Here is a 144179-nt window from a genome sequence, read left to right as displayed (position 1 = left end):
ACTGTCTGATGCTGTCCAGCTGACAACCATTAATATTTCAGAGATCTGAGAAGGGTATATTTTATCCGAATCTACTAAAAAGTGACAGAAGCCAGTTAGAAGCCAGTCCATATACAGTTAGCCATACCCAAGTCTCTCCATTACCGCTGGAGGCAGATGTCTCAAAGAACAGCAATCTTCGCCAGACCTATAAGGTGAGAGGTTTTTTTTTTTCTCTCTGTGGAAGAGGGACATGGAAAAGACTGACCTTGTTTTGTCTAGGCAAAGGGGGTGCAATCAATTTTCCAGTGTCCAGCAGCTTTGTCCAGTCTCGGCCAGGTCCTGGTGAGCAGCAGGTATCACATCTGAGCATCTCGCTCCCTGGTCCAGGTGCAGGAACTGGGGTGCCTCATAATCTTCTTTGGAGACTTTGGGTCACTGTCAGGATCCGGCAGTCTGTCTGATATTATAAACTTTAAAGATAACAATTTAAATGCCATATTCTACAGGTCTCTGAAGCATTAGAGGTCTGTCTGTCTGTTTTAGTTACTTGCCTTAAGGTCTTATTTCTGTAATTAATTTTCAGCCTGACTGTAACTGGTTTTAACTTAGTAAAATATTTGAAACTTAGCACAGCTGAATTTAAAACTGCATAGAGCTACCTTATAGTCCTTAAACAGTAGCTACATGTACACATTTTAGCTGCTTGCTTAAACTTAATTTCTGTCTGAGACATGTTTTTTTCTGTGGCTTTGGAGCCTGTCCTGAAATTTGTTCTGCCTACCAGGCTGGCCTTGAACTCACAAGATCCACCCACCTCTGCCTCCGAGTGGTGGGATTAAAGGCATGTGCCACCAACGCCCTAAACTTAACTTCTGAAAACATAAACTGTAACATCTTATAATAGATTAGCATCTTTTATAAAACAAGAACTTTACATTGCCAGGCTTTGCTTAAAAATGATTCTAAATTGAAGCTCTTTAAGTACAAACATTAATAAAAAGACATTTTTAAAAAAACATAAACATTTAAAAAACTGGTTTTAAAAAGAAATTTAAATTCCCTTAATGTCTTTCTGTAATATATAGAAGCATTAACATTTTAAATCTTAACTGAAAAATTTGTTTTTAAGATGGTACCTCTAATTTCCATGCGGTCATCTTTAGTCAAGATGGCAGTTTAAGTATCTTTTTTCAACTTTAGCAAAATGGCTACCAGTCATTTTGTGCCAGGTGGCTGGCTACAAAATGGTGGTGACCCTCACCATTTGTTTTAGCTACATGCTTGTAATAGAACTTAGGTTATGCCAGGAAACAGAACATTTTAAAACAAGTATACATAATTTACTTGAGAAATAAACAGGACTTTTTAAACAGAATTAACTTAATATGGTTAAAATTTTAACTTATATTACCAATTTTTAAAATTTACTATTTGTAGACATGAGAAACCATAGCAAACAGTTTACATTTTTTTTTCTTTTAACAACTTTTTCTCTGACCTTCTACGACTAGCTTTAACCCTCTATAACTTTCTATATACCTTTGGTTTATTCCTCTGATTTTCTTAGACATTTTAGACAAATTTCTCTTTCCCTTTCTCTCTTTATTATTTTAGTACATTCTCTCTCATTTCTCAGTCAACATAAAAATTCTTATCAAAGTCCCTTTTATAGTTGTAATAACTTTAAGGCCATTTTTTAGAACATCCATATCAGACCCGCCCGAGCTCCATCTGCTCAGGGAAGAGCCCTGGGGGGGGGGGTGCTGCTGGTAATCCCAGACCCTCGGCCAATGCAGGGGTGGGAAAAAGAGCCACGCAGTCCTCCTGCATACCACGTGTGTGGAGCACAGAGAAGGCCGGGCAGCCAGGCAGATGGCGGCCTTGCAGCCATGTGCCCAGAGCAGGGAAACTCCTGCCGCAAGCCAGGACCCAAGGCAGGATGGCAGTTGGGACAGAGACAGCCCCACTTTGCATGCCTCACAGACTGGCAGGTGAAGATAGAAAAACAGACTCACCTACATTGGCCAGGCTCAGCTGTAAGGGTCGCAGCAATGGTTGGAGTTCAGAGTCGCAGCCTCAGGGAACTCCGCCGCAGCACACTCTAACCCTAACCCGTGGTGCATGGCAGAGAAAGTCCTGTCCCCGCACCACATGCTCAGGGCGGCAAGAAAAGATCCCTGACCCATGCATGCCATGTGCATGGGCAGTAGGGACAGAAAGAGATGTTTAACACAGACTAGGGTCCTATTCGGAATTTCAGATGGCTCTCCCCATGGAGATCAACTTGGGCCGAAACCAAGCCTCCCCTACAGATTTCGGAAGGCTGCTACCTGAACCTCCGCCCTAAACAATTCTTGTAGGCCTACTTACAGATGTCGCTAGAAACCCTAATATAGGACCTTTACATTTACAAAATTAACAGAAATAGTAGACCTGAAAACATAAAACTGACACACCACGGAAAAGCAGGCGGGGAGGGTGTGGACTGCAACAGATCAGATAACAGATAACAAACCTGCTGCTCTACTGCCCAGTCACCCAGCCCATTCCAACCCTCCAGGCTTTACAGAAAACTGTACAGTAACAAAGACTGGAGAAGAAAGTTACCTAGTGTGGCACCACATGACTCAATGAAAGGGGGTGTTGTGGTGGATCCTGAATTGAAAACCAACGATGAGAACACAGAGACAGAAAATAACAGACGCCAACCCAATCTGTCTGCACTGCTTATAAGGCAATGGCGCCGGGAAGACAGGCGGCAGAACCAGGCAGCTACAATCGCCACTAACTGAGGAGGGTCCAAGTGTCCTTGGCCTCCGTTTGTACCTCCTGGGTATCCTCAGGGCAACAGTCTGTGATCCTCCGGGCACATCTGCTGATCACAGTTGAGGTGGAATCAGGGATGAGGTGGTTAGTACGGAGACAGACACAAACAGCAAATACAGAAGGACAGACACAACGGACAGGACAAACCTCGTGGCAGAGGAATGGTGCCCCAAACCAAAATTACAAACAGCCCTTGGACTTTCGTCCAGGGATGAACCAAGGGTTCCAGAAACACATCTGCTTCTGGCACATGTCTGCTTTCCCTATGGTCCAAATCAAAAGACCCTCGGACTTTTGTCCAGGGCAGAACTCAGGGTCTCGGAAAATGTCTGTGTCCCCCTGAGGTCCAAATTACAAATTACAAATACAAGTCCAAATAAAAGCCCTGTGCAGGCACAGATCAAATTCAAGTCATGGCACCAAACCAACAAAACAGCAAAGACACATCCATTGAACCTATAAGTTTTGAGCTCAAATCATCTTACCTCCAAGATGGAATCCACTCAAGTGAGGGGTGGTTGCAAATCCAGGACGAGCCCCCAAATGTTCGACCCCAGGACCTTGGCACCCCAATCACCAGGCAGATTCGAAAGCTTGCTGCAAACTGCACGAGGCTTTATTGTCGTTTAACGAGCTAACCCCATGTTAGCTAGGGTCTTTCACCCACCCGCCATGGTGGATGGCTAGCAAAGACAGCTCGAAGGGGCTGCATAGAGATCTTGTAGGGCAGCGTAAGGGGAGTGTCTAGGGGTACGCACAGGCTCAGGATTGGTGTGCCTCCAGGCTTGGAGAGCTTGTCCTGTGTTGATTGGCCAACTGGTTGTTATGGCCCATAGGCCCTCCCAGTGTGGTTGCTATGCTCTGTGAGTCATTGCTGTGCACTTGTCTGTAAAGCACACCCAGAGCCGTAAAGCATAGCGACATCAGCTAACTTCTGATTGGTTCCTTGCCATGAGGCAGGCACCTAACCTCTAGTGACCAAGGCAAGGTCAAAAAAGCACATGTTACTGTTATGGCTGCCGAAAGGGGTGGGCATCTGACATTAGTGACTAAGACAAGGTCATGGCAAGCACGTGTCACTGTCATGGCTGCTGAAATGGGGAGCTGGTCCCTTCAGTATTTGTTAGTGCTATCAAGACACTAACAGTTTAAGTGCTTTAATTACTTGTGTAACTTTGGAGCTTGTCCTGGAATAGACAGGCTAGCCTCAACTAAAGAGACCTGCCTGCCTCTGCTGGGACTAAAGGCATGAGCCACCACTGCCCTCCGACCTCCCTCTTTTTAACTGTAGTCAAAATGGTGTCTGGCCATGTGTTTGTACTTAATTAAAATGGTGCAGGCCATATATTTCCCAGAACAATTTCAATTATAAGTTTTAAGTTAAGTTTTTGTTAATAGCAACGGCGGACACAAGGAACATGTACATTCAGGCACTCAAAACTAACTGAGCCTGAAGTAAACATAGGCACAGATCCATTCAGACACACAGGATAGATGGGGGTTTTTAACAAAAAGACAGACAAAACTTTCCGTGGGAAGCCATGTCAGAGGACCAACTTAAAAATCCCATGCACCCCCACACAGCACCACTTAGCCCCGGTGGGAGGCGGCAGGAGACCCACATGGTGCCTCGTGCCACCCCTTTGAACAGAGGGGATAGCCAGAAGGAAAGAGGGACAGCCACAGGCTGTAGTGCGGTGGTGGGAGGGAAGTGAACAGTCATGTACTGAGCATAAAGCAGCCGGTGTGCTAGGCTTTCTTTTAGATGCTGTAACAAATGGAAGAACGAGACATTTACAAAAGAGCCAGAGGAGGAGCAAGGAGATCGGATCTGTTAAGGGTGGATCGGGCAGGTAGAATTAGAGCATGGTGCTGTGGGAGTGGGAGAGCAGGCAGAAGCAGAGAGGACCGATCTGTCTCCAGAAGAATCCCCACATGGCCAGCCCAGATGCCAGGAAAGCCTGGTGAGCAAAGCAAAGTGGACACACTTTGGCGGACCCTGCCAAGGGTATGCCAGTAAGAGAAAACACCGGGGAAACTGGGAGAGTGATTGAGAGAAGGTAAGCAGGCAGGGAGATGACCAGGGAAGGGGACAGGGGCGGAGATGCAAACAGCAAGAAGGGAAGGGGACAGGAGTGCTCTGCTTGTAACTTTGGATGAGGGATCTCAAGCCAACATACGCTGTGAGACAACACCAATTTGGATAAATTTTGTAGGAGTCACCCCAAGGGTGCGTGGGGATTGAACGTAGACCCACCAGTACCCATTCACAAGCCTTTAGCTGGAGACTGAAGCATACAGTACCCAGTCAGGTTCTATAAAGCTACGGGCAGGGGAATGGAGGGGTTGGGGTTGGAACGTACCTTCTGAGCAGGGGAACCCCAAGTGGCAGGGACTGTCCCTGCCCTGGAACGGGCTGGAGTTGCCTGGCGCTGCAGAAGGGTGAGGACGCGGAAGGGTCCTGGATCCCTTTATAGGCTTTTGGTTTGGAATGGGTGATTTACCGAGCAAAAGTCGGTCAGGTGTGGCAGAGACGGGTTGGAAGGGAGAGTTGCTTTCCAAGGCCACATGATCTCAGGAAAGACTCAACTACCCAGTCTGGCACCAAGTTAATAAGTATTTTGAAAATCCCCAGTTGTGGTTTCCCCTGCTGGTGCAATTAACCAAATCCAGCTGAATTAATAAGACCAGGTTTAATAAACAGAGCAAAGCAAAGCGCTCCGGGGTGACTCGGAAGTGGGAAGAGGAGAAATCCTGTGGCAGATCTAGGGTCCAGGGGTTAAATACCCTGTTGGTGTGGTCTTGAGCATCTCAGGGGAAGGAGCTGCCCCTTGGCAGGCTTTCTAAGGGGTGGGATTTGGAGAGGAAGGAGGAGGGGCTGAGGAAGAGCCTCCACCTAAATAGCACACAGGGTAGAGTTGGCCCTCCAACACCCAATCATCAATCAAAACATGACCACAGGCCAATCTGATCAAGAATTCTTCAATTGATGATCCGTCTTCCTAGATGTCTAGGTTGGGTCAGGTTGACAATAAAAACTAAGGAGGACAGCCATCCCTTCCCACTGACCCATCCATCTTCCAACTAGTTCCCCTTCTACTTTACTGTCTTTTTTTTGGGGGGTGGCCTAACAAGTTAGGGTTTCTTGTCAGCTTGGATAAGGAGTTATACAGGCACTGGCTATACCACTGAAGAAACTGTCTTTCCTCTCCCAGCAACAGTTGACTACCTTCATTAGAGGTTAACAGATTAGTTAACAGATCCTTCACTAAGGGTGGGACCTTGTGAGCCCCTCCCTCCTACATGATCAGATTTCGGTGTATGGTGGTGCTCACCTTTAATCCCAGCACAGAGGTAGGCAGATCTGAGTGCAAAGCCAGCCTGGTCTACAGAGAAAGTTCCAGGACAGCCAGGGCATTTCAGAGAAACCCTGCCTCAAAAAGCCAAGACAGGCAACATCCATGTCATGCCTGGAAGACAGTATTCTACAACAACCCACTGCTTCCTCCCCTCTCACACTCTTTATGTCCCCTCTGATGTCCCCTGGGCATTGGAGGGGGTGATATGGATGTCTCGTTATGGCTGAGTAGATAATAACTTATTCTCATTTTGACCAATCTAAGCTTGAACTTAGGAATTTTATCTCTGTCCCCTCATGTATCATTGACATTGCTGAGAAGAACAAGATTGTGCAGTGACAGGAGTGTCTGGTCAGCCACAGGCATGTGCTGTTTCAGAAACCACAGTTAATATTTGCCCAAACTGCTTTTCAAATAGTCCACTGATCTACTGAAGATGAAAGTACAAATCTGTGTGTTTAGCTGGGAGCTTTGTTCACAGAGTGATAAATGCACTGGTCATTACCGGTAGCATATTGCTTCATACTTAAACATCAACATGCTCTGTTCCCAAAATGGCCCTAGTATCATCATGTAAAGTCATACTGTTACCAGAATTATTTTTGAATAAGCATTCTAGTACCAATGAGAGATCTCACTGGTGGGCCAAAGCCAGGACAGCTCCTGGAAGGCTTCAGTCCTGGGGCCAGTTTGTATTCTCGTTTTACACTCAAACCATCAGGGGAGGTGGGCAAGAGAGTAAGATTTGACAGAAGTATGTGAGTCAGTTACCAGTTTGTTAAGGGCCATGGCCTTTCAGCTCTTCCTCCAGGTCATTCTGTTCCAGGTAGCAAGTGAAGTCATGCTTGGCAAATAGGCAGTACAAACAGTGCTTTAAGTAAATCACCAAATAAGTCAATAAACCAGTATTTAATAATTGGCCTTTCCTACTTTATTCTGCTTCAATATAAGGAAACATTTAAAATTATTTTTTCTGTTCTGTATGTGTATGTTTATGTATGACATATAAGTGGACATCTGTATACCATGGTTTGTGTATGGAGATTAGGCGTTTCAGGAGTTAGCGTTTCACTTTGTTTTGAGGCAGGGTCACTCTTGTTGTTCCTGCCATGCTGTATACTATAGGCTACCTGGTCCACATGCTTCCAGACAGTTCTTTCTCAAAATGGAAGTGTTGGAATTATAGAGGCATACCACTCCATCTGGCTGTTTCACATGAGCTGCAGGTGTGGGATTTGGGATGCCAGGCTTATGCAGCAATTGTTCTTACCTGAGTCATCTTGCTGCCCTGTAAACATTTTTGAATGGAAAATTCTGATAAACAAATTTCCCACTTGGGGCTGGAAAAATGGCTCAGCCATTAAGAGCACTTGTTGCTCTTGCAGGACCAGGGTTCAGTTACCAGAACCCACATGATAGATCACAACCATCCATAACTCCAGTTCCAAGAGATCTAATGCCCTCTTCTGACCTCTACAGGCACTAGGCATTCACTTGCTGTACATATAAACATGCAGGCAAAACATACTGTACAAAATGAAATAAATCTTTGAAAAGTAAAAACAAAACAATAGAGATAAATACACCACCGCTTAATAAGCAAAAATGTGGCAGTTTGTCCCTATATAACTATGAGAATAATCCTTGAACAAACTCTGCCAGACCCTGACCAATGCCCTATATTGAAATTCCATAGCCCCTTACCCATCACCGCATTGCCAAACTCAGTCACCACTATGACCCACATCCTGATAGCTGGGGTAAGGCCATTTCTAAAGATAAAATGTTTTGATATGCAACTCCAGGAAGGAGAAACTGCAGGCTTGTGTGTAGCCCCAGCAGTTGTATTTCCCAAATCTCCCAAAGTATCCCCTTCCCCTTTGGCAGATACTCCTTTGCCACTGTGCCTGCGCACTGATGTTTGAAATAACCGGTCCAGTCTGTCTCATCTCTTTTCTGCTTCCTGGGTCTTTAAGCTGCCTTCAGTCTAATAAAACAGTGCAGGTTTCAGTGGTGTGATGGGGGAGGTCCTTCTGTGTATATGATTGTCTTATTGGTTGATAAATAAAGTACTGTTGGCCAATAGGAAAGAAAGAGAGGTGGGACTAGGAGTCAAGGAGGATTCTGGGAAATGTAGAGATCCAGGCAGGAAGTAACATAGCAGGCAGACTCATATATATAAACGAGAACAAGAAGGAAGTCGTTCCCTTTTCTCTTCCTCTTGCTCTCTGCTCTGGAGTTGCCATGTGATCCACTGGCAAGAGAGGGCACCAGAGGAAGGCATCCTCGATAAGATAAGTCTTATAAAATATATAGATTTATGATAATTAAGACTGAGCTAGCATATAAGAAATCCTAGTTGATTGACCAAGCAGCATTTGTACCTAATATAAGTCTCTGTATGTTACTTGGGACCTTAATGTGGTGGCAGGTGGAACTCAGGCAGCCTGACCGAAAGTGCCCATGTGGCAGCAGGACTCAGGTGGCTTTGGAGTAAAGCTTTATCATAACAGTGGTAGTTTGTTGTTTGTTCCATATTCATTTGTTTTGTGACCGAGTCTCACTATGTAACTTTGATTAGCCTAAAACTTGCTCTGTAGACCAGGCTGGTCTCAAACTCGCAGAGATCCACCTGCCTCTGCCTACTAGTGTTGCAATTAAAGATATGCATTACCATGCTTGGCTAACAACAAAGATTTTCTAGACATAGTGTGACTTGTGTTTAATCCATGGAAAAGCACTCTCTTCACCAGGAGCCAAATGTTTGAAAATCAGAGGAATGTGTTCTTTGTACCATTTCATTACTTTCACAAATGGATAAACATCAGAAAAAGGATTTTAAAAAGACATTCCTGCCAGAAATGTGTATTAATGATCACCTTTTCTGACTGTTGCTTGCTGCTTCAGTCTCATGTAACTTGGATTTCTTTTCTCCTTTGGAATGGTAACCATTATATAGAATGTCATTATACAGAATATTTACAAATGAGAACATCTTGAGTTCTAGAAACTCAAGTATCTCTGTAGCATAGTATAAATCCAGCCTTTTCAGAACCTGTTCCTGAACACTTCCAGCTATATAAATCATATTACAAATTGACATCTCCTATAACAAAGTTGAGTTTTTGCAAGGTTTTGTTTTCCATCAAATCTAATGCATTAGCTACTTAGCATGGTGAGTAGGTTGTTTATGAAGTATAGTTAGAATGTCTGTGAAAGAAAGAGGCAGCCTGGCCGAAAGTGCCCATGTGGCAGCAGGACTCAGGTGGCTTTGGAGTAAAGCTTTATCATAACAGTGGTGGTTTGTTGTTTGTTGTTTGTTGTTTGTTGTTTGTTGTTTGGGCATATGGTGCATGTCATGGAAAGGAACAGGCAGAAGTCTGGATATCAGGTCCATTGGGAAGCTGTGACCCAGAGAAAATGAGCAGGCTGCTTCCTGTTATGGAATATTAGTTTAATATGTGCTACATTTGTTTATGCTGTGCAATATTTGTTTCATGATGCAAAGATGTGTTGCATTCTTTTATGTTGCATTTGTTTAACTCTGTGAAGCTGTGTTACTTTGCCTGTCTGAAACACCTGATTGGTCTAATAAAGAGCTGAACATCCAATAGGAAGGCATCAGAAAGAAATGGATGGGGCTGGCAGGCAGATAGGAGAAATCTAGGCTAGGGAGAAGAGAGAGATGTGAGAAAAGGAGAAGGAGAGGGGCCAGGGGCCAGCCACCCAGCCAGACAACCAGCCGAAGATTAAGAAGAAAAGAGAGGTATATAGAATAGAGAAAGGTAAAGGCCCTGAGGCAAAAAGTAGATGGGATAATTTAAGTTAAGAGAAGCTGACTAGAAACATGCCAAGCTAAGGCTGGGTGTTCATAAGTTAGAATAAGTCTCTGTGTATTTAATTGGGAGCAGGATGGCAGGCCTCCAAAGTGTAAAAAACAAAAACAAACAAAAAACTCACTACATTTTGGCATTCTAAGGTGGGCCCATATTTTCACGTAGGTCCTAAAAAAGCTGAAAAAAGGGCGGGCGGGGGGAGGGGGCAATACAGGTCCATTAAGAAACTGCTGTACAGCAGGGCACTTAAACAGCCCTTTTCACACTAAGTAGGAAAAAAACCAAAAAAACAAAAACAAAACAAAACAAAACAAACAAACAACAACAAACAAGTAGAAAGCACATGCCAAAGTGCAGGGCACTGGCATTCCAGAGCCGGGGGAATTGAATGCATTTCCTGGCCAAATGCACCCCAAAGGGCTGCCAGCTTTAGGAAATGCAGTTTTCCCAAATCCATATGTCTGCCAGTATGTGCTTTGGACATCTTTCTGTGCACAAAGCATGAAGGGAAGGAAAGGAAAAAAAGCACATTCACTAATGTAATAGAATATAGAGGACCCAGAAATAAATCCACACAGCTACAGCCACATAATTGTGGGTAAAGGATTTCCACATGTAAAATAATGAAACTAGCTTCCCCTCCCTGAGGATCCACAGACGGTTAAAGGTTTCTGGTGGAGAGAGACATTTTCTTCAGTGGTGTAGGCTGGTGAGGTGCCATTTTCCTATCAGCAATCTTAATAAAACATACTGGGTCATATACACAGAAGACATGAAAGGATGGACAGCAGAGGCCTCTACCCTCATGCACTGAGCAGCTCCCAGGTTCTCAGCCTCTCTAGCGTGCAGATGACCATTGCTGGATTACACAGCCTCTACCGTGTAAACAGTCTTACACATCCCCTTGATAATATAGATTCATTCTCTAAGCCTGTTACCCTAGATAATGTGATACAATGTCCCAGCAACAGGAGAGAGAGACCTTCCTTCCCTCTCCTCTTAGTCTGACCTGGGCTAGTTGGATGGAACCACGATGGTGGCAGATCTCCCCACTCAGCCCATGGACTCACACACCTGCCGATCTCCTGCAGCAGGCAAGCCAGCCTCTATAGTTTGGATATGGCATGAACCTCATATGCTGGAAGCTTGCCAGAGCAAGGAGACCATGTGACATCTTTAAGAGGTGAATCCCAGGGAAAAGTCCTTAGGCTGTTGCAATCACCACCCTTGGAAGACACTGAGTTTTTCTGCCTCAATCTACTGAGCTCTCACAAAAGCAAGTTGTTCTTGCCGCAAACTGCTCTATGCCTTCTTGTCAACTCTGTGACCCCAGGACCAATGCTTCTGCCATGGCGTCACCATGATCATCATCTGCTTTCAGGCCTTTCCAAGAGGCCAAACCAATGGTGAGCAAAAACCAAAAACCAAATAAAGTTGTCCTGCCTCAAGCATTTTATTGTAGTAGCCAAAAGCAGAATAGCATACCAACTAACTGATTATTCTCTAATGCAGTCAAATTTACAACGAAACTTAACCGTTACAACCAGAGAAGAAAAATTACTTGCCCAATTCAGAAGCACAGAGAGCTGGACTAATTTTAAGACTACTGTTTAATTATCTCAGCTTTTTCATGTAAATCCTGTCTCAATTATGCCTTTTGGGACCAGTGAGGTGGCTCAGCAGGCAAGGGAACTGGCTGACAAGCTGACAACTTGAGTTTGATTCCCCCAAACTCACAAGTTGAAAGGAGAGAGTTGTCCTCTGACCTCCACCCATGTGACATGGCACATGTCCTTCATCCCAAAAATGACTCATGGAATTTTTTTTTTTTTTGAGACAGGGTTTCTCTGTGTATCCCTGGCTTACTGACACTCTGTAGACCAGGTTTACCTCAGTCTCAGAGATCCTCCTGCCAGTGCCTCCTGAGTGCTGGGATTAAAGGCATGTGCCACCATTGCCCAGCTAGTAGATTTAAAAAAAAAAAAAGTAGATCTTTTGCACACTCGATTTGCAAAAGACCAATGTAATCTGCATTCTATCTTGGAATGGGGAGAGGCTCACAGGCCCTGTCTGTCCTGAAGAGCTCTTTGAGACTGATGGCTGCTGGGGAAGGGAAAGAGAGTTCTGCTCAGGGATGTCCACGTGCTGCAGTGGTGGTCTTATACCAGTGCCTGACGGGCAGCACTAACCAGTCTTACCATTTCCCTCCCCTCCCCTTCCCTCCCTTTCCTTCCGCCTCACACTCCACCTCTTCCTTCTTCCTTCTCTTTTGCACTTTTTAAGGTAAAGTGTTTTGCTATGTTGCCCAGCCTGTCCTCCTGCCTCAGCCACATGAGTAGCGGGGACTACAGGTGCTGCCACCGCACCCAGCTTATAACTTTGTTCTTAAACAGCTTCCTCAACAAGACTATCAAGTCATTCTGAGCAGCACCTTCTGGGCACCTGGCTCCTTCCCCAGTGTGCTACTGATGCTCTGTCTCCACTTGTCAAAGTTGGGGGTGGGGGGTGGGGCTCACTGGCCAGCCAGTCTAGCCTAGTACATGGATTTCAGGTCAGCCAGAGACCCCGGGTCAAAAAAAAAAAAAAAAAGTGAACAGTGCTTGAGAAACAACACATGAAGTTGTCCTCTGGCCTCCAAACACACATATGTGCATGCATACCCATAAACACACATGTACCCCCCACCCCCACCCCACACCTCCAGCTGCTCCCAGGAGCAATGGAGAAGAGAAGCTGCTGAGCTTGGGGTGTGTCCTTGGTTTGAATCCCAGGCTCCACCACGTGGCCCTTCCGAGCCTCACTTGCCTCTCTGTAGCATAGGCCACCGGTAAAGTTTTCCAACCTGCAACTAACACTAGCTCTTTCTGAGGCCCTGAGAGAGGCTCTAGTCTCTTGAAATCACATTTTAGAAAAATTCCTGTCTATTAAACCACCACCCCTAAGTTATACCAGCCTCGAGTGCCCCTGGGTCCTCCCCTACCCCCACCCCACAGAACTGCTTTGGGAGTTCAGGTTCTTCTCAGGAAGCACCTGGCATATAGTAGATGCTCACCTAATGTTACTTTTCTCCAGAATAGCCCAAAAAAGGATGGAAAGGACACACAGGAACTCAGGCAGGTATGTTTGTTGTGTACCCTTTAATGTCCTCTGCCTTGGTATTCACTAGCCCAGCCTCACTTTAAGAGTGAGGTCCAGGGATGAGCAGGGAAGGGGGTGCTACAGCCCCTGGCTCTTCAGGGAAGCATCCTTGTCGCCAATGTTGCTGTGGATCCATTCGAGGTAGCGGCTTACTTTGGTGTAGACGCCATAGTTGTTGAGTTGCCCACAGCCCTCACCCCAGCTCACCAGGCCCACCAGGAACCAGGTGCCTTGAAAGAAGACCACCATAGGTCCCCCACTGTCACCTTCACAGGCATCTCTACTGTCACCAAGGATGCCTGCACACAGCATGTTCTCTGAGACCATGTTGCTCATGACCTGCATGCACTCGTTTCGTGGGACCACGGGGATGCGGATGAAGGTGAGGACAGAGGTACGGTTCCTCCTGCCATCTTTGTCTTTGTCACTTTGATAGCCCCAGCCTGTCACCACTGTCTCCCGGCCAGCCCGAGTGAGCTCACGCTCTGCCAGGCCATTGTCCGGCAGGCAGATGGGCACTATGGTCTTAGAGAAAGTAGCTGGCTGGGCCAGGCGGAGCAGTGCAATGTCATTGTCACTGGTGCTCCGACTGTAGTTAGGGTGGACGAGGACCTCCTTGATGTCCAGGTCCAATTCCCAGTGGTCCCTGCGTCGCAGATCATACTCACCTGCAAGGCAAGGATGCTATCAGAGTAGGCTGGGGGAGCCTGCATGATCATGGTGCTTCTGCTGTGCAGCTGCATGAAGCCCTGAACTGGGTCCCTGTGCCTCAGATCCTTAGCAAAGGTGAGTGTTCCTGCCGGGAGCATGAATAGTGGGCCCTAGGGCATAAGTTCCTAAGGGGCACGGGGCTGGTCTCAACTCAGAATTCCCAGACAGAACAGTGCAAGGAAGATCGAAAGAGCGGAGAAGCCAGGGACTTCTGTAGACAGAAAGGGAACAAAGAACAGCACTGCTGGAGAAACTAGCTCCAGGGCAGCAAGGCCCAAAGGGGATCGCCAGCAAGATCTGAGGGGAAGCACCAGAAAGCCCCAGGCACTGCTAGGAAGAATGGTCTGGACCAGCTGATGGCTTTGGGAAGCAGAACCACAGGCCATTTTTCACACTGAGGGTAGTTGTACAGCATATCAGTTTTGTCATTCTCAGCACACCCTTTCTTTTATTATGTATGCACTTGCGTGTGTGTGTATGTATGTATGTATGTATGTATGTATGTATGTATGTATGTATGTATGTATGGGCTTGTGTTCATGGAGGAGGCATGTGTGTGAGTGCATACAGAGGCCAAAGGTCAATGTTTGGTGTCTTCCTCGATTGTTCTCTTATATTTGAGTCAGAACTTCTCACTGAAGCTGAAGCTCACAGATTAAGCTAGGCTCCAGTGACCCTCCTTCTTTGTCCCTCCAGCACTGGGATTAGCTGTGTGCCACCATGTCTGGATTCTATGTGGGTGCTGGGAATTGAACTCAAGTCCTCATTTTAACAACTAGGTATTCCATGGCCCTTCTTTTTGGTATAGTGTCTGCTAAAAGACCCTCCAGAAACTATCACAGAGTAGGGCATAGATTTGGGGACCCTCAGACTCCTGGGGAAGCAGCTAGCAAGGCAGACTAATGTTGCACAGCCCCATCTTGTCAGTCTATGTGAAGCTCACACAGTGTCATGGGTCTGACCATGGCCAGGAACGGGCCCACACAGAGCTGGCTCTGTGTGGAGTGAGGAGTGGGAGTGTGACGCCCCTCACAAACGTGGACCTAGATCTGAAATGAGCACCAGAACATTTCCCAGCTGCCTGTAGTCCCAGTGTGAGCCAGTGCTAGCACAGATGCCTCTGTCCCCCCAAATATCCTTTGTGGAGCCTAAGGATATAACAGCCATCCTGAGACAGCAAGCTGCTTCCCCTGCTCCATCCCAGGCTTCCGGCTGCTCCTGCCTGGCCACAGCCCTCACCGAGCCTCACGGTGAGCTTCTTGGTGTTCTCCATGCAGTGGGCCGCCGTCAGCACCCAGGAGGTATGAATGAGCACCCCTCCGCAGGCCAGCTTCTTCTTGGAGTCCAGAAGGATGGCCTGAAAGTGACATCACAGGCTGCCTCTGACAACTCCTAGCACAGGGCTCGTGGCTCTCAGCAGTTCTCAAACACTTCCCTGGGTTCCTGGTCCCACTGGCACACATAGCCTATGCAGTTCCTATAGTCACTTTCTGCCCTACCACTGTCAGAGAGCTCTCAAGCTGGGGCTTGGGCCAGGCCTTGCATCCTCTGGGGAACCTTTGTGGTACTCAGGCTGCTTGGGGTACCTCTCTTTGGCCTCCCTCTGCCCTGATGGCCATCCTGGTTCTCATCCTACTAAGCTATTTCCAGAGTAACCAAACTCTTCAAATCTGTGAACTACTAGTGTACTCCTGAATCCAGAGCCTGGCAAAGATGAGAAATAAGTAAATATTTGCTCCGTGCTGAAGCTGGGGATTCTCAGTGTGACCACTCCCTTCTAGCTCTCTCTTATACAAGACCCTTCTCCAGAAACACAGTCCCTGTCTCAGCTCCCACCCATACAAGCTGTCTCTCCATCTCTTCCTCAGCACTGGAGCTTTTCCTTCTGCTTGCTCCCATCCATGCAATGCTGGCTAGTTTTATGTCAACGACACAAGCTAGAGTTATCTGAAAGGAGGGGACCTCAATTGAGAAAATGCCTCCATAAGATCCAACTGGATGGCACCTTCTTAATTTGTGATTGGTGGAGGATGGTACAGCCCATTGTGTCACATGTGGGCTGGTGTCCTGGGTTCTATAAAAGTGCAGGCTGAATGAAGCCAGGCAGTGTTGGTGCACGCCTTTAATTCCAGCACTCAGGAGACAGAGGCAGGAGGATCTCTGTGAGTTCGAGGTCAGCCTGGTCTACAGAGTGAGTTCCAGGACAGCCAAAGCTGTTACACAGAGAAATCCGGTTTCGAAAAAACAAAACAAAGCAAAAGCAGGTTGAACAAGCAAGCATGGAGAGCAAACTAGTAAGCAGGATCCTCCATGGTCCCTGTATCAGATCCTTGCCTCCAGGTCCCTGTCCTGCTTGAGTTCCTGTCTTGATTTCCCTTGATGATGAATTGTGATGAAGAAATGTAAGTTAAACAAACTCTTTCTTTCCCAAGTTTCTTTGGCCATGGTGTTTCACCATAGCAACAGTAACTCTAAGACACATGCCTTTCCCTGCGCATGCCCATTCCTATCCTTACCAGCCCCTGCCCGTTCCACACTTCCCTCATGCCAGCTGAGGTCCCGGAAGACTGTCTGCCCCCTCACCTGCCAAGGACTGTCTCCCTGCTTCGTTAGAGTTCCGTTGATGATCCTTGGATCTTGGTCCAGTTCATATTCTAGGTCTGTGTCCCTTTTGACTTTCTTGCGTTTCTTCTCTATCCGCTTCCACAGCTTCCCACATGGATAATTCACTGCAAGTGAAAGATTGAGGTAAAGGGCCTCCCAGCCATGACTCCCCGGTGCCCTCTCATCTGCCCCCAGTCTGCAGGCTAGGCTGCCACCGAGGAGTCAAGAAGTGCAGCTTGGAACTCAAAATCAAATAGTGCCACCTACTGGCAAGAACTGGACAAGCACTGTTGCTACTAAAGTGTCTCTGAACTGATGAGGAAAGACATCCTGGATTCATTATACTCCAGGGTTATGGGTCATCATCCCCAAGATATACAAGGAGAGGCTCCTGTTTGGATGCTACCAAGCTCCTAGGGAGATAATAAAGTACATGAACTTGTCTGCGAACATAGCTCAGTTGGTAGAATGCCTGCCTAGCACACATAAGGCCCTGGGTTAGATCCCCAGTACTGCATAAACCAGGCATAGTAATGCATATCTGTAATCATTGCACTGGGAAAGTAGTGCAGAAGGAGATAAAGTCCAAGGCCATCCTCGGCTATATAGTGAGTTAGGTCAGCCTATCTCAAAGTAGGGGGGCAGATTATGGAGAAGGAGCTAAGTATTTTCCTTTTCTTTCTAAAATGCATGAGTGTTTGGCTTACATGTATGCAAGTACACTGTTTTTAAGTATACTGTGTGTGTCTGGTGCCTTCAGAGGCAGGAAGAGGTCATCAGATCTTCTGGAGTTGGAACTAAGGACAGTTATGAGCTGCCACATAGGTGCTGGGAACCAAATCAGGATCTTCTGCAAGAGCAGGAACTACTCGAAACTGCTTGACCCATCTTTCCAGTTCTAGAAGGATGTGTGTGTGTGTGTGTGTGTGTGTGTGTGTGTGTGTGTGTGTGTGTGTGTGTGCGCGCGAGCGCGCGCGCACTCGCGCGCGCGCACACACACACACACACATATGTACAGTTGCACTTGCATGTAGAAGTCAGAGGTCAACTTTGAGTGTCTTTCTTTTTTCTACACCCTATTTTTGAGACAGCCTCTCACTGAGTGTAGAGCTTGATTGACCAGCAACTCTTATGGATTCTACTGTCTCTGTCCTCCCCCTCAGCATGCCGAGGTTACAGGCGCATACAACCATGTTTGGCTTTTTTATGCAGATTCTGGGAATTCAAACTCAGGTCTTTGTGCTTGCATGTGAGCTCTTTATCAACTGAGCTGTCTCCAACTCTGGCTGATTCCTGGAAAGCATCATTACGAAGCCTCTTTTCCCATCACAGTGGGCACATCGTGGAAATCCAGGGCTGATGGTCTGCAAGGCCTAGCTCCTGTAGTGCTGAATGCTACTTAGGGGATCTTAGCTGCTGAAGCAGAAGAACACCATTTCAGGGCAAGTAAGGAATGGAAGAATGAAAAGCAGACAGCAGCACGAGATTCCAAAAGCTGCCCAGTAGGTAAACATAGTAACTGACTTGGCAAACTGGGATCTCGTATACAGCACCCTTCAGGAGTCCTCTAAATCCCTGAGGTGGGGTTAGTGCTGACAGGACAGCACATGGGGCATGGTGTGAGCTGACAAGGTAGGTTTGGGGACACCTCCTCGTGGTTTGATTCCCCTTTTCTTGCCTACAGAGGTTCATCCCTGCAGAAGGTAGACCAGAAGCTGTGAGAAAGGGATTACAGACAGTTGTGCAGCAAAGAGTGGCATGGCTAGAGGACCACAGGCCTCTGCCCATCCTGCTCCTGGGTGCTGCAAAGCAACTGAGAACACCCACAAGCTTTGTGGGCATGCTTTCCAAACCCCACCATGGTGTTAAGACCTAATGATCTGAACCAAGTGTCTGCCAATGACTCTAGCCTTCAGGAAAGCCATGGGGACTTCTTGAAACTTCCTGTAGGTATTCAATCAGTTCAGAATACAAAGTTTAGGACCTGGAGAAATGTCTCATCATTTGGGAGCATTGGATGCTCCTCTTGAAGACCCAGGTTCAATTCCTAGCCACCACACAGTGGCTCACAACTGTCTGTAACTCCAGTTCCAGAAGATCCATGGCAACAGACATGCAAGTGGTGCACATAATATGTATGGGTGCAAACAAAATACCTATACTCATAAAGTAAACATCCTAAAAATTTACAGTTTAAAAGTGTGTTTCTGTATAAGGACCAGAAGATAAAGTTGTAAATAGTTCCCTGAAAAAAATGTAAAGTCAGGGTTGGAAACAAAGCTCATTGGGTAGAGTGTTTGCCTGGCATGCTTAAAGCTCTGAGTTTCACCCCTAGCACCAAATAAAATAGGGTATGCATGCCCATAGTCCCAGTACTCTGGAGGCACAGGCAGAGGATAAGAAAGTCAGTCATTCCCAGTGATGCAACACATTCGAGGCCAGCTTGGGATACATGAGACTGTTTTGGGAGGGAGGCCAGACATGGAAAATAGAGGAGACGGTAAGTATGAATGTTGTAAGAGATCCAGGGGCAACACGGGGGAGAGTGCCAACAAAATGAAGGGAGGCAGGTTGGCAATCTTCAAGCTCTCAATGTCCTCCTTCTCCAAATCCAATCCCTCAGTCTCATCCACATCTCTGTAGCAGACCACCGATTGTAGTCTCCCCTTCCTCCAAGCCCCACCCCCTGCAATGATGCAGTTCTTCTACAGGCTCCCACAGCACCCATCCTGTTGTCCCAGCCTCCAGCTTGCCCAGACACCCCCTGAATACCCAGTGGCCATGCCTGGCAGGATCCCAGAAGCATTCACTACCAGGCAACCCATAGCCATATAGCACTCCTTAAGAACCAGAAAGAGCAACAGAAACCAAGGGAGAGAACAGCATCTAAAATTACAATCATCCCAAACCCAGATGCTTGGAAACCAGTGTAAAAACACAACCAATAACAGACAGGACAATAAGTTTCCACTAAAGCCCAGCAACCCTAGCAGGCCATGAGCAATGCAATATAGTTGAAGAACCAGACAAGGACCTCAAAAATGGCCCTTTGTGAATATGCTAAAGGTCCTTAAAGAGGAAATGAGCAAATACAGTAAAGACATCTTTAAGAACAAAAACAGTATAATGAGAGGGAAAAAAACACTTCAAGACTTAGAAGTACAAATAGAATCAATATAGAAAATTCAAACTGAGGTAAAACTGAAAATGAAAAATTTAGCAACTTGAACAGGAAACTCAGAGGCAAGCCTCACCAACAGAATACAAGAGATGGAAGAGAAAATGCTAGGCATTGAAGACAAGATAGAAGAAATGGACACCTTGGTCAAAGTAAATATTAAAAAAATCCAGGCACAAAACATTCAGGAAATCTGGGACACTCTAAAAAGACCAAATCTAAGAATTAAAGGAATAGAGGAAGGAAAAGGAACACAGGCCAAAACCACAAAAAAATTTCTTTTTCTTTCTTTTGTTTTTGTTTTTGAAACAGGGTTTCTCAGTAGCTTTGGAGGCTGTCCTGGAACTCACTCAGTAGAGCAGGCTGGCCTTGAACTCACAGATATCCACCTGCCTCTTCCTCCGGAGTGCTAGCATTAAAGGTGTGCACCACCACCACCCAGCCATAAAAAATATTTTCAACAAAATCATAGAAGATAAATCTTCCCAGTCTAAAAAAAAGGAGATAACTATTAAGGAACAAGAAGCACACAGAACACCAAACAGAGTGGACCAAAAAATGAATTCCCCTCATCACATAATAATCAAAACAAGAAACATACAGAACAAAAAATATTAAAAGCTGGAGAGGAAAAAGATCAAGTGACATACACAGGTAAACCTATAAGAATAACAACCTGGCTTTTCTATGGAGACTCTAAAAGCCAGAAGGCCTTGGATAGATGCTCTATAAACTCTAAGAGACAACAGATGCCAGCCAGACCACTACACCCAGTAAAACTTTCAATCACAGCAGATGGAGAAAGAAAGATAAATGGTGTTGGTCAAATTGGGTGGTTTCGTGTAGAAAAATACAAATAGATCTATATTTAGCACTCTGCACAAAACTCAACTGCAAATGGATCAAATACATAAGGACAGATACACTGAACCTGACAGAAGAAAAGGTAGGTAATAGCTCATTTGTGCAGGCAAGGTCTTTCTGAACAGAACACCAATTACAGGCACTAAAATCAACATTAATAAGTGGGATTTCATGAAACTGAAAATCTTCTGCAAGGCAAAGGAGAATGGGAAAAGATCTTTACCAATTACACATACAATAGAGGGCTGAGATTTACAGTGTGAAAAGAACTCAAAAAAAAAAACCTGGACATCAAGAAAACAAATAACCCAATTAAAAAATCATGTATGGATCTAAACAGAATTCTCAAAAAAACTAACACAAATAGCTGTTAAGAATTTTTCAACACCCTCAGCTAGGAGGGAAATGCAAACCAAAATTACTTTGAAATTTCATCTTACACTATCAGAATAGCCAAGATCAATAAAACAAATGACAGCTCATGCTGTCAAAGATGTGAAGTAAGGGGAGCATGCGTCCATTGCTGATGGGAGTGCACACTTGTCCAGCCACTATGGAAATCAGTGTAGCAGTTCCTCAGGAAGATAGGAATCAATCTACCTCATGATCCAGCTATACCACTCTTGGGCACATACCCAAAGGATACTTCATTCTACCTCCAAGATACCTACTCAACCATATTCATAATACCCAGAAATTGAAAACAACCTAAACGTTTGTCACTGGATGAATGGATAAAGATAATGTGTATGTTTACACATGAAATATTACTCAGCTCTAAAGTAAATAAATGAATAAGATCATGAAATTCTCAAGCAAATGGATGGAACTAGAAAAAACATCCTGAGTGAAGTAACTCAGACTCAGAAAGACAAATCTAGTCTGTTTTCTCATATATGTGGGTGTTAGTTGTTAAGTCATTGACAAGCAAACTACAGTCTATATAGCCACAGAGGTTAGGTAGAGAGTAAGGGACTATAGAGGAGGGGTGGGTCTCCTTAGGAAATGGAAATAGCATAGATAGTTATAGATGGGCTAACAGAAGGACTGGAATGGGAGGACCAAATAGGGATGCAAGGGAAGACGGGGGTGAGATGGGAAATATGAGGAGGGATGGCTAAAACTAAGGGCCATTTGAGGCATTATGTGGAAACCTAGCACAATAGACACACACACACACACACACACACACACACACACACACACACACACACCATATATATGCAATCTAAATGAAATTGCCAAATAATAAGGGAGACAGAGGTACAACAGAACATTTCTTGTCACCGAAGGAAGCTCCCAGTACCAGGAATTACATTACATTAATTACTTTGCCAAAGTTGTGCATGGGAACCTCCAAAAACCCAGCCTATTGCCAAGGATATTGGTAGTTCTTCACAAACTGATGATAAAGTAAGTCCCTATTGCTGAAGAGAGCACCTACAAAACTCACTGACCATAAAGAATTTGAGCTGGTGTCCACCTAGGGCCTTCACTACTATGGACTGGTATTCATGGTACTGGAAGGTATCCTGCATGATGACAAAGGAGAAAGGCATACCAACCCAGATATAAACCCTTCCATCTACAAGGGTGCCCTGCAAGACACACTGGTACAATAGTGGCACAAAGCTTGTGGGAGTAACCAACCAAAATCTGATTTGAGTTAAGACCCATTCCATGAGATGGATCCCACACCTAATGCTGCTTAGGTGGCCAAAAACTTGAGACTAGATAGGACAGATACTAGGGGAAAACCAAATACTACTGTTCTAAAGGAACACAGCAATAAATGACTCCTAATTACATTCTATTATACTCATAGACCAGTGCCTTGCCCAGCCATCATCACAGAAGTTTCCTCCTGCAGGAGATGAGACGAATAGAGAGACCCACAGCCAGACAACATGCAGAGGGTGGAACTCTCAGCCCTAAAAGGGAAGTCTCCATCAAACTCCTCCCCTCAGGAAACTCTGTGGAAGAGGAGGCAGAAAGAGTGTATGAGCCAGACAGAATGAAGGACACCAAGCAATCAAGGCCTTCTTGACACAACATATGAACTCATGGAGACTGGCAGCATGCACAGGACTTGCTCCAGTCTGCACCAGCTGAGCAGAGAGGAGGACACATGCCCCATCCCTAACCCAGAAGCTGTCTCCAATTGATAGCCATTTGCAAAGGAAAAATTAGTTTTCTCCAAGGGAGCCTCACTGGGGAAACAAACCAGCCTTAAGGGTTGGCCTCATACCTGGAAGTAAATGGTCAACACAAAGTGAAGTCACTGCAGGTTCTTTCAGAATGCTGAGTCAGGGCTTTTTTTTTTTTTTTTTTTTTTTTTTTAAACTTACAGATCCTCAGCATATATTATGGCTTCCAGTTTTGGGTTTTTATGGGATTCCTGTGTGTGTGTGTGTCTGCATCTATATGCATTTATTGTTCTTTTTCTTTGGCTCTTTTTCTTGTTTTAGCATATTTCAATTTTTAAAATTTATCTAATTTTAATGACTATTCTCCTGTTTTCTAAGGAGAGACAGAAAGGGTGTGGTTCTGGATGGGAGGGGGCATGGGGATGAACCGGGAAGAGTGTGGGAGTGTAATAATATATTAAATAAAAAACCTTTTTTACAAATTACATGTTCACATATTTATTTTATACATACAGATTATATGTGAAACATTTTTAATTAAGAAGTTTAAAACTCGGAGCTGGAGAGATGGCTCAGAGGTTAACACTGGCTGCTCTTCCAGAGGTCCTGAGTTCATTTCCCAGCAACCACATGGTTTCTCACAACCACCCATAATGAAATTAAGTGCCCTCTTTTGGCATATAGGGATACATGCAGGCATTACAATGTATACATATTAAATAAATAAACCTTTTTTAAAAAAAAATAAAACTCAGTCTGGCAGTGGTGGCACATGCCTTTTGTACCAGCACTCTGGGCCAGCCTAGTCTACAGAGTGAGTTCCAGGACAGCCAAGGATACACTGAAAAACCCTGTCACAAAAACAATTTTTTTAAACTCTTGATATTTAAATGCTAGTCATTATAATACTTTATTCAGGTCTTATAGGAGAAATCTATTTTTTAGCAATATTCTGTTTGCGTTTTTATCTTAGTTACTTTTTGTTTGTTGGTTCGTTTTGTTGTGTTTTTTGAGACAGGATTTCTTTGTGTAGCCTTGACTGTCCTAGAACTCTCTGTCCTCTAATTCAAAGAGATCTACCTGCTTCTGCCTCCAGAGTGCTGAGATTAAAAGCGTGTGTGACCACTGCCTGACTACCCTGACTTCTTAAACTACACACATAAGTAAACACATTCAAAAGAAAAATTCAAGGAAAATCTAAAAGGAAGGCAGAATCAGGGTTCTGCGAAGAAGTAACACATCCAGAAAGGCAGATGGAGGAAGATACTGATGCCTTGGTTTCTAGGTCAGCTCAGAATGTGCGTGTGTAACAGAGCAGAGGCAGATGACAGTTGTGCTCCAGGGTATATCCAGGGGCGCCTGAAATCTGGCCAACAAGCAAGAGACTACATACAAGGTCGGGGGAGCAGGGTACGTCCATCTATCTTGAGTCCCCAGGATGTGCTTGCTCTTAGGGAGTGCCCTCCCTCCTGGCCTGTGTTAGGCGGGGTGCTCTTTGCAGGACTGCCTTGGCTCACCGGTGGGCTTGCAATGCATATGGTCATCTGCCAGCTCGTAGCCCTGAGTGCAGGTGCAGCGCCGAACGCCACCCTCCTCCAGGCAGTAGTGTGCGCAGCCGCCATTGTTCACGTGGCAGTCGTGGAAGCCCCGTTCTGTGCGACAGGAGAGTTCAGATAGCTCGTGGTGACCCGACTGGTTCCAGATCCCACCTCACCCCGCCTCGCTGCCTCACGGAGGTCCCTCACCCTGCTGGCAGAACTTGCCCTCCCAGCCCTTATCGCAGAGGCAGCTGAAGCTGCCCAGACTGTCGATACATGTGCCATGGCCACAGCATGGGCTGTCACACTGGTGGTCCAAAGGCGGAGCTGCGCACTGGTCACCATCTGTGAAAGACAGCGGGATGGGGGCAGTAGAGGGTACCTCCATTTTCCTCTCCAACCTCCACCGACCCTGGAGCAAGCATCGACTATCCATCTATCCATCCGTCCAAGTGTCTAGGACTCACTCACCAAAGTACTTGATCCAGAAGGCCAGCTGTGGCGGAAGAGAGAGTAGAGTATCAGGGCCCAGCATGCCTAGGTAGGGGGAAGCCCTCAAGGCATTGCCTCCTCCTGGCTATGAGCTGTCCCGGGAGTGGAAAGGGCTTTCAGACAAACAGCTGCCATAGTGCCCTTGACTGCCCACCCCACAACACCCCTCCATGCAGCAGGACTCTGCCCACTGGGTCATCTACTGCCACAGTAGCATACTCGGTGGAAAGAATTTAAATCCCTTTCAGACTGTTCTGCCTCCCTCAGCTGCATCATTCCCCTCCTGGCTTTGGACCATCCAGGCTTGAGATTGACTTGCTGGCTCAGTCTGCATTTCTAAATAGGCCTCAAGTGACTGAGTCTCAGAGTGCCCTGTGGGGACAGACATCAAAAAGTCTTGGTCACACACCTAACCTTAAGGTGCAGGGCAGCATGGAGGAGAGGAAGACTACCAGATCATAGGGAGGGAGAGACATGAAGATAGGCATAGTGACCAGTGGCACTGGTGGGCTGCCCAGACCGTCTTCTCCCTGAGCTTAATTTCAGGGTCCAGGTTCCTCTGTGCCCTGACCAAGCCTTTAAATAAGGTCAGCATCTACATGACCAACCAACTCTTATGACTCCAAAAAGGACCCTGATGGTAGACATCATGCCCACTACTCCTCTAAGGTGTCATCCAGCCACCAGTCCATCCCCCAGCCCCACCCTCTGGACCTAGCCTGTGGCCTTACCGTGTCATCCACATTTTGGAAAATTTCCTTGGCCTCCTCAAAGTCACAGACCTCCTCCATGCACTCCCTTTCCAGGCTGCCCGGCCTCATCTCCTCCAGGAAGCTGTTGGCTCGTTTGGCCCGTAACACCTGGTGGGCATGCTCACTGCTGGAGAACACTGGGTCTGCTTTGGGATGGGAGTCAATGTGGTGGAGGGACCCAAGAGGGGCCAAGAGGGATGTGAAGAATCCCAGCTGGAGAGAGCCTGGCAAGACCTCACCCGGATCCCACTGGTCTTATTATTCAGAGCATCTCAGGAAGGATGCTGTGCCCTGCTTTTCTTTTCTTTTCTTTTCTTTTCTTTTCTTTTCTTTTCTTTTCTTTTCTTTTCTTTTCTTTTCCTTTCTGTTCCTTTCTTTCTTTCTTTCTTTCTTTCTTTCTTTCTTTCTTTCTTTCTTTTTCTTTCTTATGTATATAGTGTTCTGCCTGCAGGCCAGAAGAGGGCACCAGATCTCATCATAGATGGTTGTGAGCCACCCTGTGGTTGCTGGGAATTGAACTCAGGTCTTCTGGAAGAACAGCCAGTGTTCTTAACCTCTGAGCCATCTCTCCAGCCCCATGCCCTGCTTTTCTGCTCTGTTCCCAGGCGCCCCTGGGAAAACAGCAGTATGGATCTTTCAGAGCATATGCTCTGAAACAAACAAACAGATCTTCCTTTGAAGGCATGCCTGGAACACTCAACAAGGTGTTCTTGTGAAGAACGAAGTACTTAGGGCAATGCCAGCTGCTGGTGCTGTTACAACTGAAGGTATGTGTGGGCTACAGTATGTGTACATGAAAATAGCCTTATATAATGTTTTCTAATAATAAATAAATAAATAAATAGTAATAAAAGAATAAAGTGCAAAGTGAAATCTGTCTCACACTTCTCCCAACATAGCTGAGTGAGCCCTTCTCATCTCGCCTCTTGATTTCCAACACTCTCTATCACACAGTCCCCATCTCTTCCCTTGAGCAGGGACACCTGAAGTCACTCAGCTCTGAGAGATGCCTGTCTTGGGTGGGAGAAAAGCTAAGAGGGAGGAACCGAAACAAGCATGCAGGAGGGGCTTGAGCAATGAGTGTAGAGCAGGATGTGCCACCCGAGCTGAGGTGGCAGAGGCCAGAGAGCTGGTGTGGGCAGGGCAGGCTAGAAAAGGACTTGGTAGATAGATAGAGCACCCAGAGAAGGGCACAGGATATAGTCATGGGAAGCCAGTGGAGATTCTGAGGGTCTTGTGGGGGTGGGGGTGGGGGGTGGAGACAGTCTTACCAAGAGGGGTCGGTGTGCTAGAAATCCCCCAGGTGGACATGAACAGCAGGAAGATTCTGACTTGCCACATCCTGGAGCTGCTGACACCTGTCTGAGGAGAACCTCTAAGCTCCAAGGAGACCCACAGCTGTTCTGCTCCCCAAACCCCGAAAGCGGAATGAAAGGGTCATCCCTGAGCAGGGGAGATACCTTAGTCACTAAAGCACATGCCATAAAAACATGAAGACTTAAGTAAATTAAACCAAAAATCTAGGAGTTGTGGCATGTTTTTGTAATCCCAGTACTGGGGAGGCAGAGACAAGTGGATCCCTGTGGTTGGCTGGCCAGCCAGCCCGGATTGCTAGCCTGCTTGACCAGCTCCAGCTGACCAGCTCCAGGACAGCAGGAGGCCCTGTCTCAAAAATCAAGGTGAATAGCTCCTGAAGAAAATATCTGAAAAGTTTGTCTCTTGCCTCCCCATGTGTGCATGCACGTGTGCTCACACGCACACACGCACACACGCACACGCACACACGCGCGCACACACACACACACACACACACACACACACACACACACACACGCACGCACACACACACACAAGCAAGAAAGAACAGGAGGGAGGAAAGGACCTCTTGTGTGCTCATCATCTGTGTGGAAGCTGGGGCTGGGAGTGGGTTGCACTGTGTACAGGCAATCGTTTGGCCTTTAGAAGCTAGGCACACTTCAGCTACCTGCAAGCAGAAAAGTCACTGCTTGGGGGCAAATTCCAGTTCATTCTGGAGAGAGAGAGAGAGAGACAGAGAGAGAGAGAGAGAGAGAGAGAGAGAGAGAGAGAGAGAGAGAGAGAGAGAGAAAGCAGTATTTGACAAGATGTATACCCACTCCATGCCTCAGTTTCATCATTTGTAAAACAGATAAACTCTCTTCCATAAAGAGTTGCTGGGAAAAAATAGTAGCCCATGGGTCTCTCATGTGTACACAGGCATGTGCATGTGTGGAGACCTGGGGGTGTTCATGACTGTCCTTCCCCAGGCTCTCCAGGCATTGTCCACTTCCCCCCAGGTTTTTGTTGGTTTAGTTTTTGAGACAACCATGGCTGTTCTGGAACTATATAGACCAGGCTGGCCTTGAACTCATAGCAATCTGCCTGCCTCTGCCTATTGAGTTCTGCAAGTAAAGGGGTATGCCACCATGCCTGGCTTCCACTTTATTTTTTGAGACAAAGTCTCTCACAGCCTGGAAGTCATCAAGTAGACTGGCTAGCCAACAAGCCCAAGGGATCTACTTGTTTCTTCCCTCTAGTACTGGGATTGTAAGTGTGTACCACTGCACGTGACTTTTATTTATTTATTTTTTAAACATGTGTTCAGGGAATCAAACTCAAGTTCTCACACTTACAAGGCAAGCACTTTTCAACCAAGCCATCTTCCCAGACTCCCCACACCTCCTCCAAGCTGCTAAATAGGTATTGGATACTAGAGGGGAGTGGTTGCAGCTCAGTGGAGAACATGCTTAGCATGTTTAAGACTCTGGGTTCAACCTCCACACACACACACACACACACACACACACACACACACACACACACACACACGTCCACACACTGTCCCCATTCACCTGTTACTGGCTTAGCGAGGTTCACAACCACCCATGAGGTAGGCATTAGGGTTTTCACCCCCATTTCATGGGAAGGAACCCAGAAGCTCGAAAGAGAGAAGCAGCTTATTACAAACCTACACCTAAGAGGAGGGCAGAGTTTGGCTTCAAGGCCAAGCCTATGTGGCCCTAGCTCTGGAACCTTAACTCCTGACCAAACCAATGGTCAACCTGCAAGGCTTCTAGTGTCCCCAAGACTGAGTGGGCAGACCTGCCTATCCCAGCTGCACAGCCCCTCCCGGCCTTTTTTCTTCCTTTGCTAACTTCCTGGTTCATAGGTTCCATCTTCGAGGGCAGGGTGGAGTGGAGTAGTGGGGGTTCTGGGTACTGAGATGCCTCTGGATCATGAAGAACCCCTCGGCTGAGATCCACGTGACCCACATAACCTGATGTGTCGAGAGGTCCACTTGGATTATAGGGAATGTCAACCGGTGCCTCATCTAGATAGAGTCCGGGCTCTCTTTCCCTCGGCCCCGAGCTTCAGTCAGCCTGGAGATCCTTGGCTCAAGGTTCTCCCCTTCCTCACAGTCTGACTCTTCTCCCCACCCTTTCTTCCATACCCATTCAAGCCTTGCCTTGACGGGGGACTTACAGGGGTGGGCCAAGGAGAAACTGCAATTTCGTCCTGGTGTCGCCATGCCAGTCTGGGAGTCAGGTTAATCCATAACCACAAATATTTGCTTTAGCCCTTGGTGTTGAACCTCCCTCTCTCCAGACAAACAAACAAGAGGTTTTCTGATCCCAGCTCTGCAAGGCTCCATGTATCCAGTGCTCACCTCTGCCCACCAAAGAAGTTGTCTAGAAGAGAGGGGTGGGGGAAGGGAGGGTTGAGCATGTTTAAACAGACAGTCAAATGTGGTCTCATTTTAGCCTTGTAGTGACTGGCTGAGAGAGGAATTGAACCCTTAAAAAACAAGCATATTACAGCTTATTCATGGACAGCGCACTTGGAAGATTCCCTATTTTATCAAATCTAGGATGCCATAAGTGATAAGATGCTCTTACTGTCCCCTCTATTTTACAGGAGGGGACTCTCAGAAGTCTTCATTATTTGTCCACATAGACAGAGGTGATGGGAGGCAGGCCTGTCCTAGAAGACGGTTTCTGGTTCACCTGGCCCTTTGGGAGCTAGTGAGAAAAGGGGTGAAGGAGAGTGCAGGGAGATCCCAGCTAAGGTGTCTGGGAAAGAGAGAGGAGGAAGCAGCCATTTCAATGTTCTGCAAGCTGTCAGCATTTCCTAAGCACCTTACTTCCTTGAGACTGCTGAACCAGGGAGCCTGCCCTAACGTGCTCTTGGTGACTTTGTCCTGTTTCTCCACAGTCTTTGCTCTGAACTGGGAGCTTGGCTCCAAGTGGTTGTTCTGTCTTAGCCACATGGGGAAGTTGTCTGACCCAGGCAGCCAATCAGATTTTCCATCTCAGTCCTGAGGAATAAGATCTTAGTGAATTGATCAAGTATGGGGCTAAATTCAAAAATTTGAAGAGCGAGGAGGACTGGTGACATAGACGCCCAAGGTGGGAGGGCTCCTAAGACAGGCAGTAGGAAAGTCCTGGGATGGGTGAAGCTGAGGCAAGGTGGAGTGTGAGGCACTTAGAAATAAAGTTATAGGAAGTAGAGAGTCAGTGGCTGTGAGCGGGCTGTGGTGGCTGCCTGGAGAAGGAGAACTTAGTTTCTGGTCATTCAGGCATTTAAGGCCAAATGCAAGACCACACAAGGGTCTTCTTGTGCACCCTGGAGAACTTTTTGTTTTGTTGCTATGCAACAGTTCTACCCAACTTTCCAGGAACTTGTGAAATAAATGCTTGTTGCGGGTGCTCTTGCCCCAGGTGTGGCCACCCCACAAGTCTGCTGCCTTTCCCCTGGCCTACCAAGCACAGGTGTTGCAGAAGTCCGGTGTCAGCAGCTTCCCTCGACTCCCTCGACTTCACCACTTCCCACTTCACTCAAAAGGTCAATCCCATTGCAAGTCTAGCAAGGTGCATACACTGACCCCAACCTGCATGCTGGACTCTGCCCAAGGTGGCAAAGTCCAAACCCACGGGCTTGGGAGTTGCAATACTGATGTGTCTGTTGCCTGGGAGTCATGTAGGCCAGGCAGACTGCCTGCAGGAGATCCTCACACTTCCACAGCAAAGCTCCTTATGACTTCAGCCTCCCTGGGAACTCTGCACTGTGCTCTGTGTTATCAGCCATGAGCCATTCAAGAGCTTTGAGTCCCTTTGCAGGTTTCTGTCAGGGGACACTGTGCCACGGCCCCCACCACTACACTGCACCAGGTCGAGGTCCTGAATGGAGTCACCCACTGATCCACCTTGATGGGAGAGTCTCTCTCAAGTTCACCCCAATTCAATCAGGCCTACTGCAAATCAAACAGCAGGGCTTTGGGGGAACAAGGCACTTGTGATTTCCCGAGCACAGCCTAGAACTCACCTTACAGAAGAAAGACATACTAAAGGCAAAGGGGAAAGGAAACATTTGGAAGGCAGCAAGCAATGAGGTGGTCTGAAACCTGTCAGCTTGGGATCAGAATCCCACAGTGTCGAAGCTCAGTGTGGTTCCTTACTGACTGCTCAACTTCTCCAGAGCCTCAGATAGACATCTGTAACGTCTGGTCAATAAGAGTATCCACCTCAGGTGGGATATTTAAATTTTTTAAAAAGATTTATTTATTTATTATGTACACACTGTTCTGCCTGCATGTATGCCTGTATGACAAAAGAGGGCACCAGATCTCATTATAGATGGTTGTGAGCCACCATGTGGTTGCTGGAATTTGAACTCAGGACCTCTGGAAGAGTAGTCAGTATTCTTAATTTCTAAGCCATCTCTCCAGGCTCTATTTACATTTTCTTTAAAGTCTAAATAGTGTGTGTGTGTGTGTGTGTGTGTGTGTGTGTGTGTGTGTGTGTGTGTGTGCACATGTGTGTGTACATGTGTGCCTTTGCCGGTGTTTGTGTGTGCATGTGTATGTGTGTGTATTCATGTGTGTGCACAAAACTGTGTGCACGTGTGCGTACATGTGTATGCGAGTGTGCTTGTAGGTCAGAGGCTAACTTAGAGAGTTGACTCCCTCAGTCGGTCGTCACATAGATTCCAAGGACTGAACTCAGATCTTTGGGCTTGCCTGCAAGTGTCTGTGAGTGCAGACTCACTGACTTATCTATTTCATCAGCACCTAAAGGTTTTAACTAAATGTTTTACACAAAGTAAACAGGGCTTTTACTCAAGTGCTCAGTGGACAATTCTCATCTCAAGGACATCTGTGGGTTTAAAGGTCAAGTGACTCTCCTGGGTGTAGGCAGAAAGGAAGCTCAATCAGCATGGACACCTGCACATCTGGGTCTCTCAAGCCCTGCTCACAACATCCCAGATGTGAAACCAGCCATGTGTCCATCAACAGAGGTGAGCATAAAAAATGTGGCACACATATACACTGTAGAGTTTTATTTAGCCGTAGAGGAGTGCAATTATGTCATTCTTACGAAAATGAATACAACTGGAGAGCATCATATTGAGTGAAATAAGCCAGCTTGGAAGACAAATATCACTTACTTTCTTTTATTGAAGAATCATATATATATATATATACATATATATATATATGCATATATGTGTGACATGAAAGTCACATGTGTAAACATGGAAATGACATGAAACTAGAAAGGAGACTATGGGAAGGAGGGAGGGAGGGAGGGGCTAAAAGGAAGAGAGAGGGGAGAAGCAAGAGATGGTAACGGAGAGAAGAAAGACAAATACTGCCTATGTCCTCTCATGTGTAGTGTATGTATATGAAACATGATAGATGGATAATAGGAAAGTGGGACAGGAAGTATGAGTGAGGAAGAAGGGTTTAAGACGAGGCAGGAGGAGCAAGGAAGGGTAGCAGGGAAGATATGATCTAACAACAACATACATGTGTGAAAATATAATGTTGCATGTTAACTAAAAGCAATGAAAACCATTTTTACAAAAGACTACTGTCAACTGTCATGAGTGCCTGTGAAGGTTAGGGACAGGGTAAAAGACTGCTCTTTCGTGTCCCACCTTAGTAGTTCACATCTTTAAGTAGCCAGTCACCCTTAACTTCACCTATGCCTCAGGCATGTGGGGGTTTTTTTATTTGTTTGGCTTTATATTTTGAAGCAGGGTTTCACTATGTAGCCTAGGCTGGTTTCAACACTTGGCAATTCTCATGCCACAGCCTGCTAAGTGCTGGGATGACAAACATCAACATCAAGACAGTCTGCAGAATGTTCTACACACCTTGGACCACTCTCACTCTTGCTGGTAGCCATTAGAATCTCACTTTTACAGGAGGAGCAGAGGGGGCTGTCTGTGGACGGTCAGCTGGCCTACTGAGCCTCTCTTACCCCAAGTTCTTGACCAGTCAATGTCTGCTCCCCTGAATGTATCATCCCTGGCTCTGCTGTGGGGAAGGCAGGGCAGGCGAGAAGCTACACAGAGTCCAGTTAATAACTGGCAGATGTGGCTAGTTGATAGAGTGCTGTCCTAGCATGCAAAGCGCCCTCACTGGGATCTATGCCCCAAATCACATAAGTCAGGGCAAATGGAGCACAGCGCATCTGTAATGCTAGCACTCAGGCTGTAGAGGCAAGAGGATCAAAAATGAAAGTTCATACTTGGCTACTAGTATGTTTTGGGACAGTTTGGACTATATGAGATACCAACACATTGTCTAACTAACAGAAAAGAAGTGGTGATGAATGGAGCCAATCCCAGTGGAATAGAAACTTTTTTAAAAAAATTCATATTCATTGAGGCATAGCTTATGTGCAATAAAATCGCCCCTTTTAAACATTTATTTTTATTCATTTTCTTTGTTTTATATGTATTTTTGAATTATGTGTATGTATGTATGTATGTCTATGTGAGCTAATATGCCAGTGAATGTAGGTGCTCAGGGAGTCCAGAAGAGGGTGTCATATCCCTTGGAGCTGGAGTTACAGACAGTCTTAAGCTGCTGCACTTGGGTTCGAGGAACTGAACTCAGGTCCTCTGCAAGAGCACTCTTAACTGATGACCCTCTTTCCAGTCCCAGCACCAGCCTTTTGAGTGTAACATTCAATCTGCTCTGACAAAGGCCACAGTTGAACAAAATCTACAATCAGGACATTGCTTATTTCTGTCATTCTCAGTTCTTTGGGCCATGCCCTGCCCCTGCCCACTACTGATCTGATTTCTGCCTCTGTGGTTTTGGGTGTAAGTGGACTTCTCAGGAGACACCATTTGCATTGGCCTCCTTCACTCATGCTGCCCCCTTCTCTTTTTATAGCTGAGTTGCTCCATTGCATGGATCAAGCACAGTTCATTTTCCATTCACTGGTTCTTGGCTCCTACTAAATACAGATTCCAGAACATTCATATGTAGGTCTTTGTGTAGGCATACGTTTTCATTCCTCTTAGGTAAATATCTAGGAAAGTGTTTGATGAATCATGCAGTGATTTCATGTTTACATTCATGCCATTAGTTAAAGGTCAAATTGTTTGCCAGATGGCTACACAAAAAATGCATGCCCGCAGTGATACACAGCTGTTCTACTTATCTTTTTTTCACCATTATTAGATGTTGTCATTTATTTTCACTTTTTAGTCCATTATTATTATTGAGTGCATGTACATGTGTGCACAGTGCATGTAGAAGACAGAAGGCAACCTTGGCCAACAGAGAACAACAATGGGCACAGTTCGTCACCACTTTGGCTAGGCTGAGTGGCTAGTGAACTCTGTGAATCTGCTTGTCTCCACATCAGCAGCTCTGGGATAACATGTGCATGCCACACCCACCCACTCAGGATATTTGATGATGTCTTCAGGCAGCAGGGACTCAAGGGGTGCACAGACATATATGCAAGCAAAACACTCATACACATAAAATAATAAAATAAAACTTTGGGGGGAAAATTAAGCCATTTAAAATGAGTCTTTTCGTCTTCAAGTTGTTTTGTCAGATTTTTTTTTTAAATATTTTATTTACCTATTATGTATACAACATTCCTCTCCCATGTATATCTGCACACCAGAAGAGGGCACCAGATCTCATAACGGATGGTTGTGAGCCACCATGTGGTTGCTGGGAATTGAACTCAGGACCTCTGGAAGAACAGTCGGTGCTCTTAACCTCTGAGCCATCTTTCCAGCCCCTTTGTCAGATCTTTTTGTCACAGCAATAAAACACCTAGGTTAGCTGCCATTGTTTGTTAATTAGCCAGTTTCAGATATTTTATTATAACAACAGAAAACAGACTCAGGCACTATCAAGTTCAAATATATTAAGTTGTTCCTCAAAAACCACCAGGGGATCTTGAAAGAGCCCTAAAGGGCAGAGTGACACTGTGAAAGACGACCAGGGCTGTCTACCTACCTGAGATGAATACATGGTTCAGAAGCCTGGGGACTAGCACCACAGGCTTAAGCCACCATGCTACACAGTAGCATTCCAAGTGTGGCCATGCACACACTGCTTCTCCAGAACACTCTTCTTGGGGGAATTGCCAACACACTGGGCTGGTTCCAGGGCTCATCACCATGTGGGCTTACTAGGGACGGGTAACTTCATGTCAGAGAACGTTTGGGTCACTACCTTTACTTTGATGGCTTCTGTATTAGTTTTGTTTCTCATGACTGGGATTAAAAACACCCTGACAAAAGCAACTCGAGGAAGAAAGGGCTCATCTGGCTTACAATTCCAGGTCTGAGTCTGCTGCTTGTGGGGGAAGTCAAGGCAACAAGAACTTAGGCAGCTTGGCATATCACACCCACAGTTAAAAGTACTGAGAACTGAATGAACAAACGTGTGTTTACACTCTGCTTACTTTCTCCTCTGTTACACAGTCCAGGACCCAATCCAGAGAATGCTGCTATCCACTTATATAGACTGTGTCTTGCCACAGAAATCAATGCAATCAAGACAGTCCCCTCCAGAGTTTTTATTTAACGCTGGCCACAAACACATATCCCATGGCCTCTGTCACAGCCCTGGCCAGCCTGGGAGGTTACAGAGCAAGCGGCATTGCCGAAGAGACCAGAGAGAGATAAATCAGGCCAGGCCGAAGGTGCCCTACAGTTCTCCAAGGGGTCCTGGATTGCTCAGCGGGGTGGCTGCGCTCTAGGGATCAGGCTACAGGAAGAGGCCGAACCAGTGCTTTAGCCGCCACTGGCTAGTGACGGTCCCACCACGGTGCGCTCAGGCCATGCTTTGGTTCCAGGTGCAACTTGAGCGCGCCTTATAGAACCAAGATCCTCGCTCCTAGGCCCTTCCTAATGCGGCGGGCAAAGCCAGCTCCGCCAAGCGCACCCCTGGCAGCGCGCCTTGCGCTGAGTCAGCTGTGAGTCAGTGTCCCCTGACCACGCCACGTCCTGCTCCAGGGGGACACAGAGAGCTGGAAAGGAGCGGATGGAGGAACAGAGTTACCCATTAACCAGCTAGTCGCCCCAGCAACTTTCTCGGAAGTCAGGCCTGCACATTTATTGCAGGAATGAACCGTGAGCCCTCATCCGCAGAGCCGGGCAGACAGCCTTGGTGACCCATGTTACGGCTGTGTTTAGAGTCCACACTGGGGTCCGGCAGTGTCCTTCAAACTTTGCTTTTAATATTCAGCTGGCAGTAAGAAACACGTTTTACAATGCAACGAAGTTTCACAAAACCGTCTTTTCTGGTTCTTTTTAATCATTGTGAACTCTAAATTATGACTTGATGACCTATTAATAGGTTGTAACCTGTAGAATTGGGTCTACAAGGCCATTCCCTGTTTCCTCCTGCTGCTCTCAGCCCAAGCTGGCCCGACTTTCTAAGTTGCCAAGGGATGACCTTGAACTTCAGTGCCTCCCGGCCCCACCTTCTAAGTCTTGACACTGCAGGCATGCACAATCATGCCTTTCTTTATGTCGTGCTGGAGTGGAACCCGGGGCTTCATGTATCTTGTTAATTCAGCTCCATCTCCAACCCTGTTATCTGCAGCAGTGGGAAAGACCTCACGGCTCAGTAGCCTGCTAAGGCTGTCTGGATTCAGTTGCTAGGATTTACTTTGACTCCTTTGACTCTGAGATGGACCCCAGACCTGCAGGAGCAGTAACACTTGTTTGTGCTGGTTTAATGCACAGTGAATCCTGGAGAGTGGGCCTGGAAAGAGGACCTAATTTCTTACACACTTTGTTGCCACATAAGTGTTAGTTACACATTCATTGCCCAAGCATTTAGGTTAAAAAGTATTTCAGACCTACAAAGAGAAGGCAGAAACAATGCACCCCACAACATTAGCCATCCATTCATCGCTTGAGTTTTCCAGTCTCTACTCACCCACGGGTAACCTCCTCGGATGGGTGCTTCCCACTGTGCAGTAAGAATCTGGCACCCTGGTTTCAGAATGGAATTCCCCTAAAGGTCATACTCCCTGGTTCTAAATAACTTGTGCCTCTGAATGGACAATCTGAGGTGCTAGTCAATTTGTCCTGTAGTCACCCACCTGGTCTAGATGAAGTTAACTTCCTAGGATCCCCTCATTGGTTATGTCCTGTTACATTATTTCCAAAAGGAAAGGCTCAACCTGTGGGACTTTTGGAGAAGATAAACAACTGTGGCATCCTTCTATGTTTGGACTCACTGCCTGCCTTAACCTTCCGTATATGCTACTGAATGGGATTCCTTCAATTCAAGAGACTGGAGGACACTTTAAAATCACTGATACCAACTGTATCCTCTCTGTGTGTAAGCTCTTCCTCACTTATAAGAGCTCTCTTGCTGGGGCAGACTTCCTTTGTTATGGCTGCTATGTGCCTTTATAATATACGATGTCATAAAAAAACTACAGGTTCTCCTTGAACTGTACCAGGCTCTTACTAGAAAGCAGAGATTTTTAGGTCAGATTTTGACAAATATTTTTGCAGCTCCTGCAGCTGCTTCTGTTAATCCTACCGGGAGAGAATAAGACCACTACCACGATTTCTGAGCCAAATTTGAATCAAGCTTTATTAAATACAGGCCATGGACACTGGACAGGTCCATATCCCAGATTCCCAGAGTATGGCATTGAATTATGTTAGCTAAGGCCTTACAAAAACAAACCCCACCAGGCTATGTACTTCCTGCCTTCATCCAATCAGGGGCAAGCATACACCCTGATGTACTTCCTGCCTACATACGTCCTGCTTAGGTGTGATCAAACACATCCTGTACAGTTGGGTCCACCAAGCTTGTTTACAGAAGTGAAAACACGTGGCTTGTTATCTTATGTGAACAACAGCCCCTGCATTCCAGGAAGTTATCTGTCCTTGGGCAAGTCAGGCTTGTAGGTTAGAGGGGTTTTTTGTTGTTGTTGTTGTTTTGTAGATCTCTTAAGCACAGTAATTTAAACTTAAAACATAACGTTAGCCTTCACACTTCCACAGTGGCCCTTATCCAACAAGTGCAAACTACTCAATTTGCTAGTCAGCTTCTTTGGCAGCACAAAGAGGCTAAATTAAATGATTAGGAACTGTGGTGTTGCATTTAGGAGATGCAGTACAAACAATTCAACATCAGTTAACTTTGAAGTGTCACACAGACTTTAGGTATATCTGTGTTACTCCATTAAGTTATAACAAATCTAAATAAAAATGAGATAAAATTAAAAATCATTTACAAAGTCAAGTGTGGTGGCTCATGCCTTTAATCTCAGCACTTAGGAGGCAGAGGCAGGAGGATCTCTGTGAGTTTGAAGCCAGTCTCTTCTACATAATGATCTGTAGGACAGCCAGAACTAACCTGACATTTCCCCCTTGAAGAGACTGGAGTTATCAGTCCCAAGGCCACTATGTGCTTGGTCTGTGGCACACTTGAGATATCCTGTGTTCCCTTTGTGCAACATTACTTGATGAGCTAGCTTCCTGCTGACTCCATCCCATTTTATGATAGCTTCATTTGGACTCTGTCCCATTCCCCCCCTGTAAACTGTATATAAGATGCAGTACTTCTTAATAAACTTACTCAGCACAAGCCATCTGTATATGCAACATCTCCTGATCCCAACTTTCATATCTTTTTATTTTCTCATCCCTTGTCCTCTCCTTCAGGACTGAAGATTGGCTTGCTGGTCTAGTCAGGCCACAGAAACATATTCAACTATAACAAGATTTCACAACACATTGTTCAGTCTTGTTATCAACTGTGGCATTCTCTTTGCAGTTCTACATAGCTTATTTCCTGATAGTTTCATTTCACAACCTACAGTGAAAGAATCACTATCTTCAGTTTGAACAAGCTCAGGTGAGATCATATTGTCTAAATGGAAACTGAGATGCCAACAAGGGGAGTGAGTACCTAGTGTACCTGAGTTTTCAAGATACATTTTTTAAAGACCTTGAAATTGTGTTATACTTATAGTGTTATTGAGGGTGGGTTACACTTAAGTCATTAGGGCTACTTATTTGTGGATGTGTCTATGTTATCAGAGCTAGAACCCAAGCACATTAAGCAAGCATCCTCCACTGAGCTGTGTTCACAGTCTGTTGTTTTGAGACACGGTCTTGCTATGTAGACCTCAGTTAGCCTCAAACTTGCCATCCTCTTGTCTTACTTAGCCTTTCAAGTGCTTTGCTTACCATCCATTGTGGACTGAGTTGATTTTTTTTTTTTAAGTTTTATTACAGCTGGGCAGTGGTGGTGCATGCCTTTAATCCTAGCACTTGGGAGGCAAAGGCAGGTGGATCTCTGTCAGTTCGAGGCCAGCTGGGTCTACAGAGTGACCCAGGCTCCAGGACAGCCAGAGCTACACAGAGAAACCCTGTCTTGGAAAAAGTTTTATTACATTTATTACTATCGTATCTGTGTATCTGTGTAACGTGTGTGTGTGTGTGTGTGTGTGTGTGTGTGTGTGTGTGTGTGTGTGTGTGTACATGAGTGCCATGGTATGCAAATGGGAGTCAGAAGGAGTTGGTTCTCTCCTTCTACCATGTGGGTTTAGGTCATCTAGCTTAGTGGCAAGTACCTTAACTGGCTAAACCATCTTTATTTTTTCTTTCTAGAAACAATCATTTTACATATCAATTCCCCCCTCCCTCTCCCTCCCATCTTCTCTTGCTCCCTACTAGCCCCCCAAAACCAACCCCCCCCACCTTCCATGGGGGATCATCAAAGTCTGTCACATCATTTGGGGGAGGGTCTAGGCCCTCCTCCATGTATCTGAGCTGAAATAGTATTCCTCCATAGGGAATGAGCTCCCAAAGTCCATTTGTGCACTAGGGATAAGTATTGGTTCCACTGTTAGAAGTCGCATAGACTTCCCAGGCCTCCTAACTGGGCACCCACATTCAGAGGGCTTGGTTCAGTCCAATGCTGGTTCCCCAGCTTTACGACTAGGGTCTCTGTGCTCTCACTAGGTCAGATCAACTGTTTCTGTTGGTTTCTCCAGCACAGTCTTGACTCCTCTGCTCATCCCTCCTCCCTCTCTATAACTGGATTCCAGGAGTTCGGCTCAGTGCTTAGCTGTGGGTGTCTGCTTCTGCTTCCATCAGCTACTGGATGAAGGCTCTAGCATGGCAATTAAGGTAGTCATTAATCGCTGAAACATCTTGATAGCTCAAGACTTATGGTTTGGGTTTTCTGTCTGTTTGCTTGCTTTCTGAACTTGAACTTCTGATCCTCCTGCTTCCACTTCTACAATGCTTGAATCAGAGGCATGTGCCGCCACACCAAGTTAAAGTGGTGCTGTGTCTAGAGTTCAGGGCTTTATCCATGCCTGGCAAGCACTAGACCAACTGAGTCACATCTCTAATCCCCAGGTTGATTTTTTAAAAATAATTTTATTTTTATTTCATGTGTATTGGTGTTTTGCCTGCATGTCTGTCTGTGTGAGGGTGTTGGATCTTGGAGTTACAGACAGTTGTGAGCTGCCACGTGGGTGCTGGGAATTGAACCCTGTCCTCTGGAAGAGCAGTCTTAACCATTAAGCCATCTCTCCAGCAGCCCCCAGGTTGAATTTTTATAAAGTGTTAAGAGCATAGTGAAATCAGAGTATGAGATGTTAAGCCAGAGTATTCCTGCCTTTTCTTATTCAGTAGCCCCAAATTTTTCATGCCAAAGGTCCATACTCTTTAAAATAGAACTAACTTGTTATCCCTCGACTCTTTTCCATTCATGTATTCAGCAAACACCCTCAGTAAATGGCAGAGGCAGGAAGGGAAATGAAGATGCTGTCAAGGGAGAGTCAGTCTAGGAGGGGTGATATTCGAGCACCGGCGCCCTAGTGACAGGGACGTGCACAGTGAGGGTGCATAAGGTTCTCAGGAGAGCCGACAGGTGGCTGGATGGCTTGGGTGTGATTGTAGTGTCCCTAAGGGGTCACAGGTCAGAGTGCAATCACCATGTGAAACATTGGAGGGGAAACAGTCTGGCGTTCAGCAGTGGGCTTTTGGGAGGTGATTAGGGTGGGTTGGGGTTGTCAAGAGAGACGTTCATGATTTGCTCTTGGTGGTTTTGTAGGAAAACACTATACACAGAGATCATGCCCCTTATTTCTCACCATAAAATATCCTATGTCAGTATTAAGGGCATCTTGGGCTGTGACTCAGGACCATATGTCAAAATGATCCTGTGTTTATGATGTTGCTCTGACAGGCTGAGGAGACAGCTCAGTTGGTAAAGTGCTTACCTTATGAGCATGAGGACCTAAGTTTGATTCTCAGGACTCACATTAAAACAAACAAACAACCCCCCTGGAGGCAGAGGCAGGTGGATCTCTATGAGTTCAAAGCCTGCTTGGTCTATAGAATGAGTTCCAGGACAACCAGGGCTACACAGAGAAGCCCCGTCTCAAAAACCAAACCAAACCAAACCAGACCAAAAACAAAAACAAACAAACAAACAAAAAACCAAAACAAAACAAAAAACTCATAAAGACTTTAGGTATTGGGGCTCACACCCTTAATCCCAGCTCTTGGGAGACAGAGTCAGGTAAATTCAAGGCCAGCCTGGTCAACATAGTGAGTACCAGCGGGCCAGGTATATAATGAGAACCTGTCTCAAATGAAACAAAACAAAACCAATTAAAATCCAAAATGGACGGTACCTGAGGAATAACAGCCAAGAGAGTTCTCTGAGCTGCACATGCACCTACACAAAACATGTGAGACTGTACACATGCACGAAAGCTCATGCACACACATACATACACTTACACGCTCACAGTCACACGCATGTATTGTCATAGCAATGCAAAACAGATTGTCAGCCTCAGTAATGACGTCTTCTTGAGCCTGAAACAGAGATAGAGATCTACCTCCTTGAGTTGTAGTGTGCAGGAAGCCTCCATCCCAGAGCTCAGCCACTACGAGTAAAGCCTCAGGGCTTTGGAAAGCTTGTCCCAGAAGTTTGCAGGCTGAGCTGCATTATTTTAGCAGTCTACATTGGACCAGCAGGCCTGAGAGTGCCAGAGTTCTGAAGGGCTTGGGTCTGAAAAACAGGTGCCAGTTGCTAAGAATGACAAGGAGCAGGGCAGGAGAGATGGCTCAGAGGTTAAGAACATTTGTTGCTCTTCCAGAGGACCAGGGTTCGATACTCAGTGCCCATATGACAGCTCACAACTGTCTGACTCCATTCGCAGAAAATCCAGTATACCCTTCTAGCCTCCACAGGCACCAGGAACATATGTGGTATACAGACATACATTCAGGCAAAACACCAATGCACATATAGTAAAATAAAGGTTATAAATAAAAAGAATTAAAAAAGAATGAATTAGAGGGCCTGTCATTGCCTCCTACCTCAAGTAGAGTTTAAATCCAGTGTATAGGGTGAACATGTGGCTCAGTGGGTCTTGGGTCCATCCCCTTGAAAAATAGGGCACCAGGGTAACTGTTTCCAGGATAGAAGAGGAGTGACAGTCTTGGAGCTTCCACTGACCTAGACAGTTTGTGTAGCCAGAAGTAGTCAAAATGGGACATTGTGAAGTTCTTGTAAGACATCTGTCGGGTGACTCAGGCATCCAGCATGGGGCTGGCATTTCTGGCCAGTGGCCCACAGTGGGCAGGCAAGCTGATGCAGGAGGGCAGCTGCACCCACTCACACAGGGAGCACAATGTCAGGGGGAATTCTATAGGTTTCTATCTTCCCTCAGAGACTGCCCTGAGAACTTCAGCTGCAGAGCTCAAGATCTCTGTGATGGTAAAGGTACACATGCAGAGCTCTGACTCATGGAGACGCAGCTCCGAGTTCTGCTTCTTTGGATAATTTTGCATAACTGAGAAAGTGAACTTTCCCTGGAACTGTAATTTCCTGATTGTCCGAGGGAGAGGATGGCAGCTGTGTGAATTGACTAGGGTACTTAAAGTATACTGTAAGGCTTTGAAATGTCATCTCACACTCTCCTTTCAGAAAGTTAGAGGTGTTAAATGGCCTGTCCTAGTTCAACCAACGGCAGAGCCAGGGTCCTGGTATGCGTGCTTGCTTTGGCTCTCTGCAAGCAGGTGAGAAGCTGGGAACTGGCTCTGTTCCATCTGGGAATTCCTCAGCCAGGTGGGTCTGGTCTCCAAGCCTGACTTGAATGTGTGCACCAGGCCCAGAGGAACTAACAACACAGGGGTGAGTCACCCTGGCTCATTGCAGCAGGAGACCCCTCCTCCCTGCTACTTGGGCCAAGGCCTGGTTGCCCAGCAACGAGACATAATATATATAAATAAAATGCAGCTTCTTGCTTCAGGAGGGAGGCCTGATGTCTTCTTGCTTCTCCTGTCCATTTGCACTCCCCCTCCCCACGAGTTTGCCCAGGTTCATTGAGTCGATGCTCAAAGTCCTCACTACAACAAGCAGTGGTGGACTCCTAATTGTGGGTGCTGGGTTCTGTGGGTGCCCAATTAGATAAAGTTGCCTCAGGGTGGTGCAGAAGGGGTTGGGCTTGGCAGGCACACTGGACTTTACTGCCTGGGTGACTGGGTGAGGGCGGTTTGGCTGGACATGAGTGCCTGACCCTGAATCAGAAGGGCAGGAGCTGCCCCAGGCTTCTGCAGGGAAGTAGTATCCATTTCCCAGACATGGGTGGGACTTATGCTACTGTGGAAGTACCTGACAGCAGGGACAGCCTGAACTGGCACCCGCACTTGTCACTGATGACTCATTTTATTTAGATGCAGAACACCTGGTAATGCAGATCCCTGAGTGGGCAGCACCTGAAAGTTAGTGCCCCAGTCAGATATGCACATGGACACAACCATTAGTTTAGGAGCCTCTCTGGGGTGGCACCAAACTTGGGGAAATACAAATACAGATACATCTCCATCTCCATCTCCCCACCTCTTTCTCTTTTACACACACACACACACACACACACACACACACACACACCACTTCATTAATCTTTACAATGGCTGTAACATTTTTTGCGGGGGGGTCAACTTTACTGTGGTTTAGTTTATACCTTGGAGATTGTTTCAGGTGCACAAATTTGACATCACACTCTTTGAGACACAGAGCATTGCTACTTTCACCGAGTTTCCCTCATTGCCCTTCCTAGACAACCCACTAGTGGCCTCTAGATAGGTCTTGTTCTTAGAAGAATTTAATGTAAATGAAATCATACATGGTGTAATGTTTTATCTGCTTTCTTTCACTTAGCACAATGCATTTGTTGGCTTAATTTTTAAAATTACATTTAGCTTATTTGTGTGTGTGTGTGTGTGTGTGTGTGTGTGTGTGTGTGTGTGTGTCCATGTATGCTCCAGGTCAGAGGATGACTTTCAGAAGTCAGTCTCTTCCTCCCCCAGTTGGATACCTAGGATTGAACTCAGGTCCTCAGACTGGGAAGCAAACACCTTTATCCACTGAGTCATCTCATCACCAGCCACATTGTGTTTCAACTCTATTCACATTCTCATTGACTTTCTCCTTTCTTTGTTAATCCACTTGTGAATATTCAAGTTGCTTTGAGATATATTAGCAGGATGGAACACACAGATACAAATCTTTGGACATAGCTTCATTTCTCCCTTGGAAACACCTATGACAGGAAAATCTGGCTCATTAAATGGGTATATTGTAATCCCTATTCCATAGACAAATGGCACAATCTCAGAGAGGCTAAGCAGCTCCCAGAAATTCAAAGCCATCACTGACTTCTTCACCAGGAGTTCACCCCACCAATATAATAAGACATTGTGTGTGAAAGGCTCTTTTTTTGCTAAATAATTACTACACATAGGCTGAATTCACGTTTGCAGTTTGCATACTCTGACTGTTCTTGAGTACAAGTTGCAATCACAGCAAGTACATATGCTGAGGACAATTGTGAAGGTAACTAGTGAAAGCTTGAGCTGGAGGTCTACAGGAGCTGGAGTTTTTTAGTTCGTTTTGTAAAGACGGCATTTGATAGTTATATTCTTTTGTTAGTAAGAGTGTCTTTGTCTGGTTTTGCATTGCTATAACAAAATATCTAAGGCTGGGTAATTTATAAAGTATATAAATTTATGGGCTGGAGAGATAGCTCAGCCGTTAAAGGCTAGGCTCACAACCAAAAATATAAGAATATAAATTTATTTGACTCAAAGTTTGGAATCTAGGAAGCCTTAAAGCATGCATGCTGCCAATGTTTGGTTGGTGAGGGTCTTCTTTTTGTATTATAATAAGTACCATGCTAACTCTAGTCTCCCTATATACAGTTCATGTGTTTGTGACTGTGGAGGCCAGAGGTCAACTTTGGGTGTCTTCTTTAGTTGTTTCTCCACTTCAAACAAAACTAAACATGTATTTATTTATTTATTTATTTAGTGTGTGTGTGTGTGTGTGTGTGTGTGTACCTGCATAAGTTTATGTGCACCAAGTGAGTGCAAGAGCCAGTATAGAAGAGGGTGTTGGACACTCTGGAGTTATAGTGCCTCTGAAGCACCGTGCAGGTGCTGGAGACCAAACCTGGGACCTCTGGAAGAGCAGAAGTCTGAGCCCTGCTTTTGTTTGTTTGTTTGTTTGTTTGTTTTTTGGTCGAGGTCTCAGGTAGCCCAGGTTGGCCTAAAAGTTAATGTTTAGCTGAGACTAACCTTAAATGTCTCCTTTTCCTGCCTTCACCTCTTAAGTGCTGGAATTATAGGCACAAGCCACCACACCTGGTTTATGTGCTGCTGGGAATAGAACCCAGGACTTTGCAGATGTTAGCAAGCATACTATCAACCGAGCTACATCCCCCAGCCTACTATCATTGTTTTAATGTTGCACATGTTCCAGACTTGACTAAAAACAGTTCCATTTCATAATATTTTAGCAAGCCCCTGACTTCTGAGCATTTCCTTTCTCTTGGCTCTACTAGGTTCTAAGGTTGTGTTCTTTTGTGCCACTGTTGGTTCTTTTTTTAGGGGAAATGACATTCAGAAAACAAGGTAGGGTGCTAGATGAACTTGATACCAAGACATCATAGCTTCTAGACCACCTCAGTTTGCAGGTTTTTAAGAGCCAGCCACGAGCCTGGGCTTCTGAGCTATGAGCTCAGGTACATCAACATTCCAATGAAGGAACCGGCTTCCCTTTCGGCAGCCATTACGGCCGAACATGTGCTTCTATGACCTTGATCTAGACACTAGAAAGTCAGATGCCTGTCTCGTGACAGGGAACCAATCAGAGGTTAGCTGGTGGCGCTATGCTTTACGACCTTAGATGTGCTTTACGGACAAGCGCACAGCAATGACGTAGAGAGCATAGCAACCACCCTGGGAGGGCCTATGGACCATAACAACCAGTTGACCAATCAACACAGGGCAAGCCCTCCAAGCCTGGAGGCACACCAATCGTGAGCCTGTGCGTAAGCCTGTGCGTACCCCCTAGACACTCCCCTTACGCTGCCCTATAAGATCTTTTGGGAGCCCGTTGGAGCTGTCTTTTGCTAGCCGTCCACCATGGCGGGTGGGTGAAAGACCCGAGCTAACATAGGGTTAGTTCGTTAAATTACAATAAAGCCTCGTGCAGTTTGCAGCAAGCTCTCGAATCCGCCTGGTGATTGGGGTGACCGCGAACCTGGCCTGAGACCCCGGATACTTGAGTTTTCGGGGGTCTAACACCATCAACAGGGAATCAGTAGTGCACCAAGCTCCTACATGTGTAGACATCTCTGGTGGTTTGGAAGAAAATGGCTCCCAAAGAGAGCAGCACTATTAGGAAGTGTAGTCTTGTTGGAGGAAGTGTGTCACTGTGAGGATGGGCTTTGAGGTCTCTTTTGCTCAAGTTTCCCTCAGTGTGACTTTCTGTTGCCTGCAAGATGTAGGACTCTCAGCTCCTCCAGCACCATGTCTGCCTGCATGCTATCATGCTTCCTACCATGATGATAATGGACTGAACCTCTGAAACTGTAAGGGAACCTGATCAATTAATGTTTTCCAGATAAGAGTTGCTGTAGTCATTGTGTCTCTTCACAGCAATAGTAGCCCTAACTAAGTCAACATCTTTCAGCTTTTGTCTTAGCTTGAGCTATTTCCATAACAAAGGACTTGGATGCTGCCTTTGTGGTGGGGGTGGAGTAGGGAAGGCATGGAGTGGAAGGGTGATCTCCAGGGCTCTGTGGTAGACCTGTGTCTCCCATGGAAACAGAAAGCTTCAGAGCTATTTCCTGGCATGGAACATCTGCTATTTTCAAGGCTACTTGGTTGGCTGGCTTATGAACCAAGAACTAGGGTGACTAGTGTGTGAGAGAGGGACTTAACTTGCAGGGCCATAGGCAGAGTCTGTCTTCCTGAGTAGAACTCTGTTGTTTAGTCTGACCTAATGATTTCTGCTCTGAAGGAGCTGCTGGAGCAGGGCCCTCTAGGCTCCTTGTCACTAGAGGCTTTTCCTTTCTTACCCAGATGGTCTCTACCACAGTCCTGAGGATAGGATGAACATTGCCTCTTTAGGAAGCCTATGTGTTTTTCTCTAGAACCATTGGGCCTATAGACAGCAGGCAGATAGTTTATGACGGAGCCAAGAGAACTACAGTCTTTGGAAGGGCACTGAGCAGCTCCTGCAGTACAGCCGGACTGGGTATTTGGTGGTCCTGTTGTCTCTCAAGACACACTGTCCTATTCAACCTCAGTTAGGCTGGCCTGGGATAGAGGACCAGTTTCACACTAGTGACTCAACTTTCAGGCATGATCCTGGAAGGATCTGCATTATGTTGGGTTGAGGGGGGATAAAGAACCTTTAGGAGGAAGGCATTAGGTTTGTCAACTAGACACAAACTAGGATCTGAGAAGACTCTCAATGAGGAATTATCTATACTGGGTTGGCCTTGGACATGGCTATGGAGGATTGTCTTACAGTTCATTGATATGAGATCCAGCCTACCTCAAGCAGTACTCTGGGCAGGGGTTTCTGAGCTTTCTAAGAGTGGAGTGAGAAAACTGAACACAAGCAAGCAAGCGAATGAACATTCATATTTCTCTGCTTTTTGTTTGTCTGTTTTTTGTTTTGTTTTGAGACATGGTTTCTCTGTGTAGCCCTCACCATCCTGGGACTCATTCTGTAGACCAGGCTGGCCTCAAACTCAGAGATTCACCCATCTCCGCCTCACTGGTGCTGTGATTAGAGGTGTGCACCACCACCACCATGGGGCTCATTTTTCTGCTCCTAACTGTGGAAATGATGTGACTAGCTGTTTGAAGTTTCTGCCTTGACTTCTCCAGAATGGTGGATTACAAACTGGAAGTGTGAGATGAAATAAACCCCTTTATCCTCTAAGTTGTTTTTTGTCAAGGAATTTAATCACAGCCAACGGACCTGAAATTAGGCCAGAAGGTGACTCATTCTTCCCTTGTCTCTGTCTGTGTGACTTTCCATGATGGGGTGAGGAGAGGGCCAAGGGTCCTGCAAGTCCAAAGAGGCTGGAGATGCTTAGAGTGGGGTGGGGGCCTAGTGTTTTTAATGATCTTGGGGATGAAGCCCCAGTGCTGGGAGCAGTTGGAGATGACAAGATGGAGGAACACTCCAGGACATTAGACAATGAATGTGCATCCTGAAATGAGGGCATCTCCCAGGCGGGTTCTACAGTCCCAAGGTCTTCTGGCTGTTCCAATAGTGTCTCTGGCGCCTAGTATGGCCACCAACCTTTCTCTGACTCCTTTGCCTATGAGACTAACTCTGCTGATCATCTTCTTAGGTGGTCAGGAAACTTGTGACAAGTACTTTGTGACTGTGGTCAACTGAAGAAGGTATGGAAGAAGCAGAGAAGGAGGAAGAATAGGGAGTGTGCTGGCTAGTGTTATGTCAGGTTACATAAACAGGAGTCATTGGAGAGGTGGGAACCTTCAACTGAGAAAACACCTCCATGCGATCCATCTGTAGGCAAGCTTGTAGGTCATTTATTTAATTAGTGATTGATGTGGGAGGGCCCAGCCTATTGTGGGCAGAGCCTGTCTCTAGGCCGGTAGTCCTTAGGACTATATGACAGTAGGCTGAAGTGGGTGTCTGGGGTTGTGCGGCTGTCAAGGCCATGCTGATCGGAGTGGCATGTACTCTCACCCAGGACTATGGTGTCCTCCAGGCCAGGGCTGCTGCTGGGGACATGTCTGGGTCTGTGGCCCTACAGCAGCTAGGGTTTAAGTTGGTGTCAGTGGCCCCTGTTACCACTGAGGGCCGTGAAGATGGCCAGGGTCTGGTCAGCCACCTGAGACCATGTTGATGTCTAAGAGCCATGCTGCCACCAGAGCCATACTGATCTGAGTAGCCTGTGCTGCCATGGTGACATCCAGAGCCAAACTGCTGCTCAGTGCCATGTCTGAGTTCATGGTCCTGCTACAGCTGGGGTCTATGATCATGTCCATGGCCCGTGTTAGCACAGGGTGTCATAGGAACCACATGTGTGGAAATTCAAGGGCTAAGCTGAGCCAGCCACTTCCTTCACTGGCTCTGGGATAGCTGGCCTTGCCCTTTGCTGGATACTGCAGCAAGCAAGAGAACTCCCCGCCCCAGTCCCCGGCCCCCAGTCCCTACTCGGGAAAGATGACCCCACCACTTACCATGGGCATGCAACTCACCTGGGCAGCACACTAGAGCTGACCCTGAAGGGACCAGCTCCCCATTTCGGCAGCCATAACAGCTTGTCTGACCTTGTCTTAGTCACTAAGGTCAGATACCTGCCCCTGTCGGCAGCCATAACAGCTGAACACCTGCTTGTCTGACCTTGTCCTAGTCACTTGAAAGTCAGATGCCTGCCTCATGTCAAAGAACCAATCAGAAGTTAGCTGGTGGTGCTATGCTTTACGGCTCTGGGTGTGCTTTAAGGACAAGTACACAGCAATGATGCGAAAAGCATAGCAACTACCCTGGGAGGGCCTATGGGCCATAACAACCAATTGGCCAATCAACACAGGGCAAGCCCCCTCCAAGCCTGGAGGCACACCAATCCTGAGCCTGTGCGTACCCCTAGACACTCCCCTTATGCTGCCCTACAGGATCTCTATGCAGCCGGTTCAAGCTGTTTTTGCTAGTCATCCGCCATGGCGGGTGGGTGAAAGACCCCAGCTAACATAGGGTTAGCTCGTTAAACAACAATAAAGCCTCGTGCAGTTTGCATCAAGCTTTGGAATCTGCCTGGTGATTGGGGTGACCACGGTCCTGGGCTGAGACCCCAGAGGCCTGAGCTTTCCGGGAGTCTTAACAACCCTATTGTTTGGGACACAGGTGATCTGACTGAGTTTGAGAGCAGGAGAGCTGCCCTGTCCCCCCTCATCTGCCATGTGGTGGCATGGGTGAGAGAAAGATGCCCTCCCCTTCCCTTCTCACCCACTGCCACCTGTGGCAAGTGAGAGAGGGGACCCTGCACCCTGCCTGGGCAAAACAGTAGAGCTGGCCATGGTGGTGTGAGTGTGGCTGAGCCGGATCTGAGGACCTGAGAGCAGGAGAACTGGCCCCACTCCTTGCTGCAGGCTGCACTGCATGAGCTAGATGAAGCAGTGTTAAGAGAACTTGCCAGGTAGTGACAACCAGGGAAAGCTGACTGACTAAACAACCTAGCTACCACCCAGGCCCAGAACCAGGGCTATGAATTAGCCCACCCCAACATCCACCACATACATGAACTGTTGGGGCATGTGAAGGGGCATAAACCTATATGTCCAAAGCTGCAGGATTTCTATGACACAGGACAACAACAAAATATCCAAGAGAGTCCCAGAGAGAGCCCATTATCGATAGTGTAGCAGAAGCCAGAGGCCTTGAACCAATGACTCATAGCAATGAACACTTAACAGGTAAAGATGAATGGACTAAAGGGTAAACTGTGTGACTCAACAGGCCAAACTACAGCTTCCATGACAAGATTCTTCTATTTATTTATTTATTTATTTATTTATGTTTGGTTTTTAGTTTTTCTTTTAAATTTTGTTTTATTTTTGGGGAGAAATACTGGGTCAAAGAAAAACCAAAACCCAGCAGAGCAAATTCCAAAACCTGTAATTTCATGGCTGATGTCAAAGGGCTTAGGTGGCTCTGCTTCTCCAGCTTTCCTTCCTGTAACATTCTTCTCTCTCTCAGGCTCATTTCACTGTGTGGCTGCAGCTTTCATTGGCAGAAATCCCATGACTCTGACACCTTGAACATCTTGGGCTCTCCAGTGCAATCCAGGCTTCACTTTTGCAGCTTTACAAAATGGCCTCTGAGGGCAGAGGCTAGCCTGCTATATGTTGCAGAGACTCACAGCTTAACCTCAGAGGAAGATTCCATGACACTAAAGCCAGAGCCATGTGACCAACACTGCCACATCTGGCTGCCTGCTGGCTTCCTTGTATCACACAGGAACTGAATTGCCCCCAACTACATCCCTGCCCCCAGCCAATTCCATTTCAGATCTGGTTGCTCCTTAATCTCCTTAGCTCTTTCAGCACAAGCCTTAGATCCAGCATTACATTTTTTATTTTTTTTCTCTGTAGCTTTGGAGGCTGTCCTGGAACTCACTCAGTAGACCAGGCTGGCCTCGAACTCACAGCCTGAACTGGCACCTGCACTTGTTACTGGTGACTCATTTTCTTTAGATGCAGATCCCTGGATGGGCAGCACCTGAAAGTTGTGCCCCAGTCAGATATGCACATGGACACAACCATTAGTTTAGGAGCCTCTCTGGGATGGCACCGAACTTGGGGAAATACAAATATAGATACATCTCCATCCCCATCATCCTTCCTTCCTTCCTTCCTTCCTTCCTTCCCTTTCCTTCCTTCCTTCCTTTCCTTCCTCTCTCTCTCTCTCTCTCTCTCTCTCTCTCTCTCTCTCTCTCTCTCTCTCTCTCACACACACACACACACACACACACACATTACTTCATTAATCTTTACAATGGCTGTAACTTTTTTGGGGGGGTCAACTTTATTTAGTGGTTTAGTTTATACCTTGGAGATTGTTTTAGGTGCACAAATTTGACTTCACACCCTTTGAGACACAGAGCATTACTACTTTCACCGAGTTTCCCTCATTGCCCTTCCTAGACAGCCCACTAGTGGCCTCTAGATAGGTCTTGTTCTTAGAAGAATTTAATGTAAATGAAATCATACATGGTGTAATGTTTTATCTGCTTTCTTTCACTTAGCACAATGCATTTGTTGGCTTAATTTTTAAAATTACATTTAGCTTATTTGTGTGTGTGTGTGTGTGTGTGTGTGTGTGTGTGTGTGTGTGTGCCTCCTGAGTGCTGGGATTAAAAGTATGTGCCATCACCCCCTGGCCAGCATTAAATTTTCTAATTCTCTTTTTCTCTTCAAACTGTACTTGTTCTTTTTCTTCTTCTGGTAGCAAACCATAAGATTGATTACTAATAACTTTGAAATAGGGTATATTAGGGTATCTTGAAATCTCTTCTGCCAAAGAAATTAGTCCATTATTTTCCAATTTAGTTTCAGGAAAAATCTTAGGACAAATGCAGAAATCAGCCACAATCTTTGCCAAAATGTAACAAGAATGGTCTCCACCCAGTTGTTAATACTGTTCTCCACTGACACCTTTGGAGCTGGGCTTCCAAGTTCCCCAAAGTCTTCCATATTCTTCCAAAAACCTGCATGGTCAGGCTTGTCACAGCAATACCCTGGTACCGACTTCATGTTAGTTTCTTTTCTGTGCTGTGATAAAACACTATGCCCAAGGAAACTTATAAATGAAGTGTTTAATTGGACATAGATTTTCAGAAGGTTGGAGTCCATGGTGATGAATGAAAGCTTAGCAGTAGGAGAAGTTGAGGGCTCACATCTCAAATAATGGGGGGAGGGAGGTGTCACATCTCAAAGAATAAGCAGGAGGCAGTGAGAACATTGGGGATAGCATAACTCCATTGAAACCCCAAAACCACCCTCAGTGACACACATACTTCAACAAGGCCACACCTTCTGAGCTTTTTCAAACAAACAGTTCCTCCAACTGGAGATCTAGTTTTCAAACACATGAGCCTACTGGGGTCATTCTCATTCAAACTACCGCAGAACCCAAGCACACCTAGCAAGCATTCTTGGTCAAGATGGTTTCAGTCTTTAATCTCTGACTCATCCCATAGGTGGTGACTCATGCCATTGGTTGGAGCTTGACTTCACAATCTTACAAAATTGGTTAATTGGCACAAAGAGGAAAAGAAGTTCCAGGAAATATGAGTCATTGCCAAGCTAAGTACCTTTGACAGAAAAAAAAAACCATAACTTTAATAGAAAATGACTTTCTCTAAAATTTCCCTCTTCTTTACAGTTTTTTCAAACATAGCATATGTTGATCATTTGAAGACTAGAATGAGTAAATAATTACTTTAAAAACATTAAGTTGTATGTTTATGGGTGTTTTGCCTGAATGTATGTCTGTGCATTCCTCGAATGTTTGGTGGAAGTGGAGGCCAGAAGAGGACTTCAGGCTCCCTGGAGCTGGGATCACACACGGTTGTGAGCTGCCATGTGGATACTGGGAGCTGAACCTTGAGTACTCTGGAAAAGTGGCCAGTTCTCTTAACCTCTAAGCTACCTCTCCAGCCCCAGAGTAAATTGTTGTTATGGTATGGTAAGTGATGGTCTAAGCATGGTTTAAAGTGAACTTGCCTTAACCTTAGAGTCATTGAGGAACCAGATCAGAGAGAGACCAGGGCCCCCAAAGCGTACCTGGTCTTTGGCAAGGATGAGACTTCCAAGAGACATAAGGACATTTTTGGCTTTTGGCTAACAAAGAAACTGGCTACTTTTCTTGAACTGTCTAAGTTGTCTAGCCAATGTCTACCTTTTCCTCTTTTTATGCCCTGCAAGAGTCGTTATAGAATGGCAGATGTGGCTTCTTCCAGATGAATTCAGGCTGTTTAGTGTAGCAAGTTTGGGGTATCCCTCTAGAGGGTGTATATAAACTGTCATATGTGGAGAGAAAAAGAAGTCCTTGCCTGGTGTCTGGAAAAAGATGTGAGAAGGAAGTAAAGGCAAGAGTTGTTAGCCTATGCGAGAGTCCGGAGAAGACAGAGGAGGAGGTGTGTCTGAATCAAGGCACACCAGAGCTTCTGCTTCTGCTGGATCCTTCTGGTTCTCTTGTTTTCCTCAGAGACTGTGCTCAACAGGAAACCAGAACTGGCACTTGGATAGTTAGTGGAGTGGCTAGAGTCACAGTGGGTGGTCCCTCTCAGATGGCTTCTAGAGAGACAGAGAGAAACAATTTAAATATTGATTTAAATTTAATTTACTTGATTATTTAAGTTATTTGATATTTTAGGTTAAAATAAGTGTGGGCAAGTCTCCCTCTAGGAAGCATTGTAGTCTTTTTGTTTAAAAATAAAACCCACTCTGCTATTATTTTGTGACAATAAAGCAGGTGCCAACTGCTCTGGGAATAATCATAATAGATTTGCTGTAGGTCATTTAACCATCACAGCCTGTGGGAGATCTGGTCAGTCTCCCCAAACCCAGCCTCTGCCCTTCCTATGACAGAATCTGAAGATCCTGTCTACTGGTGTACTTATCCCATACAACCCTTAGTAATGTGAACACAAGGCATAGTAATCTGATGGAGTTCTGTAACTAAGTGTCTTTGACAGAATATTATTTAGACAAGCATAGCCCAATTATAAAAACTGTTTTTAATTTTATTATTATTTAATAACACTGGGGGTCAAGTCCAGTACCTTGCAAAGGGCCTTATCAATCAAGCATACCCCCAGATTTATTAACCCTTTAAAAGCACAGTGGGGTGGTTTGAATGAAAATGTCTTCCATAGGCACTGGCATTTAAACATTTCGTTCCCAGTTATTGGTGGTGTTTGTGGGCCTTAGGAGATGTGGCCTTGCTGGGGGATGTGTGCCACTGGGAGAGGCTCTGAGAATTTAAAGACTCTGCAGTATGTGAATTTGTTGTGTCTGCTTCATGATTACAATTTAAGGTATGAGCTCCCAGTTGCTGGTCCAGCTACCATACCTTCCATGCTGCCATGCTTCCTGGAGTGATGGTGATAGACTCATCCCTTTGGAGCTGTAAGCCCAAATAAACTTTTCCTTTTGTAAGTTGCCTTGGTAATGGTATTTTATTTATTTATTTATTTATTTTTATTTTTTTGGTTTTTGGAGACAGGGTTTCTCTGTGTAGCTTTGGAGCCTATCCTGGCACTCGCTCTGGAGACCAGGCTGGCCTCGAACTCACAGAGATCCACCTGCCTCTGCCTCCGGAGTGCTGGGATTAAAGGCGTGCGCCACCAACGCCCAGTGGTAATGGTATTTTATCACAGTGATAGAAAAGTAACTAACCCAGGTGATTTCCTTTGCTTTGTAGCAAAAGAGGAAGTCAGAAAGAGATTCAGCACACAGCATTCTCTAGCTAGCTCGGGAAGAGAGAATGCAAGTGGTTTCATGGAGCCAAAAGCAATCCCAGGAAATGGGAGTCACAATCTAGAATCTAGAACCACAAAGAACTGAATCCTCTCAATAACATTGGTAAGGAATGAAGACTTTCTGCAGGGCTTTCAAATGAGAATTCAGTCCGGTTGGTCTCTTAATTGACCAGTTGGGACATTCCTGGTGGAAGTCTCTTACCTCAACCCTGTGAATTAATTTACAGGTGTTAAATGAAGTCATCAAGTCTGTTTTTCCTTTTTTTAAAAAATGTGATCTCTCTCTATGTAACTCTGGTTGGTTTGGAACTCTCCTTGAGTGGCTGGGATACAGGTATCTGACAGCACCTCTGGCAGTCTGTGGTAACTTGTCATGCAGCAACAGAAGACTCAGGTGTCATGCCTTTTGTCTGAAACCTTCCCCTACTTCTCCAGGCACACCTGTGACATCTTCCTTTCTACTGCTGTGTCATAGGCTACCTCTGTCACAGTTCAAGTCATCCTGTGTCATAATTATCTCATCTTTTCTTTTTCTTAGATTTATTTTTATGAGTATAGGTATTTGCCAGCATGCATGTCTGTGCACCACATTCGTACCTGGTACTCACAGAGATCAGAAGGAAGTGTGGCATTAACTAGGACTGTGGTTACAGGCAACTGTGAGCCACCATGTGGTTACTGGGAATTGATACTGGGTCCTCTTTAAGAGCAGCCAGCTCTTTTAACCCCTGAACCATCTCTCTAGCCCCAACAAATTTTGCATGTTTGAGACAGGATCTTACTATTCAATTCTGGCCAGCCTGGAACTTGTTACATACCATAGGTTAGCCTGCAATTCCGAAGGATCCTGCCACTTCAGCCTCTATGATGCTGGAGCTATAAGCATGAATCACCACACCTGAACTCAATTTGTAATCATACATATTAGAATAACCAAAGAACTCAAGATTTAATATCTAAGAGAAAACGTCACACACATATGTACACACACACACACACACACACACACACACACACACACACACCATCATCATCACCGTGGATTTGGGGGATCAAATTTAGGTTATCAGGCTGACACGACCTTTAACCGCTGAGCCATATTTCTGGTCCACAAAAAGACTTCCTTGGTTTTATGCATACATAAGTTGAAAAGCTGTACTTTTTAAGCAGATGGAATTAAACTGATTTTCTACTTAGCTCTACATATTTGGGGCAAACATCCTTGTTTTCCCGCGATTGATATCTCTGGAAGGAGACTCAGACATTTTAATATAAGTCAACCTTGGTTCCCTGGAGCCTGTGGTCAGGCCAGCTCCCTTGACAATTTGGGTCTCTTCTTAAATGTACCGGGGCTTTGTGTGTCAGCTACCACTGCTGTCATGTCAGATGTTGAAATGGAAACGTGATCTGCCGCAAACGGGAAAGGGGATCAGACTGTTGTGATAACCAAGGAGGAATGGTCCAGGAAATCGGAAGGGGTGCTGGAGGCGAGAGGAGATGGGGCAGAGAGGGTGTTTTGCGAGTCCTGTAAAAACCTCAGGGTGCAGGCTAATCTGTATTTTATCTCTTTGGCTAAGGGGCGCAAGGGAAGGATTAGGTAGGAGGGATTTCAATATCTTTTGGTCCGAGGGGGTGTGATTGATGTCAAGTCGTCTTCGGTAAACTGGAAAAATAATAACGTACTAGGCCAACAAGAAAACGCTTAAAATTTCGCTTGCGACCAAGATGGTGGTTTGAGGTCAGGGCAGTGATTTTTAAAGTCCTTTAAAAACTTGTGAAATCTGTAGACGCAGATGGTTGCCAGGACCGGGAGACAGTCACTGCCTCTCCGCGATACGGCTCTGTGCAGTCCGCGGGGGAAACCCGTTCTGCGCGACGCTGACGGTGGACACTTTGCGCACGCGCAGAACCCGGTGGCTCCGCTGCTGCGCGCGGACCCTGTCTGAAGCCTGGGAACGTCGCGTCGTCGGTGAGCCGGGCCTGAGTGGGCGGAGCCGGGTGTGCTGGGCCGAGTCGACACTGCGCAGGCGCCTGCTCTCTCGCCTCAGCCGGGCGCGCGGATGCGGCGGGTTCCGCTCCCGGCGGGCCGAGGGGTTGCGCGCACACGAGCGAGCCGCCGTGACGTGCTCCGCCGTGCTACGCCAGACATCACGGGTCTCTGTGTAGTAGCGGCCCGGCTGTTCTCAGCCGCATCGCCTGGCGAGGGTGGCGCGGCGTTCGCGGTTCGCGCAGGGCTGTTCACGGCGGACGATCCGGTGGCAGCAGAGTCGCTGCTTCCGCTTCGCTGCTTCTCCGGCCACTGGCGACGCGGGCCCGTGGCTTCCTCCTCTTCGGCCCAGCTTACCCCGCGGGCGCTGGGGCTGCAGCTATCCTGAAGCGGTAAAGAGGCTCCGGGCCGCGCGCCCGCTGCCCCATGTGAAGCAGGCTGGGCCTGGTCCCCGGCCCGCGCCCGGTTTCTCCTGCGGCCCGTCGGGCCTCGGGGGCCCAGTGAGGCGCCGCTCCTGGGGGGCGCGGTGACAGGCCGTGCGGGGGCGGAGGGGCCAGCTCGGTGGCCTCCTCTCGGCCCTCGGCTCCGCGATCCCCGCCCAGTGGCCGGTAAGTGCTTCTGGCCCAGCGTGCGACTGGGCCCAGGGACGGGAATTCCATTGCAGGGGGGTCGGGGGTGGGGGACAGCCTTGCTAGGCTAGCGCTGACCTCAGAACCTCGAGGTCAGTGCGCTGTGGGCTGGGAAACTGTCAGATTCGTACTCCGCGGGAATTTTGTTCTAACCAGAAGGTTGCAACCGGGCGATCGCCGGGAAGCTGGGACCGACGACGTGCTTTTAGCCAAAAAAGTGCTCGTCTTTGGGTTGTGTGGTAAGTTAGTGATGAAGGTTGTTTTCCCTTAACTTGGGGCGGTCGGCCAGCTCTCGAGGTGCATATACTTTGCTCTCTGTAATTGTATGTCAACTCGTCTCATCTTCCCAGCCCCCCGCCCCGCCCCCCGCAAGACGAGTATGCACTCTTGTCAGCTTTAAAGATGAAAAATTGAGGCTCAGCGAGATAAAGGTGTAACTTCCCAAGGTCATGCAAGTGGTCATCGAGGAAGTTCTTAGTTCACATATGCAGATATGTTTCTGTGTGAGGACTGTGTTTCCCCATCTTGCAAAAATAAGTATGTTAGAGAATGAGATTGGCTGGAGAGTTTGTCCCTGGTTGTAAGTTCTAAACACATAGCTAGATAGCATTTACACTTTTTGACTTATATTGTTGGATATATTTTGTTGCAGCCTTGTTCCCAGGCATTTTAATTTTCAAAGACATTACTTGTGAAGAAGTGCCTCTGAGCATCCTTTTATGTGTTAGGACTGTACAGAAAACAATTTATCATCTTTTTCTTTTTAGGTTTACTTTAATGTGTCAACAATTTATCATCTTAATTGAACAGAAGAAATACACTTGATAAGACTTATTGAGGTTATGTTTTAATTATGCATTTTGTGCTATTTTCTTTGCAAACTTTGTTGCTGGATTATATGGCAATACTTAGTGATTTTGCATTGTCTTATGCAGTATTTCAGAGTTTAATGTCAAAAGTCAATGTGTAGAATATTACAGAAAGTAGTCATTTGTTGCCATGGCTTTTGTGTCTTTGCAAAATGCTACGAACCAAGTTAATAAGCTGACAGAAAATTCTCATTGTAGCATCAATCTGTTGTGTTGTATTGAGTAAGCAGGGCTGGAGCTCTGTACAGAAGAAAATGCTGATAAATTGAAGCTTCATGTAACTACAAATTCTCAATTATAGTACTCACATTTCACTTGTATTATACCTTGAAGGAAACTTGTAGTTGAATGTGCTTGTAATAACCTATAGGGAAGAAGTCACATTTACAGAGTTCAGAGGTGAATGGCTTACAGACTGGTTTGCTGTTTGGCTAGAAAACTAACATTTGTTGAAGTAGGTTGAATTTGGTGTTATTGTAGAGTGGTTGTCTAGTCATGCTCCTGGTGTGTCTGTTTTGAGAGAACTAGCTGTCAAGGGCTTATCTTAAATAATTACGTATTAGATTGAATCATTTAAGTGATGTCTTAGGTTGAGTGTTGCTCCCTAGTTGATGCTGCCAAATCTGTATTAGGTACTGCACTGCGTGTAGTGTGCTGTGCTTTCTGCAATTGGGCCTTTAGGTTGCTTCTTTCCCACTCTGGACAACTGGAGCTCTCTAAGTCCCTTCTTTCTAGCTTTCTATTATGAAAGCAGTTTAAACATAAAGAAAAGCTGTCAGTAGTAAACAGCCATATGGTGGCCTTCTCCACTCACCATTTGTTGATAGTTTGTTGTATTTATCTTGTTTGTAAATGTATATTATTTTTGGTTGAACCGTTTGAAGCTAAGCTATTGACTTTTGACACTTTACCCTTCATATGTCAGCTTGCTTTGCCTAAAGACAAGAGTACATTCTTTTTCATGGATAAAATAGTTATTCTCTTCAACATGATAATTCCTTAGTGTAATATTAAAAACAAACAAACAAACTTATGTGCATGTGTGCATGGCTGGTGCCCATGGAGGTCAAAAGAGGGCATCAGATCTCCTAGAACTATACAGGTAGTTGTAAGCCACCATATGGATGCTGAGTACCAAATCTTGGTCCCCTGCAGGGCAGCCAGTGCTCTTAACTGATGAGCCATCTCTCAGATCTCTCAGCGTAATCTAAAATCATGCATATTTATATTTCTCCAATTGTTAAAAGGTCTTCCAGAACGTTGTACAGCCTTTCTTACCTAGCCAAGATCTCATCAGAATTTATTCTTTGCATTTGTTTAACTCCTTTTGATTTCTTCTAATTTAGACTACCTAACCCCTTCTTGTAAAATAAAGAAATATTAGAGAGAGAGAAAGAGAGAGAGAGAGAGAGAGAGAGAGAGAGAGAGAGAGAATTCATTTGTCTTAGAAAGTGACTCACATTCTGGATGTGAGAAATTTTCCTTCCAGTGGAGTCAACTATAAGCTCTTTCCTGTGTCCCACTTAAACTAACTGTTGATTGTAAACCAGTTTTAAAGAATCTCACAAACAAGAATACCTGGTAAATGATGCTATATACTTTTTTCTCCATTTTTTAAATTTATATTAGAAACAAGATTGTTTTACATGTCAACCCCAGTTCCTCCCCTGCCCCCTACTAACGCCCTACCTATCCCATACCAATTCTGCTCCCCAGGAGAGTGAGGTCTTCCATGGGGGTGTCTTCAGAGTTTGTCACATCCTTTGGGATAGGGCCTAGGCCCTCCCCTGTGTGTCTAGGCTGAGGGAGTATCCCTCTATGTGAAATGGGCTCCCAAAGTCCATTCCTGTGCTAGGGATAAGTACTGAGCTACTACAAGAGGCCCCATAGAATTCCGAGGCCTCCACACTGATATCCACATTCATGGGGTCTGGATCAGTTCCATGCTGGTTTCCCAGTGATCAGTCTGGGGGCCAAGAGCTCCCCCTTGTTCAGGTCAGCTGTTTGGGTTTCACCAGCCTGGGCTTGACCCCTTTGCTCATCACTCCTCCTCTGCAACTAGATTCCAGTTCAGTTCAGTGTTTAGCTGTGGCTGTCTGCTTCTACTAATGTCAGCTGCTGGATGAAGGCTCTAGGATGGCATATAGTTAGTTAGTCATCAGTCTCATTATCAGGGGAGGGCATTTAAGGTAGCCTCTCCACTGTCGCTTGGATGGTTAGTTGGTTTCATCCTTGTAGATCTCTGGACATTTCCCTAGTGCCTGATTTACCTTTAAACCTATACTAGCCCCCTCTCTGATGGTATCTTTTATTTAGTATTGTTTCTTATCAGGAGTTTTACAACTGTCTAGTCCCTTTGCTTCTTGATGGTGTTTGATCATATGGTTGAAGGAGTTATAGTAAGACCTGTTTACTACTACAGTTACCAGTGTATCTGTTGGGGCATGGTGGGTATCTTTTGGGGCATGGTGGCACTCTCTTTTATTCCAGTACTGGGAGAGAGGCGGGTGGATCTCTGTGAGTTTGAGGCCAGCTTGGTCTACATAGGAGTTCCAGGACAGCTAGGACTAAATAGGGAAGCCTTTTCTCCTAAAAAAGAAAAAAGATCTCTGGGTCTATGGTAAATGACTACAGTGGTGGTGCTAGCCTGTTCTTCAGTCATCTTTTAAGAATTAAATTTTATGTGCTTGGGTGTTTTACTTGCATGCATGTCTCTGAACCATATGGGTATTTGGTGCCTGCAGAAGCCAGAGGGTGTTGGATTCTTTGAAATTGGAGTTACAGATCATTGTAAGCCATTGTATGGGTGCTAGGAATCTAACCCAGGTCCACTGGTAGAGCAGCCAGCCAGTGTTCTTGACCACTGAACCATCTCATCAGCTTCTATGCAGTCATTTCATGTACAAATTGTTGTAGTGTGATCATCCTTTCCTTGCAAACTCACGTGTGAATTCAATTGTGTTGGTCAATAGATGGAAAGAAGAGTATGGAAATTGTGATATATCCTGGGCAGCTACTCCATTAATTAAAATCTGGTTTTTTGGATTTTTAAGATTTTTAGTGATGAATTCAAAGTATCACCTGTTATGAATTGGAAAAGAAACTTAGCTTGAGAAAAACTGGAAGAATCCATGACTGTCTTTTCCTGTAATGAATACTTAGTAAAGAAATTTGTTTACATTTATGCAGTCAGTATTTGTTGCACAGGAGTATCCAGAAATATGGAACTCTGGGTTGAAGAATTTTAAGTTGTGGGTTGGGAGGAGCAATGTATGTAACTCACTGGTTGGGAAAATGCTTTGAGGGCACAGGGCCCTGGGCTTAAACCCTACCACCGAAAACAAAACAAAAAACAAAGATTGTGGTTTTGAACTTTACTCCTATAGTCACATTTCATAATGATTGTATAAGTAAGCATTTGTGAATAAAGGATGAATGAGCTTCTGATAATGAGGCATATTAACTACATTTAGAGATGGACCTCATTTTTATTAAGCCAGATATAAATAAATAATATAAAATCAAATTTCTTTTTCTTTTTCTTTTTCTTTTTTTTGGTTTTTGGAGACAGGGTTTCTCTGTGTAGCTTTGGAGCCTATCCTGGCACTAACTCTGGAAATCAGGCTGGCCTCGAACTCACAGAGATCTGCCTGCCTCTGCCTCCCGAGTGCTGGGATTAAAGGCGTGCGCCACCAACGCCCGGCCAAATTTATTTTTCAATAAATTTAGTATTTGATTGTTTTAATGGTTTCACAGTAAGATTTCCTTAAGTAGAACATCCTTTCATTAAAAAATATTATTTAACTCTTGAAACAGTTTTGAAGGTTTTTTACATATATTTTTGTAGATCAAGATGGTCCATTTACACAGAAATGAAAAGCCTAACTGTTATTTCTAATATGATTTTGTAGTGTATCTCTATATCTACATATGTATATATGCATACCTAGCAGAAATACTAATATAATTTTGTCTTGGATCCCTTGGGTTTATTTTGAATATTGGTTGACTATGTTCCTCATGGTACATATTTGCATTGTGCTATTTATTGAATTGTTGCTTTTGTTTTACTTAACTTAGATTGTTATTTGTTATTATTTTAGAAATTATGTATATGTGCACAGTGCAATTCAGACCCCTTGCAGCTATAGTACCAGGCAGTTCTGTGCTACTTGATGTGGGTGCTGGAACCAAGTCAGCTTTTCTGCAAGAGTGAGCTGTCTTTCCATCCCCAAGATTTGCTTTTCTTGTGTGTGTATATGACTTTCAACACATGGAAAGCTAGGGGCAGAATCTTTTTTTAGATTCTCTATGATAACTAGCAGACTGCTTTTCTTCCTTTTTGTTTTTTTTATTGAAAACATTTTTACATCATTTCTCTCCTCCCTCTCCTCCTCCCATGTCCCCCTCCCCCATTTACAGCCTCTTCTTTAATCATCACTGTTACACATATCAGACTTGCTTTCTTTTACTTTTTCTGTTTTGAAAGGTTTCTCTGTGTAGCTCTGGCTGTTCTGGAACTTGATCTGTAGATCAGGCTGCCCTTGAACTCAGATCCACCATGACCTGGCCAGACTGATTTTCTTATATGTGCTTATCAGTTGTCTGTTTGAAATTCATAGTACCATAAATTTAAAAACCTGTATATAGCTCATAAGTTTTGTTTTTTTCCCCCTAAAGATAATTCCACCTGAACATAATGTCCCAGGCAGTTCTGTGCCACTTTGTATACACACCTGTCTCTACCATCATTCTGACCAAATACACTGTAATCATTTCTGTCCTCCAGTGGGAAGTTAGCAATTCAAGGACAGAAGTAGTGTTTTGTTGATTTTGGTACCCACAAATCTAGCACAAGTAAACAGTAAAGGCTTCCACTTTTCAATGTTTTAAGACTACTTAAAAGAGGTGAGTATCCCAAATCACTGTAGAATATAGTAGTTTTTGTCTAATTTTCTGAGTTTCCTTTTTCTCTTGTTCAATTTATATGACTTTATGTAGCTGACTTAAAGCATAATTTTCTGTTATAGGTACTGATGTAAGTACTACTTTAAGTAACTTAATTCAGTTAATTCCTACACTAGCTCAGTGAGCTAGCAACTATTACTATGTCTAAACTGTAGATGAGGTGTAATAGGTAATTTGTCCATGTTTAGACTAACTTTTGTAGTGAACTAGGACTTGGATTAAGACAGTCTGGCTCCAGAATCCCTGCTTTCACATACTGCCTCTCTGTTTGAGTTGCTTTACCAAAGAGAAGGACTTATGCAGTCATTGAGCATATATTAAGCCTGGGGAGGGTGTTTTCCAAGGCCTTGAAAAGTAGGCAACAGTAGGAACCAAATGAACAAACTCTAGATGTGAACTGACTGCTTTTAATACCTACTGAAGACATAGTAGGTATTATATAAACTATTGCTTATAATACTTACTAAGATATTTAAAAATACAAAAGACAAAGAAGGTAAAGGTCAAAGGGTCTCAATCCTTTGAGTTGAATAACCCCTTCTCAGGGGGTCACCTAAGAGCATCAGAGAACACAGATATTTACATTACGATTCATAACAGTAGCAATGAAAATAATTCCCATCACAACATGACATGAGGAGCTGTATTAAAGGGCTGCAGTATTAGGAAGGCTGAGAACCACTGATAAAGGTAGTAAGTAGGAGCTTGGCAGTCAGACCTAAATGAGTGCTAGTGCTTCTCTTCAATTACTCCAAGCTTTACTTGCCTTATCTATCAGTAAGATAAGGATTATAGAGCTTAACACACAGATTTGTTAGCATTTGTAAATGGGATAGCATGTTCAAGACAATTCCTATCATATTTGTGCATGTGTGCATGTGTACACATGTATGTGCACACATGTACACATACTATATATATATATATATATATATATATATAAAACATGTATATATCAGTTGATATGAAATCTACAGCCATGTAGACTATGTACAGTGAAACAATATTAATATTAGGGCTGGTGATACTCATTTTAATAAAAATAAGGGAAATAAAAATGACCTGTTTTGTCCTAAATATTTTATTTTGTATTTATATTACATTATTTTACAGGGTAGATGTAAAGCATTCTGAGTACATGGTCCACCTATAGTTTCCTGGTTTTCCCCACTAGTCTTTTCCAGCTTATTTATCTATATGAAATTTTTTTTGTAACTAGCCATTAAGTCTAATTATTTGACTTCATTTTCATAGTTTCAACTTCCTTAACTTTTTTTTTTTTTCCCAAGTCAGGGTTTTCTCTGTATAACAGCCCTGTCTGTCCTGGAATTCGATTTGTAGACCAGGCTGGTCTCAAACTCACAGAGATCTGCCTGCCTCTGCCTCCCAAGTGCTGGGATTAAAGCCTAACATTGGTTTATGTGATTTTAATGAACTAATTATCGAAACTACAAAACCATATCTAACTCTCAGTAAATTGATGGAGCAGAAATAAATGTAGGGTTGATTAAAAACTGCAGAACTAGTAGTGAGTAGTGCAGAATGAGGATTTTTTTAAAAGTTGGTGGTGCTCTTTGGGGGCATGTTTTGCTGGAGGAAGTATGTAACTGGATGTGGGCTTTCAGAGTTTTAGTCCTCATTCTACTTCTCTCTGCTTTGTGCTTATGGTTGACGACGTGAGCTCCCAGTTCCTTCTGGTTGACATGTCTGCTGCTTCTACCATTCTTTCCCATCTTTGGACCCATAAGCCCAAATAAATTCTTCCTTCTGTAACTTGCCTTGGTCATGGTGTTTACCCAGCAGCAGAAAAGTAACTACTACAGAATCTTTCAGGTGTATATATGCCTAGGGGTGATGTAGCTGGGTTATTTGGTGGTAGTATTTTTAGTTTTATGAGAAACCACATATTAATTTCCATAGTGGCTACACATTCACATTCCCATTACCAGTATGTAAGGATTCCTCTCAACCCACACATCCTTACCATCATTGGTTGTCAGTCCCCGCCATCTCTTTTTGGTTGATAGTTTTCTGACTAGGGTGAAATGGAATCTCAAAGTAGTTTTAATTTGCATTTGGCTAAGATGTTGAACACTTTCAAGTATTTATTGGTTGTTTGTGTTTCTTCTTTAGAGAATTATCTGTTAATTTAATAGCCCATTTATTGGATAGATGATATGGATTTTTTTGGTGTTTGTTGCAGTTCTTTATATAGTCTAGGTATTAGATCCCTGTCCAATGGGTAGTTGGCAAAGACTTTCTCTGTACTGCCAACCCGGGATTCACCCCCCCCCCCCATTGTTTGCTTTGCAGAAGTTTTTAAAGTTTTGCAAACTGCATTTGACAACTCTTTGGGTTACTTTCTGTGCTATTGTGTATTTTTCCTTTCAGAAAGCCCTTACATCTAGCTATGTCTTGAAATGTTTTTCTGTAACAGTTGTAAATCTTCAGGTCTTAAGGTCTTTGATTTATTAGAATTAATCTTAGTGTAGGCTGAGAGATACACAGGCCTAATTTCATTTTTGGCAACAGTAAAAGGTACCTGAACTAAGTAACAAAATAAAATTCAAAATCTAGCATGTAACACGTTGAAGTGTTTCTGGCAGTGGTGCTGTCCTTATCACATTAGGAGAGACCACATTACAACCTAGTTTTCCGAACATACAACATGTGCTTTCACATATGCAATACCAGTGGTTTTAGATCTAGAGAACTGTATGTTAAGAATTGTGGTGTTTTTAATGTACATACAAATTTTCTCTTACAAGTCATAATGATTCAATTATGGAAAACAAAGACAGTACTTTTGTTTAACTGCCATTTCTCAGAATCTAAATAACAAGTTAATATAGTTTAGATTGTGTTAGAATGCTTGATTTTTAAATGCTGTTTGAGGACTGGGGAGGTAGCTCTGTAGGTAAAGTAAGTACTTGCTGTGCAAGCATGAAGACCTGAGTCAGTGCCAGGAATCTGTGTTAAAAGTTGGGTATGGTGGCCCTGGGAAGTCTGGGGTGGGGGATACAGACAAGTGGACCTCTGAGGCTCTTGACCAGCTAGCCTAGACTGCTTGACAATTTCCAAATCCATGAGAGACCCTGTCTTAGAAAATGAGGTGGATGACTCCTGAGGATGATCAGCTACACACATGTCTGTTTGATTTGCTGACTTGAGTTTCATTATATAAAAAAATTATTGATTGAATTTTGGCTTGGAATTAAGGCAATATTTCTAGCAATTTCTGAAAGGGCTGTTAGTGTACTACTGCCATTTTGCATTACATGTCAATATGAAGTGGCACTCTGAATATTGATGGACACAAAATCAAATATTGGTCAGCTCTGAAAAATTTTGAAGATTCTTTTCAACTGCAGCATGATATACTCAGTCAACTTTTAAAGCATTTTATAAATGTAAAAATGAGCAAGAGCAACAATTTCACCAAATCTGTATTTGCTTTCTTCTTTATTAAATGTTAAAATTACATTTCTTCTAAAGAATTACTTTAGAATAAAAATATAGGCAGCAAGATGGTTCATCAAGTAAAGGTGTTTTGGTCTGTGTAAGCCTTATGATCCATGTTTGATTCCTGGAACACCTGTACAAGTAGAAGGAGAGAACAGACTCCACAGTGTCTGTTGACCTCCACAAGCAAGCCATTGTTTGTGTGTGTCTACACCTATACTCTCTTAGACATAAAGTAATAATGAAATAATTTAAAAATCCATTTAAAATAAAATTATTTGCAGTTACCAGTTCATGTTTAACTTATGTGTCTCTTTTGTATACCTGGTTGTTTAAAATTCTCAGGTGAAAAAGGACTGTGAGTGGAAAAGGCTTAAGCATCTCTGATATAAATTGTATTAATTGCTTTATGTTTAGATTGAAACAGGTGACACTAATCTCATTTTATTAGATTAAAACAAAACAAAACAAAAAACTTAAAACGTTCTCTATTATCTTATGGTCAGAGACTAGGCAGGTGTTGTGTGACATGATTTCATGGGGAGATGCAACATGCATCTACTCACCCCAAGATAGGGAGCCCATGACAGACTAAAGTATGGCTAACACCCAAAGAACAACTTGGTGAACCACTAAGTTTTATTTTCTAGGGTTACTTAAGGGAGAAGAAATGACTGAAAGACAGCTGAATCACCTAAGTTCACCCCAGCATATAGAACAGCTCACAAAAGCTGGAGCACAGCCAGGCGGTGGTGGCACATGCCTTTAATCCCAGCACTCCAGAGGCAGAGGTAGGAGGATCTCTGAGTTTGAGACCAGCCTGGTCTACAGAGCTAGTTCCAGGACAGCCTCCAAAGCCATAGAGAAACCCTGCACAGCCTGCAGATGGCTCAACAGGTTAGAGAGTGTCCTTTAGAAGTGACTTAATAGATCTAAACTTCTTCCAGGCCCAGGTCCGGTCCCAAGAGTCTTCTCTGTAGTTTGGCTTTAGCTGAGAGTGGCTCTTCAGCAGTCTTTGTTGCTTACTTAGGGAGGGAGGAATCCAGTTGATCTAGTCAGTTTCAGGCACTTCCTGTAACAATAAGTCTTTACTCCAAAGCCGCCTGAGCCCTGCCACCACGTGGGTGCCTTCTGCCTTCTGCCAGCTGCCTGTGTTCTGCCCGTCACCACGTTAAGGTTCCAAGTAACACACAGAGACTTATATTAGGTACAAATGCTGCTTGGCCAATCGACTAGGATTTCTCATATGCTAGCTCAGTCTTAATTATCATAAATCTATATATTTTATAAGACTTATTGTGGACAACTAACGCTGGCGCCCTCTCTTGCCGGTGGATAACATGGCGACTCCAGAGCAGAGACCAGCAGGAAGAGCAAGAGAAAAGGATGACTTCTTTCTTGTCCTTGCTTATATATGAGTCTGCCTGCTATGTCACTTCCTGCCTGGATCGAAAGACTTCTTTTTACTACATTTCCCAGAATCCTCCTCGACTCCTAGTCCCGCCTAAATTGCTGCCTCATTGGCCAAACAGTGCTTTATTCAACAATAAGATAAACATACACAGAAGTACATTCCCCATCAACTTCCTGAAGCTATTTTGAGTTGTTTACCTTCTGTCTTAAGTAGCTTCCCTGGGAGATGGAGTGTTTCAGTCTCTCAGAAAACTGCTATACAACTGCAGGTAGGAAACCTGCACACAGTCTTAAATTTGCCTTTTATTAGAACTGTGAGGAACCAGATTCAGTGCCTGGCTGTGTTAGTGTTTTACTACAGAGCTATGTCCCCAGCCCTTACTTCTGGATTTATCAAAATGCATTTGCCTGGGTATTCTTAATATAAAAGACATGTTAGTATATGATTCTGAGACCCACAGCTTAATAGAAATATATTGAGGCTAGGTAGTTGTTGAACATGATAGTAGTATGAAGGTAGATTTGTTTCCAGACAGTACTTGGGAACAGCTTTATTTAATATAATTAATTGATCTGAATGAAAGTTCTTAAAAACATTATATATCCAGATGCCTTACTGTGCTTGGTAGTGCAGAACTTTAGGCTCTCAGTGGATTCTTGAAAGAGTAAGCTAGAAGTCATAGTCACCTGTGAGGCCACCAAGAAGTACTGGGTCCCAGAAAATCTCACAGATTTGAATAGTTCTGATTTTATGAATGGAAGAACCTAACTAGTGAAATACATTTCTGGAGCTACTTTAGCCAAAAGTGAGGGATCTTTTAAGAAAAGAAAAAAAGTATTGGAGAATTATATGCAATTCTTTTATGCTCAATAGAAACTAAAAATTTTAGGGAGAAACTTTGGTAAGTCCAACATACATAAAAAGTGATTTTTGAGACAATTATCTACCAACTTTTTTTTCTTGGAATTCTTTGTATCCCTTTTCTGCCCTTCAATCTTAACCAAGATGCAAAAAGTGCACGAATCTTGCATTTCTTGCTAATCTTGCTTTTATTGGTGTTTGTTAATCTGGTAGCTGCACTAGCTAGTATTCTCACCATGAAGTCCTGTGCTTTTTTTAATAAGAGGAGCAAGTAGGGGGGAAATGCCTTCTTTGTAAGCAAAAATGGTTATTACAGAAGTGATTTGATTGGAGGCAAGGGGAAGACCAAGTACCTTAAATTTGGATATGCAAAAATCTCAGAAGGGAAGGTTGTAGGTGTTTCTTGGCAGTAGATTGAGAGGAGAATCAGTGCTTGCACCATGTGAGAGCTTTATCAAGGACTTATAACTAATGTGACATATGGAATAAGAGACTTAGGAAGGGAATAAAAGCAGATACGGTTGTGGGAGAGACTCAGAGGCCTGGCTCTGCAAATTTGAGAAAAGCCACTTACCAGCTTGTCTGAAGCAGTGGGTCAGTGCAGATAGATGATAGGTAAACCTCTGGGGCCACAGGGTGGAGCTGGTGGAAAGTCTGCAAGATGACATTTCTTCACAGCCACCTACCTCTTCATTTGCTCTCTGTGAAGGTTTTAGTGGTGGACCTGGATTTGGAAGAACAGCTGTATGTGAAGCAGGGAGACCAGAGATATGGTGGAATCTGTTGACAGCACTCATCTTTGTCTAATCATGTTTTTGAGAGTAATTTGGTCTATTGACCAACTGTAACCTGGATTAGGATTCTGGGAAATGTAGTTTGAATTAATCAAGCTGACCTAGTACAACTACAATAACAGTTAAGGGGTGGGGGAAATTCCACAAAGGAGGATGTTGAAGTTGTGGGTGTCTGCAATCTCTGCCCATGACAATCTGATAAAGCCAATTGCTTGACCTTTCCACGCCTGTTTCCTTATCTACTTTATAGGATTGTTGTGAAAAGTATTTAGCAGTGTCAGCATTATAAGTGTTGCAGCTCTGAGGGAAAAGGTTTCCCCAAGGGAAGTGTTCTAGTACTGAGGGGAACTGTGTCCTGGCAGTTGGGAGCCAAGTAATACCACAAAGTCACACTGCACAACAAACCTCCCACAAGAGATTTATTGGGAAAGACACAAGAGGGTGGCTGCCTCTGCTTGAGTAAGAAGCAATAAAGAACAGAGCATGCTTTAGATAGGGGTTCTTGGGGCTCAAAACTTTCCAGGGTGGGATTGGTAGTGTTTTGACTCAGGGATTGGTGGGTTATCAAAACCCAGAAGTGAGTTTAGTCTTTTTACCCTACAAGCATGATACAAACTATGGTAACTAGTAGCTTTTTTTATTAGTAATAATTACAGTAGTAATGGCAAGAAAGAAATAGGGCACATTTTGGAGGGAGAGATGAGTGGAGATAAGAATGTAATGTAAGGTTCGTATATTTCAGGATATTGCAATCCAGCTGCAAGAACCTATGGGCTAGAAATATGGGCTAGCGAGATAATAGCAAGTGTCACTGAGAGTAGTTAGTATTGAGTGTGAACTACTTAACATTCTGCCTGATGTTTCTAGATGGTAATTCTTTCCCACTGTCATTTATAGATATCTGACACCCATGTGCCAATGCACACTGTTAGATAATGTTAAGAAAATTATCACTATTTAACAAAAATAAACTGGAACCACCACTAGCAAACTGGAATGTATGGTTTCCCTGCACATGTTAAAATGAATGTGATGCAATGAAATATTTACAAAGTACCATGAGAATCTTTAGTATAAAACACTAAAAGCTCATAGCAAAAAAGTAAGCATTTAAATATATGTAATTATGATGTCAGTAGTAAGGTTGGTATTTTAGAAATGAAGTCTATTTAAATGTCAACCTCATCTAATAGAAACAAGATGTACATAGAAAAAAACCTCAGTTTGACTAATAAAAATAAATTCCCTATTCCATATTCCAAAATGGGATGCAAAAGTGCTCAGAGTGGCAAAAAAGTTAATTGAAAACATTTCCTTTCTGGGGTGGGGGTAGTGGTAGTGTATGTATACAACAGAGTTTTATTTATTCACCTACAAAGAAAATTGCATCATTTGCAGTAAATGGACTAAAGTGGACACCATCATGTTATGTGAAACAAGAAATAAGCTTGACTTAGACAAACATTGTCTGTTTTCTCATATTCAGGGAAACCATTTCTTGCATGCGTTGTTATGTGTATAGGAGTAAGGATTTCTAAAGAGGAGAAGGAGATATGCACTTGGGATGGTAGAAAGGTAAGCCCAGGAAGTAGGCTCTAGCAAGTCCTTTGGGGGGAAAAGCAGGCAGCATGTTATTGGTTTGTCATAGGGTTTTTGTTGGAGGTTGAGGTTTTAGTAATGTCTTCTGAGATTTGATGGACCAGCATAGCCTTTGACATTATTTGGGACTTTTGAATTATATAGTAAGTAGTAGAAAGGGAGCCAGAGTGGTTAAGAACACTTTGTTGCTCTTGTAGAGGACCTGGGTTTGGTTCCCAGTGCCTACATGGTAGCTCACAATCATCTGTAACCCCAGTTGCAAAGGATCCAGTGACTTATGCTCTCTGGGCACCAGGCATGCGCATGGGGCATATATACATACATGCAGGTAAAACACGTAAAATAAATAGATTTCAAGAATAAACAGCAGAAAGTATTAACCTCCTACCCCCAAAGTAAGAGTATTTTCAATATAAAACCTGGGCCTAGGTATTGTTTTATAGGCCAGTGTTAAGGTGTAGATATTATTTTAAAAGGATTTGTTTATTATTATTGTGTATATGTATGATGTGTGTGTGTGTATGAGTGCATGTGCCCTGGTGGAGGTCAGGACATTTTTATGGAATCAGCTCTCCTCTTCTACCTTTATGTGGGTTCTGGGGATTGAACTGAGGTCGTAAGGTTTGGCAGCAAGCACCTCTAACTACTGAGCCATCTCACTTCTGTAAATAATTATTTTTTACTTTGGAAAGATTTTAGAATTTTATTTATTTATTTATTTATTTATTTATTTATTTATTTTGGTTTTTCGAGACCGGTTTCTCTGTGGCTTTGGAGGCTATCCTGGAACTAGCTTTTGTAGACCAGGCTAGTCTCGAACTCACAGAGATCCACCTGCCTCTGCCTCCCTAGTCTAAAGGCGTGCGCCACCAACGCCCAGCTAGAATTTTTTAATTAAAAATGTATTTTATTGTATGTATGTATGTTGGTGTGTGCACTCCATGGCATTATCAGTTTGTGCTTGTGTGCCTGTATGTGTGCCTGTGTGTGTGGTGCGAGTGGGGGGGTCTGTGGTGATGTTGTTTATGATTTATTAAAGCCACTGGAGAGCAAAATAGCAAAGCAGCCATACTAGTTAGCCATAGAAGCCAGGCATACACCTTTAATAACAAGTCTCAGGATTAAGAGGTAGACAGATCTCTTAGTCCAAGACCACCTTAGGCTACCAGAAAGTGAGTCAGAGCTCACGCCTTTAATCCCAGGATTTGAGAGGTATAGTGTCCCGCGCTATGGCCTCGCCAGCAAGAACCACACAGGACATTCGGATCCTTCTGCAGGAAAGCTTTAATGCGTCTTGAGAGGAGAGCATAAGCTTACCAGAGCGGAGACCCCGAGCCAAGAATCCCGTCCCCTAATAAAGGCTGGCAGCCGCCGCCTGGGACGTGTCACCCTATGATTGGCTGCAGCTCCTCAGGCCATATGACGCCACGGAATAGGCAGAGATCAAGGAAATGGAAAATTACCCAGCGCCTGCGCAATAATTTACATTCAGTGCCTGCAGGCACCATCATTGTAATGGAGAATGCAGGGACGGCTCCCTACATCTCCCCCTTTTTTTATTAATTAATGATAAGGCTTTATATTTTTACAAGCAAATAGGTCACCCATATGTTGAGGGATAGAGGCAGAGGTTGTACCTTCCCAATCAAACATTAAGACTGTGTACAAGAGTCGCCATCAGGCTGTTAGCTTGACCCGAAGCGCTCTCGACCTGTCCTCTGCCGTTTTTCTGGGAAAGGGAGACTAGGGCAGGCAACCCTTATGCAGGACAACATGCCTCCCAGAGAAGCCTGCATACTGGGCAACTCTCTGTGCGATGCCTTGCTCAACATCCCTCATGGGCTGCTCAAACCAGACACTCTACCCTGTGCAATGAGCCTAGGCTCCGGGTGTGCAAGAGCTGTCTGGCCGGCGGCCTATTGCTTAAGCATAGTTAGCCAAATATCAGTGGAAGCCCCTTGTTCCAAAGCTACAAGCGCTTGGGCGATAACCACCTTGTCTCTCTTAGTTTGAGCCCTGAGCTTACAGACCAGCCAGAGAAGCAACATCAATCCGCAGCAAACGGCTGCACCAAACAATCCCATCCCCACCCATTAAGCGATCTATGATGACAATCTCTCCGTCAAGGACAGGAGTTAATCTGGATAATAGTGGCTCTCAACTCCCGGGGAGAGGGTGGAGTTCCGACTTTTGAAGGTCCGAAGGGGCTCTTCGGGTGAGTCTTTCAGGGATCCACAGGGGATTCTCTTCATCCTGTGGAAAAACATATATAGCTCCCCTGGATCTTATGAGAATAGGATCCGGGCCTCTCCAAAGACCAGTTAAGATATCTTTCCATTTTACCATTTCCTTTGGCCTTTCAGGTTCTGAGGTGTGACGCTTGGCCGCAGTATGGCCCCGAGCGTCAATGTTTATGAGGCTTTCCCCAGGCATTCCAGGCCTCTAAGAAGTGTTGAATAACATGCACGGCCTTTTCCCCTATCAAAGACTGGGAAAGCCATCTGTAATTTTCTCTGCTCCTCTAATGGTAAAAAGGAGTCAGTACCAAATAATGGGGGTGCTGATGGAAGTACACCCGCTGGATTAACAGGCGATGGCCTCATATTTGTTTTCACTTTTCTATCAGGGTGGTGTCTGTCTTGCTCTAGCTCTGTTTCCTCGCTAGAGTCTAAAATCTCAGAGTCTGAGCTGCTCAGCTCCAAGGCCTCTAGTTTCATTGTAGGGCAGAGGCTAGGTTTTGAGTCTTTATTTCTCTTAAATTTACCGGGGTGTGACCGGTTATTCCCTATTTTCTCTCCCCCTTTTTTTGTATCCTGGGGAGGGCCTTTTTCCTTAGACATGTCCTTCCTTTTTTGAGCTCCTAATCTCTCATCTCGTTCGGTTTCTGATATATTATCCTGTACCTCTTTAAGCGTTTTTTGACTCTCTGCTACCATGGGACGGCAAGCCTCAATCTCTAGACAGTTTTTAATTAGGTCTCTCTGTTTTGAAGAGCCCATTATGCTGGAGGCTACCTGGGGTAAGCTTGGTCTCGAACTGGAACACCAGCCACGGTGGGCATAATATAAGACCAATGTAATAAAGACTAGAATTAAGGCTTTTCCATCCCATAGTGGTGACAAATTAAAAGCAAAGTCAAAAAAGAAGGTGTCAGAATAAAGCATACCTCTCCGAACTTACCACCCTGCAGTTCTGAATCCGCCCTGTTAGAGGGGTCTCCGCAGTGCCGGCGATGTTAACAAGTTCCCGGGTTTCGGCACCAGATGTCCCGCGCTATGGCCTCGCCAGCAAGAACCACACAGGACATTCGGATCCTTCTGCAGGAAAGCTTTAATGCGTCTTGAGAGGAGAGCATAAGCTTACCAGAGTGGAGACCCCGAGCCAAGAATCCCGTCCCCTAATAAAGGCTGGAAGCCGCTGCCTGGGACGTGTCACCCTATGATTGGCTGCAGCTCCTCAGGCCATATGACGCCACGGAATAGGCAGAGATCAAGGAAATGGAAAATTACCCAGCGCCTGCGCAATAATTTACATTCAGTGCCTGCAGGCACCATCATTGTAATGGAGAATGCAGGGACGGCTCCCTACAGTATAGAAGGTAGAGGCAGTCAGTCTCAGGATTATTCTCCAGTCTTGGTGAGGATTGGCAGCAGTCTGAGGCTTGGTGAGAGCTCGTGGAGACAGGATCAGCCCTTTCAGCATGAGGTAGAGGTAAGAGCTAGTGGCTGGCAGCTTTGCTTTTTTCATCTTCAGCTTGAAGTTTAACCCCAATATGTGTCTCTGGGTCTTTTATTTATACTGCTACAGGTCAGAGGATAGCTTGTGAGGTGTTTCTCTCCTTCCATCAGGTAGATTCTAGGGATTGAACTCAGGTCTTAAGGCTTGGTGGCAAGCACCTCTAACTACTGATTCAGGCCTTCATACTGGACTGATTTTAGGATTTTAAAAAGATACTCTTTTTAGAATTTTTAAAAAAATATTATTAAATTTTGTAATTTAGTTTTTAAAATTTTTATTAGTTTCTTTGTTTTTTCAAGACAGTGTTTCTCTGTGTAGTCTTGGAACTTGCTCGGTACACCAGACTGATCTGGAACTTAGAGATTGTCTGCATCTGCCTCCCAAGTGCTGAGATTAAAGGTTTGTGCCACCAGGCTTGGCGGTTTTTTTTTTAATTCATTTTGCAGTATGGGAGAGTACTGAGGGCAGTATGATGGTGTACCGAAGACATGTATTTCTAGAATAAATAAATGAACTAAAGGCAATACAGTAGTGTGTATGAGTGGATTCTGAACAAGATTAGATTCAAAACTGAACTTAATATCTTCATTTTTTATATATTCATTATGATATAGTATTTTAAATATTTTATACATATTTCCTTTAATTCTTACAATATTCATGAAATAGATACAGTTCTTGTCCCCATTTTCCATATGAGAGACATGGAGAGTCATTGTTGTAATTACTGTCAGTGAACAGTGAGTAATATATTTGGTGAACCATTTATGAATTATTTTTTTTAATACCTCACAATAATACTCCGAGACAACAGTTAGGGCTCATATACTCTGTACATATGTCCAGAGTGATTTGGGAGTTTTGACTAAAGCCTAAATTTATTAGAGTACTAATTTTAAAAGCTACCTTTCATTTCCTTTCAGACTGTTTTATAGTATGGCTGGAGAGATGGCTCAGTGGTTAAGGGCACTGTCTGCTCTTCTAGAGAACCCAGGCTCAATTCCCAGCACCCACATGGTGGCTCAAGCCATCTGTAATTCCACTTTTAGGAGATCTAAAGCTTCCTTTAGTCTTTCTAGCCTCTTTGGGCACTGAATCCATGTACATGGTTCACAGACATACATGCAGGCACAACACCCATACATATAAAATAATAAAAGTTTTTAAAAAAGACTATCTTATAAAATACAGAAAAAAGATTTGTAGATACATATATTCTCTACTATTATTCTCACTATGGTTTAAGAACAAAAGTGGGAAGATGCCTCCTAGGTTTTGTGCTTCGTAACAGGTTGCCATAGACTTTGTAAGTTACAAAGAATAAAGATTTATTTTTTATGGGTTGGAAAATCCAGAATCAAGAAGTTATGGCTGGTGAGAGGACCATCTTGCTGTGTCATAATGTGGTAGAATACATTTTATGGGTGGGTAGAGCAACAGATCAAAGTTAGAGCTTCTAGCTTTTTTATTATTGGCAGTAACCTGTGCAAGAAGGCCAAGCCCTCCTGGCACAATCACCTCTCTAAGGTTCTATGTTTTAATATTGTCCTATTGGGAAAAGCTCAACAACATGGGTTTTTAAAGATACATTCAAGCCATAACAGTATATCAAATTGATTTTGATTGACAACTATTAGCATAATTATTACTATATAGTCAAGCTCCTATTAAGTACTTTACAAATATTAACTTGTTGGGCTGGGACTGTAACTCACAGGTATAGTTTTTACCTATGTACAAGAACCTGGGTTGGACCACCAGTACTGGGAGAAACTTAAAGCCACAAAGATACATTTACTCATTTCATTTCCATTGCAATTTGGAAACTAAGCAAAGAAATAAAAGTCATTTGCCTATGGTTGTATACTTGTTAAATAATAGTTTCAAGTTTCAAAATCAGTTTTGGCCCACAGTCTAAGTAAGCTCTTTACTACTTTCAAAGGGATCATGACCCATTCAGAGAGGAAATGTAGGTGACTGAAAAATAATGTTGTAGGTTAAAATCATGGGCCAAGCATGCTAGTGCATGCCTATACTCCTGCTACTTGGGAGGCAGAGGCAGGAGGATTGTCACTTTGAGGCCATTTTGAAATACAGAATGATACTCTATCTCAAAAAACAAAAGCCCCCCTCCCCAAATATAATATGAAAGATAGACAGGCAGATAGACTCCACAGGTGAGACGTGGCTATTAAGTTATTAAAACTTAACTAAGGAATGGCAAAATAGGTTCATAGGTAAAGGAGCCTGCTTTGCCTGACAACCTGAGTTCAGTCCATAGTATCCATATGGTGGAAGGAAAGAAACAACTTCTGAAAGTTGTCCTCTGTGACTTGTAGTATATACCAGGCTCATATATGCACATACATATGTAGACAAAGTAAATAAAAAAATTGGAACAGTTAAATTTCCCTTTAAATTTTATATCATTTTAATATCCAGGAGTGGTGTTGTACACCTTTAAAACCAGCACTTAGAAGGCATAGGGCAGGTAGATTTCAGTGAGTTAAAGGCCAGCCTGGTCTGCGTAGTGAGATCTTGTCTCAAAAAATCAAAACAAACAAACAAATGAACACATTTTATCTGAGTTTCGAGTAGCTAATGTGTCACAAAACTAAAAATGCATGAAAACATCCAGTGAGAGGTCTTGAGACCCCTTCCTTTAACTCCATCTGTCCAGTTCTTTGCAATGAGAGGTGACCACTATTGCTAGGAAAATACTTTGAAATTACCTGCATATATATGCACTAAAGTATTTAACCAATATTAGATGTTCAGCAATCAGCTGAACATTAAGGTATGCTATTTATTGTTTTTGTATATATATTTATCTGTGAAATTAATACCCATTTCCAGACAGTTGCCATATCTTTCACCTCCAAAAGTTTCCTTGGTCTCTTTTCTCTTCTCTAATACTTTATAGTCTTAATTAACTCTCTGTCCATAGCTTTCAGGCAACAAGTGATCTGTTTTTTTTTTTTCTCTAAGTTACTTTGTATTTCTAGGTGTGTGTGTGTGTGTGTGTGTGTGTGTATGTGTGTGTGTTAACCATTTCTTTGGTGTTACAGATTAAATTTAAAAGGTCTCAGCATGCTAAGCATAATAATTACTTTTGATTCATTCATTTGTTCACTTGTGTCAGTAGGTCATTCTTATATATTGCTGAATATTATTTATTCCATTATGTAGAGTTACTACAGATTTATTTAACTAGCAATAGACATCGAGTTTCTATTTGGTGATTACAAGTAAATCTAACAATTTTGTTTAAATATTTGTGTGAATATATGCTTTTACAGTTTTACAGTCTTATCATAGCTAGCTAAAGTTAGTTGTTAAAAGCCCTCCCTGTTGTTTATTGGTATTTTATTGCCATTACTGTTTTTACAGTGCCAGGGATTGCTAAACCAACCATTAAACCTCATCACCAGTTCTGCCATTGATTGATCTTTGTACTGTCCTTATATTTCTGTGTTACTGCGTAATTGGAATCATACATTTCAGATTTGTTTCTTTTACCTAGCACTATGCATTAAAGGTCCCTCTGATAGCTCATTTTTTAAAATTTCCTAAGTAATACTCCTCAATTAGTTACTTTTCCAATTGCTGTAATAAAAGACCCTGACAAAACAACATAAGGAGAAGAGATTTATCTTGGTTCACAATTCCAGGTCATAGTCCATCATGGCAGGGAAGTCATGGTGGCAGGGTGTTGAGGAGACAGCTTGGTTATTTTGCATCTACAGTCAGGAAGCAGAGTGATGTATGTTAGCAATGAGCCCTCTTTTTCCTTTTTATGCAGTTTGGGACCCCAGCTTGTGGAATGGTACCACCTAAATGACCATGGCAACTCTTATAAAGGAAAACATTTAATTTGGGCTAATTTACAGTTTCAGATGCATAGTCCATTATTGTCACAGTGAGAAGCATGGCAACATGAAGGCAGGCATGGTGCTGGAGAAGGAGCTGAGAGTTCTTTATCTTGATCCACAGGCATTAGGAGACTGTGTACTACAGTGGGCATATCTTGAGCATATTACACCTCAAAGCCTGCCCCCACAGTGGCACAGTTCCTCCAACAAGTCCACACCTCCTAAAAGTGTCACTCCGTATGGGCTGAAATTTAAACACATGAGTCCATAGAGGCCATAACTATTCAAACCACCATACCACCTCAGTTAACCCAATAAAGATAATCCCCCACAGGCATGCTAGAGGCTAATCTCATTTGGATAATCCCCCATAGAAGCCCACAGAGGCTTGTCTTGTAAGTGATTCTAGATTCTGTTAAGTTGACAGTATTATTACAAATCCATTGTATGATGTGCTGCAGTTATTTTTTATTTCACTTAAAGATCACATTCTTTAAATGTAATTTTTCTTTTTTTTTTTTACAAATTTCATTTATTTTTATTTTATGTGTATGAATGTTTACCTGAATGTATATCTGTGTGTACAATGTGCATGCAGTGCCTGCAGAGGTCAGAAGAGGGCGTCAGATCCTTTGGGAATAGAGTTACAGATGGTTGTGAGTCACCTTGTGGGTGTTGGGAATTGAGTCTGGGTCCCGTGGAAGAGCAGTCCATGCTCTTAACCTCTGAGCCTTTTGTAGAGTCACTAATTTTAAAATTTAAAATTGTATTTGTTCATTTATTAAGTTTGAGATAAGATCTTGCTGTGTAACCTTGGCTTAGACTAGCCTCAAACTTTTAAACTAGTGGCAGTCTTGAGCATCTTTAGTGCTGGGGTTGCAGGTGTGCACCACTATGTCATCAACAGCCCTCCCTTTCCCCCTTTCTGCCCTGTGCTTTTTTTTTTTTTTTTTTTTTTAATTCTTTTTGAGATAGGGTCTCTATATGTAGTTCTGGTTCCTGGAACTTGCTGTATAGATCAGGTTGTCCTTGAACCCAGAGATCCTCCTGCCTCTGCTTCCTGAGAGCTGAGATTAAAGTTATGCACCACCAAGCATGGCTCTCTCTCTCTCTCTCTCTTCTCTCTCTCTCTCTCTCTCTCTCTCTCTCTCTCTCTCTCTCTTTTTAACTGGGGATTAAATTTATGATCTCATTCATTCTTGCTAGGCAAGTGTTCTGCTACTGAACTATATCCCCAGGCCAGTTATGCAGAATCCTCCCAACACTTTGGATCTCCAGTCTTTTGTAATCTTATGACTTTGATTTATATTTGCATTTGTATTATTGTAATGGCTAGAAACAATATCCCTTGTGTTTGGTATCTGTATGTAGTTGGACAGTATATATTTATTTTTTGTATATTAAGTCTTAATGGATTGTGTACTGGTTACTTTTCTATTACTGTGATAAAACACTATGATCTAGGCAACTTGTAAAAGAAAATATTTAATTGGGATTACAGTTCCACAGGGTAAGAGTTCATGATGGTGGAGAGAAGGCATGGCAGCAGGAATAGCTGAGAGGTCACATCTCAAACAGTAGGCAGGAGTTGGAGAGCACACTGGGAATGGCATGAGTCTTGGAACCTCAAAGCCACTCTCAGTGACATACGTACTCCAACAAGGCCTCTGCTTCCTGATCATTCACAGATAGTTCCACCAATTGGAAACAAGTCTAAGCCTATTGACCTTTCTTACTCAAATTCCCACAGATTTGTCTTTGTGGACTCTAAGAGTTATGCTTTCTAGAGGCCAGTGCTTTGGCATACTTAGGTTTGTGCATGTACATATATTTTCTTTATCTTAAGATGTGCCACATTCTTTTATGCTGTGGAATATTTGTTTAATGATGCAAAGATGTGTTGCATTCTTTTATGTTGCATTTGTTTAACTCTGAAGTTGTATTACCTTGCCTGTCTGAAACACCTGATTGGTCTAATAAAGAGCTGAATGGCCCATAGTTAGGCAGGAGAAAGGATAGGCAGGGCTGGCAGGCAGAGAGAATAAATAGGTAAATCTGGGAAGAAAGATGGGGAGCAAAAGGAGGAGAGGAGGACATCAGGGGCTAGCCAACCAGTTACACAGCAAGCCACGAGTAAGAAGAAAGGTATGTAGAAAGATAAAAGCCCAGAGTCAAAAGGTAGACAGGATAATTTAAGTTAAGAAAAGCTGGCAAGAAACATGCCAAGCTAGGGCCAGACATTCATAAGAAAGAACAAGACTTAGTGTGTCTTTATTTGGGAGAAAAGTACAAAGAGCCAAAAGAGTAAAACAACCTACATGTGGCCATATATGTGTGTGTGTGTGTGTGTGTGTGTGTGTGTGTGTGTGTGTGTTTTGTCTGCATGCATGTCTGCATGCCTGGTGCTGTCAGAGGCCATAAGAGGGCATCAGATCCCCTGGGATTGGAGTTAAAGATAGGTGTTAGCAACCATGTTGGGTGCTGGGAATTGATCTGATGCCTTCTGGAAGAGCAACCATTGCCCTTATTCAGTGAGCCATCTGTCCAGTCACATGGCCTGTGTTTACTGTCTTACTCTAGTGTTTTTCGAAGAGCACATGTTTTCAATTTTGATTAAGTTCAGTGCATATTTTTAAGACTGATATTTTTGTTATTCTAAAAACAGTTTGGACCAGTTGGATAGCTAAGAGGGTAAAGACATTTATTGCCAGTCCTCATCACCTGAATTCAGTACCTGAGACTTACATGATATAAGTTGTCTTCCACATGCATATGGTGGTTCATGAGCCCTCATACACATACACACAAACAGACACACACACACACACACACACACACACACACACACACACACACACACACACACACACATTCAGTGAATAAATAAATACTGTTTTTAAAAAGGATATTATTAAGGAACTAAACAGAAATCTTTGCCAGTTTACTAACTTTTTTCCCCTTAGAATTTTACGTCTTTTGCTCATTCATGTTTACAAATAATCATACATTCTATTTTATACATAGTATGTCCATTGGGCATAGTGGCACATACCTTAAATCCTAGCACTGTAGAGGCAGAGGCAGATTTCTCTCTGTGTGTTCAAGGCCTATATAGTTTGCATGGTGAGTTCTGTGAGTACTATATGAGTACTATGAGTACATAGTGAGTTTTAGGCTAGCTAGAACTATACAGTAAGACCTGCCATATACAAACAATTCTCACAAACCAACAATAACCCCCAGGCCCCACCCCACAAAGCCTGTTCTTCTACCATATGTAGAAAGCATTATCCTTTCCCAATTGTATAATCTTACTAGCACCTTAAAAAAATAGTTTACTATACTTTAAAAGTCTCCTTATAGATGATCTATGCTTTTAAAAAATATTTGTTTTTTTTTCTTGTGAAGGGATGCTCTCTTGACCTGGACACATGGGGAAGGGCCTAGGCCTGGCCCAGGATGATGTGGTAGACTTTCGGGAGCCCCTTTTGAGGGCCTTACCCTGCCTGGGGAGTGGAGGGGGATGGCTAGGGACAGGTGGGATGTTGGGGGGGGAGGGGAGGGAGAGGGAGAAGGGATTGACATCTGAAACAAGCTTGTTCCTAATTTGAACTAATAAAATAAAAAATATAATCCAGAAAAAATATTTGTTTTTAATTGTGTGTTTTGGGGCCTAACTATCAGTTTGTGGAAAGCAACCAATAGCTTTGGCAAAGCCTGGGTTGTTTGGGGTTTCCATGGTGCCACTTTGGCCAGCAGTGTAACTCATTCCTGGCAGTGGATGTTTTACTTGTTGGTGAGAGATGTCTAGCTGGGACTTTGTCTCTCCTGTTACTTGGTGACTCCAAAGTTTCTTTCATGTATATGTATATGTATATGTATATGTATATGTATATGTATATGTATATGTATATGTATATGTATATGTATATGTATATGTATATGTATATTTTAAGAAGCTTCTACTGTCTAAGGTTCTATATGACCCCTGAAATGGCCCTTAGTTTTAGCTGTCTGTGCCTGTATTCCCTCCCTTAGCCCTGTTCCTTTCACTCCTCTGTTTTGTCCTCCCTTTCCAGTCCCCCATTCATCCATAACTATATATTCTATTTCTCCTTCCTCAAGATCCTACCTTCCCTCTACCATAATTCCTTACTCTATACCAAACCTCTGTGGTAGTATGGATTGTAACCTGCTTATTGAAGACTTAACAACTAGCATCCACATATAAGTGAATACATACCATATTTGTCTTTTTGGGTTTGAGTTACCTAATTGAGGATTTTTTTTTTTTAGTTCCATCCATTTACCTACAAATTTTGTGATTTCATTTTTTCTTTAACAGCTGAGCAGCTGAGTAATCCATTGTGTAAATGTATTACATTTTCCTTATCCATTCATTTGTTGACAGACATCTAGTCTGTTTCCAGTCTCTGGTTATAAATGAACATGGTTGAGCAGTAGTCACTTCAGTAGGATGTAGTCATTTGGGCCTATGTTCAAGAGTGGTATATCTATTTCCAGCTTTCTAAGGAACCACCACACTGATTTCTATAGTGACTGTACAAGTTTGTGCTCCCACAGGCAATTGGTTGAGTGTTCTCCTTATTCCACACTCAACTGTATGAGCTGTCATTTGTTTTATTGATCTTGCCTATTCTGACTGCTTGAAAATGAAATCTCAAAGTAGTTTTGATTTATATTTCTCTGATGACTAAAGATGTTAAAGACTTATTTAAGTGCTTGTTAGCCATTTGTGTTTCCTCTTTTGGGAATGCTTTTTTTTTTTTTTTTTTTTAGACAGGGTTTCTCTGTATAGCTTTGTAGACCAGGCTGGCCTGGAACTCACAGGGATTGTCCTGCCTCTGCCTCCAGAATGCTGGGATTAAAGGTGGGGGGGGTGGGGGGGTAGGGGGGATGCTTCAACCCCATTTTTAAATTGGGTTGTTTGTTTTCTTGTTCAGTTTTTTTGAGTTCTTCACCTGTTTTAGATATTAGCCCTCTATTGGATGTGTAGTTGGTGAAAATCTTCCAATTTTTAGCATACCACTTTGTCCAAATGTCCAACTATATGGGAAATGTCCTCTCCCATACAGAAGCTTTCAGTTTCATGAGGTACCATTTATTGATTGTTGATCTTAATGCTTAAACCTGCATTCTTTTCAGAAAGTCTTTCCCTGTACCAGTTCAAATACTGTTCCCTACTTTCTCTTCTATCAGGTTGTGTATCTGGTGCTATGTGTTTCTCCTTATGAGGCTAGTGATCCATTTGGTACTTGATCCATTTGGGGTTTTATGCAGAATGATAAGTATGGATCTATTTGCATTCTTCTCTACATAGCCATTCAATTTAACCAGCACCATTTGTTGACAATGCTTTTTTTCCAGTGTGTATTTCTGGCTTCTTATGAAGAACTGGGAGTCTGTAGGAGTGTAGACTTATACCCGGGTCTTCAGTTAAATTCCATTGACCAACCTGTCTGTTTTTATGCCAATACCATGCTGTTTTTTTTTTTTAAAGATTTTATTTATTTATTATGTATACACATTCTGCTTCCATGTATATCTGCACACCAGAAGAGGGCACCAGATCTCATTACAGATGGTTGTGAACCACCATGTAGTTGCTGCGAATTGAACTCAAGATCTCTGGAAGAACAGTTGGTGCTCTTAACCTCTGAGCCATCTCTCCAGCCGTACCATGCTGTTTTTACTACCTGTGAAGTATAGTTTGACATCAGGGATAGTGATACCTCCAGCAGTTCTTTTATTATTGAGGATTGCTTTGGTTATCTTTTTTATTTTGTGTTTCCATATGAAGTCGAAAATTGTCCTTTGAAGATCTGTGAAGAACTGTGTTAGAATTTTGATGGGATTGCTTTCAGTCTGTAGATTGCTTTTGGTAGGATGGACATTTTTACTAGGTTAATCTTCCCAGTCCACGAGGATGGGAAATCTTTTCATCCTTTGATATCTTCTTCAATTGCTTTCTTCAGTGACTTAAAGTTTCTGTCATACAAGTCTTTGACTTGCTTGGTTAGAGTTACTCCTAGATTCTTTCTTTCTTTCTTTCTTTCTTTCTTTCTTTCTTTCTTTCTTTCTTTCTTTTCTTTCTTTTCTTTCTTTTCTTTCTTTCTTTCGGCCATTGTGAAAGGCATTGTTTCCCCGATTTCTTTTCTCAGTGTTCTCAACCTGTGGGTCAAGACCCTTTTGGGGGGTTGTTGAATGACCCTTTCACAGGGGTTGTGTAAGACCATCTGATAACAAGATAATTACATTGCCATTCACAACAGTAACAAAATTACAGGTATGAAGTAGCAATGAAAATAAACACTAGGAATTGTATTAAAGGATTGCAGTATTAGGAAGGCTGAAAACCACTAGTGTATAGGAAGGTTATTGATTTTTGTGTATTAATTTTGAATCCTGCTACTTTGCTGAAAATAAGTTTATCAGCTGTAGGAGAGTTTCTTGGTGGAATTTTTAGGGTCACTTGTGTATACTATTATATCATCTGCAAATAAAGACACCTTGTCTTCTTCCCTTGCTGTTTGTATCCCCTTGGTCTCCTTCAGTTATCTTATTGCTCTAGTTAAGACTTTATATACTATATAGAATAGGTGTGGAGGGAGTGGACAACCTTGTCTTGTTCCTGATTTTAGTGGAATTGTTTTGAGTTTCTCTCCATTTAAGTTGATGTTGATTATGAGCTTGCTATCAGTCACTATTATTATGTTGAGGTATGTTTGTTATATCTCTAATCTGTCTAGGACTTTAATCATGAAGGGATGTTGGATTTTGTCAAAGGCCTTTTCTGCATCTAATGGGATGATCATGTAGTTTTTGCCTTTCAGTTTGTTTATATGGTGGATTACATTTATTGATGTATGTATATTGAAACATCTCTGCATCTCTAGGATGAAGTTAATTTGCTCATGGCAGATGATCTTTTTGATATGTTCTTGGATTTGGTTTGCAAGTATTTTGTTATAAACTTTTACATCGATGTTCATAAGGGAAATTGGTCTGTGATTCTCTTTTTGTGTTGGGTCTTTGTGTGATTTAGGTATAATAGTACTCACCTTGTAAAAAGAATAGGGCATTGTTCCTTCAGTTTCTATTTTGTGGAATAATTTGGGTGTTAACTGTCCCTTGAAAGTCTGGTAGAATTCTGCTCTAAAACCATCTGGGCCAGGTTTTTTGTTTTTATTTTGTTTGTTTATTTGGGAGACTTAATTACTACTTATATTCCATTAGTAGGGATTATAGATCTGTTTAAATTACTTATCTGATCGTGATTTAACTTTGTTAAGTGGTCTATATGGAGAAAAATACTCATTTCTTTTAGATTTTTCCAATTAGGCTGAGTACAGGTTTTAGAATAAGTCCTTACAATTCTCTGGATTTCCCCATTGTCTGTTATTTTGTACCCCCTTTTACCTTTAATTTTGAATATTCTCTCTCTGCCTTTGAGTTGATTTGGCTAAGGGTTTGTTGTTCTTTTTGTTTTCCTCAAATCATTGTTTCATTCATTCTTTGTATTTGATTGTTTCTATTGATTTGAGCCTTGAGTTTGAGTTCTACTTTCTTTCTTTGTATTCCTTTTGGGAATTACTCTTTTTTGCTAGAATTTTTAGGTGTGTTGTTAAGTTAGTATGAGATCTCCATTTTTTTTTTTTAAAATAGGCACTTAGTGCTATGAACTCTTAAAACCACCCTCATTTTGTCCCGTAAGCTTGGATATGTTGTGGTTTCAATTTTGGACAAAGTTCCATGTGCTGCTTGGATGAAGGTATAGTCTTTGTGTTTGGGTGAAATGGTGTATAAATATCTTTTAGGCACATTTGGCTTATAATATCAGTTATCTCAAACATTTTTTGGTTTAGTTTTTGTCTGAATGACCTGTCTGTTGGAGTATTGAAGTCACACAACTTTCACTGTGTGAGAGTTGATATGTTATTTAAGCTGTAGTAGTGTTTCTTTTATGATCTTGGTGTTCTTGTGTGTTTGGCACATAGATTTTAAGAACTGTAATATCTTGTTGGACTTTCCTCTGAGTATGTAGTAACCTTACCTATCTCTTCTGATTAGTTTTGATTTGAAGTTTGATTTTTCAGATATTGAAATGGCTACACTGACTTGCTTTTTAAAGTTCCTTTACTTGGAATATTTTTTCCCATCCTTTTGTTGTTGTTTTCTCCCTGAGAGAGGGTATCTCTGTAACTTTGGAGCCAGTCCTGTAACTCACTCGCTTTGTAGACTAGGCTGCTGTTGAACTCAGAGATCTGCCCATCTCTGCCTCCTAAGTTCTGGGATTAAAGATGTGCGCCACCACTGCCCAGCTTTTTTTTTTTTTTCTTTTTTTTTCTTTTAACATTCTTTTACTCTAAGGTGATATCTGTCCTTGATGTTAAGGTGTGTTTCTTGGATGCAGCAGAAGGCTAGATCCTGTTTTCTTATCCAATCTATTAGTCTCTTTTTATTGGGGAATTGAGACCATTGATGTTGAAAATTATCAATTATTAGTGCTTGTTGATTCACATTATTTTGTTGAGGTGGTGTGGGTTTTTTATCTCCTCCTTTTTGATTGTTTATTCCTTGTGTTTTCTTGGGTATGGTTAGCCTCTGCAGGTTGAAGTTTTCCTTGCAGAGGTTTCTGTAGGGCTGGGTTTGTATAGATCTTCATAAATTTGGTTTTATTGTGGAATACCTTTCTCTTTCTATTGTGATAGAAAGTTTTGCTGGGTATAGTAGTCTGGGCTGGCATCTGTGGTCTCTTAGAGTTTATAGAGCATCTACCCAGTCCCTTCTGGCTTGTGGAGTCTCCATTGAGAAGTCAGGTGTTATTTTAATAAGTTTGTTCTTATATGTTATTTGCTCTTTTTCCCTTCCAGTTTTTAATGTTCTTTCTTTGCTCTGTGCATTTAGTGTTTTGATTATTATGTGTCATTGGAAATTTCTTTTCTGGTCCAGTCTGTTTGGTGTTCTGTATGCTTCTTGTATCTTGATAGATACCTTCTTTAGGTATCTATTTAGAGAAATTTTTTTCAATGGTTTTGTTGAAAATAATGTTCATGCCTTTAACCTGTGCTTCTTTCCTTCCTCTATTCCTATTATTCTTAGATTTTGTCTTTTGATAGCTCCCCAGGTTTCCTGGACATTTTGTGCCTAGATTTTTTTTTATATTAAAAATTTTCTTTGACCACATTATCCATTTTTTGTATCTTGTCTTTAACGCCTAAGAATACATCTTCCATCCTTTGTAATATATGTGTGTGTGTGTGTGTGTGTGTGTGTGTGTGTGTGTGTGTGTGTGTTTGTGTATACACATACATACATACATACATACATACATACATGCATACATACATACACTCACTCACCTCTGAGGTTTTTTACTTCCTAAATTTCTTATTTCCAGTTTTAACTTCAGTTTGGGTTTTCTTTAATGAATCTGTTTCTATTTTAATATTGAATTGTTTTCGTCATTTCATTACACTGTGTTTTCACAAACTTCATTAATAGATTTATTAATTTCCTCCTTGAGGTCCTTGAGCATGTTCATAATAGCTGATTTGAAGTCCTTTTCTTGTGCTTCTGCCATATTGCATTTCTCAGTGCCTATTATAGTAGGGTTGCTGGGTTCTGATGGAAATATAATTGCCTTGGGTGTTAATGATTGTGTTTTTGCACTGGTGTCTAGGCACCTGGATTTTAGATGAATGTAATTCTAGTTATTGATACCTGGTCTTGTCTTTGTTGGGTGGGTTTCCATCCCTTGGTTTCTGTTGTCCTCTCTGGAACTTAGGATCCTGTGGTGGCTGTGGGTTGCCTGGTAGGAAGTGCTTCTGAGTCCCTACCAGTTATGACCACTGTGAGTCCTAGGTAGAACATTTTCTAAGTATTGGGTGCTGTTTCTGGGCATTGGGGATTGACAGGAAGGAGTGGGGATGGGTTAGAAATGTGGAGTGGGGAGATTGAAAGGGTCCACAGGAAGAAAGAAAGCTGGGCCTGCTAGTAGTTACTACAGAGTTTCCTGGGAATGGAGGCAGAAAGGGAGGGGCCACGTTTCTTTCACAGAGGTGTCTAGAATAGTAGGAAAAAGTCTATGTTCTTCATTTCTTTGTGTTCATATGTTAAAGCTTAAGTTTTAAATTTATTTTTCTTTATGTGTATGAGTGTTTTATATGTATGTATGTCTGTATATCACGTTCATGCCTGGTTCCTACTGAGTAGTCAAAGAGGGTTTCAGTTATACAGTTAGGGGCTGAGAATTTGTCTTGGTTACTTTTCTATTGCTGTGAAGAGACACTATGACCAAGCAAACTTAAAAAAAAAAAGAGAGAGAGAGACACACAGAGAGAAAGCCTTTAATTGGGGGCTTGTTTATAGCTTCATAGGGTGAGTCCATAACCATTATAGTGGAGGGCCATGGTGCTGGAGTAGTAGTTGAGAGCTTACATCTCTGGTCCACAGGAGACATGCAGAGAGAGGTGAGGTGGGGGGAGAGGAAAGAGAGCAAGTAATCAAGAGAGCTAACTAGGAATGACTTGGGCTTTTGAACCTCATAGCCCACCTCCAGTGGCACATCTCCTCCAATAAGGCCACATCCAATTCTTCTCCAAAATCTTAGTCAATTAAGGACTAAGCATTCAAACAAGCCTATGAGGGTCACTCTTATTAAAAATACCATAAAATAAGGCCAGGCATTGGTGGCGCATGCCTTTAATCCCAGCACTCTGGAGGCAGAGGCAGGCGGATCTCTGTGAGTTCAAGGCCAGCCTAGTCTACAGACTGAGTGCCAGGACAGGCTCCAAAGCTACAGAGAAACCCTGTCTCTAAAAACCAAAAAAAAACAAAAAAAAAAAAAAAAAAAAAAAAAAAAAAAAGAAAAGAAAGAAAGAAAAAAGCCAAACAAACAAAAAACCCTCCATAAAATAGAACCTGTGTCTTCTGCAAGGATAAGTGGTCTTAACTACTGAACTATTGCTTCATTTTTCCTTACTTTTCCTTCTGCTCAAATGAATGTCTTGACTTTTTTGTTGTTGTTCTTTATTGTAGGTTTTCTGGTTGTGAGGTCCTAAAGGTTATTTTGTTTTATTTTTTAATGTCTAGAAGTCTTTATTTTTAAAAGTTATTCTCCCTTAAATAAAAGTAAGTTTCCTGATTCTAGAATTCTAGATTGGGGGTTGGTGAGAAGGCTTAGCAGGTAAAGGCACATGCAGCCAACCCGGTACACTTGAGTGGTTCTTGGACCTATAAGGTGCAAAGAAAGAAACAGCTCCTTCAAGCTGCCCTTCGGCTGTTATCTCCACATGTGTGCACTTGTACCTCTCTATATCCTTTCTGTACAACCTAGACTTCCAGGTTGGCAGGTTGTCTTCTTTTTTTCTTTTTTCTTGTTGTCTTTGGTAAGGTTGTTTGGTGTTGGTAGTTTTTTTTAGGTGGTTTAAAGATATTGCTGCTGTTCATCCTTGCTATCCTTGCTACTGTCCCTATATATGTGATTGCTTTAATTTTGTATCACATTTATTTATTTGTGTGTGGTGCTCATATATAGGACTTCTATTATTATTATTATTTATAGCTCAGGGGTTAGATCTTTTCCTTAGCATTTGCAAGGCCCTAGGTTCAATCACCAGGGTGACCAAAAAAAAAAAAAAAAAAAAAAAAAAAAGCATGGCAAGACAAAACAAAACATAAAACAAACTTCTAACATTTCTCTTTCTATGGCAATAGAATTCATGACATTGTGTACTATTTCTGCCAGTGTGTCACTTCTGGGCCTATTTATATTGCTTCTCTTTGAGAATTTTGAGATTGTTTGGTAGAACCAAAGCAACATTTTATAATTTTTGTGCAGAATTTCCCCAGATGCTTCTGATTACTTTTTTCAATGTCCTGTGCTTATGAGGTTTTCCATTTTGGTAATCTGACAATCTTTGAGATCATGTATGTAAGAGATAAAATTAAGGGGTGATGACTGAGAGCCTAATCTTCTTAGCATATTGCTATATCAGAGATTATGATTATCTGTGTAATAAATTTGAGATATTAATCAAATAAATCAGCCTTTTCATATAATTAATCTGGAGACTCAAAGAAGCCATGATGGACTCTTTGGCATCCTCTTCAGGTGGCTGACAATGGAAATACTTAAATAATAGAAAGCTGAGTTCCATCTAGACACTAGAGGTATATTTGGGGATTGACAGTTTGATTGTAGGTATTAGTGCTTGTTATCATAGGAAAGGATGCTTCTCGAAGTTTTTATAGGATAAAAATAGCAGTAGTGTGAATTGTGACTTCAGCATGCAAATGTCACAGCCATTCAAGAGAATAGATTCTGAAGCAGACTAGGGGGAAATGCTGATGAAGTACTAATACATATTTTGCTTTTTTTTTTTTTTTTTTTTTTTTACTAATACTAAACAGTATTTCATAGTTTGCTTATGTGTAAGCTCTTGAACTTAGTTTTACAAGCTGGTGAATACTAACAAATCCACAGAACTATAACCATACAGTGTAATTATAAGTTGAAAAATACACATCACTATTTTATTGATTATAAAAGAAAACAATTATCAAGTGCTCTATTACTAAGTTACATAGCTATGAGATATTTGTTCAGTTCATTTGCAGAATCAACCAACATCCTCCTCTCCCTCCCTTCCTCCTTCCTTCCCTCTGTCCTTCCCTTCCTTCCTTCCTTCCTTCCTTCCTTCCTTCCTTCCTTCCTTTCTTTTCTTTCAAGAGAGTTAGGGAAGAAGGGGGAATCATAATTCAAACAACTAAGAATATGAAAAACTACTTCTGATAGTATGGAAAAATTTACAAGAATTTTACATGTTTTTATTAAGAATTATTGCTGGATGGATGGTGCCACATGCCTTTTAATCCTAGCACTCAGGAGGCAGAGACATGCTGATCTCTGAGTTTGAAGCCAATCTAGTCTACTGAATGAGTTCCAAGACAGCCGGGGCTACACAGAGAACCCCTGTCTTGAAGAACCAAAGACCCCCCCCCCAAAAAAAAAACCAACCCAAAACAATAACAACAAAAAAAACTGGAAACCAAAACAACAAAACAATTTAGCTTCAGATGTCTACAAATCATGACAACAACCAGCATGGTATGATGACCCTAGGGTGCAATAGTGGCATACATACCTTGATGGTAACCAGTAACACTTAATTGTGCTTAAGACCAACTCAGCAATAGGAAACTCTTGTGTCTAGTACTGGAAACCTAACCAATTACTCAGGGCTAGTGAAATCATGGATCTTGGAGGAGAACCTAAACCCCCAACTCTGCTAAACCAGCACAATCCCTAAATATTCTAAATATTTGTCCTTGTACCCAGATTGGCCTTGCCAAGTCCACTCCTGGATAAGGATTCATAACTAACTTTCCCTTTGTCCTTTCATCAGGGTTTCTGAGAAAGTCTTGGGTCAGTCTGGCTCCCAATAGTTATCCAATACCAAATAGTCATACAAGTAATATATACAGACCAAACAGGTTGTATTTAGGAACACACAGACACAGACACAGACACAGACACAGACACACACAGACACACACACACACACACACACACACACACACACACACACACACACACACACACACACACACACACACACACCCTCTTCCTACCTATTTTAAAAGGCCATGAATCTGAAAGGGTTCCATGGGAAGATTTGGAGAGAGGAAAGGGAAGAGGGAAATGATGCAATTATATTATAGTCTTAAAAAATAAAATAATTTAGCTGCATGTCATTTCTGTCTTTAAAAATATTTACTAAATTGAAGAGCATTTATGCATGATCTGCACAAGACAGAGACAACTGTCTTAGGGTTTCTATTGCTGTGAAGAGACACCATGATTACAGCAACTCTTACAAAGGAAAACATTTAATTGGGGCTGACTTACAGTTCAGGAGTTAAGTCCATTATCCTTATGGTGGGAAACATGGCAGCATGCAGGCAGGCATGGTGCTGGATAGGTAGCTGAGAGTTCTACATTTGAATTAGCAGTCAGCAGAGAGAGAGAGAGTGACACTGGGATTGGCTTGAGAATCTGAAACCTCAAAGCATACTCCCAGTGACATACTTCTCCAACAAGGCCACACCTCAAAATAGTGCCACTCTTGTGGGTATATAGAGGCCATTTTCATAGCACCACCACCATAGCAGTTAGTAAAAATATTTAATAGCCCTCTTCTGTCTGAGTGCAAATTTATTATCCCCCTCCCCATGTTCCCTTGAGACTGGGACTCACCATGTAGTTCTTGCTGTCCTTGATCAGAATGGAGGTTTTCCATAATAGCACAGAATAAGACATAGAAAAATCACCAAAGAATCACAAGACTTGCTGAAATTTATCAGTGGCTGGACAGACCTGGTGTGTATGTGTATTGAGTGTGAGAGATGTAAGCATAGATTGGTAATGAAGAACAGCCCTACAGTGTGTGAAATGACTGAGGAATAAAACACAGAAGCTCTAGGGTGTTCTCAGTTCCTAGAACTTTGATTCTGTATGATGCAAAAAATATGCAAGTATTGTGCTGGGTGTTTTGGTGCCTGTCTTTCTAAATTTCATATGTATTGATAAGGTTCTGACACAATAGTACACTTAAAGATGTAACTCAGAACAGTATGGCTTCAGGAAAGGTCAGTTAATAGAAGTAATAAGCACATTTTAAATGTTGAACAGCAGATATCTTTTGCTAAATGTCTAAATATAGGTGGATCATAACCTAAACATAGAGGTTGCAATTCAGCCAAGCTTGTGGCTGGTAAAAGTGGATTTCAGCGTTTCCATGAAAGCTTCAGGAGACTATTCACTAGGCTGACACATTGGCTAATTATGCACAACAAATTAGGTCTTACCTGAAGTTTCACTTTAGGACAATGGCACCTGACACCCCAGGTTTATTGAAACAGTAGTTGTTTCTATGACCATTGGCATCTTTGAAGCAGAGCCATATTTAAGGACAGTGCTTTCTCCAGTTACAAAAATTGCTTGCTGTTAAAAGCTTTACACTGCTTTCTTTACGAATTGTATTTATGAATTATACTTGCATCTTCATATTTCATTCCACCTTCAATGAATGCTAGGCCAAAAAGCACTGGAGCTCTCCCAAGGCCTGCATTATAGTGGATAGCAATAAAACATCCAGCATTTTCAGCCGGATGATAGTGAACTGCCATCAGAAGGCCAACCAAGAACATGATTGCCTCTCTTCACAAGAGTAGTATCATAAATTGTTCTACACACTCTTACTATTGTGGTGGCACCACACACACACACATACATACACACAGGCACACACTGTTTGTTTGTTTGTTTGTTTGTTTGGTTTTTTTTTTTGAGACAGGGTTTCACTATATAGCCCTGGCAAGCCTGAAACTTGCAGTGTAGACCAGGATGGCTCAAGCGCATAGAGATCTGCCTGCCCTTGTGCACCAGGCCAGGTCTACACTGTATGTAAATTCTCCTATAAATTTGTTTAAGGTCACATTGATTTGATTGTGTGTAAATAGGGCAGTTCATTCAAGCCATGTTAATTTAGTTTAACAAAACAAAAAACAGAAAACCTCCACAGGGTTATGAAGGAAGAACTGGGCCATCTCCTCAGGTCCTGTATAATACTTTAAAAATTATGTATAAATGTGTTAATGTGAGTATATGTGTTTGTGCACACATGTGTAGAGAGCAGAGTTCAACCTTGGGTGTCCTTCCTCAGGAGCTGTCCACTTTGGTTTTGTTTCTTTTCCTTTTAAGCCCACCCTCACTGCATTTCTTTCTTCTGAGACAGTTTCTCACTTGGACCTGAGCTCTTAGATTAGGATAGGTTGGCTGGCCAGCAAACTCCAGACAATTATACAAATTGTATTATATAATTTATGCCCAGGAACAATTATAGTTATCCTTTATATAATTTTCTTTAAAACAAAGATTAATATGGCAGGAAGACTGCATGTCATTAGAAATGCCTGATTACAAAATGGCACCTGGGAGCTGAGATTTGAAGAAGTTGTGGTAAGGGCTCATTGTGTCTAAGCTCTTTATACAAACAATATGGTTTGCTGGTGATCACCTGCTTTTCTTGGATCCTGGAAGTTTAGTGTATTAGGGAAGGGTACCTGTTATTTGCCTGAACTTTTCAGTACCTACACAATCAGGTCCTAATGTTAAGTATTCTGAAAAACTCAAAACTTCTAGTATTCATTAGTGTCAGTTGTACCATTATTATTCTTTTTGTGGTTGCCTCTTCTGGTTGCTATTAATTATTGTGTTTATCTTCTTTCCTTTTAAGGCAATAAAGAATGTTGATGGGAGAACCATTTTCCTAATTTCCAAATTATTAAGCTGGTCGTCATAATGGGTAAGTTTAAGCTAAAACCGTTTTTACAATAGTTATACGTGTATAATAATAAAGAATAGGATAAGGGAGAAAATATTTATCGTATAATAAACATTTTATTTAGACATTTATGATATAGTAGATTTATATCTGTGATATAGGAAGTTTAGCTAACATTTTACTTAATGGATTTTAAGGCTTAGGGAGAAGTAGAATGCTTGAATAATTAGCATATGTGAGGCCCTGCTTTCGGTCACAGGTGCCACCAAAATGAAAGCTAAACAAAACAGTTTTGAGTTGAGTACTTTCTATATTGTTTTGGAATGACTATTTGCTTCAGAACCAAGTAGAGACATTCAAAGTAATTGCTCAGTTGTCTTATGATTTGTTTAGAAAGTCAGGTAGTCAGAAAAAAAATCATACTTCATAATTGAGGAAATCAGCAAGTCATTGATGTGCAGAAACAATTTCACAAAATTCTGTGGCATTTTAAGTTTAATTTAGAGGCAGTCTGTCCTGAAGGGATGAATTACCAACTTTCAGTTTGTACATCACTTTTCCTTCTTTGCCTACTCCACCTCCTTTTCTCATTAATATTGAGGGTTCTACCCTAAAGAAGTAATTAGACACTAGAAAGAAACAGAGTGCTGGTCTGCCCAACACTAGATTGAGAAGAGTGGACCACTTAATTGTATGTTGTTTTAAAGCTGAGGTTGATTCTGACAGCTTAACTCTGACGTTTACTTGCTAAAGTTTGTCTTACTTTTTAACCAATTGCTTAAAACACACACACACACACACACACACACACACACACACACACACACACACACACACACACACACACACACACAGAGAGAGAGAGTTGTAGAGGTTAAAAAGACATTTAGAGAGTCTTGTTTTGGAGGGCATATCATACTCTTTACTGTATGTGGTTGGACTGAATGCGTACGCCAAAGCTTCATATTTCTACTTTTAAAATTCTTCTTCCACTTCTTTGTAGCCTTGACTGTACAGTCCTCTGGTAACCCAGATTCTTCACTCTACACGGGTTTCTAGTAGCTCCAGATTGGACACTTTTATTGGCTCCTGTTTGCATCTTACTTTTGTTTCTTTCACTTGCACTTCAACTTATATATTAAGTTGATTTTTATAACCCTTCTGAAACAATATACATTGTCAGTTAGCAGCATGACAAAGAACGGCCATTGCCTAAAAATACATAAAAGAATGGGGAAATGATATATTATTTCAAACAAAGAAACAAAAAAAATACATTCTAGGGTACTCACAGAAAACCACGACTGTTTAAAAGTTGGCATCACAAGCTGGATGGATGTGTTGCTGCATGTTGTTAGTTCCAGCGCTGAGGAGATAGAAGCAGGGGAATCTCTGAGTTCAAGGCCATCCTGGACTACATAAAGTTCTAGGCTACACAATGAGACCCTGTCTAAATACAAAGAAACCACAAAAAATGGGATTCCCCAGTACTTGAATTTTTTGTTGATAATGTTAATGTATAATGAATATGTTTATAATCTATCAAATTCAAATTCAGTATTCCTTTTTGTTTTTTTTGTTGTTGCTACGGTTTTTGTTTTTGCGTTTGCTTTTTGGAGACAGAGTTTCTCTGTGTAGCCCTAGCTGTCCTAGGACTCTCGTTGTAGACCAGGCTGGCCTCAAATTCAGGGATCCTTCTGCCTCTGTCTTTGCCTCCCAAGTACTGGGATTAAAGGTGTGTGCCCCCAAGCCCAGCTCAAATTCAGTATTCCTAATAAAAGTTTTTTGAGATTCCTTCCCAAGCCCTTTCTGTTTTTATGGTCAATTGAGTGTCCTTTTAGCAGGAGTCAAACATCTGCTTCTTTTTTGTGCCTGTGCTTAGTCTGTGATCCTCACTCCCTGTTGGATCAATCCATGACCCTTCTGACACCTGTTACCTGTCTCATCTGCCTGGCATCTCATGGCTATCACAGGCATTTCTAACTAGAGTTTGTAAAAATAGTCCCTTTCAAGTTAGTGTGTGTACACTGTGTTTGTTATTTTGTAGGACTGATAATTCTCTTCTGTCTTGTCAGTATCTGCAAAGTTTCTACCGTGGTATGTCATCTTCCGAACACCTGAACTTTTGTTAAATGACCTTTTCCTTTTTTACATATATGATAAAAATTATTAATTTTGCTTCCTTCCTTCCTTCCTTCCTTCCTTCCTTCCTTCCTTCCTTCCCCCCTCTGTCTCTGTCTGTCTGTCTGTCTGTCTGTCTGTCTCTCTCTCTCTCTCTCTCTCTCTCTCTCTCTCTCTCTCTCTCTCTCTCTCTCTCTCTCTCTCTCTCTCTCTCTCTCTCTCTCTCGGCAGGACTTCTCTGTAGCTTTGGAGCCTGTCTTGGAACTCCCTCTATAGTGACCTGAACTCACAAACATCTATCTTCCTGCCTCTGCCTCAGAGTGCTAAGATGAAAGGTGTGCACCACCACTACTGGACTTTGTTTTACTTAACGTGGAAATAAATATAAATAGGCATGAAAAGAGATTTAAACAAAAGCTTTCTTAGGTATTGTTAATTTGGACACTGATAATAAGTATATGAAAATGCCTAAATTCTAGTGCTGAAGATTTTTCTAGCAAAAATAATCAGAACAAGATTGGTATATCGTAAGTACTAGATTCTCATTCCAGTGTGGAATTAAGGATTCTAACCCTCCCTCCCCCAACAGGCTGTCTCTATGTAATAGCCCTGGCTGTCCTGTAACTCAGTTTATAGACCAGGCTGACCTTGAATTCACAGAGATCCACCTGCCTCTACCTCCTGAGTGCTGGGATTAAAGGTGTGTGCCACCACACGCAGCTTGATTTAAAAAAAAAATGTTATATCAAGTGATTTTACTCCATTTGGAATCAGTCAGAGCTTATTCAGACTTTCTTTGAGTTTCCATGGTCACCCACACACATGTGGCACACACAATCTCAGGCAGGTACACACACATACACATACATTTAAAAAAATCTTAAATTTTTTTCTCTTGGAGCCTGTGAAATGGCTTTGCAGGTAAAGTCACTTGCAGCCAAGTGTGACAACCTGAATTTGATTCTCTGGACTCGTACAGGGAAAGGAGAGAACCAGCTTCTACAAGTTGACCTCTGACCTCCACACAAGCACTGTGGTGCACCCCCCCATAAGTAAATAAATGTAATTAAATTTTTTCTCTTAACCTAGAATTTATTATGAAAGTATTACAGTCTTTACCTTAATTATTAGTGTATATATATATATATATATATCTTATTTTATAAACTATTGAATATTAAAAACCAATGAGGTGTATATTTTAGCTATTTATATAGTCAAATGACTGTTGGAACTATTGAATTACTAGATGATGATGATTATCTCTTTTTGGTTTTTCAAGACAGGTTTTGTTTGAATAGCCCTGGTATCCTGAAACTATCTCTGTAGACTAGGTTAGGTTGGCCTTGAACTCAAAGAGATCCTCCTGCCTCTGCCTCAGAGCACTAAAATCAAAGGTGTGTGCCACTACTGCCTAGCTAGATTATTTTTAATGATTTCCTTTACAGAACATTTTTTGTTATTATTCAGGAATATAAATTATCGCCCAACAAAATGGCTACATTTAAAAAAATGTTAATTGTAAATACCTTTGATTCTTTTATTTACACGTTTATAATCATTAGTAGATTGGTTTACTAGCAAAAATCTGTTGTTTCGAAGATTCCACAGAGTTTATGATTGGTATTACAGAACGGTACATGTTTATGATTTTAAAAGAAATCTTGGGTCTACTTAGAAGTGACTAGAAGTTTATGGTTTATACTTCTCCTTTTAGTTTTCTGGACTCTGCTTTCTTTTTCCTTTTTTTTTTTAAATTTTATTTTTTAGACAGGGCTTCTCTGTGTGTACCTTTGGCTGTCTGGCTGTCCTGGAACTCACAGAGAGTTCCTACTTTTACCTCCCAAGTACTGAGATTAAAGGCGTATGCCACCACTGCCTGGGTGGACTCTGTTTTCTTTTTTTTTTAATTTAATTTATTTATTATGTATACAACATTCTGCTTCCATGTATATCTGCACACCAGAGGAGGGCACCAGATCTCATAACAAATGGTTGTGAGCCACCATGTGGTTGCTGGGAATTGAACTAAGGACCTCTGGAAGAGCAGTAGGTGCTCTTAACCTCAGAGCCATCTCTCCAGCCCTGGACTCTGTTTTCTAAGAAATGAATTTTTGTATTTTCACTTTTAATTCAAAATTTTTTTGTGTATGGGTGTTTTGCCTGCATGTATTGTCTGTTGTGCCATATCTGTGCCTGGTACCTATAGTGGATAATAGAGGCTGAGGGATTGTCTGGAACTGGAGTTAACAGACAGTTGTGAGCAACCATGTGGGTGCTAGGAATGGAACCTTGGTCCTCTGCAAGAACAGCGAGTGCTCTTAACTGCTGAGACACCTCTCCAGCTGTGTCTTTATTTTACTATTTTACTAAAATAGTTTTTATTTATTTACAGTTTTTATTTTACTATTGGTCTTTGTTGATAAATAATTTTACTTATTTTTCTTGATGATTTATGTGCAGTGATATTTAATCTGTATGAGGGTGTTAGAAGCCCTGGAACTGGAGTCATAGACAGTTGTGAAGCTGCCATGTGGGTGCTGGGAATTGAGCCTGGGTTCTTTGGAAGAGCAGCCAATGCTCTGAACCACTGAGCCATCTCTCCAGCCTGATAAATACTTTTACGTTTGTAGTCTAAGGAAGAACTTTGAGAGAACCTTTCAGAGTATTAGTAGGCCAGTGTCCACAGAGGGAGATGTTTTTCTTCCTCTAAGCATCAGTCACAGGAACACATCTCTAAAGTGAAGTTCATGTTTTAAATATAAAGGAAGATGATATTTACATAAGGTTTCCTTTTTTTTTTTTCTCTTCTTTATTAAGGCTTTTGATGTGTGATGCTTTGTTTGGGAGACATAGAAAAGAATTTGTTCAGGCTGGGCTGTTTTGACTGAAGATGTTAAGTTATTAAATGAATTAGAATGGCATTTACTTCTTTATAAATGTCTCATGTGTAAGGCTTAGAGAGAAAAGAGCTCATACTGTGAAGAGCACATACTGCCCTTTCAGAGGACCTGAGTTCTATTCCCAGTACCTACATTAGATGGCTCACAGCCACCTGTAATCCAGTTCTAGGGGATCTGACGCCTCTGGCCTCAATGGGCATCTGCACTCATATACACTTACCACATACAAGCATTTAAAAATAATAAAATAATATAAGATAACAAATAAAAAGAAATATTTAAAACAAAAATAAATGCCTCTTATGTGAACACTTAGTTTATGCAGTTTGATGTTAGTTGTTCTCAGAGGTGGGTTTTTTTTTGTATTTACTTATAACACAACATTTTGTTTTATAAAAAGAGGCAGGTGGATCTCTGTGAGTTCAAAGCCAGCCTGATATACATAGTGAGCTCCAGGACAGCCAGGGCTACATAGAGAGACCTTGTCTCCAACAGCAATAACAACAACAGATTTGTTTAAAAGTGTGTGCCATATGTGTGTGGGTGCCAATGAAGGCCAGAAGAGGGGACAGGATTCTCTGGAATTGGAGTCACAGGTGGTTGTAAGTTGCTCAGTATGAGTGCTGGAACTAAACTTGGATCTTCTGAAAGAGCAGCAAGCACTCATAACTGCTGAGCCATTTCTCCTGTCCAACTAATTCATTTTTAAATTAAATTCCATTATAAATTCTGCTTGATGTCTATGATAAATAAATGTTGAAATTATGTTTTTGTGTTTGTGTTCTTTTAAAAATACCCAGATGATCAGCAAGCTTTGAATTCAATCATGCAAGATTTGGCTGTCCTTCATAAGGCTAGCCGGCCAGCATTATCTTTACAGGAAACCAGAAAAACAAAACCTTCTTCACCAAAAACCCAGGTATTTATTCAGCAATACTTTCAAGACTTCATTTTATTACTTTAAAATTATGTGTATTTGTGTGTCTGTGTGGATATGTGCATGAAATTGTAGGTGCCTGTGACACCAGCAGTACTAGATCTCCCTAGAGCTGGAGTGATAGGTGGTTGTAAGCTGCTTGATGTGGGTGTTAGAAATTGAACTTACATCCTCTGCCAGAGCAGTATGTAATTCTTAACCACTGAGCCATCTTTCTAGTCCATCTGTCACTAATATTTTATTAAGTGTATTTTGTTGTTCTGTGAATTACTTTCATTTCACAGCTTGATCTTATAAGGATTCCTTTTAATCTTTGAATCAAATGTTGTGTTTAGTACATTATCTGATAAGTTTGCATTTTTAGTTTTGTATTTACATTTAATATGTGATAAAATATAAATATTATGTGGAGGTAGAATATTGAAGAAATAGTAACAAGAAGAAAATGAATACATTTAAAAAAGCTGTATTATAACTGCTTAAGTTACTGTTTAATCCATTCTCCAAGTGTCTAATACAAACAATTTCTTCTGTTTGTTTTCCCTAGAAGTCTCTTCCGGATACTTAGCAATGTGGTGATTTTGATTCCTATAAACAAGATTAGTATGAGATAGGAAGCATGGAAAGTAGAAATATTAGAGTTTTCCCTTCTCTGTGTTTTTCCCTCCCATAGTTTCATGTACTGATGGTCAGCTTAGGTCAGAAAATAGCACATGGAATGTTGTAGACATAAGCAGATCGTAAGTTTTAAATGTTATGCCATTTGAAGAAATATAATGCAATATCACACTATCCTGCTTTACTCTGCTTGGACATGAATCATACCTCCGTGTGTTGTATCCATGCTGTATATGCTACCTGTCTATTTGTTACTTAGAAGCTATTTAAGTTATGGGATCAATTACCAAAATATGAGAGTGAAGATACTGACAATTTGAATATGCACCAAAGAAGCTTTAAAGTACTTCCTTTATGAGAAAAGGAGAAAGTTCTGAACTTCATAAGGAAAAACAAGCAAACCAACAAATATATGTTTAGAGACCTTGAAACATATAGATGACGAAGGACTACAATATAGCATTCAGCATGTCCTTAGGCCCAGGTTATTTGAGCACAAATAGCTTTGGTGCTCTTTTCTATTGTCAGATCTGACACTGTAATTCTCAGCTCAGTTTTTTGGCAGACATCAGGTGATTGGGATTACACCTTGAAAGTGAAACCCCCCTCTCTTCTGCTCTGTGTTAATGAGTAGGCTGAGGAAAAAAATGACTCACAAATTTATCTGGTCTTTACATGATTATGATGATATCTTCATTTTATTATAGAATGACGTCCGAGTCAAATTTGAACATAGAGGAGAAAAAAGGTAAATAAGGAAACATTACACATCAATTAAGTTATATAATAAAATGTATATTCCAATTAAGCTATTAAAGATGCTTGGTAGATTTGAATGAAGTTTTGTAGTTTTGAAATTAAAGATGGAATAGTCTTTGGTAATGTGGGACATTCACCTAGGCTGAAGAGAAATAGAATATATCAAAATGCCTGCTAACCATTGGAAATACTGAATGTGCTTGCTTTGTTGTATCAGGAATTAAGTAAGATCGCTGCATAATACACAATTTATAATTTTACTATGTACTTTAATTTTTACTGAGTAAAATTTTTGACTCTTCTCAATGCTGTGACATGTATTTTGTTAATAATGCTGTACAAGTGAGTTAGAATGGTAGCTTGCAGACTATGTATTTAGCAGGATGGTAGCCTTCTCCTCTCTACCTCAGGGTGAAGTAGCTGACAAAAGAGCTAATAGGGTGTTATAGAAGATAAATTTTTTAAGTTGTTCATATTAGTGACTCATTATGTTAATGAAGGCCTGTTAGTCTTAAGGAAATTAAAATGCTCACAAGTCATATAACTTGAAGATGTAAACATAATTTACCAGAGACACTGATAAAAGAAAAGTGTGCCTGACACATTTGAAATTATTTTCTGGGTATTTGCTAGCTTTTCCATTCCCTTAGTTCTGCACTTAGTGTGTGATAGGCCCTAAGGTTGTATAAAGTGAGCATGGAAGTAGCTTCTTCCCTGAGAAGCTAATAATTCTAACATGGTACTTTCTAGACTTAGTGTGTGTTCTCTAGCCGGCCAGGCCTTAGGAATAGAAGAAGCAAATTATTTTACTTCAGTCGCTTTAAGATGTCTTAGAGATGCTTATATAGTATATGTGCTAAAATGTTGAATTGATAAGGATTCAGAAATCAAAATTTGATTTCCACAGAATGGATAAATTACTATTCTTAACAATTTTATTGTATTGTTAACACATTTGTCCCATAATTCAAACACTTTCCTGAGTGGACACTTTACACTGGTCTTTAATATTTATGCGATTATGAATTTAAAACTTTGGGAATCTTCTTTTAAAAATTATAGTTAGCATAGAAAAAATTTAGTGGTTCTAGTCTAAATTTTGTATCGAAAGTTTTTTGGTTTTATTAAAAGTGTGTTGTAATTTTTACCTTTTTAAATTGATTTTTCAAGGCAGGGTTTCTCTGTGTATTCCTGCCTGTCTTGGAACTCATTTTGTAGATCAAGTTAGTCTTGAATTCACAGAGATACACCTGCCTATATCTCCCAAGTGCTGGAATTAAAGGCATGGACTACCACTGCCCAGCTTTTTTTAAAATTTATTTTTATGTGCATTGGTGTTTTGTCTGCATGGAACTGGAATTACAAACAATTGTGAGCTGTCATGTGGGTGCTGGGAATTGAACCCCGGTCCTGTGGAAGGTCCTAAGCTCTTAACTGCTTAGCCATCTCTCCAGCCCTTAATTTTTTGCGCATAACAAAACAGAACTGTTATAAGTGTGTTGTTTATGGCAAACAAAATAAAGTATTTTAAAATTACTTTCATGTAGAATCCTACAGGTTACCAGACCAGTTAAACTAGAAGATCTGAGGTCTAAGTCTAAAGTTGCCTTTGGGCAGTCTATGGATCTGCACTATACCAACAATGAGGTAAATCTTTGCCATTTCACTTATTTTGGAAAAATTATTGTGTTCATGTAAGAGATTGTATTTTTATTTGGTGGCTAGTTAGTTGTACATTATATGAGTGAAAATGTGACATGCTTATAAATTTTGCAATATTAAGTGGAGGTGCTACTCTGCAAATAATTTGAGTAAGAATATGCTTTAGGAAGAAATAGGTGTCACATCGCCATTTTCTGCTTTCACTTTTTCCTTTTCCTCTATGTACTCAGCGAATTTAATTTCCTTGGGCCCATAGAGCTTTTGGAGTCAGACAACTTAATTAAAACTTAGGATCATCGTGATTGGTTAGGGTGCTTTTTTATTCCTGTATTTTTTTCTTTTAGTATTTTTTATTTAATTTTATTTGCATTGGTGTTTTGTCTGCATGTATGTCAGTGTGAGAGTACCAGATTACTAGAACTGGAGTTACAGATAGTTGTCAGCTGCCATGTAGATGCTAGGAATTGGACTGGGGTCCAATCTGGAAGAGCAGCCAGTGGCTCTTAACCACTGAGCCATCTCTCTAACTCCCATTCCTATATTATTTATTTTTGGGGTCAGTACATGGAATCTTGGGGGCTTACTATGTTTTTTTGGAAACCCTTTTTAATCTTGAGATTAGAATTGTATTAGATGGTAACTGGACTGACTTTCTTACTGTTTGTGAGATCTTAAAATTTTTAGTTATTTGTTTTAATCTTTGGAAAATACTTCTTATTGGCCTAATGTTATAATTTATGAGTTGCAGCCTTTTATTGGATAGGCATTACAGATTTATAGAAGAAGCAGACAGTAGATGAGTTGAAGGTGTTTGAAGGAAATGCATAAAGTCTTGTGAAAAGTCAAATCTGGGAGTGGTGGTGCATGGTTTGATTCCAGAACTTGGGAGGTAGAGGCAGGTTGGAGGGAGAGGCTGGCATGGTGAGTTCCAGGACAGCCAGGGCTACATAGAGACTCTGTCTCAAAAAACCCTAAACAAAAAAGTCATTGAGTATTCTCTTTATGCTATTAAGGGAAAACCAGGTGAGGTAATATTTGTTATTCTTTTGCTTAAATTAGAAATTCGAGAGAGATGGACATGGACTATAGAGAGCACATTAACCAGTTTATTATAGGGCAGAAGAGCGAGGTGGGGAGAGAGAGAGAAATGGAAGAACAGAGTAAGGCAGAGAGTAAGAGAGGGGAGAGAGAGAGAGGAGAATAATGCTGGGGCTTAAAGGGGAGCTTGCACATGCCCACTGAATCCCTACACAGCCTAGTAATGAGTGACATAGCCCTGACGTGGCCAGGCAACACAGGGCCCTTTAAGCTGCCTAGGTATCTGCCTAAACCTTTCATCCCACTTTTACTTATTATTAAAAAGGTGGGGTGTTAGACATGGCAAGCTAGGGAATAAGGACGTTGAATTCTCAAAACTACTTCCTGCTGATGTTGGGGGCGTTGACCATCTTTGGGGGACCTGAGAAGGCTGGGATGCTGCCACGTCCTGGGGTAGCTGGTTGTTTCATTACTGTGGTACCTCTGAGACCTGGCAAGATGTTGGAAGAGCAGAGGACAAGGTTAAGTTTAGGCAAAAATTTTTTCTTAGGTCCTGGCACTTGAAGAGAGGATTGTAAGATGAGGGAGGGGTTCCCCAGGGGTCCCAACATGAGGGAAGGGAGTCCTGGGACCAGGGAAAGATTGATTAATATTTATTTGGAGTGAATCTGTCCTGTTTGTTTAGATCCAATTTAGCTCCCTAGAACTTACAAGAATCCTTAGAGTTTGTGGAAACATAAATTTTAGACACATTAGTAGTATATTCATGTTAGAAGCAACTTGGCTGAAAGCATTAACATTTTAAAATTGACATTTTTTTAGGGCAATGAAAAGAATCTTAATCTTGACCTTGTAGTTATGATTGTATAGTGGCATTGTAGAACTTTAAGCTGGCCAGACCTACCAGTTGTCAAAAGCATCAGAGTTCTTGAGAAGGGTAAGATTTTACCAGAGTTATGATTAAAGAATAACAGAGACTTGCCAGCAGGCTGCATGGACAGCCACCTCCAAGGTCTTCCATGGTTGTGGGCTGCAGACACCCACCTTCTGATGATAGCATGGGACCTGTGGATTGGGAACTATAGAGAAAGACTTGCCTATCATTGACCCAAGCAATGTGGGGAAAGTTGATTCCATTGTCTTCTTGTCCATGGTCCAAAGAGTCCTTTGCAGCAGCTGAGATGAAGGGCAGGGTTGCTCAGTTGCTATTTTTGTGGCTGGAGTTTCTTCAGTGCCCACCAGTCTTCTTGGAGGAAATGGGGTGGGGTCAGCAGCTAGCCTCTCTCTCTGTTATAAAAAGCTTTTTAATAAAACATTTTAAATGCCATGTTCTCTAGATCTCTGAGCATTTGAGGGTGGTCTGTCTGTTTGGTATCTCAGCAGTCAAAAATTTGCCTTTAGTTATAGAAAAATCCCCTTTTGTAATAAAAAGCTGTACCTTTGTAAATGGCTTACAGGATGGACTGAGTGGTATAAATATTTTGTTAATTTGAAATAGACCTTTATGATTTTAAATGTTTACCATTATTTAAAGATATATAGCAATTTAGAAATGAGAATTAGCACCAGTTTAAGTTGCATATAGAGTATAGAGTTAGCTAAGTATTGTAAGACACCCCCCCCCAAAAGCTCAGGCTTCCAGGATCTCAGCCCAGAACCGAAGTTACCCCAATCACCAGGCGGAGGCGAAAGCTTGATGCAAACTGCATGAGGCTTTATTGTTGTTTAACGAGCTAACCCCATGTTAGCTCGGGCCTTCCATCTATCCACCATGGCGGATGGCTAGGAAAGACAGCTTGAACCCGCTGCATAGAGATCTTGTAGGGCAGCGTAAGGGGAGTGTCTAGGGGTACACACAGGCTCAGGATAGGTGTGCCTCCGGGCTTCGAGGGTTTGCCCTGTGTTGATTGGTCAACTGCTTGTTATGGCCCATAGGCCCTCCCAGGGTGGTTGCTATGCTCTCTAGTCATTGCTGTGCGCTTGTCTGTAAAGCACACCCAGAGCCGTAAAGCATAGCGCCACCAGCTAACTTCTGATTGGTTCCTTGCCACAAGGCAGGCACCTAACCTCTAGTGACCAAGGCAAGGTCAGACAAGCAGTGTTCGGCTGTTATGGCTGCCGAAAGGGGCAGGCATCTGACCTTAGTGATTAAGACAATGTCAGACAAGCATGTGTTTGGCTGTTATGGCTGCCGAAATGGGGAGCTGGTCCCTTCAGTATATAGTTAAATTTAAATCACATGTGCAGAGACAAGCAAACACATCAGGAGATTTAATGAGACAAGAGTAGAAACTGCCAGTGACAAGAAGGCAGGAAAAAACAGGGGACCCTAGAAAAGCACAGTATTCAGTAAACAAGCCATGCTCAACAGGGTCAGTGAAAGAAGAAATCAGAGACAAAAATAAAAAGCAAAAAAGATCTGGCAGTCGGCACAGGTGGCTGGAGTGGGTGGGCGTGCCTACATCTGGGTCACCTGGTCAAGATGGTAGCCCCTGGGCTAGGCCACATGGCCAAAATGGTGGCCGCCATAAGCCGCTTTTTTGTCTGTTTACCCGTCTGTTGGCCACAACCAGAAAGGTCCCGTATGCATTTCCCATGGGTGAGGTAAACAAAAATGGCAAAATCCACTCTCCAGAAGCTCATCAGCCTGGGAGTGGTGCCAGGGCCACGCCCAAAAGGCACCAGAGTCTGATGGGGACACAGCAGTCCTGATAACAAAGAGGACCCAGCAGTCTGAAACCGAAAGGCTTAATGCCAAAACACACTGCTCCTGGAGCCGGGTGCTAGACCTGACCTGTGTGAAATGTACTCAACCAGTGAAAGAAGAAATCAGAGACAAAAAAATAAAAAGCAAAAAGTCCAGCAGGAATGTTATTCTTTTACTTAAATTATAAATTTGAGAGAGATGGACATGGACTATAGTGAGCACATTAACCAGTTTATTATAGAGCAGAAGAGTGAGAGGGGGAAAGAGAGAAATGGAAGAACAGAGCAGGGCAGAGAGAGAGAGAGGGAGAAGGAGAGAGGAGAGAGAGGGAGAGGAGAGAGAGAGAGAGAGAGAGAGAGAGAGAGAGAGAGAGAGAGGGGGGGGGAGAATAATGCTGCGGGTTTAAAAGGGGGAACTCATGCATGCACACTGAGTCCCTACGAAGCCCCGTAATTAGTGATGTAGCTATGATGTGACCATGCAACACAGGGCCCTTTAAGCTGCCTAGGTATCTGCCTGAACTTTTCAATATTTATACCGAGACTTTAGTATTTAAAACCAGCCTTACAAAGAGTTTCAAGCAAAGAATGAAGATGTAGCTGCTTGAGAACAGTGTGAACAGAAAGTGTACCAGTGGGGGTGAGGTAACAAGGGAAGTCATAGTGAAAGACTCCCGGAGGCTCAGGCTCCCAGGATCTTGGTCCAGGACCTCGGCCACCCCAATCACCATATGGAGGTGAAAGCAAACTGCTTGAGGCTTTATTGTAGTTGTTTCATGAGCTAACCCCATGTTAGCTCAGGCCTTCCATCCATCCACCATGGCGGATGGCTAGGAAAGACGCTGCGAAGCAGCTGCATAGAGATCTTGTAGGGCAGTGTAAGGGGAGTGTCTAGGGGTACGCACAGGCTCAGGATTGGTGTGCCTCCAGGCTTGGAGGGTTTGCCCTGTGTTGATTGGTCAACTGCTTGTTATGGCCCACAGGCCCTCCCAGGGTGGTTGCTATGCTCTGCACTTGTCTGTAAAGCACACCCAGAGCCGTAAAGCATAGCACCACCACCTGACTTCTGATTGTTTCCTTGCCACGAGGCAGGCATCTGACCTCCTAGTGACCAAGGCAAGGTCAGGCAAGCATGTGCTAGGCTGTCATGGCTGCTGAAATGGGGAGCTGGTCCCCTCATTAGGGAAACTTCATCTAAGAAAATACATCAAACCCTGTGCAAATAAAATACATCAAAATAGCTCAAAGATGAAAATACTCTTTTAAACAAGAAGACTCTGAATTTACCATAAACAGCATAGTCTGATTGCTTATGTACAACATAGAATCTTTCTCTGCTGAATACAAGATAGTTCATTGCTCTAGGAGCTCCAGGGGCTGCAGCAACACCAGCCAAACTGTGTCAGCCCCTTCTGCCTGCATCAGCTTACAGACACAGAGCCACAGCAGGACCTGGATAAGAATCCCAAGAAGGTAGCTGGGCATTGGGGGCACACGCCTTTTATTCCAGCACTCGGGAGGCAGAGGCAGGCAGATCTCTGTGAGTGAGTTCAAGGCCAGCCTGGTCTACAGAGCAAGTGCCAGGATAGGCTCCAAAGCTACACAGAGAAACCCTGTCTCGAAAAAAAAAAAGAAAAAAAAAAAAAAAAAAAAAGAATCCCAACAAGGCAAAAGAATTTGTTTTTATAAGTACAAATGTATGTCTTAAACAGGATCTCTGAACAGAGTAATAGATATTGTACTATGGCAATATCTTGAAATTTTATTTTTCAAATAACTTGGGGTTTCAATTTCTCGTAAGTGTATATCCTACCCAGTCTCTTCTGGGTACTGTATCATATGTACATGCTGGCCAGGTTTTCAGCAGTCAGCCTGGGGTTCTTAGGATTCTCTACATGCAGACATGGGGTGAATCCCCTAGAAGGCAGATGATTAACTGCAGCTTAACTGCCCTAAAGGGGCAGCTCTCTGGATAATGAACTTTTCATGCCCCCTCCTCATTTTCCCCAATCCCCTACCTAGACTCTTTTCCCATATAAATAACTTGACCTTGAATTATTGCCTCCTAACATGCTTTTCAGGGAAAAAGACATCCTACCTTCCAACCCCTTTGTCCACCCCTCTTCCTTCCCCTCCCTCCCAGGGTATTTTGTGAGCAGTAGCAAATGAGACTAAGATGATGCATACTAGCACAAAACTAGCTGCACATAGAAATTGGAAGTAAACTTTTAAGTACAAAGTAGACAAATGTAAGCACAATAAAAGAGTTCACATTAGTCCTGGCTTATACTTACACTTGGGAAATTCTCTCTCTTTTTTTTAATTAATTAATTTTTTTGGAGACAGAATCGAATCTTGCTGTTGGCTGGCCCAGCACTCACTTTATAGCCTAGGATGGCCTTGACATTGTTTTCATAAAACACTCTACAGAGTGTGATTTCTATAGTAGTTCCTGGGTTTGGGTGCACCTCTAGTGCTCACCCTTTGATATGTACTGAATAGCATTTGCTAAGGGCCTGCTCTTTGCTGTATTCTGCTGGAAGGGAGCCTATCTTCAGGGATTTATACTGCAGAGGACTCTCAGCTAAGTAGACTTTACATTTAAATATGTTTCACCTGCTTTGCTTTTTAGAGATGGTGTCTATTTGTTTTTACTGTGTTCCTTTTCCACTGAAATGATACTTTTATATCATTGACAGTCTTCTTAAGCTGCAAGAAATTTTTTTATTTAAAAAATAAAGCTTTTGATTTTTGTAAATTATGTGAGTCATACTTTTTTTCATAGACCTCTTGGGTGCTTTTGTCCTTTATAATATCTTAGCCATGAGAGAGTACTGATGAAAGTAAGTTTCACATTGAGGGTTTCCTGAGATGATTACTCATTTAACGCACGTGTTCTAGGGTGTAGTGGTCAGTCACCAGGATCAGAGATGAATACAGGTGAGCTGTAGATTTCAGGTATGTGGCTGATGATGTTTTCCCATGGTAGTTGTCACTAATACTCAGTTTGTTTCGTTGTAAAAACCAGGCAGAGTGTAAATCTGTGGTTACTACTATAAAAAGAACTAAAAATTTTATTTGTGCAAATGAAAAGTATTTTATATAATTTGTGTGTGTACCCTTCAGTGTTCATAGGCATGAATATACTTACTATACCTTAAATTTAGCAATGTTGTAAATATCATAGATATTTACATAGATAATTAATTTTTAGATATATTTACTAGAAGAATATAATGGTTAATAAGGAAAACATTTTAACTCTTTACATTCATCCTGAGACTTTAGTGGTTAGTGGTGTTGGGATAGAGGAGAGAGATGCATATACTCCTTAGACTTTTATTGCAATAATAAAGCACAAGATGTTTTGAGATTTACAGTTCCCCCAGTAATGGAGCTGCTTATGGAAGATTTTGACCTTGTGTGATGTCTGCATGATTCCTGTCTGTTTTTGTTCAGTTGGTAATTCCGTTAACTACCCAAGATGACTTAGACAAAGCTGTGGAACTGCTGGATCGGAGTGTTCACATGAAGAGTCTCAAGATATTACTTGTAATAAATGGAAATACACAGGTATGAATTGGGGTTGTATTTCTCACTGAAGATTGTAGTCATTTAATATATTTTAATTTATAAAATGTGAATTTATATAATTTTCATTGCTGTAGCTTAATATGCTTGTTTCTCAAAACTATATAGTCAAGAATTACAAATAAGAATATATTATACATGTGAAACAAATAGAAACTGGCAACTTGGGAAAAATTATGTTAGAATGAAATGTCCGTTTTGTATTTTTACTTTTTACATTTATTTTTTGTGGATAGGGTGAGGTATACACATGACACAGGCACATGTATGAAGATCAGTTCTCTTCTTCCCACATGTTGGTTCTGCATCAGAGGTTGTGTCATCAGGGTTGACAGCAAGCACCCTTACTTGCTAAGCCAACTTACTGGCCCTGAAATATCTTGTCTTGTCCATCTTCTCCCTGCTTCAACCAACCTCCCTCCCTCCTCACTCCCTTCCCCAACTCTTGCCCTCCTCCTCCCTCCCCCACCCCTTCTTCCCTTCCTCCCCTTCCTCCCTGTTTCTGAGCACAAGTGTTCTTCCTGCTTTTGCTTTCCATCTAGCTAGCATGGTAGGCTTGTGCCACTCTTTTGATAAATTAAATTTGTAAGAGTAGATTCGAAAAGGCCCAACAAGAATGGAGAACAGCTAGGTTGTGTTTTAGTAAGGGGAGGATTCTGATGAAAGCTTCAGATGGGAAGACTAGCATTAAGTGCTCTTTTCTCTTCTAGGCTACTAATTTAGAACCATCACCATCATCAGAAGATTTGAATAATACACAACTTGGTGCAGAGAGGAAAAAGCGACTATCTGTAGTAGGTGAGAAAGCCAGGGTCTGATTAAGGAAATGATTTCTCAAATCCTTCTCATCTTTTAATGTAAGGTAACATGAACTATATCCCTGATAAATAGTACTTTGTCTGTATGCTCTCTGCAATCATATCCTTTAACTACTTTATCTTAACTGTTATTCCAGAGAAATTAATTTCACATATTATAGGACTAGCAATAACCAATTGAAAGTATTTGTTTATACACAGAATATTTTAATACTCAAGCATTCAAATAAAACCTCTTGAAGAGGTTTTAATGATATGAGTAGAGAGGGGAAGTAACTGTAAGATATTAAAATGAGTAGACTGGACTCTTGTTTCTAAGTTTTCTAGGGTTTTAGGTATTGCCAGAATATGCTATCAATATAAATGTGGCTAATAGTAACTAGATTGTGTTTTATTTTTGCTTTCTTCATATCCAGTTTTATTTATCATGAATAATGAATTCCTTATACCTAAGCTTATGATGTAAAGAATTATGATCCTGTGTGCTATATAAGTAAGGTGGCCTTATTGGGACTGGGTAGACAGAGGTGTTCTGAACCCTCCATGTTTATTGCTGTGAAAACACTGACAAGGAGCTGAAGAGATGACTCAGTGGTTTGCTGTTCAAGCAAAGGAACAGAGATTGATTCCCTCCCAGCACCAGTGTCAGATGGCTCACAGCCATCTGTGACCCTTGGTCTAGGGGATCCAACAATCTTCTGGCCTGTTCTGGTACTAACATGTATATGCATACATGTATAGTCACTTTTACACATGAATAAAAGTAATAAATCCCCTGCCCCCAGGGTTTTCCTGTATTGTTTTGGAGGCTGTCCTGGAACATGCTCTGTACACCAGGCTGGCCTCGAACTCACAGAGATCCGCCTGTCTCTGCCTCCTAAGTGTTGGGATTAAAGGCGTGCACCACTAACGCCTGACAATAGGATTTTTTTTTTTTTTGGTTATAAGTTCTTAAAGTATCATTAAAAATACAAAAAAAACATTAACAATATAAAGGTGTTTTGTTACTTAAAGAACAGCTGATGTAAAAGTTTTCAATAGGGTAGAAAATGTAGTCATTCCAGGCAGCATGGGCTCTTGTATTGAGGCATAGATTTAAAAGGGAAAGTAGAAGAGGGAAGACAGGTAAATAGAGAATAGAAAGCAAGAGAGCAGGACAAAGTAAGACATTTGGGTAAAAATCTAGAAATGACTGCAATAGAAAAAGTGTGTCAACAATGAATGAAAAAATTAGATTAGCTCGTGAGTAACCAAAGCTGTTGTTTATGTTCTTTTGTTTTGTAGAATAAGCTGTTTTATGATCGTTCTTTTTTTGTGTCTTGTCTCATATAAATCTATTTCACAGAACTGCATATATGACCTGCAGAGATAATACATAAATAGACACAGCTTGTCCTCATTCAGATATATTTGATATTACTTAAAAAAAAAAACAGTGAAAGAATATTTGAGCTGAATTCAAATTATGGCTCTTTCTCAATATAAAATTAGTAACTTTGCCCTTGCTTTTAAACAGTAGAATTAAAGCCACAACCAGAGCACTTGTTTCACGTCTCAATCTGAGGCACAACTACTCTTAATTGTACAAGAAGTAAAGTACAAACAACCACTTCATTTCAGTTGTTAGACAGAAAAAGCTTAAATACACTAGTTAAATTGCCATTTTGAATTCCTCAGTATTAACCTAGTAGTAAGTATTTTTGTTGTTTGATTTGGTGCCAGGATAAGAAAAAAGCTGAAAATTGTGCAGAATTTCTATGAGTGTGTTAGCATGCCCATTATAATGAATGAAAAGAAATAGGATTTTATAGCTGCCTGCCTTCTCAGTTTCCTCTTAGTAGTTAAGTATATTGGTCTCTTATTTATTTTTTATTTTTTTTAAAGATTTTATTTATTATGTATATAACATTTTGCTTCCATGTATATTTGCACATCAGAAGAGGGAACCAGATCTCATAACGGATGGTTGTGAGCCACCATGTGGTTGCTGAGAATTGAACTCAGGACCTATGGAAGAGCAGTCAGTGCTCTTAACCTCTGAGCCATCTCTCCAGCCCCTATTTTTTTTTTTTTAAAGAGTATTCAAAAGGAGTAAAAAATATCAAGGATGCAGTGATGACTGTGATCATAGCTATTCCAAAGCCTGCATGAACCCTGACTAAGAACTCAGCCCACACTTCTTTTCAGACAACAGATGAGGTCTCTGCACATCTAATAAGGTGTTCTCTTGCTCCTTCTTCCTACTTAACAAAGGAGCCCTCTACGTACGCCTTTTCCCCTCTAAACTTAAATAGAACTTAAATGCTTACACCACTTATATATCTGTTTACTTTTTAAAAACTGCAAAGAGAGCAGAAAACTATGTTAATAAAGCATTATTTCCTGTGAACCAAGTAAAAATTAGGCTTATTATTGTTTCATAAGAGTTATGAGTAATTAAATGAACTGTTTAAATGAATGCCAGGCTCTCTTCTATTTTTTCTTAAAGTATGAAGGTTTTTGTTGTTGTTGGGGGGGGTGGGCAAGGTCTTCTATAGGTTGGCTTATCTGGAACTCTGTAGATAAGGCTGGCTTTGAACTAACAGAGATCTGCCTCCTGGGAGCTGGGATTAAAGGTATGTGCCAGTACATCTGGGGAATTATGAAGACATTTAGATGCAAGGAATATAGTTTTCCACAAAAATGTAGTTTTAAGTAATAAAAAATAGGTTCAGGATACTAAATACAAAATAGGAGGCAAATGACTAGGAAGCAGTCTCACTTCAGGGTTTCTAAAGATTAAAGAGAGTGAATAGAAAGAGTATCATGTAGCCAAATGTGCATAACATATGTTTGTGGTTAATGAATTTACCACCACAGCATTCTTACCAAGAAGTGTTGTAGTGCTACTGTGTTCATTGATGTGAAAACAGACCAGTTGCCAAGACACTAAGATGGTGACTTGCATTGGAATTTAAACCATGCCTGGTAGCAGAGCCCTTATTCTTTAACTGTTCCATGATATCAGTGGCAAATATGTCAAAGGCTAGCAGATACAAATTATCTTTGGAAATTCAAACTCTGGTATAGCACTTTATATAGCTCTCATGTGCTATCAGCCCATGATACAGTTGTCAACAGTCAGAAAAACTTGCTTAAATATAAATTGGCATATTCCTTTTTTTTCTTCTTTTTTCAAGATGGGGTTTCTCTGTATAGATTTGGAGCCTGTCCTGGAACTTTGGCCTGGAACTCACAGAGATCTGCCTGCCTCTATCTCCCTAGTGCTGAGATTAAAGGCATGCACCAACACTGCCTGCCTTTAATTAGCATATTCGAATGAGGTTGTAGAGTGTGAATTTAGAGAGGCTGCAAAAAGCTCTGAACCTGAATATTCTGATTACATTTTTGTAAACACTAGATTTCATTTGCTAAAGTTTTTCATTTTTATGTAGTTAGAAATATAACCTATTTAATTGAAACAAAAATTAGTTTACTTGCTGACCATGATAAAACTTAAAATTTTTCTTTTTGAGGTCCCACTAATAGAGATAGAAGTTCCCCTCCCCCAGGATACATTCCAGATGAACTACACGAGATTGCTCGAAATGGGTCATTCACTAGCATCAACAGTGAAGGAGAGTTCATTCCAGAGAGCATGGACCAAGTAAGCCAGAACTGGATGTTGTTTTTCACTCTATGTAAAGATGTTACTTACTGGTCAGGACCAGTGTGATTTGGCAGGCACCTTGGGTGTGTGTGGGGGGTGTGTGTGCGCAAGAGTGTGTATGTGTGTGCATACATGTGTATACATTTTCTCTAAGTGAAAAAATTGACAAAAAACCCTGCTCATTTATATAAGCCCTTTTTGTGTTGGTATGTAAAAAAAATACTGGAACAACTGGTTTTCTTGTAATGATCATCCATGACACATTTGGTTTATAATCTTAGATTAACATTCAGATTTTTAAATGAACCAACCTTTCTTTCTTTCTTTCTTTCTTTCTTTCTTTCTCTCTCTCTCTCTCTCTCTCTCTCTCTCTCTCTCTCTCTCTCTCTCTCTCTCTCCTCTCTCTCTCTCTCTCTCTCTCTCTCTCTCTCTCTCTCTCTCTCTCTCTCTCTCTCTCTCTCTCTCTCTCTCTCTGTCTGTCTGTCTATCTTTGTTTTTCAACATAAGGTTTCTCTGTGTTGCCTGGGCTGTTCTGACACTAACTTTGTACATCAGGCTGACCTGGAACTCAGAAATCCACTTGCCTATAGAGGGCTAAAGGCGTGTGTACACCACCACTGCCCAGCTTAATGAACACTTTAAGATAGAATAAAATTACAAATACTTTATGAAGCTGAGGTTTGCAAACTGTTTATAACATTTTAAAAATACTTCAGCTTTGTAGTATTGAGATTTTTTTTGTGGAGTTGCTGTTAGGTCCTTACATTGTACTGAATGCCCACAGTACTGCAGCATTTACACCTCCTAATGTAGCAGTCTCTGTATTATGCGTCTCAATTGAATAGGGCCATTGTTCAGTTTTCAGTAAGCAAAATTACTTTAGCTTCAATTACTTAACTATAGAAAACTGTATTTTCCCTTAGAAAATTTTGTAATCATAGCTTGTTTATTCAGGGTGTTTAAAAATAAATAACTCTGGAAAGTACTATTTGTTGCAGAGTTTCTTTTGAAGATCTTAAAAGAATTCTAAAATTGTGGGAAAATTCGCATACATTTCTTGATGTGCTAGAAGCAATTGAATCATATACTTTAAATGAATGAGGTTTATGTTATATTATACCTCAAGCAGTTTTTTAAAAAGTAACTTTCAGTTATTAACAGGAAGAGTCATGGTGGAACTCTTTATTTTCCTAGATGCTGGATCCATTGTCTTTGAGCAGCCCTGAAAATTCTGGTTCAGGAAGCTGTCCATCACTTGATAGTCCGTTGGATGGGTAATGATTATAGTTCTGCTTCTTAGTACACATTGATACATATGTTATCAATAATTCTTTTATCTACATTCTGAAGAATGTAGCTGATCAATGATTGTCTACACTGACAGCAAGTACAGTTTTCTGTATTATGAATAAATCTTTTAACCTCATGGAGTTCAATATCTCTATTGAACTATCTCTATTGTCACATTATGTTTTCTTTTTCTCTACTATTTCTGCTTGTCAAATTCTTGTTTGAAGCAAGTGCAAACTTAAAATTTACATTTGTTTATTATATGGCAGCTTTTGAAACTCATAAAATTTCTTATGTTTGGTTTTGACAGTTTCTTTTTAAAAATGGTAATTTTTTATTCCTTGTATGCATGACATGCATTTGTAAGGGCTCCCTCTCTTGTTCTCAGAAGGACATTGCTCTTTGCAGTCTTTCCAGAGCACAAAATTAGTATTTGATGCTTCACTTGTTTATTTCCTCTGACTTCTTTATGAAAATAGATACACATTTGGAAATTGATGTACACTTTCCTCTACCCATACCTGTGAAACCTGTGTGTTAGGGTTTGCTTCGGGAAATCTACTCTGCCTACTCCCCCACAAAAGAAAGAAATGTTGTAGTGTCCCATCCTGAATATTTATCATTAATGATTGATAAGTTAAGATTATATGTCTTTTGTATAGATTTAGAAACAGTTTCAAACAAAAAAAATTTTCCAACATTAAACTGAAATACAGGTTGGAACCTCCATGGCTCCAAATATATCGTTCTTACCCCTATATGTAGTAGATGGTTTTAAAAGCTTGGCTTTCTGTCTGTGTGTACCAAATGAGTGTTTCAAAGAAGTTTCTCTTTTTAAAAATTTATGTCAGTATTAAGTGAGCTCCTTTACACACATATTCAATGAACACACACACATAACCCATTTTTAATTTAATTTAATTTTGATAACATAACCCATTTTTTAATTTAACTTTATAATTTCTATTTATAGAGAAAACTATCCAAAGTCACGGATGCCTAGGGCACAGAGCTACCCAGATAATCATCAGGAGTTCTCAGGTTAGACTGTAAATCCTACACACTTGAATGTTTATGTCTTATTTTGGCTGGGAGGGGAAATTTTTTGAAAAAATTAAAAATGATAGATATGCTTTTCATTATTAAAAATATGATAGCATTCTTATGTCTTAACAGACTATGATAACCCTATCTTTGAGAAGTTTGGGAAAGGAGGAACATATCCAAGAAGGTATCATGTGTCATATCATCATCAAGAGTATAATGATGGTAAGTTTCAAAAGTCAGACTTCAAGAACAAATTAGGGTTAGCAAATATTCCAAAAATGATCACATATTTAAAAAGCCTCATATTTATGGTAACCAAATAACTTGTTCTTGAGTCACTTAATTTTCTGATAAGGCATTAAAGGCATTAAAAAATGCCTTTATCAGTAATGGTAGCACATATCTTTAGTCTTAGTACTCAGGAGACAGATCTCTATGAGTTCAAGGCCAGCCTGGTCTACATAGTTAATACCAGGACAGCGAGTTACACAGAGAGACCAGGCTTCAAACAAAAATAAAGCAATGAGCCTTTTTGCTGGGGATGCGGCTCAGTGGTAAAGTACTTACCTAAGGCCCCGAATTTGACCTCTGTCAACCCTCCAAAAATGCTTTTTGAGAAAATCAGGTTATAAGTAGAGCAAAATAGTATAATGGTTTTATGCCAACTTGTGATATTTATGTTTCACTACAAAGCAGTAATTGGAAATGGTATAAATTAGAAATTTACTCCCTGAGGATGAAATTCATATTTGCTTTGTCTCTTTAAGAAAGTAAATTGGTTCTGAGAAGGTAGCTCAATCAGTGAAGTGTATGCTGCTCAAGCATAAGAACCTGAGTTCAGACCCCCTGAACTCATGGAAAAGCTGGGCACAACAGCATATGCCTCTAACCTGAGCTTGGAGGAGAGGATGTGGACCAAGTGGATCCTTGAAGCTTAGTATAGGCCAGACTAGTTGAATTAGTGAACTTCATGCTCAATGAGAGGCCCCAAAATAGTACTTCAATAAATAAAGATGGCAGTTGGGCATGTTGCTCATGCCGTTAATCCTAGCACTTGGGAGTAAGAAGTAAGTGGATCTCTGTGAGTTTGAGGCTACCCTGTTCTAAAGAACTAATGCCAGGCCAGCCAGAATTACAGAACTATATAATTATACCTTGTCTTAAATAAACTAACTAACTAAATAAAGTAACGTGGTTATGCCCTCGTCTTAAGTACACACACACACACACACACACACACACACACACACACACACACACACACACACACACACACACGCAAACACACACACGGTAATAAAGGTGGAGAGTGATTGGAGAAGATACCCAATATTGATCTTGGATCTCCACATGCATGTATACATATTCGTGTACCAAACTTGTCTTAGTCAATGTTCTATTGTTGTGAAGTGACATCGTGATCATGGCAACTCTTCTAAAGGAAAACATTTAATTGGGGCTGGCATATGGCATAAAGTTTCAGATGATTAGTCCATGATCATCATGGTGGGGAACATGGCAGTAGACAGGCATGCAGGCAGGAAACAGAGAGACTGAGCCTGTTGTGGGCTTTTCCAACCTCAAAGCCTACCCCCAGTGACACACCTCCTAATCATTCCCAAACAGTACATCAACTGCAGCCCAAGCTTTCAGATATATGAGTCTATTGGGGGCATTCTTATTCAAACCACAGTATGTGCATTGTATTTTCATTTTCTATTTATCTCTTGATAAATATAAATATTTATATAAATATAAATATCTATTTCAGTTTCTTCTCTCATGGGAATAAATGTAGATATATCAGTATCTTAGTGTGTGCTCTACTACTGTGATAAACACCATGACCAAAACCAAGTTGGGGTTGAAAGGATTTATTTTACTTAGCACATTACTTCTCTTCAGAGAAGTTAGGGCAGGAACTGAAGCAGAAGCCATGCAAAAATTCTGCTTACTATGTGACTCTCAGGGCTTGCTCAGCCTGCTTTCTTATACAATCCAGGATCATCTGCCCAGGGGTGGCACCACCTACAGTGATCTGGGCCCTCCCACTTCTATCATTAATCAAGAAAGTGTCCACAGGCCAATATGATGGGGGTAGTTTCTCAATTGCGATTTCCTCTTCCCAGATGACTCCAGCTTGTGTCAAGTTGACAGAACAAACAAAAAGAGCCAACCAGGACAAACAGTATGTCTCTGCTACCTGTAACTTTCCAGCTTGGTTTTATGTTTATTTTAAAGCCATTATTGGAAATGAAATTTTTTTTTCTTCTGTGGTTATCTTGTGCACTTGAGTATAAGTGCATTTTCTTATAACAGAGCACTTGGATTTGTATATACTATCACCCCTCACATACATAATCATGTTATTTCAGCTTTTTCCAGGCTATTTTGCAGGACTGATTCTTATTCTACATTATAGATGTTTAGATATCTTAAAAGTGTAGTAGATTAATAAAGTTAATTCTCTTTTCACTTTGTAGGTCGTAAGACTTTTCCAAGAGCTAGAAGGACCCAGGGCACCAGCTTCCGATCTCCTGTGAGTTTCAGTCCTACTGATCACTCCTTAAGCACTAGTAGTGGAAGCAGTATCTTTACCCCAGAGTATGACGACAGTCGAATAAGAAGAAGGGGAAGTGACATAGACAATCCTACTTTGACTGTCACAGACATCAGCCCACCCAGCCGTTGTAAGTAATAGAAATATATAGCAGAACATTCGCATAGTTTTGTATTAACAGGAATAAATGGCAAGTCAGAACTCTGGGAAAAACACTCTTCATCAGAGATAGTAGTGTGATTTTAAAGGTGGCTAGGCCTTTAGGAATAAGTGGATATTTCATCTAATTACTTTAGTTAATTGTTCTTCACTTTATTAGGAAAATTGTTACTAATTGTTCCTATCCATTTTATTCTACATGTCCATGTTAAACACTGAGACTTCCTATGTAACTTCTAAGAAATAGCCTAGTGAGAAGGTTGACTTGTGAGAAAGAATTACAGCATAACATTTGTTAGATCCTATGTGTAAAATTCACTAGTTGTGTGTATCAGACTTTCATCAGACAAAACCTTACTAAACCACTTAAGGGAGGAAGGATTTATTTTGGCTCAAGGTCTTAGTCTGTAGTCCTTGGTGCCATTGGTTCTAGATCCATGATAAGACAGAGAGAGAGTACTGTGGTGATGGACACGTGGATAGAGGGTACAGGCTTCATAGTAATGAGAAACAAGCCTGGAGATGTGGAACTTGGTTCCTGCCTGGGTTAGGCTTAGTTTTAGGTTTAGGGAGATGAGATACACTTCCTCTAGCAAGGCTCCACCTCCTGAAGTTCCAGAACTTCCCCAAATGATTCCATCAGGACTGAGTAGCTGTCTCTCTCTCCTTATTCTTTATCTTTGAGTATATCAGCGTGTGTGTGTGTGTGTGTGTGTGTGTGTGTGTGTGTGTGTGTGTGTGTGTGTGTTGGGGGGTTATTGTTACACCTATAACCTATAAGTTTGTTTTCTTGTTGCTATAACAAAATACCTGACCAAAACTTAAGAGTTTTGACTTAAGAGTTGAGGGATAAAGTCCATCATAGAAGGGAAGGCACATGGTGGGAACTTGAAGGGGCTAGTCATGTTGAATCTGCAGTCAGGAAGCAGGAAGAATGGTGGTCCCGAGTTCATTTTGTTCCTTTATCTTGGTCTGGGGTTCCCAGCCCATGGGATAATTGACACCCATGTTCAGATTGGATCTTCCCTTTTCAGTTAATCCTCTCTGGAAACACTCTCACAGACATTTTTACTGGCATGGGGATATTTTTTGAGACTAGGTTTCTCTGTGTAGCTTTGTAGACCAAGCTGGCCTCGAATTCACAGAGATCTACCTGCCTCTGCCTCCTGAGTGCTGGGACTAAAGGCGTGTCACTACCACCCAGTGACATGAGGATATCTTATTGAAATAATAGGACTATAGTGGTAAATGAGATCAAATTGCAAAGTATTTGAACTTTATTATGTCAAGAGTATTTTTACCTGCTCCAGCTCAAGGACATATATTGTAGCAAAATTTGTATGATCTGAACCTCTTTTTTCTAGTATTGTCTTTCTTTATTTTTATACCTATAATCCCATACTATATTGCTATTTCACCGTTCTTGGCAGCTATCTTTAAAGAGATTGAAAATAAGAGGGAAGGGTCTGGAGAGTTGGCTTGGCAATTAAGAACACTGGCTACTTTTCCAGAGGACCAGGTTCAATTCCCAGCACCCATGTGGCCACTCAGAACTATCAGTAACTCCAGTCCCAGAGAGCCTAATGTCCTCTTCTGGTCTCTGAGAACACTAAGCAGACATATGATGGACAGACAAATATGCAGGCAAAACACCCATACACATAAAATAAATAATAATAAAAAAGAATAGGAAGGAAAATCTTTGATGTCTTTCATTCAGTTTAGTTGTTTCTGTAGATCTTCATATAGAATCAAGATTCAGTATGAAATTCTTCTTACTTAGAGAATTGAATTTAACCCTTTTTTGTAATAGAAGTCTATTCATAATGCATTCATTTAACATTTGTTTGAAAAGACCTTATTTTTCCTTAATTTTTTTAAAAGATATTTTTCTGTATGTAGATTTCCCTAAAAAAATCAGTACTTTCAAATCATATCTTGTCTTCTGGTCTACATATTTTTCAAAGAGAAATTCAGTTTTAATTTTTGTCTTCTTTCCTTAGCAAACAGTGTGCTCTTTCCTGTCTGTGGCTGCTTTATATATTTCCTCATTGGTCCTGTACTCTGCACCTATGCCCTTGTCTTTGTTCTCTCACTCTTGCTCTCTTTTGAGAGTTTTCTCTTTTGATTTGTGATTCAGGATGTTGAGATGTATTCCAAGCCGACCTCAAATTCCCAGAGTATTGGAAGATGACCCTGAACTCTTGATCTTCCTCTCTCTACTTCCCTAGTCTGGGATTTAAAGGTTTACTTGTTTATGATCTTATTGAAGGGACATTTTCATTTCCAGCAGTTTCATTTGACTCTATATATCTGTTCTTCCATGTTGTCTTTCTTCTCCATTTGGACCTTTAACATATTAATTGGTTTTTTAAAAGATTTCATATTTTTATTTTTAGGTGTGTGTGTGTGTGTGTGTGTGTGTGTGTGAGAGAGAGAGAGAGAGAGAGAGAGAGAGAGAGAGAAGAGAGAGAGAGAGAGAGTGAGAGATGAGTGTGTGTGTGTGAGAGAGAGAGAGAGAGAGAGAGAGAGAGAGAGAGAGAGAGAGAGAGAGATACCGAGCTAAGCACATAAATGCAGTTCTAATGGAGACCATAAAAGGACATCAAATTCCTTGGAGCTGGAAGAGTTATAGGTGATTGTGAGCCATCCAATATGTATCCTCTGCAAGAGCAGCAAGCACTCTTACTTGCTAAACCATCTCTTCAGCTACCATATGTTTTTGTGTTTTTATTTTAATTTTAAATTGCTTTTGTGTGTAGTTGTGAAAATTAAACCCATTGAAAGTTGTGTGGTGTTTGCACACACCTTTAATTCCAGCACTTGGGAGGCAGAGGCAGGTGGAACTCTTGAGTTTGAGATCAGCCTGGTCTAGAGAGTTAATTCCAGGACAACCAGGGATACACACAGAAACCCTGTCTCAAAAAACAACCCCCCCAACCCCAAAACCAATGCTTTGTGCAGGCTACCACTGAGCTACATCCTCAGCCTATTCAAAATTTCAATTTCCTGAGTTATCTTGAGTCTGGTTATGCTGATTATTTTCTTTTGTGATATCAATCCCCCAGTCTGGACAGGGTCTCTGTGGCCTTGGCTAGTCTGGAACTCCCTACGTAGACCAGGCTAGCCTTGAACTCACAGAGATCCACCTGCTTCCCCCTTCAGAGTGCTAGGACTAATGGTGTACACTACTATGCCTAGGGTTTTGTGTTGTTTTTGGGGGTGTTGGTTTTTTTGTTTGTTTGTTTTGGTTTGTGTTTTGAGATAGGCTTTCTCTGTGTAGCTTTTGAAGCCTGTCCTGGAACTTGCTTTATAGGCCAGGCTGGCCTTGAACTCACAGAGATCCACCTGCCTCTGCCTCCCGAGTTCTGGGATTAAAGGCTTGTGCCACCACCACCAAGCTTGGTTTGTTTTTCAAGTTTGCTTTTTAATGCTTTTTATAATTTTACATGGAATTCAAGATGTTACTTATATGATAATGAAGACTGAGATAAATAAAATTTATGCTTGGGCATATGTACAACTCTTCTACCTAGTTCATTTTTATGATGAATTGAGTCAGTAGATGCCTAGTTTACTGGGTTGGTTATTTTGTTTGTTCCCATACCTAGGCACTATGGACTTCAAATTCCTCTGAGATGACTTTCTAGATGGTTTATAAATAATCCTGCTCTAGTGCCAGCATTTAGTACTTTTTTGTGTCTGCTTCTCAGAGAGGGAAACTCTCTATGTCCTCACCCTGCTCCCTTAGCAGTAGGTTACTGCTACTTATAAAAGCCTAGGATAAGGGAGACAGCCTATGTCTTCAGTCTTTAGTAGGCCCCGTTCAGTTCTCAGAGATGGGCTTTATCACAGATGATGCCCACTTTTTGGAGGAGAAAAACCTCTTAATGGTCAAGGCTACAGGTTTTTCAGCCCTTATTCTCAAAGGTTTTTTGTTTCATTTTCTTCTCCACTGCTCTAACATAGTGATAACGGGTTTCATTACTCTTCTTCAAGAAGTTTCTGGCTGTTTGGGCTTTTTTGGGGGGGACTGAGGGATGGGGTGGGGTTCAGATCTCACTCTGTAGCCCTGGTGGCCCGGAACTCTCAAGGGAAATCTACCTGACTCTGCCTCCTTAGTGATAGGATTGAAGGTATGTGTCATCATGCCAAGAAGTGGCTCTTACTTTTCAGGGTGGCTGTCTATCACAGGGCCATTCCATTCTCTATCCTTGATTACCAAGGCTATGATCTCTGCCTCCTGTGTGTACAGGGAGGAGGTACACAGCAAAGTTGCTTTTCCTGTGGTTCAGTGCTATCATGGCAGCCCACACTTGTTCACAGGGGAGCTTAGCTTTCCTTACTTGCTGGAATAGATTTCAGAATGAAAAGAAGCTTCACAGTTTCTTTTCTTTAATTGGAGTGCCTCCTTTTCCTTAGATTTTAGGTTAGTTGGGTGCCCTGTAATCTGTTTTCCAAAATGTTCAGTAAAGGTTATAATTTTTTCCAGGTGGGGTAGTACACATCTGTAATTCCAATACTTGGGAGCAGAAGCACCAGAAGTTCAAAGCCAACCTGAGCTACATAACAAGTTACAGAGCAATCAGCTCTACATAGTGAGACCCTGTCTCAAAACAGACAAAACTTAAAAAAATGTTATAGGGGCTGGAGAGATGTTTCAAGTGGCTAAGTGCACTAGCTGCTCTTCCAGACGACGTAGCTTTGATTCTCAGCACTCATGAGGTGGTTCACAACCATCTGTAACTCCAGCTCCAGGATATCCCATGCCCTTTTCTGGCTTCCAGCACTGTATGCATATGGTACACATGCCATATGCATGGAAAACACCCATAAATAAAATAAAGTTACAATTTTATTGATTGATTGATTTCTCCTATAGAGATGGGAAATGATACTCTTTCCAGATTTCTGTATTATAGGTAGGACTGAAAAAACTACTTACAAATACTTGTAATTTGCTGCCATAAAAATTGGAAAACAGGGTATCTTATAGTTGGTGGCATCTTAGATTAAGTGAAAGATGGCTGTCACTTTGTAGCTGGGAAAAGAAAATCTTCCTGGGAAAAACTGTGTCATGAGATACTTTAGTTAGAATTCTTAGAAGAATAGGGAGAACATTTTTGAAAGATGGGGATCATTATAAATTAAATGGTCATAATTTTCCCTTGTATCTAGAATGTTGAGGGATGTTACTGCATAGCACTTGACTACTCCATTTTAAGAAAATACTTTTTTTCAGCACCTCGAGCTCCAACAAACTGGAGATTGGGCAAACTGCTTGGCCAAGGAGCTTTTGGTAGGGTCTACCTCTGTTACGATGTTGATACCGGAAGAGAGTTGGCTGTTAAACAAGTTCAGTTTAACCCTGACAGCCCGGAGACCAGCAAGGTAAAAGTCACCATGCAGATTAATTACTTAGCCATCACAAAGCATTTTTTTCTTGGAGGGGGGAAAAAAACTCAAAACCAAAAACAGGGCTACTAAGATTACTCCAAGCCTAGACACCTGATTCAGTCCCCAGAAGCCACATGGTAGTAGAGAGCCAACTCTCACAAGTTGTTCTCTGACCTCCACAATTGTGTTGTAGCATGTGTGTGCACCCACCCAACACGCAGAAATGATTAAGTGTACATAAAACATTTTAAAATTTAGTATAACAACATGGTGAAATTTGTGGGTTGTAGTAAATGATCAGCTGTTTTAGTGCTTCATTTGTATTCTTAGTTTGACCTGGTGTTACTTTAGCAAACCACCGGGTGCTGTTAAATAAAAGTTTTGTGGCTCTGGAGAGATGGCTCAAAGAGCACCTGTTGCTCTTCCAGACAACCCAGGCTCAGTTTGTAACACCCACATGGAGGCCTACACCTGTTTGTAGCTCTAGTTCTAGGGGTGGTCTAACACCCTCTTCTGGTCTCTGAAGGCACTGCACACCTGATCCAGATAAACTCAGGCAAATTCACACACATTAGAAAACTAAAATTTTCTAAAAAATTGATTAGAGACTAAAATATTCTATGTACAGTGAACATTTCATATCATCATGATAGTCTATGAACTAAGAGTGCTTTGTGTTTACTATGGTGCTGTAAAGACTTAATGTTGAGCCAGTGAAATTGTTTAACAAGTAAAGGTGCTTGCCACCATGCCTGTCAACCTTAGATCAATACTCAGAATCCACCTCCTGCAGACCCACATGATGGGAAGACAGAACTAACTCCTGCAAGTTGTCCTCTGACCTCCACTTATCTTTGATGGTGCAAATATGAATGAACATGCACATACAGACAGAGAAACAAATATGATAGCATTTTATTAAAAAGCCTTAGCAGGAGTTCTGTCTTTCAGGAAGTAAATGCACTTGAGTGTGAAATTCAGTTGTTGAAAAACTTGCTACACGACCGAATTGTTCAGTATTATGGCTGCTTGAGGGATCCTCAGGAGAAAACACTCTCCATCTTTATGGAGTATATGCCAGGGGTAAGTTCATGAATCTTTTTGAAAAGATACATTCTTTGTAAAATAAGTTGAGTCTGTAGTCCAGGCCCTTTGATCTGCTGTGCCGTAGATGAAATTCTGGACCTGATGTTGCTGAGTCAGGAGATGTAGTATGTCTGGTTACTTAGTTCATGGTGGCTGTGCTGATTGCTCACAAGAGAACTCATTACTGTATAAAGTTTTAGTTTTTCTTGTAGCCAAGAAAAGAATATTCAGTTTATCTTTAAACGTTTTTTCAAGATGGCAGTTAGCATTGTTACTCATTAAGAGATAGTGCCTTATGCCAGGCATGGTAACACACACACATCTGTGATCCCAGCAATCAGGAGAGAGAGGCAGGAGGATTTCAAGCTCGAGGCCAATCTAGACTTGACAAAGAAAAAAGAAAAAAAAATATATATCCAGGTGATGGTGGCACATGTCTTTAATACTAGTACTTGGGAGGCAGAGGCAGGTGGATCTCTATGAGTTCAAGGCCAGCCTGGTCTACAGGACAGCCAAGGCTACACAGACATCCCACCTACCCCCCAACCCCACCCCTGTCTAAAAAAAAAAAAAAAAAAAGAAGAAATGTATTCTCCTAACTTAATAGAGCAAGTTAGGAAGAAGAAGTTTGATTTATGGGTCTTTATGGAAGGAGATACCTAGAGTTCCATGTTGAAGTTCAAGGTTGCCATTTAAGCTTATAGCTCAGTTGTTGACCATCATCAGTGTCGTGCAAGCACAGTGTACTTTTACCATTAGGTATAGCTGCTTATCATACCATTGCTACTCACTGGATTTATTTGCGACTACTTTTATATTTTCAATTACTCTGTTTCATGTGTAAGTTGGCTTAAACATTATTTTTGGAAAACAAATTGGGGTTGTATTAAAGGCACTACAAATATGAAAGACTTGTAATTTGTTCATTTCAAAGAGATTAGTTCAACATAAATAATTTGAAAGAACAGTAATTCTGCATATTTTTTTTACTGAGAATTCTTAAAAACATTTAGTAGCAGTTTTTAATTTAAGTGGGAGTTTTAGTTGTTTTCTTTTATCCTAGGGTTCAATTAAGGACCAACTAAAAGCATACGGAGCTCTTACAGAGAATGTGACTAGGAAATACACCCGTCAGATTCTGGAGGGGGTCCACTATCTGCATAGTAATATGATTGTCCACAGAGATATCAAAGGTAAGTCATGAGTTCCTTTTTACTCTAAATACAGTTTTGTGTGAGTGTGGATGAAAAAAATATCAAAGCATTGAACACTAAAACTGTAAACTACCATAGGGAACTGGTTCTCCAGCTTTCTCATGAACTAACTCTGTTAAAGGTCCTGTCAGAGTAGTTCTAAAATTTGAGGCTACATGAATGATTAACTTTGATATAAGGATCCATAGAATCAGTTTCGTTCAAACACCCTTAGAATAACATGACCATGTTTGTGTTTGTATTGCCTGGGCATTAGGGCAGTGAGCAAGGGTTCTGCCATCAGAGTTGGATTCAACTTGGGGCTCATTTGCTATTAACTAAAACCTTGGACATGTTAATCTTCTTGTGTCTTCATTCCTCATTAATTTTTCCATCCCTCTCACTTTCCTCCTCTGTCTTTTTCTTCCCTCCCCATGGTGCACACCCCCAATTTCTGGAGATGGATCCTAGGAAATTGCATATACTAGGCAAGTTCTCTACCCCTGAGATGCATCCACTGTTCTCTCTTTTACTTATTCTTAAGTTAGAGTCATAATAGTGTTCAATTTATAGGATTCTTGGAAGGATCAAATGTGTTGATATGTTGCAGTGTTTAAACCAATGCCTGGTGCTCAGCACTTAAAACTTAGCTACTGTGATGACATACTTTGTGTTGCAATTGTATTTAAAGTCATGGGAATAGATGTCATGAAAGAACAAAGAGGAAGGAAGGAAAGATTCCAAGACTGAGCTTTGATGAACTCCAGCTAGGGTAAATTCACTTTTCCCCAGGGATCAGATATAGGAATGAGTCTGTGAAGTGAGTTAATGGTAGAGATGTGTAAAATTTGAAAGTGCTAAGAACTCTTTACTTTGGAGCCTATCTGAGTCTTTAAAAACTGGGGTTTGCCCCAAAATTTAGAAAGCACTGAGTAAAAAATTTACTCATTGATCGTGTTCCTCTTTCAAGTTCCCAGACTTCTGCTTTTTCATATGGTGGGGGTGCATCTTGACTGGGTTCACATTAGGACAAGAAGAAAATTGCCAATCATATCTGGTAATTGAACAGTAATTTCTAGTATGAGTCTAATATGCAGAATTCCTGAGGCAGGCCACATGCACTAGAGTGGGGCTTATTAAGTATAAAAACTGATAGCTTAAAGAAATTATTCAATTAGGAATATCTATTCCTAGTCAAGCCAACTTCTCGTTAGCCCTCAAAATGAAGTAAGAAAAACAGAGGGACCTATCATCTGTATAGATTGATCTAATTTTACCAGAAAGTATGATGAACCTCCTTGGTCAAGCAAAGGGAAATGGAAACAGGCTGATATGAAAATATTACAGGACAAATATATTGATAAGGGAGAAAAATAAGATACCAAAATAGGGTCTCAAATTTGTAAATTTAATCATGACAGAAGGAAAATGATGGTTACCAAATGGCAATATAGTGGTATTTGTTTTCTACAATATACTTTTTACCTGTTCTGTGCCTTCTAATTTGTATGAACATTTTATAAATGGCAAACAGAAAGGTAAAGATAATTGATTTTGTGTAATTTCAGACCTGTCAGATCATAACAAAGATGAAGATCATTACTATTGGGAAACTCGTTTCCAAAGTTTATTCCCCCATCCTCCCTATTTCCCCTCTTCTGCCTTCTCTCTCCCCCACCCCTCTAAATTCATCACATGTTATTTATTAGTGTGTGTATACACATGTGTGCTAGTGCCACAGAGCATTCACAAAGGGCAGAGAACAACTTGAAGGAGTTTCTTCTCTTCCACCATGTATATCACAGGGTACCTTTACTGACTGAGCCGTCTCTCCTGGTCCTATTCTTTTTTCCTTTCAGGGAACTAAACTGTTGACAGGCTTGGTGGTAAATGCCTTTAATTGCAGCAGATACAGATGCACGCGGATCTCTATGAGTTCAAAGCCAGCCTGGTGTATATATTGGGGGGCTAAGGGGAGGAACTATACTGTTGAATACCAAATAGTTAATAAAAGGACCCTTTATTTTCTTAATGGTTTTATTTGTGTGTGCACACATGGGCATGCACAAGCAGGCATGCACGCCAGAAGATGACAGGAAATGCCTGCTCTGTCTCTCTCCATCTTGTTTTCTTGGGTCAGGATTTATCACTGAATCTGCAGCTCACCATTTTCCAGCTAAGTTGGCTGGCCAGGAGTACTATTCATCCTCTTGTCTATGCCGCAGGCACTGAGATTACAGATACATGCAGATACACCCAGTTTTTATATGTATGTTGGGGATCTGAATTCAGGTCCTCATGCTTGAACATAAAGTACCCTTACCCACTGAGGCATCTCCCCATCCTTAGTATTTTTTGTTTTGCTTTAGCTTTTAGTTGTCTAGTTGGCTGCTGGATCTGAGTAATGGGAACATAAACAATTCTGTCTACCTTTGCATATGTTTGATAACTCTTATTTTTTAATTTACTAAAATATAGTTTAAAAACCAGAAAACTGTTTGGAACCTGGCTGCCTATTTTTCCCCAGCTCCTCCTGTGGGTGATCAGCCAGGTTCCCATGTGTCTGTGTAGGGAAGGTGATCTCTGCTTGTAGCCAGTAAAATCCAGCTTATTAAACATATAGTCTCAGTTACTCAGGAAAACTGAAATAGGAGGATTGTGAGGCTCACTTGAGCCCAAGAGTTCCAGTTGCCAGCCTGAACAACATGGCAAGACCACAGTCTCAAGGAAACAAAAAGGTCTGTTTTGCTTCTTTGTGGTTAAGTATTCTAGAGATGGTTGGATGTTTTTTCTGAGTCCTCTTTCACATACTAGATGGTAGAAGATCGTAAGCAAGCAGAGCTACATAAGCAGATTGCTGGAGGGTCAGACAGGCTTAATAGGTTTTGCCGAGAAGGATCCTAGACTGCTGTGGAAATTACTGTTGGTAAGGGTGGGGAATTTTCTGGGAAAATAGAAGCTGATAGTGAAGATGAAGAGTCTGTATTCTCTATGGTCTGTAATGTAGATTATCTGAACTATTCAGCCTTCTCCATAAAAACCATTAAAAGAAAAAAATGTAGCATGGTGGTATGTACCTGTAATCCCAATGCTGGAGTCGGGAAGATCTCAAGTTTGAGGCCAGTCTGAGATACATAGTAAAGCCTTGAATTAAAAATAACAACAAAAGAACTCCTTAAAGTACAGGTAACTAATGCTTCAATAATATTGAAGTAGGGGAATGATGCTAAAAGTTTTGATTATGAAGGTCCTTTTGGAAGTTCCTGAGGAGAAGCTGGTTTATCAGGAAAATAATCTTCAGCTCTGGACTTCTTGCTTTATAGCAAACAAATGGAATCAGAACCTTTCTTGGTGCTTCACCAAGCTTTTTATTCTTAGCCCTTTCCCCTTTCTCTTTTCACCTCACCTGCCCCTACCCCATCCTATATATGAGAAGCTCATTAGTTCTGAAACATCTGGATAGGTGATATATAAACAGCAGAGGCATGCCAGGCACTACTGGGAGTAGACAGGCAACCTCATTTGGGGACAGATTATGATCTACAAAGTCATTCTCTGCCACTTACATATATTCTAGAATGCCAATAAAATCATTGAAATGAGACTATTTCTTATTTTTAGGAGCAAATATCTTAAGGGATTCCACTGGCAATATCAAATTAGGAGACTTTGGGGCTAGCAAACGGCTTCAGACCATCTGTCTCTCAGGCACAGGAATGAAGTCTGTCACAGGCACACCATACTGGATGAGTCCTGAGGTCATTAGTGGAGAAGGCTATGGCAGAAAAGCAGATATCTGGTAAGTTTGGGTGTCAGATTGGCCTAGAATATTATCCACATTTGAAATTGACAGATTTAAATTGTCCTGTGTACTTTGGAAGTAGGATATATGAATTGTAAGCCATTTCAGCTATAACGTATCAAGGCTAATTTGACTAAATATTTGAGTCTTTGAACATATTTTCTTCTTTAGGAAGGATTTTTGTCCTAAGCAAACCTCAACAGTAGAAAGCTCTATTCCAGGCTAGAAAGATAGCTCAAAGGTTAAGAGCACTGGCTGCTCTTCCAGAGGTCCCAGCATCCACATGGTGGCTTACAACCATCTGTAATAAGATCTGGTGCCCTCTTCTGGCCTGCAGGCTGACATGCAGGCAGAAGACTGTATACATAATAAATAAATCTTGAAAGAAAGAAAAAGAAAGAAAGAAAGAAAGAAAGAAAGAAAGAAAGAAAGAAAGAAAGAAAGAAAGAAAGAAAGCTCTTATTTCAAGCTGGGCATTGGCGGCACATGCCTTTAATCCCAGCACTGGGGAGGCAGAGGCAGGCAGATCTCTGTGAGTCTGAGGCCAGCCTGGTCTACAGAGCGATTTCCAGGACAGGCTCCAAAGCAATCCAGAGAAACCCTGTCTCCGGGAAAACAAACAAAAAACAAACAAACAAACAAAACAAAACAACAACAACAAAAAACCCTCTTATTTCCCTGAGTAACTTTTAAAGTACTCTTGGTTGTCAGTCTCTTATAAAAACAAAACAAAACAAATGAATCAGTGGTTTTCTTTTAAGTCACAAAGGTATGTATAAACATTTGAAAACAGATAATAGCTACCTGTGTGAGATGGGTGAGGCTACAAGTAATGGTTGGGGTAAGAGTGGGTTATGAGATTACCTGAGGAGATGAATTCATCACTCCTCACCCACCTACCCTAGCATGAATCTTGACTCCGTATCATAACCCTGGGCTGGGATGTATTAGACTCTACAAACGGTCCATTGCAGGGATATTTACTTAAAAATTTAAAACCTTACAGTGCAGCAATGCAGTTCTGAATGGGTCATCATATAATTCTATTTATGTGTTTGAAGAACAAGGAGATTCCCATTAATAGCTGAATTATGTTTGATTGCAACATCAGATTTTCCAAGGATCTTGAATGTGAAACATATAATTATTTACAATAAATTGATAATTGCTTTACAGAAATAAAAACTGTTGCTGTGGTGGTGGTGTGATAATGGTATTTTCATAATATGCTTAGCTCTGTTGTTTTTGGAAAATACGTTATTGGATTCTGGATGATTTAAGGTATCTACAAGTCTTCCAGGTAAGGAAGAAGAGGAATTATGCTGGTGCCTATACCTCTGGCAGGGGCTCTGTCATGGGGCTGTGTGTTTAGTTGTTAGTGTCTTAACATTGAATTAATAAGTTATATAATAATTTTAGAATAGGTCATATAATGGCCATTTCTCAAGTCCCAACCAAAAAAAAATTATTCATTTTAGGAACTTGAAGGCAAATAATTTATAGTATTTGTATTCTTTGTAGGGTGGAGAAAAAATTAATATCAATGATAGAAAATAATCTAAACCAAAAATAATAAAGTTCATTGCCTAACCATACATTTATGATCATAGATAATTATATATTTTCATTGAAATGTATACTAGGTCCTCCAGCCTTTCATTGATTTTTATGTTTGAATTACAGTTTTATTTAATTAACCTTTGAGTGAAACTTCATATTTGAAATAAGTAATATTAAACTATATGTGGACTTATCCAAGTTTCTCATTTTCTTGGCTAACCAGCTTTCTTTCCTAAAATTATTGCTTGGATAATGCTTCTTTTTATTTCTTTTTAGGAGTGTAGCATGTACTGTGGTAGAAATGCTAACTGAAAAGCCACCTTGGGCTGAATTTGAAGCAATGGCTGCCATCTTTAAGATCGCCACTCAGCCAACAAACCCAAAGCTGCCACCTCATGTCTCAGACTATACTCGAGACTTCCTCAAACGGATTTTTGTAGAGGCCAAACTGCGACCGTCAGCTGAGGAGCTCTTGCGGCACATGTTCGTGCATTATCACTAGCAGCGGCAGCTTCTGTGCCTCCACCAGCTCCATCTTCGAGTTCACCTTCTCTCTTACTGCACTTTCCTTTTTTATAAAAATGAGAGATGGGGAGAAAAAGACAAGAGGGAAAATGTTTCTCTTGATTCTTGGTTAAATTTGTTTAATAATAATAGTCAACTAAATTTTTTATATTTAATCTTTTTTTCTTTACAAGAACTTGAAACTTTTTTTTAAAAAAATTTTTATAATGTACTGATGTGGTTCAGAGATATAAAGCACTTTAGTACATAGTTGCTCTTTTTAGTACAAACAAATCATTTGAAATATATAAAGATTGTAGTCTTGCCCTGTATCACTGACATGGAAGACAAAGAGAAGAAAGTGATGTACAATTTGTAGTTTTTAGTGATAGTATTTAAATAGATCGTTATTTGTGGGGTTGAGCTCTAAACTTTAGTTTAGGGTAGGTACTCAACTTAAAGAATATAGGTTCCTTCTTATGTCTGTATTCTTTAGATGCTATCCTCTGTCTGTCAAGCTGTTTTGCTCAGTAGGAATCTTGAAAAGAAGAGGCGAATCTCTTTAAGAGGTATGTTTGCTACTCCTAAGCAGTATAATAGGCAAATACAATATAGTAGACCCATGTTACTGAAATCTATAGTCCTTGGGAGATAGCTTTCTGCTTAAAAATACTGTTGTATTTGAAAGCAGATTATGTGAAGCCAATGAGTAAATTCAACTAAAACACAGACGACTGTTCATTAAATGTATGAGCAGTAGAAAAGACCAGTAGAAATAATGAACAAAAACAACCAACTGTCATTTGGTGTATTTTAAACATTGTTTACTTGAGGGGAAAGTCCCAAAATGAAGGGAACTGAGAAATGATAAAAAAAATTTTGTATAATATCTTCCTATTTCAAGCCCCTGGTTTCCAGTAGGAAGCAGTCTTTAACTCAAGTACTCATCTGTTAAGGCTCCCATCATGAAGTAAAACCATTGTTCTTGGGATCACAGAGTACTAAGCCAGAGGCACCTCAGAATAACAAACATCAGGTAAAACTGAGGTCAGTGGTGGGGAGTCTTTTCACTTCATTTGGCATTTGGCAATGCCTGGAGACACTTCGTTGTCATAACTGGCAAGGTACTACTAGCATCTAGTGGGTAAGGTTTGGGCGATGCAGCTAAACAGACTTTAGTACAAAAGGACTCCCTTCCAAGGAATTATCTTGCCACAGATGGCAGAAGTGCCTAGAATAAAAACCCAATTATAAGCTGAAAGCAGCCATTCACAAAGCGGTAAAAACAGATTTCAGAGGAAAGATACAGGGCAAATGAGGGTCATAAGAGACGTGATGATTAGTCAGGGATGAACAGCCTCCACACAGCAGATCAGTTGGTCCTTGACAGCTGCTGATTGCACTTGAATCACTCACTCTCACTTTAGAAATAATCCAAGTATTGAACCTTTTGAATTTATCATCTCTTTATATTCTTTCCTTAACAGTCAGTTCATCCTTCTAGACCCAGAAAAGTACACCAAAACAAAGTGTTTACTGGCAGAGGGAAGGTTAAAACACTGCCAGATATTTCCAGTGTGTGCATCTACTTGGAGCCATGTCATTAAATGGAAAGACTAAGCTGGAGAGGATCCTGCTGTCTCTAGTAGAATTATGAGACCTGAAAAACATGAAGGTGTCAGTAATTTGGCCACTTGTAAATTTTTCAGCATATTAAACCAAGTGCTAAGTAGTTTATTTTCAAAAGTGTAGATGATAACAGTCTTCCAGGAGACCCTGAATGTGATACTTTTCATCAGAAGGGACTAAATAAAATTCTCATTTTTTTTTTTGTTGTTGTTACAAGGTATGTTTATTTAGGTATTTTTTAAAGTACTTTGCTTCTGCAGTTATGTAGATCTGGCTTTAATGTATCAAGATCCTATCTGGCATACCCTGTAATAATTTTTGAAATTCTAGTAGTCTGAGTCAAAGCACAAAATATTAGTTAACACTTCTCCTGTACACTGTAAAGCAAAGGAAGCCCCTTAAAAAGAACAAGCATCAGGTGCCTCTCACCTCAGCACATCTTAATCTTATGCTGGAAACCTCATGTGTGGGTGTGTTGTAATTTCTTTGTCTTTTATGAGTGAGGGCATCTTTTCTACTTGAGCAAAATCATGGTACCTGGATTGCTAGGGTTTTATTTTGTTGTTTGTTTTGCTGTTTCTTTGTCTCTGGTTGTTATTTCCCTTTGGCTCATTTTTGGTCCATCAGGGTAACGTGCAGTACAGAAGAGAGACAAACACTCTTCAAAAAGATACCTGCACACTGGAACTCAAAGCAATTGTTAGCTTTTTAAACAGTCTCCTATTGCTTTCCTAAATTCAGTAGTTAATAGCTGCATCAGAATACTTTTGCTTTAAAAGAAAAATAAACTTATAAAGACTTAAAAATAGACTAATAGTTTACAGAGTTATTATATTGAATATGATGTGAATTTATTTCAGACCAGTTGTGAAGTTACCAAAACACAATGGAAATTTATTGACATACATATATATTCCCATATATATGTATAAAAGTACACACACACACACAACACACACACACACACACACACACACACACACACACACGTGTGTGTGTGTGTGTGTGTGTGTGTGTGTGTGTGTGTGTGTGTGTGTGTGTAAAAGCAAACCCTGCTAGAGCAAAAAAGCTTGAAGTAGATAAGGGTATGGGACATGGAAGGTCAATAGTAAATATAAAAGGATTTTTTTTGAAAGGAAACAATTTTGTCAAAGGAAGTAAAATAATTACACTCCATTTTTTCTGCTTAATAGTATGGGCTAACAGATGAAGTTTGAATTTTTAAAAATTACTCTAAATGTATTTTGTTTTTTTTTAAATGCACAACTGATTCTTTTGGTACTGCAATGTTTCTTTGTGGCTGGAAAATGGCCAGACTGCTGACTTTGTGCCTTTAAATGCATTCTGCATTGCCAGTAGCAGACTTCCGGTGCTGGAGCTAGATCCACTAGCAGCGTCAGATGTGCTTTCAGGAAGCACCTTCTGCCTAGGCCCTAAGAGATTCAAAGTGGCATGACAGGAATGAGTCAAGCGAAGACCTTTTGCAGTGCAAACAAAAGTAGTTGAATAAAAGAGTTGAAAAACATAACTAATACAATTTTTGATGGATTGGTATTTAAGTATTTTGAAGTTATACATACTTTGAGGTTTTCAGAATGAATGCCTTGAAAACTTTCAGCACTTTTCCTTGTTTACAAAAATATATTTCTAACTTTAAAAACATCTATAACTATTGCCTTAGAAAGTATTAAGAGGCACAATCTACAACATATGAGAAGTTGAATATTAATGCACATGCTGGACTATAAAAGACAAATTAAAACTTTTATTTCAGAATAAATTGAATTGGCTTTCATTTGAGTCTTACCTTGTTCCCAATAGAAATTACATAAAAAGTAAGAATACATCTTTAGAATGGCTTTCTGCTAAGTTCTGACATTGGTCAGGTCTGATCTATACTATTTCTGAAATATAGTTGTTATAAAATATGTGAAATCACTAAGAAAAGAAAATCAAACCTGAATAGATTGGCTGATGACCCAGCACGATGCAGACTCCTTTGCTAATGGCAGAGTTCATGCCAGAGGTTTCATTTGGGGTCTGAGAACCTTTATATAAATTCAGCTGGAGTCGACTAGGTACAAAAATCTATCAGTCTTATTTTAATTTGTGGTTTTGGAGTCAGGGTTCTACTCTGTTTCAGGCTGGCCTGGAACGTCAATGCTCCTGCTTCTGCCTCTAGGTGTTGGGAAAACAGGGGTGCACCACCACACAAAGATGCACCACCACACCCAGCTTTGTCTGTTTATTTTTTTAAAAAATAGGGTCACTCTTTTTCATTTTCTTACTCAACAATTGTAATGTGCTATGTCACATTAAATTAACACACTTCAGGAAGTTATAGTTGAGGAAGAGTATGGGCAGGCAGTTACTTTATGGCATACTTTAACTCTGAAAGTTTAGCAGTATGTTTAAAATGCTAGGATTTTTATATGAAATAATAAGGAAGAAATTTTGGGTAATTGTTGGCTATTATAGACTACAAAAACATTAACAAGAAGGATTAGAGTAAAACTATCCCCATATCCCAGGTTAGGCAACCTCTGTCAGAAACTGCTCTTACTACACAAAACAGCCCCAGAATGTTCTGTGACAATGGAGCATTTATTCCTTAGTACACTGTATTGGGGTTCTCCCTGACCCAGCTTTTGTTACTGTTTTAGTTTGGTTTTAAGGGAAAAAAATCCCAAAAGTTTATTTTAGTTTTAGGTGTTGAAATACCCAAAATAATTGATAGAGATTCTCGCACCAAGTATTTCTTATGCTAAGATCAGATTTTTTTGAGACCCTATAGTTTATTACTAAATCTGGTGGTGTTTTTTAGATGTAACATTCATATTTATTTCACTTTAACACTGGTTAAACTTCAATGAAAAGCAAATTGTTAATTTTTAGTAGTGCCTTTTTCTCTGTATGCCTTAATTTTATTTTATATTTGTAATTCAAATCACCTAACAAAATGAAGTTTTCCAAAATCAATAGGCCTCAAGAGTTTATTTGGCCTTAGACTGTGTGTTGGCCCCTGTGTTTCTTAATGCTTATTTTCTCCTCTTACCCTTACTACCTCCTTTAAAAAAAGTTAGGAGAGAAACAGAAGCATTTATCTGATTGCAATCTCCACTAGATGTGAATTCCTAGAATAACTATAGAAAGGTATTCTCATTCTAAAAGACATAGTAAATTGATTTTTGAGTTGATTACATGATTTTCAGTCATACTGGCACTGTCCAAGTTCTTTGTGCATTATTATTTGGTTATGATTTTCATATAACTAGGGTTGTTGTCTTTTCCTAAAGCACTCTTTTAAGTGTTTTACAAAGGTTGAGGCAATGAGCAAGAAATCCAGGAACAGTGGATTCTAATCCTTAGTGTTTAACATTTTGACTAACACTCTAGCTTACTGTTCTGTGAAGTAAGTAAGTGTGTGTGTGTGTGTGTGTGTGTGTGTGTGTGTGTGTGTGTGTGTGTTTGGAGCTGGGGCAGGGGTAGGAAGGATAGTGTAGTTGTTTGGTTAGATCTGTCTTTGTTCTTGGAAGAACAACTGAAAATGTATGATCTACTAATGTGGGATGATAATAATCACCCTCAAGTAGGCATGCCAGTATATTTTCCCTAAGTAGCTAGTGCAAATGATGGTTTAATAAAGGTATTTATTGTAAATTGCCAAGCTCTTAGTTGCTAAAAGTAGATTAAAATTCAATTTGTGTGTTGAGTATATGATAATTAGCTTATATATAATTCTTAAATAGAAAGTATTCAGTCTTAGATATTTCTTTATGAACTTTTTGGAATAGAAATTCTGCCAGACATTATCCAACCTAACCAGCTTCCTTAGCTTACCAAGTCTTCAAAAGGAAATATTCTTATACCTCTTTTTGGTTGGCTAAGGAAGGTGTGCTGTGATGCCACTGTTCCTACTACATAGGTATCTTTAGTGTTGCTTTGACTTCTCCCATTATCTAAACAGGATGCCATAAGAGCTGTGGAAATACCAGGGACATCCTTCTCTCCATTCTCACCTTTCAGAGCTGGAGATGATAAGCTTTCAGGGGAACATAGACATTTCTTTTCTCAGAGGTACTAAGAGTGGTACAGGTTAAGCTTCAGGAATGCAAGGGAGGAGTCATAGCTATAGTAAAGAAAAGAATAAATTGTATCCATTGTCTATGTACAGTCTCACATAATTCTTGGTGGTTTTGTGTTTGTGAATTTTAATAGACATTCATAAGGTATTAGTCATAAGGTATTGTTCCCTAGCAGCAAAGACATTAAACAAGAGAATACTCCTGTCCTTCTGCCTGATGATGTTTGTTTGTAGCTCAGTCTGTATTACCAGAATCACTTTAAACCAAAGCTTTTGTATTCCCTGCACATATAGCCAAAATGACTAGCCCTGTTAAATCTGCTAGTATAAGCTAATAGTATATAAATGGTAGAGCAGATGCTAGTAGAATTTGTATGCCAATCTATCCTTCAAGGAAAAGGACAGGTGCTCAGTGTTTGCATTTAGACATGCAGAATCTCCTTAAACTATTGTGGAGTTGTTATATAGATACTGCAGACTTGAGTTTGTATGTGTGCCAATCTTATTAACATCATTTAATCACTGATGTATGTAGATTTGTACTGACATCTGATTCCTCAGATTGGTGGCTTATTTTCTTTATAGTGTCTTAACATTTTTGAGCTTGTGTTTGACATAAGGGACATTTTGACAATGCTGTGAAGAAAAGTAGGTTATGAATTGAAGTCTGCTTTGTGCCATAGACAGTTTGGAACATACAGAAGCATCTGCTCTCTAGTTCTATAAAGCTTACAGAATTTGTCCCCTACTTCGGATTTCTGAATCTTGTAATGCCAGAGAGAAAAGCACTTTGTGTTCATTTATTTGTATGTTTTATAATTTCTTAAAAAAAAACCCTGTGTAATCAGTGATTTTACCATTAGCATTACTTAGAAGGGAAGATAAGTAAATATATGTTAAACTTGAGTAGACTCTTGGACTCCAGGATATTTTGACATGTTCTCATTTTTCCAAAGACTTTTTCCCACCTGCAGAAAGGAGAGTAGGCTAGTGGGAAGCTACAAGCCAGAAAGGCTTATGGGCAAAAGGAAATAGGCCAAACCCTTGTGGGTTAAAACTACATTCTCTAGGGACGAGAATACTTCTTTAAAGACAGTTGTGGGTTTTTTTTATAATTAGTAATTAAAAGGTTTACATTTCTTCTATTGATGTTGGTTTTAAAATTCAGCCTGCATTCTGAAATATTCTAACAAAGTTAAAACCAAAAAAATAATACTTTTAATGTCTAACATCTCTTTCATGTGGTTGTTTTTACTCATTGTAAATAAACTTGGATAAATTTTAAAATAAACTTTTATCTTACAAACTATGATTATCAATTTGTAAATTTACCCTTTGACTTACTGTAAATTTAAAATGTATCCATTAAATTCTCTATATTTAATGTATTATTTTCAGCAAATATTTTTAATCTCAGTTGAATACTGGGCAGTTTATAATTATGTATATTTTTGTTTCTTATCAATGTTGACTTTTTTGCACATTTTCCAAACATTTAATTTGTACACTGATTTATATGACCAATAATTGTTGAGTGTCTGAGAATCATGAGTGTGTGCATTGAACTACTGTCTTCGTGTTTGCACTTCTTCCCAAATGTAGCCCTCAGTTACTACGCTGCTACAACATTTAGTAGGACTTTTTTGCTTTTGCAAAGTTACCTTGTGTGGTTCTGTCTTTGTTGAGGAACTCAGGAGTTCAGTGTTGCATTCAAATTTTATCCTGTATTCTGAATCAGTTCCTAGGTTGAAAGTATTCTGTATCAAGAGATAAGTGTTTGTGTGGAGATGTCCTTTTCTGTGTGTAGGCACATGTATATATCTGAGTAAATTCTTATTTTCATTTCATTTCTACAATTTAAAGAACTTTATGATAAATATATGTAAAGGCTTTCTGAAAGATTATTTACTATAAATATATATATATACACTATACTATATTTTCATCTGGCTGTTCAAAATTATTTTTAAAATTTTGGTTTTAACCATTTAAAGCATCTGTAGTTCCAGAACTGGATACAAATTTTGCTTAGAGCTCAGTTAAAATACTCTTGCAACTAACATCCTTTTTGGGGGGTGGGGTGGGAGATTGTTAAAACAGTAGCGAAACACACTGTCCACTGACATGGCCTTTGACCTCTCAAAGCTGTTAAAAATGTGAGAAACTAAATTGTCTTGAAGACATGCCAAGATTTTTATATTTCCATTACTTTAGACCTGTCCGGCTATTGCTTTTGAATATTTCCTTTATTTCCAAAGTTTTCAAGCTTTAATTTTTCTCTTACTGAGCAAAGTTAGACAGTTTATGAAACAATGCATTGGCATATTGTGATTCTTCACAGTTGACTACCATTGTGTTAGGAATCTCCAAATACTCGGTGTATCTTTTATACTGTGCTGTGTGTTTTAAGAAACTGGCAGAAAGAGTTGGAAATTAGGTTTCCCGTCTGACAATGTTACTGTATTCAATGTTGAATGGAAGCCTTCTAAAATTGTGTGGTGTTATGAAATGATTTGTGTTAGGAATAAAGTCTACAGTTGACGTTCACTATCACTAAGCTTATTAGGTTGAAAGGAACCCATGTGACTAGAACCTACCATAAGCCAGACACAGTGTAGTATGTACCACATTTCACACACACTTTGGGTTTGTTGTTCATTCAGAATTGTTCTTGTAAAAAATTGTGTAAAATCTCTTGAGTTTTATAATTTCTATGTATTTTTCTCTTGCTGGTAAATAGCTTTTTAAAAATTTAATATAAAAGAAACCATGTTTATATTTTGTTAGTGATAATGACTTTGTTATATGTCAATTTGTGTATTATCGACACATCTTTATTTAGATTTGTCATGCATGGAGGCCTGCAATATTTAGTACAGTGAGACATACTTTTTCTTTCCTGTTCATCTTTGGACGGATTGTGGTACAGAGGCTTACTCTCAGTAAACTTCTGGACTATGGGATGGATATAAATGATGGCACTTTGAGTGTTAATAAAGCTGGTATTTATTCCCACTGTGACTTGTGTGTACAGATACGTTCTTTGACATAGTGTGTTTATACAAGTTCCTTCTTGTTTGTTCTTTAGAACACCTAGCAGTTACCTAGAAACTCTCAGTGTCTCATCCTGTAATGTCCATAAAGCCTCTTTAGTAGATCTTTGTGTGGCCCACATTGAATGTAATAGTGATTAAAAACAAGAACAGGGCTGGGGAGATGGTTCAGTGGGTGAAAGTGCTTGCCACACATGCCTGGAAACTTAATCCAATCCTCAGAACCCGTGTGTGTGTGGGGGGGGGGGGGGAGAACCCACCCTAAGTGCCCTCTGACTACATTAATAATTCAAACAGCAAAACAACCCAAGGCATCTGGTGAAAGAGATTCAGAGTAAGAAAAATACATATTCC

General features: G+C 41.4%; 2 protein-coding genes across 5 annotated transcripts; one reads left to right on the top strand and one right to left on the bottom strand.

Annotated features, from left to right (window-relative positions):
- Positions 1-13139: 13139 nt before the first annotated feature.
- Positions 13140-28974, bottom strand: Proc (protein C, inactivator of coagulation factors Va and VIIIa). Of its 3 annotated transcripts, XM_035439056.1 has the most exons (9): positions 28929-28974; positions 26699-26785; positions 25407-25570; positions 24655-24679; positions 24391-24528; positions 24163-24297; positions 16436-16581; positions 15092-15209; positions 13140-13809 (listed from the first exon to the last, which is right to left on the bottom strand). In XM_035439056.1, the coding sequence occupies exons 1-9, from the start codon at positions 28972-28974 to the stop codon at positions 13220-13222; spliced, it is 1449 nt and encodes a 482-aa protein (XP_035294947.1). In that variant the 3' UTR covers positions 13140-13219. The 3 variants fall into 3 exon arrangements, with proteins under 3 accessions (XP_035294947.1, XP_035294949.1, XP_035294948.1); XM_035439058.1 differs by lacking the exon at positions 28929-28974 and having other exon boundaries at positions 24163-24242; positions 24393-24528; positions 26699-26768; XM_035439057.1 differs by lacking the exon at positions 28929-28974 and having other exon boundaries at positions 25407-25564; positions 26699-26768.
- Positions 28975-57146: 28172 nt separating this feature from the next.
- Positions 57147-137498, top strand: Map3k2 (mitogen-activated protein kinase kinase kinase 2). 2 transcript variants are annotated; one of them, XR_003482285.2, is made up of 18 exons: positions 57147-57691; positions 95612-95680; positions 101484-101602; positions 102946-102986; positions 104545-104644; positions 111863-111976; positions 112705-112792; positions 116328-116458; positions 117656-117735; positions 118725-118792; positions 118928-119020; positions 121282-121488; positions 126760-126908; positions 127866-127997; positions 129064-129193; positions 132815-132992; positions 134172-134295; positions 134832-134961. XR_003482285.2 is itself a non-coding variant. In XM_027400670.2 (17 exons), the coding sequence occupies exons 2-17, from the start codon at positions 95677-95679 to the stop codon at positions 135055-135057; spliced, it is 1860 nt and encodes a 619-aa protein (XP_027256471.1). In that variant the 5' UTR covers positions 57147-57691; positions 95612-95676; the 3' UTR covers positions 135058-137498. The 2 variants fall into 2 exon arrangements, 1 of the variants encoding a protein (XP_027256471.1); XM_027400670.2 differs by lacking the exon at positions 134172-134295 and having other exon boundaries at positions 134832-137498.
- The last annotated feature ends 6681 nt before the right edge of the window (positions 137499-144179 follow it).

The sequence above is a fragment of the Cricetulus griseus genome, chromosome 2, assembly GCF_003668045.3.
Source record: "Cricetulus griseus strain 17A/GY chromosome 2, alternate assembly CriGri-PICRH-1.0, whole genome shotgun sequence".
Taxonomy (NCBI): Eukaryota; Metazoa; Chordata; class Mammalia; order Rodentia; family Cricetidae; genus Cricetulus; species Cricetulus griseus.
Note: the sequence above shows the minus strand (reverse complement) of the source record. Positions and strands in the feature narration are given on the sequence as shown.

Excerpts from the sequence above, each read along its gene's own strand:
- Proc (XM_035439056.1), bottom strand. The coding sequence starts at position 28,974 with ATGGCGACACCAGGACGAAATTGCAGTTTCTCCTTGGCCCACCCCT. Across the intron at positions 24,680-25,406 it reads TCCAAAATGTGGATGACACG|CTGGCCTTCTGGATCAAGTA; the intron begins GTAAGGCCACAG and ends CTTCCGCCACAG. Across the intron at positions 16,582-24,162 it reads TATGCATTGCAAGCCCACCG|TGAATTATCCATGTGGGAAG; the intron begins GTGAGCCAAGGC and ends TTTCACTTGCAG.
- Map3k2 (XM_027400670.2), top strand. Across the intron at positions 101,603-102,945 it reads CTTCTTCACCAAAAACCCAG|AATGACGTCCGAGTCAAATT; the intron begins GTATTTATTCAG and ends ATTTTATTATAG. Across the intron at positions 116,459-117,655 it reads TTCCAGAGAGCATGGACCAA|ATGCTGGATCCATTGTCTTT; the intron begins GTAAGCCAGAAC and ends TTATTTTCCTAG.